General features: G+C 39.5%; 1 long non-coding RNA gene across 1 annotated transcript in view; it reads right to left on the bottom strand.

Moving 5' to 3' along the window:
* LOC107765488 (uncharacterized) overlaps window positions 1-6383 on the bottom strand; it is a 6624-nt gene extending 241 nt beyond the window's left edge. The window contains exon 1 of the long non-coding RNA XR_001643443.2: window positions 5991-6383. This is a non-coding gene — a long non-coding RNA (uncharacterized LOC107765488). The remainder of the gene's footprint in view (window positions 1-5990) is intronic.
* Between the last annotated feature and the right edge of the window lie 137796 nt (window positions 6384-144179).

Genomic DNA, 144179 nt, shown 5'->3' on the forward strand with positions numbered 1-144179 from the left:
ACACAAGGTACAGGGAAGTAATGTGAGTACGCCAACTCAGTAAATAATAAAAGTAAATGAAAGCTGAGTAGTAAGAAAACACGTAAGACACAGCATAACGCTACAGCAAATGCAGTACATTTCTAAAATAGTACAGAAATCATTTTCTTCGTAAATCAAGCTCAGTTTCAGTAAACCCTTTTAAAACAACTTTCAATAATTTCAAACGAGTGATAAAAACAGTGAGTAAAAAAACGCTAGAAACGTAAACAGCCCCTCGGGCAAAAACATGCACCATAAACTGCCCCTCGGGCATAATATCAACAGAACCAGCCCCTTAAGGTACCTCACAATCACTTGTAATCAGCCCTTCGGGCATAACATGAATCAAGAATAGCCCATCGGACATCAATATGAAACAACAACAGCCCTTCGGGTTACAACATATCACTCACACTAGGTATCCGCGCTCACTGGAGGTGTGCAGACTCCGGGATGGGCTCTTTACCGCCCAAGAACAATAACAAGCCATCTCGTGGCTTAATCAAACAGGCACTCAGCCTCATAACAACAAGCCACCTCGTGGCATAAATCAATCAGGCCCTCGGCCTCACAGCATCATGAATCCATAATAACCTGCTGCGGCATGCAGGCCAATCCCATAATATCCTAACAACACAGGCCATTAGTCTCACTCAGTCAGAATCCTCTCAAGCCACTCGGGCAATAGTAAAACAAGATGCTCAGCCCAAAATATCATTTAAAAGATCAAAACGGAGTAAATACTGCTGAGTTATGAAAATAGTAAAGCACAGCATAACTGAGTACAGATATTAAGTCAAAACAGTGAAGAATAGTAGTAAAAAGCCCCTAAGGGTCAAAAATAGTTGGCACGAGACCCAAATATGGCATTCAGCCCAAAACATGGTAATACTTTCCAAAATACAATGATATCAAACAGTATTCAATCAAATACGCAGCAGTCGCACGAGACGAACCGAGTCACAATCCCCAACAGTGCACGAACTCACGCTCATCATCTAGCGTGCGCATCACCTCAAAGTAGCACAACGATGTAAAATCCGGGATTTCATACCCTCAGGACAATATTTACAATCATTACTTACCTCAAACCGATCCAAACTCTAGCCCGCGATGCTTTTGCCTCTCGAATCAGCCTTCAAATGCTCCAAATCTAACCAAAATCAGTATATTATCATCAATATATGCTAAAGGAACAAAGTCCAAGCGAAAATCATCAAATTACATTAAAAATTCCGAAATTGGCCAAATCCGACTCGGGGCCCACATCTCGGAATCCGATAAAAATCACAAAATCCGATAACTCATTTAACCACGAGTCCAATCATACCAAAATTACTAAATTTCGACAATAATTCAGCTTCCAAATCTTATTTTCAAATCTCTAGGTCCAAATCCCCAATTTACACCTCAAAAACATGTAATCTAGTTGGATTATTCGATGACAATTCAATATTATGGAGTAGAAATGATCACAAGTGACTTATCTCAAGATTTCTCATGACTTCTCGCTCAAAAATCGCCCCAAGCTGCGTTCTTTTCGTCCAAAATGTGATAATGAGCTAAAAAACAAGACAGCTCAATAAAACACGATTCTGGTCACTAAAAGCCTCATTCCCGTCGCGACAAGTGCCAAATCTGGTCACTAAAGGTGCGCACCAGATCCTATTGCACCAGCAATATTTATTTTCACTAAAAAGGCTCTAACTCCACCATACGAACTCGGAATTCGATGATTCTTGTTCTTATGAGTCACAAATAATAATACAAACATAGTCCTTCAATCGAAACTCAATTCAGAGCTCATTTGCTCAGTGCGATACCCATTTCGTTCGTTAAATAATTAACTCATGTTTCGCGTCAAAAACTCAATCGCGACTAGATGAAATTAGACTAAACTTTCCAGATCACTCCTATAATTCATTATCAAAATTCTGGAAGTCTCGAAATCAAATTTCGATCTCTAGAACTAAAATAGAACTTTGGATCATTACATGCTTATGCTCAAAACGGTAAAATCTTCCAAAAACTATTCCAAAACTTATCCAAGCCTCATGGGACCTCGACCAAACATGCCAACACACCTCATAACATCATTCAAACTTGTTCCAACCTTCGAAACGCTCAAATCAATATCAAAACATTGAATCACCCTCAAATTTAAACCTAAGAATTTTAAAACTTCCGAATTCGATCAAAAAGTCTATCAAAACTCGTCCGAATGACCTGAAATTTTGCACACACGTCACAAAAGATACAACAGACCTACTCCAATTTCCGGAATTTCATTCCGACCCTGATATCAAAATTTCCACTGTCGACCAAAAAAGGCCAAATTTTCAATTTCGCCAATTCGATCCTAAATCTACCACGGACCTCCAAAATATATTTCGGACGCCTCCCAAGTCCAAAATCATCTAACGGAGCTAACCAAATCATAGAAATCCAAATCCAAGATCGAATATTAAAAAGTCAAAACTTGGTCAAACCTTTCAAATTTAAAGCTTCAAACTGAGTTGCTCTTCCAAATCTATTCTGATTATCCTGAAAACCAAAATCGACGATTTACATAGGTTATAATACATCATACGGGGCTAGTTATGCCCGAGAACTAGCGAGCGAAGTGCAAATGATCAAAACCGATCGGGTCGTTACATCCTCCCCCACTTAAACATACGTTCGTCCTCGAACGTGCCCAGAGTTGTTTTGAAAACTATCAAATCGCTGGTAACCTTACCATGCACATACCAGGGGGTGATCTCACGTCACCCTATCCCATATAGGTCTGGTAACACAACATAACTGAAATTTCACAATTCATCATAGCCCATAACCTTAGAATCAATTTTCCACTTCCGAAATTGTCTATAAGATCAGAATCTCACATCTACAAACTGAATAAGTCTGAACACGCTGTATCAAGCTATAACCGCAATCCAAGATGAAAATCACATGATATATCGCACAACTCAAACACTCATAGCGATAACTTCTAATAACATCAGCTGCTCAAACAACCCAATTTCGGTAATAAACCTCTTATCAAACCAAAGCCTCATTCCAACATTTTTGTATACTGCCAATGATGAATGAAACATGTAGAACGTCATAACCATTCTTCAGATCAACCATTCATGAAGCCACTTCTCCCTTGGCAAGGACCATAGCAGATTTCTGAACCGAACATCGATATTATCTTTCCAACACGCTGAAACCAAATCTATTTGTATTCATTCTAGATCCCAACGATATCATCCAATCCAACACAACTACTCGGGTGACATGACACATCAATACAATCTAAAGCCACAACTCGTGCAATCCGCACGTCGATAAGCAACAATCCGAACGTACTCAAATCATGAAAAATGACTTAAATGAAAGAGTTGTACCGCAAGCTCACCAGTACCACCACAACAAAATGCTGAGAACCCATCACACGACGTAGAACTAGAACACACGAATCTATCCAGTAGGATCATACCACCACCTAGCTTCGCTCCAATGCGCGACCCCATCCAAACACTAGTCCACATAAAACACCTCAAGTCATTATGCTCCAATCGACAACCACGTGCAATTTGATGTCTATAACTAAAGCAAATCATCATAATCACGGCAAAGTAATTGACATAACATTACACAAACCCGAAAGGACACAACCGATACGTCATCCGCCGAGCAATACCCAACATTCTTCCTGCTCGAATTCCACTGAGAGACTCCAATAAAACCGTACCACATGTGCCTATAACCAACAAATCTCAACGCCTCACAACACGTAAAGGTAACTCATAGATCTCCCCAAGTCACTAATAAGCTCAACAACAATCGAATCAACACATCCCTCAACAATACAACTCGGAGTCAACCAAGCCGACTCAAGTTAGAACACACATGCACATTGGCCTACCAATGAACCCCTTATCAAGGAGTCCCTGAAGCTACTCCTTCAACTCCTTTAACTCTGTCGGTGCCATACAATACGGTGTCCGGCACCCAATCAATACCGAAATCAACAACCCTGTCCGACATGTCTGGCAGCAAGAAACACATCTGGAAAATCCCTCACCACCAGAACTAAATCAATGGTAGGAGTCTCTGCACTGACATCCATCACGAAGGCCCAAATAAGAAAGGCAACTCTTTCCAACCATCCGCTGGGTCTTCAAAAATGAAATCACCTTACTGGAAACATAATCCGTCGAACTTCGTCATTCAATCCGTGGCATCCGTGGCATCCGCGGCATTGCCAACGTCGTTGTCATAGCGCAACAGTCCAGAATAACACGACACTAAGACAACCGGTCCATACCCAATATCACATCCAACATCTAACATACCCAGCTGTCACACCTCCTTTTTACACCCGAGAGTATACAAGGTAGTTTTTCCAATTAAAGTGACATAAATCGAAATGGAATTATTGTATTTATTTTTCAGAGTCGCCACTTGGGATAATTTATGGTTTCCCAAGTCACCGGTTTATTTTAAATCTCAAATCAAGGAAATTCGACTTTATTTAAAAGTCTGCGACGTCAGAAATTCTAGATAAGGAATTCTGTTAACCCGGGAGAAGGTGTTAGGCATTCCCGGATTTCGTGGTTCTAGCACAGTCGCTTAAACTATTAATAATTGGCCTATTATCTGATTTACTATACATTTTAAACCTATTGTGCATTTTTAGCTTTATAACCGCTTTTATTTAATTTAACCGCTTTTAGGATTTATGGACTTATTTCTTGAACAAGTTACTATTATCGTACACTTGTTTGTTTTGGAACACACCGCAAACCACGCTACATGAAATGCACATGTGATTCGCGACATGTTTACTTTTATTAATATTCAAAGTTGTTATGATCGGGTCACATGAAATGCACACCCGAATTGAGATTAGGTATCACGAGCATGCCACGGAAACCGTACCCATAGCCGTGATGATTTATTTAATTAACGCAGTTAAAGCAAGCTACGATGTTCATGATTTATTCTTTCTAAGTTTGAGATTATTGCGAGGCCAAGAGTTTATACACATAGGTTTATTGAAATAAAAGAGCTTATTGCTTTCAAAGGATTGCTTGCGTCTTTACCAATTCATTTGCTGCAAAATTTAATGTTTCTTTATTCAACTTCAACGTGGTCTAGGTCATACACCCTACTGTCCATATATACGTATGCATATACAATATATTCATGTCCCATTATTAACAAGGTGCAATTTTAAAGGAAACTTCTCTATTACAAAATAATTTTCAAACATGTATCCTTTCATGTCACCACTATTATCTTTACATTACAAGTCATAAATATTTAAAGTATTCCAAAAACAAAACTAAGCACGGTAACCTTCAAAATCCAAACACCCAAAATTTCAAATCAAAGGAAATGTACCAGCGCATGTAAGATAACTAATATGGCCACAATTTATTTAAGCATAATCTCCAAAGCTAGTACAAAATAAAGTGCAAAATGAGAATCTGACTTTAGGAGTTTAAGAAATGGACCGAGTAAATCATGACAGGAAACTAACTGAGTAAGATATTGGACCCTTTTGTTTAAGTGTCTTTACACTTAAATGTTTGTTAGAGATGTGAGTTGTAGAATTCATCTGATATATTCAATATGTGATCCATACATAATAACTACAAAGCGAAGGTTATTGATGTGGCAATTCCACTCTTTCGCTCATGCTCAACGATTACTAGTGGTTTAATCCTTTTAGGAACAAAAGTTATTAATGATGTGTGAGAAAGCAGACTATCCACAAGGTAATTACATGTTGCGTCTGGAGTCTATAACCAAAAAGAAAGTATTTCAGTACAAGTTCAAGGTCAAATAAAGGAATTATAAAGAGTCGAGACCATGCACCCAACAAGCAGACAACAATAGTTTTTAATGTTTTAGTAAAAAAATGGAAAGAGTAAGAATCACATTATTTTATAACAAAACAATGGCAAGAAACTGACCGAGTAAAGGTCCAATAACAGAGGATTTGAATCTCAAGCCCAGCAGAGAAGAACATCAGCAAAATAACTCAACCAAACCCAGAAAATCAACGCCAAGCCAAGAGAAATCGATGCCAGTCCCTCTAATTCCAGCTTTCTTCTTCTTTTTGTTTTTGATTTTTGTTTGGAACTCTTTTTATCGGATTTAGATCTGTTTGATTTTCTTTGAGATTTTGAAAAATTTGTTTTTCAAATCTTTGGTGTTTCTCTGTGTGTATCTTCCGTTTGAGAGTGAGAGTGAGACTCAATGGAGGAAGAAGAGGGAATGAAAGCTTGATTTTTTGGAGAAGATTTTCGCTCCTCTCTTTGCACCGCTTCTCTGTATTTTTGTAAGGGTGTGGTCCGATTCTTCTTAGGTCCAAGATGTGTCTTTAGGTGTTTAGGGTAGGGTTTTAAGTAGAGGGGGTTTGGGCCGGTTCGGGTCGGGTCAGGTAAGGGTTGATTTGGGCTTGAAAGGATTTGAGTCTTAAAAATTAATTAGGTCATTTTAGGAATTGATCCAATTTTAAAAAAAATAAAATCAAATATATTTTTCCTATTTTCTTTTTCTTTATTTTTTTTTCTTTTTCTTTTATTTAATTAATTAAAATCCTAAATTAATCTATTTTATAGATATTAAAATTATTTATCTATTTTAACATTAAAACAACTAATTAACTTATAACTAAAAAATGTTAATTTTAAAGGCTAAAATCTAAATATGTAAAAATGACTATTTTTTGTGATTTTTCTTAATAAAATTAATTCCTACATGCGAATTGAACCTAAGATGTCATGAAATTAAAACGTGGCAATTATTTATAATTTTTCTATGATTTTAAAAATATTAAAAATGCAACTAAATAAAGAAAAACTCTTAAAAATTAATTAAAATTATTTTTGGCCTATTTTAGGAGTTATTTTCATGTAGGGCAAAAATTAGGTGCTCACACCAGCAACAAAGGATCCCCTCAGTTCTCCAAACCCTCGATAGCCACCACACAAGGCCTATACACGTGATCCACAACCATGACCTAACCTGTTTATGAGAACTCCCAGTCTCCAAATCCATACAACACGTGAATCACTATATCCGATGTTAACTTCACCGTCCGAATATACAACACACCTCTAATACCCAATCATCCCATGATAGGTACTCCTATAATTCTTTTGTGCCACCAAGCAAACTCGAATATAAGCAGTCGATCCAACAAGAGAGTGCCGCAATACTAATGAAGTATCCTCAACTCAAACACGTTGCCCTTTCTAAAATGTATACCATCATCAAGCCACACCAATCAGTGATCTCATTTATCTAGTCGTCTGAAACTGTCCATGTTACCTAAGAATTTATGACCTTCCTTCCAGAACTGAACTGTGACCTCACACATGCAAATCTCAACCCTACACAATATACCGCATATACCATGCCATCCTATGATAAATATGAGAACTTCATAATCATGTTGTGCTTTACTTTTTCTTATAACTCAGTCGTATTTACTCCGTTTTGATATTTTAAATGATATTTTGGGCTGATCATCATGTTTTACTGTTGTCCGAGTGGCTTGAGAGGTTTCTGACTGAGTGAGGACGAAGGCCTGTGTTGTGAGGATATTATGGGATCGAGCTGCACGCCGCAACAGGTTGTTATCGATTCATGATATTGTGAGGCCGAGGGCATGATTGATTTATGCCACGAGGTGGCTTGTTGTTATGAGGCCAAGTGCCTGTTTGATTAAGCCACGAGATGGCTTGTTATTGCGCTTGGGCTGTAAGGAGCCCCTTCCAAAGTCTGTACACCCCCAGTAAGCGCGGGTACCCAGTGTGAGTGATATGGTGTAGCCCTAGGGGTTGTTGTTGTTTCATATTGATGCCCGAGGGACTGTTCTTGATTCATGTTATGCCCGAGGGGCTGATTACGAGTGATTGTGAGGTAGACAGAGGAGCTGGTTCTGTTGTTATTTTTCCCGAGAGGCAGTTTATGGTACATGTTTTGCCCGAGGGGTTGTTTACGTTTCTAACATTTTTTTACTCACTGTTTTTATCACTCGTTTGAAAGTATTGAAAGTTGTTTTAAAAGGGTTTTACTGAAACTAGCTTGATTTATGAAGAAAATAATTTCTGTACTGTTTTGGAAATGTACTGCATTTGCTATAGCGTTATGCTGTGTCTTACGTGTTTTCTTACAACTCAACTTTCATTTACTTTTATTATTTATTGATTATCATACTCACATTACTCCCTGCACCTTGTGTGCAGATTCAAGAAATTCTGAACCCGGTAGCGGATGTTTATTGCTTAGTGGTAGAGTCATCGGAGTTAGCAAAATAGCTGCCCAACATTTGCAGCACTGCTTTTCTCCCTCTTATCTTCCTTATATTGTATTTAGGATATTTATAGACTCTTTGTTGTATTCAGACCTTAGTAGATGCTCGTGACTTGTGACACCCCGATGTCGAGTGTATTTATTCCGCACTGTCCATTTAGACTTACATTATGAGATATTTGATTAATTAAAGGCTTAAAAATGACTTTTATTGAATAATGGTTAAATTCAGGATTTGTGTCGGCTGACCTAGTTTCATGATAGGCGCTATCACGACCGGGTTAGTTTTAGGGCCGTGATAAGTTGGTATCAGAGCCTAGGTTACATAGGTCTCACGAGTCATGAGTAGGTTTAGTAGAGTCTCGCGAATCGGTATAGAGACGTCTGTACTTATCCTCGGGAGGCTGTAGAACCTTTAGGAAAAACTTCACATTCTTGAATTCTTATCGTGCGTCCTTGATTCGGCTTGAAATATAACTCTTTGAATTCCTTCCACGCGTTCGTATGCGCGCATGAGCATTGGTTATCAGCTATGCATTGACAGCTTGTGATTCCCTGATCGAGAGGCGAGACGTGATTTCTGTGTGTTGATGTTGGCCAGTCTGGAGGACTTGAGGCCGGGTTTTGCCTATAGCTTGAGCACTGAGGTGCTGATTGTGTGAGCAATGGATGGATGACTATGTGATGAGTATGATGTGACTATGAGATGTATTCATATGATTTGGAAGCAACGAGAAGGGTCTGCTTGATGATAGAAGAACTATTTGGTGCTTGATTTCCGTCTTGACTTGATGTATAGCACCAAGTTATGGGTGTGTGATGAATCTTTTCATGTTGTTTACTTGGGGAGTGGAGTAGATTTCATGTTACGATATGAGTTCAAACTCAAGAAGATTAAGTGATTGTGTAATGTTTATGGCGGTGGAAAGGTATGAAGAGCTATTAGTTTGAGGCGAAGCAGGTGGGTTACCTCCTTCGGAGTGTTCTGAAGTTTGTGTGAGCCTTACGTTATTCGTTGGAAGATCTCTTTTACCAGTGAAATATATGTATGCAATTTGAATTTGGGGTCGCTTAAGAGAGTGGGCTTGACTATTGCGAGGGTGAATGCGAGATTTGCAGAAGATTTGAAGTACGAGATGGTCTGTGTTGCACGAGCTTATGAAGGATTGAGAATAATCTCACTGTGGTATTATGGAAGTAATAGGGTATATGCATTATGAGTTATTGTGTGTTTTGATCTATGGCTTTGAGCCAAGTGGGGGAGTCTGTTATTGATTAGTTGATTGCACGGTTATGTGCTATGTTGGTTCCAGCTTGAGGCGTACTGGTGAATCAGTTATGGCTTACGGAGGTTGAGACCGAGGATGGCTCGAGTAAAGGAAATTTTAATGAAGGTTATGTTATCCTTTATAGGCGTATGTGAATCACGGAATGACTTGAGTTGTTATTGGTAAAGGATGTATGGTTCATAGAACAGGAAGTTGCTTGGTTGCATTAAGGTGAGGTTATATTCTGCGGTGTCGGAGTGCTAATGGAGCACAGGTCGTCGGTCTATTTGATCGGTCTAATTGCGGTTTGAGTAGAGTGGATGACTCTCAAGAATTATTCTAATTGGTTCAAGATTTTACATGTAATAATTGGAGATTTTCAAGTTGTATATTTGGCTAGAAACTGAGGTTTGCATTGGAGAGTGTCAAGACTCGTGGTATTTCTATATCATTATGGATTCTACACATCAGTATCAGGAAGGTGAAGGTAATGACTTTAGATTCGCAGGAAGTCTCTTCAGGAAAAGTATCTCGAATATCATGCTTCTGGGGATATTTGAGAGAGTAGTCAGCGGCTTATGAACCGTAGGACGGTGTGGCTTTTTGCTTGGGTCTCGTGTGGCAAGTATGGGTCGAGGATTGTGGTGTTATAGAGAGAAGAAGTATCAAGTTGAAGGTAAATTAGAAGGAACTTGGATAGATGGGATAGCTTGGTAGTAGGCCGGATCGACATGATAAGAATATGATTAGTCGTTTGGGTGTTTACGAGGTAATGAGTTTCTACAGGTGTTTTGCGGCAATGCTCTTAGGTTTTAGTGGCCTGCGTAGCTTGGTTGAGTTAGAAGGATTCAGTCCTGACGTTTTAGTTTTGTGCAAATGGATTTTGGAGAGTTCTTGATGATTTCTACTACGGTTGGAGGTGTACATTTCTACTGGCGTGGGGAGCATGGGATGTATAGTGATTTTATCCCAGATGGGATCAAATGGAAAGGTTCTTGGCTGGTTGAGTACGTAGTTGCTTGTAGCTCTATAGATATTAAGTCAAAACAGTGAAGAATAGTAGTAAAAATCCCCTAAAGGTCCAAAATAGTTGGAACGATGCCCAAATATGGCATTCAGCCCAAAACATGGTAATACTTTCCAAAACACAATGATATCAAACAGTTTTCAATCAAATACGAGACTTAACAGTCGCACGGGACGGACCGAGTCACAATCCCCAACAGTGCACGACTCCACGCTTGTCATCTAGCGTGCGCGTCACCTCAAAGTAGCACAATGATGTGAAATCTGGGGTTTCATACCCTAAGGACAACATTTACAATCATTACTTACCTCAAACCGGTCCAAACTCTAGCCCTCGATGCCTTTGCCTCTCGAATCGACCTCCAAATGCTCTAAATCTAACCAAAATCAGTATATTATCATCAACGTACGCTAAAGGAACAAAGCCCAAGCGAAAATTATCAAATTACATCAAAAATTCCAAAATTGGCCAAACCCGACCCCCGGGACCACATCTCGGAATCCGATAAAAATCACAAAATCCGACACCCCATTTAACCACGAGTCCAACCATACCAAAATTACTAAATTCCGATAACAATTTTGCCTCCAAATCTTCAAATCTTATTTTCAAATCCCTAGGTCCAAATCCCCAATTTACACCTCAAAAACATGTAATCTAGTTGGATGATTCGATGATAATTCAATATTATGGAGTAGAAATGATCACAAGTAATTTACCTCAAGATTTCCCATGACTTCTCGCTCAAAAATCGCCCCAAGCCGCGTTCTTTTCGTCTAAAAATGTTGGAAATGAGCTAAAAAAATAAACAAGACAGCTCAATAAAACATGATTCGGGTCGCTAAAAGCCCAATTCCCGTCGCTAGAAGTGCCAAATCTAGTCGCTATAGGTGCGCACCAGATCCTGTTGCACAAATAATATTTATTTTTACTAAAAAGGCTCTAACTCCAGCATACGAACTCGGAATTCGATGAATCTTGTTCCTATGAGTCAAAAATAATAATACGAACATAGCTCTTCAATCAAAACTCAATTCGGAGCTTATTTGCTCAGTGCGATACCCATTTCGGTTGTTAAACAATTAACTCATGTTTCGCGTCAAAAACCTAATCGCGACTAGAAGAAATTAGACTAAACTTTTCCGATCACTCCTATAATTCATTATCAAAATATTGGAAGTCTCAAAATAAAATTTCGATCTCTAGAACTAAAAATGGACCTTTGGATCATTACATGCTTATGCACAAAACGGCAAAATCTTCCAAAAACTCTTCCAAAACTTATCCGAGCCTCATGAGACCCCGACCAAACATGCCAACACACCCCATAATATCATTCAAACTTGTTTCAATCTTCGAAACACTCAAAATAACATCAAAACATCGAATCACCCTCGGATTCAAGCCTAAGAATTCTAAAACCTCTGAGTTCCGAACGAGATTAAAAAGTCTATCAAAATTCGTCCGAATGACCTGAAATTTTTCACACACGTCACAAATGATACAACGAACATACTCCATTTTCTGGAATTCCATTCCGACCTCGATATCAAAATTTCCACTACTGACCGAAAAATGCCAAATTTCCAATTTCGCCAATTCGAGCCTAAATCTACCACGGACCTCCGAAATACATTCCGGACCCGCTCCCAAGTCCAAAATCACCTAACAGAGCTAACCGAATCATAGAAATCCAAATTCAAGATCGAATACTAAAAAGCCAAAACTCGGTCAAACCTTTCAAATTTAAAGCTTCAAGCTGAGAATTGTTCTTCCAAATCTATTCCGATTATCATGAAAACCAAAACCGACGATTTACATAGGTTATAATACAACATACGGGGCTAGTTATGCCTGAGAACTGGCAAGCGAAGTGCAAATGCTCAAAATAACCGGTCGGGTCGTTACATATTACAAGACGTACCCTTACCTTGTTCTTAATTTTAGATTATTGAACCTTTACCTCCTAAGGCACTTATTCGCTAAAAGAAGTAAGGTGAGAGATTGAGAAGTACCTTTCGAGTGGAACCATGGAAGCGCCTGTCACAACTCAAAATCTAACCATGGTCGTGATGGAGCCTATCGTGTTACAAGGCAAGCCTACTTCCCATAATATTACTACTAAATCAATTATAAGAACTTAATAAAACATTTTAACATTTAAATTTTTCATAAACTAAATCAACTCTAAATATAATATAGAAAAATACGGAAACGAGCACCAAGCATCGGGGTGTCACTAAGTCATGAGCGTCTAAAACTATAAACTAAGATATATAAACTGTCTAACTATCCAAAAGAAGAAATGACAAGAGGAGTAACAAGGTACTGCAGACACTAGTAGCTACCTTGTAATCTCCACAGATAGCCAGCCTGAACTCAACAATCACCACGCTCTAACTCACCTGGATCTGCACATAAAGTACAGGGTATAATATGAGTACAATTGACTCAGTAGTAACAGAAATAACTAAGGAACTAAGCTGTAATGACGAGCTAAGTAAAACAGTCCAAATATTTATTTTCACAATTTAAAAATAAATAGGTAAATTTCATAACTCAGTAAACGCCACAAAGAAATTTAACAGATAAATGCAGCAACAACACAAATAAATATAACCTCACTCCATCACTCACCACTCGCACTCAGCACTCAACACACTCAAAACACTCAACACTCTGCGCTTACTAGGGTGTGTGCAGACTCTGGAGGAGCTCCCAAAGCCCAAGCGCTAAGCACAGACAGGTCACGTGCCATAATATCAATACCTGGATCCGCACGGTCTTCTTAGGTGCTACACGGACAACTCACATGCTATGGTATCAATACCTAGACCCATACAGTCAATTCACGTGCTACGCAGCTGACGCACTATGGTATTTATATCCTCACAACCAGGCCCTCAGCCTCACTCAATCATGTGCCTCACTAGCCTCATCATCATTAACAAATAAGGGGACACAACCCACATCAAGTATCATAACATATTAGCAAATAATAGAGACTGAGGTAAACATGTACAAAAATTTCTATGACTGAGTACAAAAAATGTGAGCATGAATAAAGCCTAAGCATGATATCTAACATGAAGGCAAACAAGTTCAACAACAAGTACCTACGTAAACACAGATGATGGCCATGAGACCCCACAGGAATGACCAAGTCTTAATCCCTCGAGGTATACACCCACACGCCCGTCACCTAGCGTGGGTATCACCTCTAAAAAATCACATGATATCAAATTCTCTGGGTTTATATCCTCAAGGCTAGAGTTAAAACTGTTACTTACCTCAACAACATAAAATCCTACTCCGGGATGTCCTCGTCCCTCGACTCAGTCTCCAAAAGCTCCGAATCCCAATCCCTATGGTGAAAACCGCCTCCAAATTGCCCAAATTTAATCCGAGCTCCCTAGCTCAAAATATGACCGAATGAACAAACTCTTATTTTATAGATTTTTCTGCCAGTTATTCTGCCTCGTTTCTCATGCCAAACGATCCCGAAACTCACTTTTTATCCCGAAAGTCAAGTTAGGCTTTTGAATGACCTTATAAAGAATGAGATATATTGGTTTAAATATTTGCAAATAGTGCAGATTTTGAAATATGCCGCCAGTGGTAATTTCGTAATTAATCTGAAAATCTAGAAACCTAATTCTAAGTAAAATGACCATAAAATCCTCATACGATGTCCAAATTGGACGATTCTTTTTGCTACGGGTCTGTAATTACAATACGGATCTAATGCTTCAATCAAAAAAGAAATAGGAGCTTATTTTTTCAATATGATATCATTTATGCTTGAAGAAACGGTGTCAAAACATAAGAAAAACGAGCGCAACACAACCCAAACCTATCCGACACTCAACTGAGGCCCTCGGGACCTCAACCAATAATTCCAACATGTCATATATCACTACACGAACTTAGTCGAACCCCCGGAACACCCAAAACACCAAATCAACCTCGAATTCAAGCCTAAGAACTTCTAAACTTCCAACTTTCGCTAATTCAAGCCTAATTCTACCACGGACCTCCAAATTATATTCCGGACACACTCCTAAGTCTAAAATCACCCAATGAAGCTAATCAAATCATAAAAATCCAAATACGAATTCATTTACTCATAAGTCAACTTCCGATTGACGTTTCTAACTTAGCTTTCTAACTAAGAGACTAAGTGATCATTTCATTCCAAAATTACTCCAAACCTAAACCTACCAACTCGATACAACTCAACACAGCTGAATAACACATAAAGAAATAGAAATGGGGGAAACAGGGCTATAACTCTCAAAACGACTGACTGGGTCGTTATATCCTCCCCATTTCAAACAAATGTTCGTCCTCAAACGAGTCTAAAAACATACCTGGAGTCTCAAATAGGTGAAACCTTCAGCAATACCTTCTCATCACATTCAAATCATATGAACTCATCTCGCGGTCACATCATACTCATCACGTATCCATCCAGCCACCATTTCCACTAATAGGGACACTACCGGACATATAGGTCCACAAGCACGTGCTCACATAATCAATACCTCTATGTTCAATCTACAGTCAAAACCCGGCCTCAAGTCCTCCAGACTGGCGCAACATCAATACACAGAAATCACATCTCGTACCTCATCCAGGGAATCACAATTCGTCGATGCACAACTAATACCGAGCGCTCATATGCGTATACGAATGCGTGGAAGGAATTCAAAGAGTAACACTTCAAGCTGAATCAATACCGCACGATAAGAATTCAAGAAGGTTAAGTTTTCCTAAAGGTTCTGTAGCCTCTCGAAGATAAGTACAAACATCTCTGTACCGATCCGCAAGACTCTACTAAACCCGCTCATGACTTGTGATACCTATCTAACCTAGGCTCTAATACCAACTTGTAACGACCCAAAATCTAACCATGGTAGTGATGGCGCCTATCGTGTTACAAGGCAAGCCTACTTCCCAAAATATTATTACTAAACCGATTATAAGAAATTAATAAAATATTTTAATATTTAAAATTTTCATAAAGTAAATCAACTCTAAATATAATATAGAAAAATACGAAAACGAGCCCCAAACATCGGGGTGTCACTAAGTCATGAGCATCTAAAACTATAAACTAAGATATATAAACTGTCTAACTGTCTAAAAGAAGAAATGTCAAGAGGAGTAACAAGGTCCTGCGGACACTGGCAGCTACCTTGCAATCTCCACAGATAGCCGGCCTGAACTCAACGATCGCCGCGCTCTAACTCACCTGGATCTGCACATAAAGTGGGTGTAGTATGAGTACAACTGATTCAGTAGTAACAAAAATAACTAAGGAACTGAGCAGTAGTGACGAGATAAGTAAAACAGTCCAATAATTTATTTTCACAATTTGAAAATAAACACAAATAAATAGGTAAATTTCATAACTCAGTAAATGCCACAAAGAAAATCAACAGAAAAATGCAACAACAAAACAAATAAATATAACCTCACGACAGTGTCACTCCGTCACTCATCACTCGCACTCAACACTCAACACACTCAACACTCTATGCTCACCGAGGCTGTGTACATACTTTAGAGGGGCTCCCAAAGCCCAAACTCTAAGCATGGACAGCTCACGTGCCATAATATCAATACCTGGATCCGCACGGTCAGCTCACGTGCTACACGGACAACTCACGCGCTACGGTATCAATACCTGGACCCGCATGGTCAGCTTATGTGCTATGCGTACAGCTCACGCGCTATGGTATTAATATCCTCACAACCATGCCCTTAGCCTCACCCAACCATTTACCTCACTAGCCTCACTATCATTACAAATAAGGGGACACAACCCACATCAAGTATCACAACATATTAGCAAATAATAGAGACTGAGATAAACATGTACAAAAATTTCTATGACTGTGTACAAATAATGTGAGCATGAATAAAGCCTAAGCATGATTTCTAACATGAAGGTAGACAAATTCAACAACAAGTAACTACGTAAATATAGATAATGGCCATGAGGCCCCACGAGACGGACCAAGTCTCAATCCCTCGAGGTATACACCAACACGCCCATCACATAGCGTGGGTATCACCTCCAAACAATCACATGATATCAAATTTTCCGGGTTTATACCCTCAAGGCCAAAGTTAAAATTGTTACTTACCTCAATAGCGTAAAATCCTACTCCGGGATGTTCTCATCCCTCAACTCAGTCTCTAAAAGCTCTGAATCTCATTCACTATGATTAAAATTGCCTCCAAAATTGCCCAAATACAAGCTCCCCAACTCAAAATATGATCGAATGAACAAACCTTGTGTTATATATTTTTCTGCCAGTTATTCTGCCTCGTTTCTCATGCCAAACGATTTCAAAACTCGCTTTTTATGCCTCCAATGGATTCCTTGGGAACTTTTAGTCAAGTTAGGCTTTTGAATCACTCAATTTGACCTTATAATGAATGTGATATGTTGGTTTCAATATTTGCAAATAGTGCAGATTTTTAAATACGCCGTTAGTGTCAATTTTGTAATTAATCTAAAAAATCTAGCAACCTAATTCTTAGTAAACTGACCATAAAATCTTCATACGATATCCAAATTTGATGATTCTTTTTTGCTATGGGTCCTTAATTACGATACGGATCTACTGCTTCAATCAAAAAAGAAATTGGAGCTCATTAGTTCAATATGATATCATTTATGCTTGAAGAAACGGCATCGGAACATAAGAAAAACGAGCGCAACACAACTCAAACCTATCCGAAACTTACTCGAGGCCCTTGGGACCTCAACCAATAATTCCAACAAGTCATATATCTCTACCCAAACTTAGTCGAACCTCCGGAACACCCAAAACAACACTAAAACAACAAATCAACCTCGAATTCAAGCCTAAGAACTTCTAAACTTTTAACTTTCGCCAATTCAAGCCTAATTGTACCACGTACCTCCAAATTATATTCCGACACACTCCTAAGTTTATAATTACCCAACGAAGCTAATCAAATCATAAAAATTTAAATCCGAATTTGTTTACTCATAAGTCAACTTTTGATTGACTTTTCTAACTTAGCTTTCTAACTAAGAGACTAAGTGATCATTTCACTCCAAAACTACTCTGAACCCAAACTTACCAACTCGATACAACTCAACACAACTGAACAACACATAAAGAACCAGAAATGGGGAAAACGGGGCTATAACTCTCAGAATGACTGACCGGGTCGTTACAACGCCCTTAAGGTACACTAAAGTTGTGAAAAAAAGGTCTAGCCAATGAACCTTAATGTATGGAGGGTGTGTAGAAAAAGAAAAAAATTGCAAGAAAGAAAAAAAAAGAATAGTTCAAATAATGTAGAAAAATACACACTTCCTAATCTTACTAATTCGTGCTAGTAGGAGTGTAGAACTGCTTAATTGAAAAAGGTCTACATTGTATATGGTTTGTGGAGAGTGAATTGGTTGAGATAAAGATGTGCTCGATTTGTGAGTATAGTGTATAAAAGTACTTAGGAGGATTATTCACTATTCCTAAATGTATTCTACCTGTCCCTTAACCTATATTACAACCTTAAAGTCCTAATTGATCCTAAATTTGGCTAGCTTAGTTTAGTAGAGATGTACACTACGGGCAAACTTTTGGTACAACTACGTTATGCCTATGAATTCTTTGAGAGAGTGAACGATTTATTTTTTCAAATTATGTGATGTCCTTAAATTATGTTCAAAGGCATACTTGAATGTGTGGATTATTCTATATTCACTCTTTTGTATGTTTGTGAGGGCACATGATCTCATGAAGGATTGTTAATATTATAAACTTCTTTTGTTGGGTGCATGCGCGAGTGGAGGGTGCTTAGTGGTAACGAGTCGGCTCTTGAGGTAAGGTGGTTATAGATAGGTTTTTTGAATTGATTGAATTGAAATGTTTATACTTGGTCATGTTTAAAACGGGAAAAATATTAAATTTGTATGTTCATGCTTGATTGCTGGTATCGATCATATTCAAGGGCAGAGTGTATGGTTAAAAATTGAAGTGCTCCTCTCTAGTTGAGATATGTACGTTGTTGGGGTGTAGTTGATAGTCCCATTGCTCGAGGGCGAGAAAGAGTCTAAGTGTCGGGTGCTGATATTTAGCTTAAATTATATATATTTATATATATATTGCCTCACATTTTACTCGTATTTCGTAGATTTCGAATGTGAAATGTATTATTTTATGCTAATTCGTGGTATTTTTATGTGTAGGAATCATCCGGAGGCAATATGGGGTGAAAAGTGCTAGATTAGGGCTAAAAAAGAGCAAAATCAGAAAATAGCCATTTGTAGCGCCACAGGTAGCATAGGGCGCTACTAGTGGCCTAGTTTCCAGAACCTCAAAAATCCCTACGCCATGGTTAGCACCCCACGCTATCCTGGGCGTTGGGTGATGGGAAAGTATCCTGCTTCATCTGGAAGAAGGTTATTTCGACCCAAGATTCCCCCAACTCATATAAAAGTATGTCTAAACCTATTTTGGAGGGGGAGACGTCACTTTGAGAGGAAAATGAAAGCACGAAACACTCGGGGAGCAAGGATTCTCAGTTTTTCTCTCTTCCCTTACTTTAATCTCATAGTTTATTAGTTCTAGAGTTTTGGGTGTTACATGAACGTTGTAGTTTGAATCTTGAATTGTTCTTTTTATTTTATCATACTGGTTTATTTATTAAATTTTGTACTTAATTATTCAATTACTTGATCACCAATTAAATACTATTTACAAATCTAGGATTGAACTCGGGAGAGGAAATTCTAGATTGCATATAAGATTGAGTAGAGCAAGATCTTGAACTTGAGCATCGGGAATGGATTTGCAGTTAGGATGGGGATACATCTAACCGCCTTGCTTGGTTATTATACAGTAATTATTAATGCGTTTTTGTTAATCCTAATTCAATAGGAATATAGGCGTTAGGTTAGCTTGAATAGGAGAGTAGGAATTCGAGAGAATAATACGAGTAATATTAACCATGTAAATCAATAAACATGATAAATTAATTAGACAATTTAAGCGAAAGACCAAACAGGATTGTTACCCAACCCGTAGCTCTAGAATATTGTCTCTCGTTAAATTCGTGTTTACTTTTGCTGACTTATTTTCTGTAATTTCTTAGTTTGTTACTCTAGATTAGTTTGAGTTAATTATTCATACTTTCAGATTCGCTTGAATAAATTAATTAACAACAACAACAACAACCCAGTATAATCCCACTTAGTGGGGTCTAGAGAGGGTAGTGTGTACGCAGACTTTACCCCTACCATGGGGTAGAGAGGTTGTATCCAAATAGACCCCCGACATCCTTCCCTCCAAGAAATTCCTACCTTGCTCTTGGGGAGACTCGAACTCACAACCTCTTGGTTAGAAGTGGAGGTTTCTTACCATCAGAGCAACCCCTCTTCTCAAAATAGATTAATTATTTGAGTTTAATTTAGTTGATAGTTAATCACAAGTCCCTATGGGTACGATATCTGGACTTACAATCCTATATTACTTTTACGGCTACTATACTTGCATGAATTTGGGAGCAACAACTCTTCCCCAGATGGACAAACTCAGGGATGAGTTTAAGAGATTGGTGCCTCTAAAGGGAACCTTTAAGATTGGTGATAAAGATTGGAGGAACATCTTTATTGATTTCACTAATGAAGAGGATTCTAAGAGATTCTATGGAAGCGATCAATGCCAATTTATGGAATGTTTATGCGAGTCCGTAGATGGACTCGTCACTTTAAAGCGGATATGGAATCTACTTTGACACTGGTATGGGTAAGCTGTCAGATCTCCCATGGCATTACCATGATTAGACAACTTTGAAGAGAATCTTAGACCCAATCGACACGCTAATTGCCTTGGACAAAGCTACACTTGCTCACACTAGACCTACAGCTGCCAAGGCATAAATAGAAATGCATGGGCAGAAGTTGAGGGATGGAAAGTTGAAGGAGGTTGTTCAATATGATAGGGGAAAATAGAAGAATGGGCGGAAGTTACTAGTTCAAAGAAAATTTTTGTTGGTAAGAACAGAAAGAATCAAGGAAAAGAGGGTAGCGACATACAGATCCAAGAGACACAGGAGGCACTTCGTAATGATATAATTCCATTGGAGCTAACTAATGGCTTCAGTGTTATGGAGGTTATAGTATCTGACAAGCAAGACATAGATGGGGATACTACAATTCAAGAAGATGGGGTTGTGGTTCCTACATATGACCATATTCCAATGATAAAGAGTACAAGTATAGAAGAGATATCAATAAAAAACTAAGAATGTGAAGAAGAATAGAAGAAGAAGAAGAAGAAAGCAAAGGCAGGTTCTATTACTAAAGCAAAAAAGAGCAAAAAGAAGATAATCATAATGCCAGAACAGATGGAAGAACAACTGCAGACAACGGGGAAAGCACTTAGTTACTACAGATCAAACGAGAAAGTTATCTGTGAAGAAAAAACAAAAGTTCAAGTCTAGAATCAACCTGCAAAATGTACAGTTACCGAATTGTCAGAATCAAATGTTGGGAAAATTGATTTTCCAGCATTGAATCTAAACAATGAGGATTCACCCGAGGAAAATCAATAACTCTGAATACTGAGCTAGAGATAGTAGTGCACTCTAGGACTCCTGGAATGTATTCAAAACTAGGAGCAGTGATGTCGGAAAGTAACAAGGAGAAGAACACAAATATGATGCTAACAGAAATAAGGAAGAACTTTGGCAATCTGGATGACGATATGCTTCATTTACAGGATGTCGAAGCAGAGGTCGGTTCAGATGATGAATTTGCATGAAGATCTCATAGATCGCTCAATTTTGATACTGTGGACACTACACAGAGTGTTCAAGACATGATAACAAAGTTCAATAACTTATATCCAAGGGGGACTCAAAGTATTGATGGAGTTAATAGACCTTGGCCTTCTTTTAAGGCCCAGAAGACAAATAGAAAGAAAATAAAACATCCAACCCCTGATGTTTCCCATGATTAAGACAATTTCATGGAATATTTAGGGCATGAAGGCCCAAAAACATCTGAGAGACTTAAAAGTCTCAAGCTTAAACATAACCTTACTTTTATGGCTCTTCAAGAACCCATGACAAAATCTACTAAGATAGGAAGATTTCAAAGGCAACTCGGAGTACAACATAGATTTTTCAATTGTAATAATAAGATTTGACTATTTTGGACTGACGATCATGTGGTAAATATTTTAGAGGACACAGAACAACAAGTAACATGCCATATCAGTGATCATTTGAGCCAAACTCCAATGCATCTGACAGTTGTGTATGCAAAATGCAAGGCTCACTTGACGCAACAACTATGGGAAGAATTAAGGTCGATAAAAAATAGAATTCATGGAACTTGGGTGTAGTTGGAGATTTCATTGTGATCATTGATTCGTCTGAATAGAGGGGTGGAAGACCATATATAATAGAGATAAAAAGTGATTTCATGAATTTCATTGACGAATGTGGACTATAGGATGCAGGTTTTATGGCTCGGTATACACATGGAGTGGTAACAGATGATCACTAAATACTATATAAAAGAGGTTAGACAGGTTATTGATTAATATAGAGTGGTCTGATAAATTCTCGAAAATCTCAGTAAAGCACCGGGCTAGAGTGTGCTCAAACCATGCACCATTATTGATCAATATGAGAAAAGTCACTACAGCTTGTCCAAAGTACTTTAAATTTCTTGATTTTTGGATAAAACATGACGAGTTTCTAACAATGGTTAAAGAAGTCTGGCAGAAGCCTGTGGAGGGCAATGCCTTATGGATACTATATAAAATTAAAGTAAGTTTGCAAACGATTGAGCATCCAGTCAAGGCAAGCTTTTGGAGATATCTGTGAGGAACCAAAAAGACTAGAATTTTTTTTATTTGGAAGCACTACGTGTTGATGATAATACACCTACACATAGAGCAGAACTAAATGAAGCTAGCGCGAAGTATGTTCACTACCTAAAGCTTTAGAAGGAGGTATTGATGCAAAAAGCCAAAGCACAATGGTTAGAGGAAGGAGATAAAAATACTACCTACTTTTATAGCATTATAAATTGTAGAAGGAGAAGACTAACTATTCAGAAAATTCAAGTTGAAGAGGAACAATGGAGAGAAGGGGGAAATTAAATCTTAGAAGCGACCATAAACTACTTTCAACCATGGTAATGTGACAAATAACTTCTCGGCATTGGAGTGAATAAGTTCTAAAGTTTCAGAGAAGGATAATGAGATGTTAATTGCTCTACCTACTCTAGAGGAAACCAAAGAAAGTGTATTCTCCATCGATCCAACTAGTGCTCCGGGTCCAGATGGTTTAAATGCATTATTTTTTCAGACATGTTGGAACATTATTGCTAAAGGTGTCCACAATGTTGTGCTAGCTTTTTTCAGTGGTACCACTATTCCCAGATTCATCGCACACACATGTTTGGTGATGTTACTTAAAGTTGAGCCTCAAAAGCTCTAACCTCAAACCAATCAATTTGTGCAATATATCAAGCAAAATCATGTCCAAAATATTGAATTCCAGGCTAGTGCAGATTCTACCCAAGATCATCTCTACTAATCAATCTGGATTCATCAAAGGGCAACATATCTCTGAAAATATAATGCTAGGTCAGGAGATTATGAGCAACATTCAGAAGGCAAATAAATGGAATAATGTTGCTATGAAGCTTGGTATCGCCAAGGCATATGATAGAGTTACCTGACCATATTTGTACGAAGTGATGAGAAAACTAGGTTTTTCACAACTCTGGGTGGACCTAATACAAAGACATATCTCCAGCGATCATTACTCTATTATGGTAAATAGGCAGATGCATGATTTTTTCAAGTCTGAAAATGGCGTGAGGCAAGAGGATCCCATCTCACCCTCACTATTTTTCATCAGTTCTAAACTCTAATCTACAATGCTGAACAATTTATACAATCACAAGTCCTTTAGTGATTTTACTATGAATAAAATAGGACCTCAAATCAATCACTTGGCTTTTGTAGATAATCTGATTCACTTGGCAAATGGTAGAAAGAGATAAATCAGGAAGATGATGAAGACTTCAACAGTATATGAGGTTGTTTCAGGTCAGATGGTTAACAAGACCAAAATTTATTTCATTTTAGCAACTAGAGCTTTAGTGAGGGAAGGTTGCAGAATAGCTAGGGGGTGTGATGACCCGATAGGTCATTTATAGTTTTACCCTTTATTTATGTGTTCTAAAACTTCGAATAGCTTCATTTATCCTTTCTCAATTCATGTGCATAGTCTGTGTCCTTTTTCCAGGAAGGTTTTATGAGAAAATTGATGAAAATGTGAAATTGTACCTTAAAACTCATTTGAGGTGACTATGGTCAACGTTTTGTATAAACGGTCCCGAATCAGTATTTTTGCGGTCCCGATAGATCCGTATCATGATTTGGGACTTGAGCATATGCCCGGAACCGAACTCAGAAGTCCCTAGATTGATTTAACGTAATTTATTGAAAGCTAGCAATTTAAAGGTTTAAGGAATTGCTAAGTTTGATCATATGTTGACTTTATTGCTATCATTTTCTAATTTCGATTTCGAAACTTGGTATAGGTTCATTTCAATAGTGCAAAATTTTATGCAAAATGGAGTTGATTTGGCGTGATTTAGACGTTCGGTTGTAAAATTTCATGTTCTTAAGTTTCTTTAAAAATTTCAATTGTTTTGGTGTCCAATTCGTGATTCTAGGTGTTATTTTGATATTTTGATCATGTGAGCGAGTTCGTATGATATTATTACACTTGTTTTCATGTTTGGTTTGGAGTCCAAGGGGCTTAGGTTAGTTTCAGATAAGCTACGGACCATTTTGAACTTAGAGAGAATTGTTGGTTTGGCTATTGCTATTGTCTGGTGTGTTCTTCTTTGTGATCGCGAAGATACTCCTGTGATCCTGAAGGGTAATCTAGGCTGGGTAGGATTTTCTTCTATGCGAACGCGAGATAGTGTACGCGAACATGAAGCTATGGTGGGATCATCCTTCGCAAATGCAAAGAGCAAGGGGCCTGGGAGGGGGAAACTGAGGTTTGTTCTATGCGAATGCGAGCCCTGGCTCGCGAACGCGAAGGCCTGGGGGGAGAAGCCTTCGCAAACGTGTAGAGAACCTCACAAACGCGTAGGCCATTCTGGGTAATGTTCTTGATGAACGCATTAGGCACTTCGCGAACATGAAGAAGACCTGACACCCAGTCCATAAATATCCTAAAGACGGGATTTCACCCATTTTCACCATCTTTTCATTATAGCTCAGCCTAGAAGCGATTTTGAAGAGAAATTTCATCACCACTTCATAGGTTAGTATATTTTAACCCGTTTTCTTCCATTTTCATCAACACCCATTAATTTCTAACCTTAATCTATATTCTTTCATGGTATAAAATTAGTAATTTGGGAAGAATTGGGCATTTTTGTAAAATTAAGGTCGGATTTCGAAACTAATCACATAAACGGGTCCCGGGGTGAATGGGTAATTGGATTTTGGTTCGAATCTCGGGTTTTGACCAAGCAGGCACGGGGTTGACTTTTGTTGACTTTTTGGAAAAAGTGTAAAGATCTTAAGTTTATATATTATAATTGATTTCCTTAGCATTGTTTGATATTATTGAGTCGATTTTGGTTAGATTTGATTGGTTTGGAGAAGGATTTTAGAGGAAAGGCCCCGATTGAACTTTGATTTGCTTGCGGAGTGAGGTAAGTGTTGGGTCTAACTTTAATTTGAGGGAATATAAACCCTTGAGTTATGTGTTATGTGAATTACATGTGTAGAGGCATATATGCAAGGTGAAGAGTGTATATACGCCGTCTAAATAATTGTTTCCATGCTTTCCCGTATTCTATTAATTATTTTATTCCATGTTTTAATTGTTACATGCTTTAATTGCTTCCTATGCCTTAATTTGCTACTTGTCACTTATTATTCTCGTATTAAAATGTTAGTTTCTTCCATGCTTCTATGATTAATTACTACTTGCCTTAATGATCTTACTTGTAAACTTTAATTGTCATATATTTGACTTGTCTTGTTATTTTGTATTAATTGTAGTGTTCCTTGATTTGGTAAGAAGTCCCTTTATGGCTTGTTTTCACATTTTTTAATCATAAGGATTCTTGTAAATTGAGTTGTTGAATTGCTTACATTTATTAATTTTTTATGGATCAGGTTGCACGCCGCAACAAGTGAAATAAGGGAGGATTGATATTGATATGGTGGGACCGGGTTCCATGCCGCAATGGATTTTACATGTGATTTTGATATGGTAAAACAAGGGAGGATTATGATATTGATTCTGATTATATGGTAGGATCGGGTTGCGTGTCACGACGGATTTTACATGTTATTCTTGATATTGATATGGTGAAATAAAGGAGAATTGTGTTTCGAGTTGCATGCTGCAACAGATTGTGTGTTTGGTATTCATTGTGCATTGTGTTAACTTTCAGTGTCTTCGTACGAGATTTTGAGGATCGATATTTCTATGTAACGACCCGGCCGATCGTTTTATGATTTACCACTTCGTTTCCTTCATTTCAGCTTCTTATTGTTTTGTTCAGATATACTAAGTGATATCGAGTTGGTTGGTTCAGGTTCGGAGAAGTTTTGGAAAGGAATGAGACACTTAGTCTCTTTTGAGTAAGCTTAGGTTGGAAAAGTCAATCGGATGTTGACTTATGTGAAAAAGGGCTCAGATGTAAATTCAGATGGGTCGGATAGCTTAGGGAGGTGATTTGGGACTAAGGAGCATGATCGGAATGTGTTTTGAAGGTTCGGATTAGATTTAGGCCTAAATTGGTGAAATTGGAATTTTAGTGTTTTCTGGTTGATAGGGGAGATTTTGATATAGGGGTCAGAATGGAATTCCGTAAGTTGGAGTAGGTCTGTTGTGTCATTTGTGACGTGTGTGCAAAATTTCAGGTCATTCGGATGAGGTTTGGTAGACTTTTTGATCGAAAGAGGAATTTTGAAGTTTTGGAATTTCTTAGGCTTGAATCCGATGATGATTTGGTGTTTCAATATTGATTTAGGTGTTTCGAAGATTGGTATAAGTTCGGATGGTTGTATATGACTTGTTCGTACTTTTGGTTGAGGTCCCGGGGGCCTCGGGGTGATTTCAGGTGGCTGACGGGAGGTTTGGAGTTGGAATTAGCAGCTGAAGTGTTGAAGCTCCTGTCATAATCGCATATGCGGCTTGGGGACCGCAGGTGCTGGCCAACAGAAGCGAAAAAGGGAACGCAGATGCGGCCAAGGTAATTAATGACGGGAGCCGTAGATGCGGAATTATAAGTGCACCTGCGCCAGGATTTTGATCGCAAGTGCGGTCCTTGGGCATTTAAGTGAATTCCGCAGATGCACACCTGGGACCAAAGGTGCTGGTCCGCAAGTGCGAGATTTCGACCGTAGAAGTGGTTTAGCTGGGGCAGAACATATAAATTTAGCCCTTCGCGATTTTTGAGTGGTTTTTCACCATTTTCATGTGGGTTTAAGCTTGGGTGAGCAATCTGAAGAGAGAATTTGAGAGGGTTTCATGGAGGTAAGATTTCTGGACCCTAAACTTGTTTTTATGATGGTTTTTGACTGATTAAGCTTTAAATCTATGGAAATTAGGAGCAAAAAAATTGGGGGTTTAGGGCTTGGAAATTGGAGACCTTAACCTAGGGATTTGAGGGGTCATCTGTGGTCAGATTTTGACGTATTCGATATGTATGAACTCGTGAGAGTGTAAGGATTCCAGTTTTGTGAATTTTATCGGATATTCGAGATGTGGGCTCGGGTATCAGATTTGGCCAATTTCGGGATTTTTGATGTAAATGAGTTATTTTCGAGTGGGCTTCGTCCCCTTAGCATATTTTGATGGTATAAATCTGTTTTCGGTTAGATTTGGAGCATCCAGAGGCTGAGTCGAGAGGCAAAGGAATCGCGGGCCAGAGTTTGGACCGGTTAGAGGTAAGTAATGATTATAGATGCTGTCCTGAGGGTCTGAAACCCCGGATTTCACATCGTTGTGCTACTTTGAGGCGACACACACGCTAGATGACGAGCGTGAGGTCGTACACCATTGGGGATTGTTACTTAGTCCATCCCGTATGACTGTTAGGTCGCGTATTTGATTGAAAACTGTTTGTTATCATTGTGTTTTGTAAAGTATTATCATGTTTTGGGCTGAATGACATATTTGGGCCTTGTACCAACTGTTTTGGACCCTTAGGGAATTTTTACTATTATTCCTCACTGTTTTAACTTCATATTTGTACTTAGTCATGCTCTATTCTACTGTTTTTCATAACTCAGCCATATTTACTCCGTTTTTAAATTTTAAATGACATTTTGGGCTGAACATCATGTTTTACTGTTGCCCGAGTGGCTTGAGATATTTCTGACTGAGTAAGGTCGAGGGCTTGTGTTGTGAGGATATTATGGGATCGGGCTGTGCACCGCAGCAGTATTATACTAATTCATGATTATGAGGCCGAGGGCCTGATTTGTTATGCCACGAGGTGGCTTGTTATGAGGTCGAGGGCCTATTTGATTATGCCACGAGATGGCTTGTTATAGCGCTTGGGCTGTAGGAGCCCCTCCAGTAGTCTGCACGCCCCAAGTGAGCGCGGGTACCCAGTGTGAGATGTGATATTGCCCGATGGGCTGTTGTTGTTTTATGTTATTGCCCGAGGGGCTGATACGAGTGATTATAAGGTAGCCCGAGAGGCTGGTTCTGTTGATATTTTTGCCCGAGAGGCTATTTACATTTCTATTCTTTTCTCACTGATTTCATTACTCGCTTGAACTATTGAAAATTATTTTAAAAAAAGAGGTTTTTACTAAACTGAGATGTTTTAACGAGTGTTATTGCTTTACTGCATCGTTTTAGACTTATAGCATTATGTTGTGTTTTACGTGTTTTCTTATCGCTCAATTGCCTTTACTTTTATTACTTACTGAGTTGGTGTACTCACATTACTCCCTGCACCCTGTGTGCAGATCCAGGAGTCTCGGGTCACGCTAGCGAGTGCTGATTTGTCATCCAACAAGATTTCGGAGTTGACTAGGTAGCTGATTGGCATTCGCAGCCCGGTGCTTCTCCTTCCTATCTTTATTCCGCTTTATATTAGCTTGTTTTAGACTATGTCATCTTTTCATATTTCTAGACGAGTTATAGTTACTCATGACTGGTGACACCTCGATGTCGGGCTATGTTTTGTTTTCTGCACCGTTCTATTCTACCTTACGTGTTGGGATTTTTAGCTTATTAATGACTTGTTATAATTGTTTGGTTGGTTTGGGGTTTGTGTCGGCTGGCCTAGTTTCACGATAGGCGCCATCACGATCGGGTCCGTTTTAGGGTCGTGACATTCTGGCTTTATTGATTTCGAGGATTAAGTTTATTTTCATAAGTTAACTATCTTACTTCTCCTGCATTTTTTTCCTGTCATTATTATTATACTGCATACAGGTTATTGTAAGTGACCCGCCTTAGCCTCGTCACTACTTTATCGAGGTTAGGCTCGGCACTTACAGATTACATGGGGTCGGTTGTACTCATACTACACTCTACACTTCTTGTGCAGATTTTGGAGTTGGTCCTAGTGGCGCTCAGTAGATTGCTCAGATTGATACCTCACGGAGACTTGAGGTACAACTGCTCAGCGTTCGCAGCCCTAAAGTCCCCTTCTACCTTATCCTAGTTGTTTATTTCATTTCTGACAGTAATACTTTCATTCAGACCATTATCTATATTATTCTAGTCGCTCGTGCACTTGTGACACTAGTTCTGGGATTGTATCTAGATATTGCTGTTATTATGGTTGTTCTCACTCTATTTTAGTTTTATTTCAATTTATTCAGTTTACTCGGTATTAGTTAATTTGATTTGTTAAAAATGGCTAAAAACTATTCTAACGTTAGCTTGCCTAGCAAGCAAAATGTTAGGCATCATCACAGTTTCGAGGGTGGGAATTCCGGGTTGTGACAAGTGGACTGGAATGCAGCAACAACATTTTCCAATAAAATACTTGGGAGCTCCTTTGTTTGTGGGAAGACAAAAAAAAGCTTATTATTCAGAGATAAATAGTAAGTCTACTAATAGGATTAGGGGTTAGCATTCTAAATTATTATCTCTAGGTGAGAAAGCGGTTCTCATAAAACACATCCTTCTTTCCCTGCCAATACATCTTATATCAGCCATGTAACCTCCCAAGGGTGTTCTAGTGCAAATTGAGCAACTAATTACAAAAGTTTTTTGGAGTTTGGCTGACGACACTAATAGACACGACTGGGACTCTTGGTCAAATTTATGTTATCCGTATACTGAAGGAGGTGCAAACTTCTGGAGTCTACATGATATCTGCAAAGTTTTTTCAGCAAAAGGCATGGTGGAAATTAAGGCAGGGGATTCACTTTGGAGGGAGTTAATGCTAGCAAAGTATTGTGGGATGGTATACCCAGTAGTGAATGATATACCTCTTTCTAGTATGATAATTGGTCCTCACACGACACACTTTACAGTCATTTAGCATAGGGAACAGACCCAAAGACACCAAACTAAATGAAGTTCTTATAAACGATGAATGGCAAGAAGACAACACTGGAGTGCAATGTGGATATTGAATTAAGTGGTGATAAGCACTATTTCATGAAGATTATGTAACGTTTCAAATCATTCATGCTCATTAATTGAAGACCAACGAATCTGTGCCTTTTACTGTCTTGGTTCATTCCACCGGTGTCTCTTCAAATTACTAAGAGACTTGAGCAACCGTTTCTTCTTGTCTCTTAGACATTTTGCTTTTATCTATTAAGACTCACATCTTTTTAAGTACTCTTCTCCAGCTGTCACTTTTCTAATGATCCACGTGTGTTGCCATATCTGCCTCATAATTAATTCCACGTGTAATATTTATTTTTCCCAATACAGATAGTCCTCCCACTTGCCAATTATTCAGTAATTGAATATTTGGGAAGTGGATCTCATTTATGGCGGGAATTTTTGCTGTTGTTTCCCACGTACCATTATACCTTATTCTGAACTGATGCGTCATATGTCACTTTTATTTAATGTCTGTAACACGTGGCAGTCATCGATTGGCTCTGCAACTATGCAGTGGGTTTTAGGGCTTTTTTACGGCTCCTTCAATCACGAAGTGATAGTTTTCATAATGACGTTTCCATTATTACCTTTTTTGTGTGACAGTTGCTTCTGCATATAAATACATCCTTTGCCTTTACTTTCACAAAAAATTTCTTCAGTGTCCTTTATTCACATCTTGTTCTCGTTTTTCAATACATTCTACTTCTCCATACAACCAAACCCTGATCCTCGAAAAGTTCTCATTGTAGATGAACTCCCCCTTATTCCTACCAGAAGCAGGAAAGGTGGTAGGTTGCGTAGTTTAGGGTCAGTTTCTGTACGAGGTTCTTCTTTTCAACCTAGTTCTACTCCTCCATCATCTTCTAGAACTAGGGCTTCTTTTTCACATATATCTTCTACTAAAAATAGAGATTCTAGTAAACCAATTCATGAACCTTTGATTGATGAGATCATCCCTGCTGAACTTTCCTTCTATTCTGATAGAGAATCAATTAGGAATCAAGTCACTTCTATGACTTCTTATGATCGTGTTGATGTTTACCCCTCCCAGATTACTGAGGGTTTGATTTTTGTTGTACGTAGAGACTGTCATTAGAAATTTGATTTTCCAATTCTGGTCCCCAATGAAAACTAAATGATCACTTCTTTTAAAGATGGTTTTCTTTTGTGTATACATATCCCTTCACATTAGGTTTTAGGCCTCCTATTGACCCAGTCATTATTGAGTTTTGCCATTTCTTTGGTATGTGTTTAGGACGGATTGGTCTGGAGGGCTGTAGCATGCCATAGGTATTTGGCAAATCTGGCTCAGTTACCCTTCACCTTTTATCATCTAATTTATCTCTACTCTCCCAAGTAATTCCGTCATGGAATTTTTACTCTCGTGGCGAGAAGTAAGAAAGTTTTAGTTAGCCCTGAGGATGATAAAGATTGTTGCTGGTACATCCGATTCATTGTTGCCCATACAAGTGGGTTAGTAGGTGAAGAGAACATGCCCTTCCCTAAGAAGTGGAACTTTGCACGTAAGTTTTCTTTCAATATTTATTTCTCCTTTTTTTTGTGAAGAGTTTGTACTTCTCGTAATTGTTTTACTTTTCTCTTTCAGCAACCATGAGAACTATTGAGGAAATGTTTGGTTTCCCTGGCTGGGTAAAAAAATTGTTAACAATTTCTCCTATGGAAGTAAGGTCTTGGAAGTACCTTTCAAATAGATTTGGATGGAAAGTTAAAGACTCACGGTAACTTTCTCCTTCACTTCCTTCTTTATTTTCGTTATTATCTTAGAACTTGTTAACCTTTTTCTTTATTAGGGTTTCCCATTCGGGGCATGAGTGCTAAATCAATTGTTGCCTCAAAGATCTCTTTAGCAAAAGCTTAGGAAATAATTTTGAGTTCCTTATTAAAAAGAAAAGCTGATAGACCGCAGGATTCCGAAGATGAAGAGAGGGATGAAGGCTCATTGGTTCGTAAGCCACGAGCCAGAAGACGAGTCATTTCTGATGACGAATCTACTCCTCCTTCTCATGTTTCTATGTTTGAGACTGAAAGTGCTACTTTAGTGAGTTCTGATGAAGAGACGCCTGCAGCACCCTGTGACTCTACTGAACACCTCTTTTCTCGTGGATTTGATGATAAAAACTTTGGCTTAATTTATGAGGAAGTGCCTCTTGCCTCTTTTCCTACGTCTTCTCCAATGGAACCTCAGTTGCCTGTTCCTACTGTTGCCGCTACTGCTCTGCCCATGGCTATTTTGACTTCTTCGACCGTTCCTACTGCCAGAACTTCTCGTGCTAAAATTGGCTCTTCTAGTGGAAGTAGGGTAATGAAATAAGTTACCATTGAGATTCCCACAGATGGTAATCTTTTGAAGAAATCAGGCCAGGCTAACGTGTGGTTGAAACCACTAATAGGCCCAGTTGAGAAGTCTAAACTGGAAAGTCATAGCTCTCTAACTTGGATGAATGATAATGTGCATTCATCCTTGAAGGTATAAACCTCGCCTTTTTATCTCATGTGATTTTTCTTTTATTAGTATCATATTTCTTTTTCTTACTATGTAGATCAATCTCATCGGTACGGAGACAATGAAAAGGATCGTCCATATGGAGCAGCTAATGCATGACTATCATACAGAGGCAGATAATTGGAAAGAGCAGTACAAGAGTCTTCATCTTGTAATGGAGGTTTTAGAGGAAAACAAGTGTAACCTTGGAGCAACAAGTAAAGGTTTTGGCAGCAGAACTAGCGGTTGAGAGAACCTCTTCTAATTAGGCGGGCAAAGACAAGAACCTTCTTGAGTCTTCATTTGCTGAACAAATTTCTAAAGCTACTAAAGAGATCCGAGGTTATTGAATCAGAAAGAAGTTTATGCTGGTGAACTTGTTCAAACGCTCACCCAAGCTCAAGAAGATCTCCGAATGTCTTCTAATAAAGTTTGATTTTTGGAGAATTCACTTGCCCCCTGCAGGCTTCTTATGATGCTGCCTTAACTGAGAAGGAAGATCTTAGGAATGAGATTGAGCATTGGGAAAGAGACTATGAAGCCCCCGAGGACAAAATTGTCGTTGAAGTAAGTTGGGCTTTTTTGAACGCACACCATGATACTTTAATGGAAGCAAGCCAGGAAGGCTTTGACTCTTAGCTGCTGAGATTGCAAAGATCAAGGAGACCATTAAGAAAACCCAACAAAGTCAAATCTTTTCTTCACCCGTGACTGACATTTCCGAGGGTGATGAAATTACTCCTGGTGAGGCTGCTATTGAATCTCCTTCTGCTCAAGTTACTCTTTCTACTTCTGATGATGTCGTTCTTCACCCTCCTGGTTCAGATTCTGCCCCCTAGTGAAAGTTTAAGAAAATGTGAAGTGTTGTTTTGTTATTTTTTTATTGGTGGAACACTTGGAAGTTTACCCCTTGTTAATACCCAATTTTTTCCTATATATTTTTAATATGCATAAATACTTTTAAAATAACATATATATGCATATATAAGCATGCACAAGGTTTTTATAATTTTTCTATAATTTTTAAAAATTTAAATTGATTTATTTCCTCCCCTTCTTTCTCATAAAATACCCAATAATTATTCCTCAAATTATTGTTGTGGTAATTTAGTCATCTAAATTCTATATTTATGCCAAAATATTGTTAAAATATTTTTAGTGCATCTTTATAATTGCATTTTGCATTTTTAAGGCTAATTTGCATATAATTACAATATTAGCCTTATTAATGTACAATTACGTTTTATATGCATAAAATGATCTTCTATATTTTTAAAATGTTAAATATCTATTTTAAATCATTTTATTACATGAAATTATTTATTATAAATTATATAGGGTTAAATTGACTATTTAAAACTTAGCCAAATTGGATTTCAATTTTAGCCTAATTTAAACCCAATACCCCAGCCCAATTTCGGATTAAATACCTGACCCAGGCCCTAAACACACCTACCTGACCCAGAACCAATTAAATCATGGTCGTTGATCTGACCCGTATTGATTCTTGCCTTTTTTAATTCTAAACCACCCCAACCCTAATCATTATCCATATACCGCCGCCCTAAAATCCTCTCTACTCTCAGTACACTCTCAACCTAACCCTAGCCCTTCAACCGCCGACCTCTCTTCTCCGGTGACCTCTCATCGTCTCCTACGCCTACAATGGCATCTCTCATGCCATGCTTACTTTATCTAATGTCTTCAAGGGCCCAGGGCCATGCGGACTTGCACCTAGGGTTCGTCACCTACCTGTTCTTGGCTACTCCAATGTGATTTAAGAAAAATCATGTTGTATTTGCAACGATCTTTGGGTTTTCTAAGCAGGTTCTTCATCTCTATATGGGTTTCTTTCGAAACCCTGATTTCTTTTATATATCTCCTAGATCTGTAGGTATATAACTAGGGTTTGTTCCTTTAATGTTTTACACTGTCCCTGAGATTCTTAACGAGAATTGTTGATTTTAAGTGTTTTTCACTTGCTTCAAAAAAACTAGGGTTTCAGAACTTCTTTTTAAAACCTTGTTTAACTGATTCTTTGTGTTTAAACTTCTATTTCTTGCATTATTTTAACTGATTCTATGACTTTACTACATCTTCAGCTCATCTATGTTGAAAGCCCTAATTTTTTAGGTTTCTTTGTTTGGTTCTATGTATCAGCATGACTGACCGGTTCTTGTTTGAGTTTCTATGACTATCTTGCCTCGAATATGTTTCTACTGAGTTTCTTAACCTAACTTACAACAACTCTATGTGCTTGTGTTCATCTTGACTGTTCAAGACTTGCCTCTTTTCTTTTAGTATTGTTTAACCTTCATGTTTGCTAGAGTTTATTCTTATCTTTACTCTATTTATATGCTAAAACATTGACTCATGACTCTCTCTTTGATTGATTCTGAGTTCCCTGTTTCTTGGCTTGATTTGAAAACTTTCCTGTAGACCTTTGATTCTTCCTGTTTAAACTTGGCTTATTTGCTTATTCACGGGAACATATGATATTCTCCTTAAAACAGTATTATTTTGAGTCCTTGATTCACTAATTTGCTATATGTTGATTCTCGATTATTTCCATATTCTACAACCTTATTTAGTTTTCTTACTTTATTTGGGTTAACCGTGCTATTTGCTGATTCTTCACTAACTGTTTCCTTAATTGAACCCTCATGTATTTACCCCTAATTGTCTATTTTGTACCTAATGCCTTACTTGGTTTTTTTCCTCAAACATTTCTGCCCATTACCGTTGGTTAATTGCCCCTTAATTAAGGGAATACTTACATTGATTTGATTCTGATTAGTACTTGGTTCCATAATTATTGCTAAACTTTGATTCTTGCCTTATTTTCTTCCTATTTTCAAACTATAAGTACCCTGCTTTTATTAACACAACACACGAACACATTGGTTCAAAAGCTCTCTCACACTCAAAACTTTCTACTCTCTCCCTGTTTGGTTACTTGCTATTATTCCAAGTTAGCCGGTTGCAAGCCAAGGCTAACTATTGTTCTTTCCTATTCATCACATTATGTTTCCCATTCCCATGTATGAAGGACTGTTATTTGAGTATTGCTGAACTTGTTTGACTGACTTGCTGTTTGTTTAATTACACCACTGTTTTCAAAAGCTGTTTACCCAAAAGGTCTCTTGCTTACAAAGTTATTTCACCTAAGTCTCTTTTTACACTGTTTTCCTACTGAAACCCTTTCAAACTATGTCAAGCACTCTCACTCTACTCCTAAGTCCCTAGGTTCTACCCCCTCCAATGTGTGTACTGCCTTGGGATCCTCTTGAGATCTCTCTGAACTTTGGCACACTGAGGTTGGCCCTTACACACTACACTTACTCAATTTGGATACAAAGTCTAGATGTGAGCACTGCCCGAGATCCTTTATATCCTTAGGGAACTCTGACGCACCTAGACAATGATATTGCCTATGAAATTGGCATCTGAGGCTACTGAAGGTTTGGGAAATCATTTGGTCCTGCTTCAGGCTCCCTATAGTGTAACTTTTTTTTTTCATCTATGTAATTCATTCATCTGGTTTGTAATAATTTGTAAACGAATATTGGTGTGATTAGTAAAACAAAGGGTGGGTAGTTACATATTTGTAGGGTAATATGGGTAGAAACCATGCCTATAAGATCTCATATTTTCTATGTTTGCCATACCATGTTAGAAATCATGCCTATAGGATTTCATATATTTGCTATGTTTGCCTCAGCATGCTAGAAATCGTGCCTATAGGATTTACAATCAACTTCACAAATAGATATCATACTTAAGCATGTGATCAAGTTCAAGTTTCTTTTCCAATGGTTGTTTACATTTATTTCCACTAGAAATCATGCCTATAAGTTTATAAACAACTAGATATCATGCTCATAGGGAACAACATCAGAAATTCTGTCTATGAATTTAAAATCAGTTTAGTTTAAATAAGTCAGTTCAATTCATGATTAGTCTACTTCGAAGTTGGTCTAATCAATGGTTTGTTTTTCCTGAAATGAATTCTTTCAAATACTGCTCTAATTTACTATTAGAAAGCATGCCTATAGGAATTCAAGAGTCTGTTTTAAAAATCTGCCCACTGTTTTACTATATCAAATGTAGTTATCATGCTCTTAGGACATAACTATTCAGCGTGTAGGCAAGCCTATAGGGTGTTCTCACATTCTGCAACTCTGAAGCTGTATTTCTACTACTTGAAGTTGTTCAAATTTAACAGGTTAAAATCAGTAGGCAAAACTGATTAGGGCCTTATTGTCGAGTTTACAAAAACAAGGTTGCATGTTTCTGTGTATTGACATCCATTTAGACGTCCAGTTTAGGCCTTTTCTCTAAACAAAAAAAATTGATCTTGTTTATGTTTGAAACGTGATGCCTATGTGTATTACTTGTGGAGGTAAACCTGGGCCTTTTAACAGTCTCATTCTGTATTTTAGCTGTTATGTCCTATGTTTTCTTGCTTGTCGTCTAGAATTTTCTCCTTTTTAAGCACCTTAGGGGTTGTTTAGAACTGCCTAATTTAGAGGTCCTAAAATACCTCCAGGGCCACAAGGAAGGGATTGGTTGTGCACGCATAGGCATTGTCAAGGTTACTAGAATGCTTTAGGCTATGACCACGGGGTGGGAAGGGTAGATATGGGATATGAAGACTGCGCTAATGTCATGTATAGCCCCTCATTGATGAGTGTTTACCCGACATTGTGTGGGGTGATTATGTAGGCTAACCAACCTACGACCTCTCCTTTCCCAAATCCCTTTTGTTTAAAACTTTGCTTTATATGTATACAACTTGTTCAAATACTTTGTCTATTATCTGAGTCATACAATATCCAACTTGCTCTTATTTGCAATTATGTGTTAAAAAACTCTTTATTTGTTAATGGACTAATTCATAAGTTATGTTCGGCCGAGACCCACCGTAGTGGACTGCGAGGGGTGCCTAACACCTTCCCCTCAAGGTTATTTCGAGCTCTTACCCTAAATCTCTGGTAATGCAAACCAATCTAAGAGTTAATCGCTCTAGGTGCCCTAACACACCATAATCCGTTAGGTGGTGACTCTTCAAATACCCAAATCCCAAAAGGGAAACGAGTTATTACCCCCATGAACGTCGGAACCCAGACTTTCTCCGCGGAGTAAAAAATGGGGAGTGATAGCATGACGACTCTGTTGGGGATACCTTTTAGGATCTTACCATAACGAACTTATCTTTTTATGAATTAGTCCAAGTATGCTTCATCCCCTACCCTTCTCCCTTATTTGAATTTAACCGTCGTTTTCTTTTAAGCATTTATGGTTCTTTATCCCTGAAACTGACTTGTCTCTTTGTTTTCATTTTCCTGTAACTGTATTTCAATTATTTAAATGCTGTATTTATTTTTTGCCTACGTACAAATACTTGACTACATGATATTAACTACTGCATAAATCATGTTCCACATCATGTTCCACTCGTGCGTATCAAATCCTATAGCAACGCTTTAATGTGTGGTTGCGCTCTTCCTATTTACTACCCTTAAATTTGTAAAAACTTATTTGCGGTAAAACCAGTCGATCAGCGGTGCAGTCGACGGTTTTGTACCTTCTCTCTCGAGTTGTCCGCTTGAGGTTACCAGTCTAAAACCTCATAGAAACATTACTCTTGTTAAAATTGTGCATGCATCATGGTCAAACCTAGTCAGCTCAATATGATGCCAACGTAATTATCCTTTAAGATAAGCCTTATCCAATAGTCCATCGGGTTTTCCATAATCCCAACGGACACAACCACATTCTATGCATTAATTTGGAGAACTAAATGCCGATATGTTGATCATAAATGTATAAATAGTCGAGTATGGTAGGGGTAAGTCCTAACCCTTTTTGTTTTGCAGAAAATGAGGCACGAGGTCCCCAGCTTTGGTATGGTTAGTACGCCCTCACTCTTTCTAGACTGGTGGAGGAATCTTCCATCAAGTGACCAAATCAATGAATGGAAAGAGAGGGTCATCAAATCTAGCGAAAAGCTGGAATATCTGGAATACAGTCTCATGGAATTGGAAGAAAAAGTGAGGAAGAGAGTCACCGACTGCCAGAATGCTGAGGGGAACGAAGGAGGACATTTGGCAAAACATTCTTACTAATGAACCTACATGAGCTGGAGGATTTGATCGACAAGAGCATTCAGCCCAAGGAGGGTCCTTCCGAGACCAAATAGATTAGGTTTACTCGCTTTCCAAATATAATAAGGCCAAGTGCCAGTAGTGACTTATTTTATTATTATCTTAGTGTCATTTTGGGATTCGTCTATTTTTATATTATGAAATGAAACATTTATTGGCATTTAAAGTTCTCCAAATCAATTTGTCGCTAGGCTTACCTCGGGCACAACGAGCTTCCCAAACTAAGATGCCAATTTACATTTCCGCAATATGTGTTTAAATATTGCAAACACTTCAGGGTCCTCACTGACTTTTTGCCTTTTATTTTTTTTCTTCTTCTTATTTTTATTATTCCCATCCCCTTAGGTTGGTTCACTCATACTGGCCTCATCAACGTACCACGCCAGATCTAGAGGCCCTTCACCTCCTCCTCCTCCAAGCAACACAAAAGGCAAAGGAAAAGCAAAGATGGACGACTTAAGTGGAATCCGAAAGGAGAATATTGAGAACGCAGAAGCCTTAGATGGTCGTATTACTTCGGCCCCAAATGATCAAGTCTTGAGACTGGAATAAAAGATACTGGAATGCAAGGAGAACTTGAGCAGGTTCGCAACTTGACAAACTTATCACTCACCCTCAATGTCCCCGATATCCACCAACAAAACACAAAGAACCCATCACCTCCTCAGAACACACAAAACCAACAGCCACAAAATCCTACCACACCAAATCAATATGCAACTCCACCCCAAAATATCAATCTGCTGCCGATACCAACTCCGCCACAACATCATCATCAACCGATTCAGTACCCACCAACCACCACTTACCACACTCCCCAAAACACACCACAACAACCTCTTTCCGATCTCTAAAACTCCACCAATGACCATCACTACACCCAAGTCCCTGACACCCATCAAAGCAACCCTATATATGTGGAAACTATACCTCACTCTACCCAACTAATCTCATATACACCGGAATCCTCCGAGAAGGACCTGCTCATTAAAAACATGGCTGAAGAACTCAAGAAGTTAACAAACCGAGTTTAAGGTGTTGAAGGAGACAGAGGAATAAAAGGTTTGAACTATGAAGATACAGCCGGATGTCGAACTGCCAGAGGGGTACAAACCTCCCAAGTTCGAAATGTTCGATGGCACAGGTGATCCCATGATTCATCTAAGGACCTATTGTGACAAGCTTGTCGGGGTCAGGAAAGATGAAAAGATCCGGATGAAGCTCTTTATGAGGAGTCTTACTGGGGATGCTTTGTCTTGGTATATCAGCCAAAATCTCAAGAAATGGTCCAATTGGGTAAGCATGGCGTCAGATTTCATGGACCGATTCAGGTTCAACACAGAAAATACACCAGATGTTTTCTACATTCAGAATCTTAAGAGGAAATCTACTGAGACTTTCTGTGAACACGCTACTCGTTGGAGGTCGAAAGAGGCCAAGGTCAGGCGAGGCCAAGGTCAGGCCTCTTTGGATGAAGAACAGATGAATAGATTCTTCGTCAGGGCACAAGATCCACAATATTATGAGAGGTTGATGGTTATCAAAAATCACAAATTCTCTAACATCATCAAACTTGGAAAAATAATAGAAGAAGGAATCAAGAGCGGGATGGTAATAAACTTCGAGGCACTACAAGCCACGAATAAGGCACTACAATCAGGTGGCATATCGAAGAAGAGAGATGTTGGGACGGTAATGGTGGCCTAGGGCCCAAAATCCCACTTACCTATCAGACACCCCCACCCACATATCAAACACCTCCACCTATATATCAAACACCTCCACCCACATACCAAGCATCACCGCCTACATATCAACCTTCATCTCCCAGATATTCCCAACCAGCCACTATCCATCACACCTATAACTCCCAACCATCCCACTTCCAATCGCCACCAGCACGCCAAAATTATCCAAGACCAAGACCCAACTCCGGCCGCAAGATACCTAGATAATACATCGCCATTGCTGAGCCCATCGACCAACTGTATGAAAGGTTGAAAGCCGCCGGTTACGTCACTCCTGTTCTCGCTGTGGCATTAGAAAATTCATCCTAGTGGGTCAATCCGAACAAAATTTATGCGTACCATTATGTTAAGAAAGGGCACACCACTGCTAAGTGCCGAACATTAAAGGATAAAATCCAGACGCTAATTGGCAACAAGTTCATACAAGCAAAGGAAACCACACCTAATGTCTTAAAAAATACCCTCCCTGATCATAGAGGCGATGGTGTACATGTGATAGAGACAAATGAAGAATGGGACCCTGAGGGGTCGATTAGGCTTATTTGAGAAGGCGATGACTTTAAGGTTGCAGTCACACTTACTCCTATTGTGGTTCAGACTTAGGCACCAATCAAGGTTGAGGTAACCACATCAAGTCCATTCGAGGTGGAAGTGGCTTCGCTCGTAGCCACCCCCGCTCCATTTAAAGTAGAAGTGGTCACACCTTTCACTATGACAGTATCAACCACACCCCCATTCAACTCAAAAGCAATACCCTGGGATTATATTGCCGAGGCTCGGCAGAAAGGGAAGGCCAAGGTAGATGAATCTGATGTTGCACAAGGAATGACTAGAACCGGAAGAGTCTATACACCTGAACACCTAGGAGGTTCAAGTAAGGAGGCCACTACTAGGCAGCCTATCATTGAGATCGGGATGGATGACCTGTGGAGGACAATAGAGGCAAATGAGTAATCTGTTGTTGACCATCTAAACAAAGTCCCTGCTCAGATATCTATCCTGTCACTATTGCAGAATTCAGAGGAACACAAGAACACCTTAATGAAAGTGTTGAGCGAGGCTTATGTACCCTATAACAGCACCAGTGGAGAAATGATCAACATGGTTGGGCAAGTACTAGAAAGTCATAAGATCATCTTCCATGAAGATGAGCTACCACCAGAGGGACTGAATCACAATCGAGCATTGCATATTACGGTGCAATTTGAAGACAAGTTCATTGCCAGGGTCTTGGTTGATAGAGCTTCAAGCCTAAATATTTGTCCGTTGAACACTCTGAAAAGGTTGGACAAAGGTTTCCATGAGATACGGGTAGGAAGCATGAATGTGAAGGCTTTCGATGGGTCCTAGAGGGCCACGATCAGGGAAATCAACCTTTGCTTGCAGATGGGTCCAACTTGGTTCGACGTTGAATTTTAGGTGCTTGACATACCAACCTTATATAATCTTCTGTTGGGCCGACCATGGATCCATGCCGTTGGAGCCGTGCCTTCCACACTATATCAAGCCCTGAAGTTTGAATGGAACCGCCAGGAAGTAATCATTCACGAAGATGGAAGTAACCCCATCTACACTAATCAAACCATCCTGGCCATTGGACATAGAAGAAGGCTAGGAGGGGAAACCTATTATCACATCGAACGGGTCAATTCCATCGAGAAGGATAAGTGGTGGAGTAACAAAATAGAAAGCACACTTGCATGGTCTGGATATGAACCCGGGAAAGGGTTGAGAAAAAACCTCCAAGGTATCACCAAACCAATACAGCTGAAAAATCATGGTACCACATTTGGGCTCGGATACCAGTATACATGGCAAGAGTATAATGATTGGTCACCTCCATGGTGTGGACTGTATTACCCTCTTGAGCAGCTAGTGCCATGTTTTGAACAAGCTTTTCACCAGGCTGACACAATATGGGGGACTGCAGAAGAAGAAGCACTAGCTGGGTTGAAGAATTTGTTCTTGGGGGATGAGGACATGGACTGTGGTGCCATAATTGAGGAGGAGGAGGAAAAAGGCCTCACTATTAAGATTGTGGAGAAGGGAACTGTTCACAGAAACTGGACCGCCATACCATCCTGAGCCCGCCGAGTCCTTGGGTAGCTTGGCAGAATTTACTTCTATAAGCCATTCTAGGCATTTAAGATTTCCCGTAATTTTTTCTTAAGTTTTACTTGTTTCAAAATGAATGCTCGATTCATCAAGCCGTACTTTGTCTGGACAATCTTTCAAGTCTTAATCAAATACATCTACTCTTTATTATTCACTAATATCTTTACATTTTTCCTTTCTACAGCATTATTATTAGTTTTCCTGATAAACCAGTGACTGTGACATGTAATGAAGCAACGCAACATGAGAATAGTGATTCAGAGGAAGAAGATGAGATACCCGAGGAAATTGTCAGGGAGGTTGAAATTTTTGAGAATAAGCTTAAGTCCAATCTAGACGAGACCGAAGCGGTAAATTTGGGAGACGCCGAGACCGTCAAGGAGACCCGCATCACCATTCACTTGTCACCAATAGAGAAGGACGAGTACATTTGTTTCCTAAAAGAATATGAGGAAATTTTCGCATGGTCATATGATGACATAACCGGTTTGAACACTTCAATAGTGGCTCACAAGTTGCCTACTAATCCCATGTGTCCGCTAGTAAAACAGAAACTCAAAAAGTTCAAACCAAACATGAGCTTGAAAATCAAGGAGGAAGTTACCAAACAAATCAAAGCCAAAGTTCTCAGGATGGTTAAATATCCAACCTGGTTAGCTAACATTATGCCAGTTCCGAAGAAGGATGGGAAGGTCAGAGTATGTGTTGACTATCGGGATTTAAACAGAGCAAGTCCTAAGGATGACTTTTCGCTACCAAATATACATATCCTGATTGATAACTGTGCCAAGCATGAACTCCAATCCTTTGTGGATTGCTTCGCGGGTTATCACTAGATCTGGATGGATGAAGAAGATCTTTCCACATCAAGACGAAGCCAAAGGGAATTTCTCTCCTAACTGGCAAGGTCCGTACATGGTTCACAGGGTGCTGACAGGAGGAGCACTCATACTTGCAGAATTGGACGGAGAAATCTGGCTAAAACCATTCAATTCAGACGTAGTCAAGAGATACTATGCCTAGATTATTTCACATTTCTTTTCTGATGAAATTGAACTACGCTTGACCTGATTCCCGTTTAAGAGGGGGTACATATGCAGCCTTATGGGTTTGGTCATATCATAATAAAATTTTCATTTACCCCAAGATTAGAAACTGGGGTAGAATTTTGAGGAGGTTCCTCAAAATTCCGGAGCAAGTCCAGCCAACGCCAACATGTATCAGACGATCAACAATCAGTTAAGAAAACTGGGGCAGAATTTTGAGAAGGATTCTCAAAATTTTAGAAAAGACTCAGCAAGGCTTATTATCCCAAACATTCAAAAGATCATCCACCAAATTAGGGCAGAATTTTGAGGAGGACCCTCAAAATCCCAATATAAGAGAGCTGCAATGCCTTTAAGATGTGTTACAGTCACTAGTTCATTTAAAATTACTTGATATATCAATACGTTTCTAAAATAACTCTATTTTTATCAATGATTGCATATTTTTCAAAAAGTCTATTTCCATAATAGTCAGGTGTTTCCCAAGGGAACTCGAAAAGGCTTTCAGAAAGGGGCAAAACAAGGTTGGCATACGAAGCACGAACCAACCTACCCTCACAAAACTTTCAATTTATATTTGAATGCGGGAATATTTGACGTAACGATAGCATTCACAAACATGTATACACAAAGAGATCACTATCAATCAGGCCATCAGACACCGAATATATCTCCAGCTAAGACATATACTACTCTTATTTGCTACTTTCTCTCTGCATGAGGCTAATCCCTGCCTCCCTACTTGCATGAGGCTAATCCTTGCCTCCCCATTTGCATGAGGCTAATCCTTGCCTCCCCATTTGCATGAGGCTAATCCCTGCCTCTCTACTTGCATGAGTCTAATCTCTGACTCTTTACTTGCATGAGTCTAATCCTTGACTCCATACTTGCATGGGTCTAATCCTTGACTCCATACTTGCATGAGGCTAATCCCTGCCTCCCCATTTGCATGAGGCTAATCCTTGCCTCCACACTTGGATGAAGCTAATCTCTGCCTCCCTATTTGCATGAGTCTAATCCTTGACTCCATGAGGCTAATCCCTGCCTCGATACTTGCATGAGTCTAATCCTTGACTCCATACTTGCATAAGGCTAATCTATGCCTCCCTACTTGCATAAGGCTAATCCTTGCCTCTACATTTGAATGAGTCTAATCCTTGCCTCCACATTTGCATGAGGCTAATCCATGCCTCCCTACTTGGATGAGTCTAATCTCTGACTCCTTACGTGCATGAGGCTAATCCTCGCCTCCCTACTTGCATGAGTCTAATCTCTGACTCCTTACTTGCATGAGTCTAATCCCTACCTCCCTATTTGCATGAGTCTAATCCTTGACTCCATACTTGCATGAGGCTAATCCCTGCCTCCCTACTCGCATGAGTCTAATCTCTGACTCCTTAGTTGTATGAGGCTAATCTCTGCCTCCCTATTTGTATGAGTGTAATCCTTGACTCCATACCTGCATGAGGCTAAGCCCTGACCCGCATATTTGCATGAGGCTAATCCTTGCCTCCCTATTTGTATGAGGCTAATCCCTACCTCCACACTTGCATGAGGCTAATACTTGCCTCCTCATCTGCATGGGACTAAACAATGTCCCTCTTTACACGAATATTGCTCTATTTCTAGTACTCTTTATTTGCTTTTCAATCGGGCTAAGCTCTGCCCTCCATTTCACAAGACTAAGCCTTGTCTTGTTAACATCATATTATTGCATATCATGGGCTGAAATATCGCCAATCTATCCAAAGGCGTTATAGTCTAAAGGCATCATCCTCATAACCTGAAGACATTATGCCATGGCCTGAGGATCTCTCAAACTTGCATATCATTATTCAAAGGCGTCATGGATCGGAGGCACCATCTTCATGGCCTGATAACATCATTTCATGGCTTGCGAATCCCTCACTAAAAAATTCATGGCCTAGGAAGTGATGGTCTGAGGACGTCATCTTTAACCATCCGAAGACAACCTTCATGGTGCAAAGGAAATTTGCATCATGTTTAAATTTTCGCAAATACATGTTTGTAGTATCTTTTATCTGCAGGTAACCAGTAAGCAACCTCTATCCTAGCAGGAGTGATCTCGCTGCAGTTCCTTCAACTGTCCCAAGCTTTAACCGCTCACCATAGCCGATTCGGCATCACGTGTCTGTTCTTGCAATAATTTCATTGGCATATTCCGCAGATGAATCCAGAACTACACATGGCCTATTTCCTGTAAAACCAGGGATATGTAGGTAGCTCGAAGACCGAAGTCCAGCCCCTGTCTTTCAAAGCATCCCGTCCGGTCAAAATTGACCATTATTTCTTTACCCGAAAACTCTTTCATCCTTCCCGGGTAAAGATGGACAGTTGTTGATACCCAACTTTTTCCTATATATTTTTAATATGCATAAATACTTTTAAAATAGCATATATATGCATATATAAGCATGCACAAGATTTATATAATTTTTTTATAATTTTAAAGATTTTAAATTGATTTATTTCCTCCCCTTTTTACTCATAAAATCCCCAACAATTATTCCTCAAATTATTGTTGTGGTAATTTAGTCATCTAAATTCTATATTTTTGCCAAAATATTGTTAAAATAATTTTAGTGCATCTTTATAATTACATTTTGCATTTTTAAAGCTAATTTGCATATAATTACAATATTAGCCTTATTAATGTACAATTATGTTTTTATGCATAAAATAATCTTCTATATTTTTAAAGTATTAAATATCTATTTTAAATCATTTTAGTACATGAAAGCATTTTTTTAAAAAATCATCTATTACTTATTATAAATTATATAGGGTTAAATTGACTATTTAAAACTTAGCCAAATTGGATTTCAATTTTAGCCTAATTAAAACCCAATACCCCAGCCCAATTTCGGATTAAATACCCGACCCAGGACCTAACACACCTACCCGACCCAGAACTAATTAAATCATGGCCGTTGATCTGAAAGATCAATGGCCCGTATTGATTCTTGCCTTTTTTTAATTCTAAACCACCCCCAACCCTAATCATTATCCATATACCGCCACCCTAAAATCCTCTCTACTCTCAGTACAGTCTCTACCTAACCCTAGCCTTTCAACCGCCGACATCTCTTCTCCGGTCATCTCCGGTGACCTCTCATCGTCTCCTACGCCTACAATGGCATCTCTCATGCCATGCTTGCCTTATATAAGGTCTTCAAGGGCCCAGGGCAATGCGGACTTGCACCTAGGGTTCGTCACCTACCTGTTCTTGGCTACTCCAGTGTGATTTCAGGCAAAATCATGCTGTATTTGCAACGATCTTTGGGTTTTCTAAGCAGGTTCTTCATCTCTATATGGGTTTCTTTCGAAACCCTAATTTCTTTTCTATACCTCTTAGATCTGTACAGATCTAAGATGATTTCAGTTTATTCCTTTAATGTTTTACACTGTCCCTGAGATTCTTTACGAGAATCGTTTATTTTAAGTGTTTTCACCTGCTTCAAAAAAACTAGGGTTTCGGAACTTCTTTTTAAAACCTTGTTTAACTAATTCTTTGTGTTTAAACTTCTATTTCTTGCATTATTTTAACTGATTCTATGACTTTACTACATCTTCAACTCATCTATTTTGAAAGCCCTAATTTTCTAGGTTTCTTCGTTTGGTTCTGTGTATCAGCATGACTGACCGGTTCTCATTTGCGTTTCTGTGACTATCTTGCCTCGAATATGTTTTTACAGAGTTTCTTAACCTAACTTACATCAACTCTATGTGCTTGTGTTCATCTTGACTGTTGAAGACTTGCCTCTTTTCTATCAGTGTTGTTTAACCTTCATGTTTGCTCGAGTTTATTCTTATCTTACTCTATTTATATGCTAAAACATTGACTCATGACTCTCTCTTTGATTGATTCTGAGTTCCCTGTTTCTTGGCTTGATTTGAAAACTTTCCTTTAGACCTTCGATTCTTCCTTTTTAAACTTGGTTTATTTGCTTATTCATGGGAACCTATAATATTCTCCTTAAATCAGTATTATTTCGAGTCTTTGATTCACTGATTTGCTATATGTTGATTCTCGATTATTTTCATATTCTGCAACCTTATTTAGTTTTCTTACCTTATTTAGGTTCACTGTGTTATTTGTTGATTCTTCACTAACTGTTTCCTTAATTGAACCCTCATGTATTTACCCCTAATTGTCTATTTTGTACCTAATGCCTTACTTGATTTCTTTCCTTAAACATTTCTGCCCATTGTCGTTGGTTAATTACCCCTTAATTAAGGGAGTACTTGCATTGATTTGATTCAGATTAGTTCTTGGTTCCATAATTATTGCTAATATTTGATTCTTGTCTTATTTGCTGCCTATTTTCTAACTATAAGTACCCTGCTTTTATTAACACAATACATGAACACATTGGTTCAAAAGCTCTCTCACACTCAAAACTTTCCTCTCTCTCTCTTTGGTTACTTGCTATTATTCTGAGTTAGCCGGCTGCAAGCCAAGGCTAACTATTGTGCTTTCCTATTCCTCACTTTGTATTTACCATCTCTCTACTGGTATGTTCTGATTTCATTTCCAGTCTCAAAACCAATATGTTTCTTTTACTACTTCAGTTTATCATGTTTCTAATTTGTTTCTATCTATGGTTCTGTTATTCAACATGCAATTGATATGTTTACATTACTACTTCATCTAGCATGCTAGTCTAACCTTCTTAGGGCTTTTTAGAACATGTTCTACCCCCTCCCATAGTAGTCTATCTCAACATGACTCTACCATGCTTTGAATGTTTGTCTACTTGTTATCCAATTTTGATATGCAAGCTGATCTGTCACTTTAAATGGCTGATTCTATGATTGTTTCTGAAACTCCTACTGTATTGGTACCAATAGCTATCCCCTAATCCCTTAAGCCCCACAAGAACTGTTATGCTCCTGATATTATGTGCTTCATGTGTCCCCAATGCCCATTCCCCTGTATGAAGGACTGTCATTTAAGTATTGCTGAACTTGTTTGACTAACCTGCTGTTTGTTTAATTACACCACTATTTTCAAAAGTTGTTTACCCAACAACTCTCTTGCTTACAAAGTTATTTCAACTAAGTCTCTTTTTACACTGTTTTCCTACTGAAATCATTTCAAACTATGTCAAGCACTCTCACTCTACTCCTAAGTCCCTAGGTTCTGCCCCCTCCAGTGTGTGTACTGCCTTGGGATCCTCTTGAGATCTCTTTGAACTCTGGCACACTGAGGCTGGCCCTTCCACACTGCACTTACTCAATTTGGTTACAAAGTCTAGATGCGATCACTGCCTGGGATCCTTGAGATCCTTAGGGAACTCTGACGCACCTAGACAATGATATTGTCTATGAAATTGGCATATGAGGCTATTGGAGTTTTGGGAAATCACTTGGGCCTGCTTCAGGCTCCCTATAATGTAACTTCTTCTTTTTCTTCATCTATGTAATTCATTCATCAGGTTTGTAATAATTTGGAAATGAATATTGGGTGATTAGTAAAAAAAAAGGGGTGGGCAGTTACATATTTGTGGGGTAATATGGGTAGAAACCATGCCTATAGGATCTCATATTTGCTATGTCTGCCCTACCATGTTAGAAACCATGCCTACATGATTTTATCTATTTGATATGTTTGCCTCACCATGCTAGAAATCATGCCTATAGAATTTACAATCAACTTCACAAATAGATAGCATACTTAAGCATGTGATCAAGTTCAAGTTTCTGTTCCAATGGTTGTTTACATTTATTTCCACTAGAAATCATGCCTATAAGTTTATAAACAACTAAATATCATGCTCATAGGGAATAACATTAGAAATTCTGTCTATGAATTTAAAATCAGTTTAGTTTAAATAAGTTAGTTCAATTCATGATTAGTCTACTTCGAAGTTGGTCTAATCAATGGTTTGTTTTTCCTGAAATGAATTCTTTCAAATACTGCTCCAATTTACTATTAGAAAGCATGCCTATAGGAATTCAAGAGTCCATTTTAAAAATCTGCCCACTATTTTACTATATAAAATGTAGTTATCATGCTCTTAGGACATCACTATTCAGCGTGTAGGCAACCCTATAGGGCATTTTCAAATTCTGCAACTCTGAAACTGTATTTCTACTATTTGAAGTTGTTTAGATTTAACAAGTTAAAATTAGTAGGCAAAACTGATTAGGGCCTTACTGTCGAGTTTACAAAAACAAGGTTGCATGTTTCTGTGTATTGACATCCATTTAGACGTCTAGTTTAGGCCTTTTCTCTAAACAAAAAAACTGATCTTGTTTATGTTTGAGACGTGCTGCCTATGTGTATTACTTGTGGAGGTAAACCTGGGCCTTTTAACTGTCTCTTTCTGTATTTTAGCTGCTAAGTCCTATGTGTTCTTGCCTGTCGCCTAGAATTTTCTCCTTTTTAAGCATCTTAGGGGTTGTTTAGAACTGCCTAATTTAGCGGTCCTAAAATACCTCCAGGTCCACAAGAAAGGGACGGGTAGTGCACACATAGGCATTATCAAGGTTACTAGAACCCTTTAGGCTATGACCACGGGGTGGGAATTTCACGTGTAGCCCCTCATTCAGGAGTGTTTACCAGACATTGTGTGGGGTGATCCTATAGGCTAACAAACCTAGGACCTCTCCTTTCCCAAATCCCTTCTGTTTAAAACTTTGCTTTATATGTATACAACTTGTTCAAATCCTATTATCTAAGTCATACAATATCCAACCTGCTCTTATTTGCAATTATGTGTTTAAAAATTCTTTATTTTTTAATGGACTAATTCATAAGTTATGTTCGGCCAGGACCTACCGTTGTGGACCGCGAGGGGTGCCTAACACCTTCCCCTCAAGGTTATTTTGATCTCTTACCCTAAATCTCTGGTAATGCATACCAATCCAAGAGTTAATCGCTGTAGGTGCCCTAACGCACCATAATCCGTTAGGTGGCGACTCTTCAGATACCCAAATCCCAAAAGGAAAATGAGTTATTACCCCCTTGAACGTCGGAACCCGGACTATCTCCACGGAGGAAAAACGGGGGCGTGACACCCCTAGTCCTATTTGGGGTGATGTTTTGGAAGGTCTTGCCCCTAGTTTGTTTCGGGTTTTTTTTGTAAAGACAATTAGGTTGAAACTAAGTTCATACTTAGTTTTAACAAAATTATTATGATATTATAAAGTTTGTTGTCCAACCTTTATGACATTTTTATTTCGAGTTTTTGTTTTACTCTCTTAGTGGTTTTCCCTTGTCTTTTTTTAATAAGTTTAGGGTTTAGGGTGATGACCAGATTAAAAGGAGGTGGCAGACCTACTTTCATAAACTTCTAAGTGAAGAAGGGCATCAGGATATTGTACTAGAGGAATTGAGGAATACCGACAATCCCCATGAATTATGTATTTGTAGGGACATTGAGATCGATGAGGTCATGGAGGCAATGTATAAGATGAGAAGGGGCAGAGCTACCGGGCTAGACGAAATTCCGGTTGAACTCTGGAGGTGTGTGGGTAGAGCTGGCTTGGAATGGCTTACTGGATTGTTTAATGTTATATTCAAGACTAATAGGATGGCTGAAGAGTAGAGGTGGAGTACAATGGTTCCGTTGTATAAGAACAAAGGTGATATCCAGAGCTGTAACAACTATATGGGTATCAAATTATTGAGTCATACCATGAAGGTTTGGGAGAGAGTGGTAGAAATGAGAGTGCAAAGGACGGTGTCTATTTCAGATAACCAGTTCGGGTTCATGCCGGGGCGATCTACCACAGAAGCTATCCACCTTATTAGGAGGATGGTGGAATAATACAGGGATAGGAAGAAGGATCTCCACATGGTGTTTATTGATTGGAGAAAGCGTACGACAGGGTTCCTGGGGAGGTCTTATGGAGCTGCTTGGAGGCTAAAGGGGTTCCGGTTGCCTACATTAGGGTGATTAAAGACATGTATGATGGAGCTAAGACTCGGGTTAGGACAATAGGAGGCGACTCCGAGAATTTTCCAGTTGTTACGGGGTTGCACCAAGGGTCTGCGCTCAGCCCATTCCTATTTGCCCTAGTGATGGATGCACTAACTCATCATATTCAAGGGGAGGTGCCATGGTGCATTCTATTTGATGATGACATTATTCTAATTGATGAGACACGAGGCAGCGTCAACGAGAGGCTAAAAGTTTGGAGACATGCTCTTAAGTCTAAAGATTTCAAGTTGAGCAGGACGAAGACGGAATATCTCGAGTGCAAATTTGGGGTTGAGCCGACGGAAACGGGAGTGGAAGTGAGGCTTGACTCTTAAGTCATTACCAAATGGGGTAGTTTCAAGTACCTTGGATCGGTTATTCAGGGAGCGGGGAGATCGACGAGGATGTCACACACCGTATAAGGATGGGGTGGATGAAGTGGAGGTTAGCGTCGGGAGTCCTGTGTGACAAAAAGTGCCACTGTTACTAAAAGGTAAGTTTTATAGAGCAGTGGTTAGGCCTGCCATGTTGTATAGGACTGAGTGTTGGCCGGTTAAGAACTCACATATCCAGAAGATGAAAGTAGCAGAGATGAGGATGTTGAGGTGGATGTACGGGCATACAAGGATGGATAAGATTAGGAATGAAGATATTCGAGAGAAGGTGGGCATGGCCCCCATGGAGGACAAGATGCGGGAAGCAAGACTCAGATGGTTCGGGCACATTCAGAGGAGGAGCACTGATGCACCGGTGAGGAGGTGTGAGCGACTGGCTGTAGTGGGCACGCGGAGAGGTAGAGGACGACCTAAGAAGTATTGGGGAGAGGTGATCAGACAGGACATGGCGCGACTTAGGATTACTGAGGACATGGCCCTTGACAGGGAATTATGGAGGTCGAGCATTAAGGTTGTAGGTTAGGGGAAAGTTGTGAATATTTCTACAGCACAATAGAGTGAGACTAGCCAGTTAGGAGTTAGTTTGAGGATGCTACTGGTAGTCTACTGATGCAGGGCTTTATCTGCTGGTTTTTACTATACCATCCATCTATTTTGTATTTCGTATTCCGTATTTAGTATCTCTTATATTGCTGTTATTTTATTATAAGTCTATTAATGGTACTAATATATCGTCTCTTGTTGCTTTCTTGAGCCGAGGGTCTCCTGAAAATAGCCTCTATGCCACTCGGGGTAGGGGTAAGGTCTGCGTACATTTTACCCTCCACAGACCCCACTTGCGGGATTATACTGGGCCATTGTTGTTGTTGTTGTTGTAAGTTTGGGGCTTTATTTTCCACTTAACTTTAATGTTTGGGTTTTTGTTTTACCCTTTGCTATTTTAGCTTTTGCATTTAAAAATGCTTTGTTAATTTCATGACTTTTTGAACAAGCACGAATTATAAAAGATGACCTTTTTATATATGACACTTAATGAAGAAGACGTCTCAACTTCATAATGGTGTAAATATACAAAAGAGGAAATAGGAACACACATGTTTCTTTGAACAACTTTGAGGAAAGTTTTATCTCATTTGAACTTTCAATAATATTTTACATGTATTTAAGTACCATCTATGACTTTTTTGTAACTGTTTTCTTTACAACAGATTTGTAAACACTTCGAGGGTATTTTGGCAACCCATGACTAAATATTGCCTTTAAATTCGTAAAATTTTTGGAATTTGCATCCACAAGTGTATTCTTCATAGGTTTTGAATCAGGCTTGCATTTTTGGCTCGTGACTTTGCTCTAAACTTTCGATTTGATGGGTAGACTTTTAGGCTTGACTTGAGTTCTGATTGCTCTAGTCTTCTTTGCTTTCCTTATATATATAGTCCCCCAAGTGTTTGAGCTTTGAAGTATGAAATCATGTGCACTTGATTATTCCTTCCATGTAGTCCTTTTCCTGAAAAAGGAAAAACGTACGGGGCTCGGAGGCATATATAATTTAGATTATAACTGCTCAACCCTTTATATTTCCATTAGAAAGGTTGTAACCCTATATCGGAAATTATATTACTTCCGCGTGTCTTTCAGGTCTAATATCATCATTTGGTGCAGGCTAACTTTTTGCCTATGATCTAAAATTATTAGTATAATATAACTGCACAAAATAAAAATCGTAATTATGGGATACCTAACAGTGGGTATTTCCTTTCCTTAGAAATAATACTTCTTCAAATGAACAACATTCCAACTTGAGGGTAGAACCTTTCCATCCATGATTTCCAATTCATATGCACCTTTTCCAACGATACCTCGAACCTTGTAAGGCCCTTCCCAATTTGGACTCAACTTTCCTACATTGGCTGCTCTTGTATATTGAAAAACTTTCTTGAGTACGTAATCCCCAATCTTAAAGTACCTAAGATGAGCTTTCCGATTGTAATATCATTCAATAATTTGTTTCTGCGTAGCCATCCTTATTAAAGTTGTTTCTCTCCTTTCTTCAAGCAAGTCGAGATTTACTCGCATGTCCTCCTCATTCAACTCTTCGGTTGCTTGGGTGTATCTTGTACTTGGCTCTCCTATTTCAACTGAAATTAAGGCTTCAGCACTGTACACACGTGAAAATAGTGTCTCTCCCGTACTTGTTTGTGTTGTTGTTCTGTAAGCCCACAAGACTCCAGGTAACACTTCTGGCCACTTACCTTTTGACTCCTCTAGTCTTTTCTTCAAGTTATTAATAATAACTTTATTTGTTGATTCAGCTCGTCCATTGGGCATAGGTTGATAAGCTGTTGAAGTAATCCTTTTAATTTGCCAACTCTGAAAGAATTCTATGGTTTGCGCACCTACGAACTGCGGGCCATTATCACACACAATTTCTTTTGGAACCCCAAACTGATATATGATGTTTCGCCAAATGAAGTCTCTGACCTCTTTTTCCCGTACCTGTTTGAAGGCACTTGCTTCTACCCACTTAGTAAAATAATTAGTGAGTACTAATAAAAATCGTACCTTTCCTTTGGCTTGTGGTAGTGGACTCACAATATCCATCCCCCACTTCATAAAAGGCCACGGTGAAATAATCAGATGTAATAACCCTGCTGGTCGATGTATGTTGTTACCATATCTTTGGCACTTGTCACATTTTGCTACAAAATTTTCTACCTCTTCTTCCATTTTTGGCCAGTAATACCCTGCTCTAATTTGAGTTTTTACCAGGGATCATCCTCCGGCATGATTTTCACAATGTCTTTCATGTATTTCTCTCATTACGTACTCCATTTGAGAAGGTCTGAGACACCTTGCTAAAGGACCACCGAATATTTTTCGATATAAATTGCTTCGATCCAAACAATAACGGGCAGCCTTGCGATGAAGTTCCTGAGCCTTTTTCTTATCTTCAGGAAGTATTCCGTACTACAAAAATTGACGATCTCGTTTCTCCAATACCAAGTTAAATAATTGAAATTTACCTCGTTTTTATCTTAGTCGAGTGCCGAATGAAACAAATGTATTATAGAAGCATTCTCTTTATTTGTCACTTCTGCAGCGGATGCAAGATTATCCAAGGCGTCTGCTTCGACATTCTCATCTCTTGATATCTACACGCTTTCCAAGTTTGGAATTGCCTAATCAAATCTCATGCCTTTTTCCAAATACTGTTGCATCATCGCCTCTCTAGCTATATAAGTCCCCTGCATTTGATTAATTATGAGCTGTGAGTCGCTTTTGATTATGATCTGCTCTATTCCGAGCTCTCGTTCTAGTTCTAAACCAGCAATCACATCTTCATATTCTGCTTCATTATTAGTAATAGGATGACATTTTATGGCTTGCCGTATAGTCTCTCCCGCAGGTACGATTGAAATAATGCCTAAACCCCTTCTCCTTTTACATTTGAAGAGCCATCGGAAAATAGGGTCCAAGTACCTAGATTAGACCCGTTAAATATCTGTAGTTCTTTTTCTGCTTCTATTAACATCCCTAGGCTAAAGTCTGCCATGAAATCTACTAAAACTTGTGATTTTGTTGCAGTTCTCGGTTGATATGTGATGTCATATTCACTTAGTTCTATGGCCCATTTGGCTAGCCTACCTGAAAACTCTTGCTTATGCAATATATTACGTAAGGGGCAGGCAGTCACTACAGAGATAGGGTGACATTGAAAATGAGGCCTTAATTTTTTAGATGCTATAATTAATGCTAAAGCAAGTTTTTCTAAATGAGGATATCGAGTTTCAGCGTCCAATAAAGACTTGCTAACACAATAAATAGGAGATTGTTTACATTTGTCCTCCCGAACTAATACGACACTTAACGCTACTTCTGAAATAGTGAGGTAGAAGAGAAGCTTTTCTCCTCCTTTTGGTTTAGCCAACAACGGTGGGTTTGACAAGTATGCTTTTAAATTTTTGAGCGCTTGTTTACATTCTTCAGTCCATTCAAATTGACTTTGCTTTTTCGAAACTGAAAAGAACTTAAAGCTTATCTCCGAAGATTTAGAAATAAATTTTCCCAATGCAGCTATCCTACCTGTCAATCTCTGCACTTATTTTTTGCTTGTGAGTATATCTGGTATTTCTTCAATAGCTTTAATTTGCATGGGATTTACCTCAATTCCACGGTTAGAAACAAGGAATCCTAAGAACTTACCTGATGATATGCCAAATGTACATTTTTCGGGATTTAGCTTCATGTTGAACTTGCGGAGAATATGAATTGTTTCCGACAAATGTTGGATGTGATTCTCCGCCTGTGTTGTCTTGACTAACATGTCATCAATATAAACTTCCATGGTTTTTCCCAGGTACTCCTGGAACATTTTCGTTACTAACCTCTGGTATGTGGCTCCTGCATTCTTTAAACCGAAAGACATGACTTTATAACAGTAAGTCCCCCTTTCTGTAATAAAGGAAGTTTTTTCCTCGTCTAAAAGATCCATTTTTATCTGATTATATCCAGAATAAGCATCTAAAAAGCTTAACAATTCATGTCCCGCAGTAGCATCAATTAGTTGATCTATGTGCGGTAAAGGAAAAGAATCTTTAGGGCAAGCTTTATTTAAATCAGTATAATCTATACAAACCCGCCACTTACCATTCTTTTTAGGTACCGCTATAGTATTCGCTAACCAATTAGGATATTTTACCTCTTGGATAGACCCGATTTTTAAAAGCTTTTGTACCTCATCTTGAATCACTTGGTTTTTGAAGGGTCCTTGCTTCCTTTTCTTTTGTTTGACAGGTGGATGTGTTAGATCTTCATTTAGCTTATGGGTCATTACTTCCGAGGGTATACCTGTCATATTTGAATGCGACCAAGCAAAGCAATCTGCATTAGCTTTTAAAAATTCAATTAACTTACATTTCAACTCTAGGCTCAGATTAGTTCCGATGTAAACTTTTCTGTCCGGCCAATGTATAAACAGCACTACAGCTTCAAGCTCCTCGATTATTGTTTTGATGTTTTCATTCTCCTCTGGCTCTTGAATAGTATATGGCCTTGAGTCTACATCCGTTTGGCCATCTTCAATTGAGGTTTGAGTTGCCACAGCCTCAACTGAACTCTGTAGTTGCTATTTTTCATCTGCCATGGAATTGATACTTCTAGAAGCTTGTTGATCACCACGAATTTTACTAATTCCCCATTGAGAAGGGAACTTAATAACCTGATGTAAAGTAGATGGAACGACATCCATATCATGAATTTAAGGTTTGCCAAGAATCATATTGTATGCCATGTCCGTATAAAACTTGAAATTTAGTATCTTTGACTACTCCTTCTGCGAATGTGGTGAGTATTATCTCCCCTTTTGTGACAACGCTTGAATTGTCAAATCCAGATAAGGTACGTGCTTTGTGTACCAATTTGTCATCAGCTTGCATCTCGTTTAACACTCTTAAAAGAATGATATTGACAGAGCTACCTGGATCAATCAAAACTCATTTCACATTAGTATCATGAACAAGTAAAGATATTAGCAGTGCGTTATTATGTGGAGTCAACACCCCATCCACATCTGCATCATCAAATGTTATACTGTCTTCTTCCAAAATTTGGCGAACTCGCTTCCCGTGGGTGACTGTGATTTTTGATACCTTTTGCAGCCGTGTAAGTCACACCATTGACCTCTTCTCCTCCGCTTATGACATTTACTGTTCTCTTTAGTGACGGAGGTTTTGGGGGCTCCTGTCTATTCTTCATATATGCTTGCTTACCTTTTTCATAGAACAATTCAGTTAAGTAGCCTTGTTTTAATAAGTGCTTTACTTCACCTTGTAGCAATCTGCAATCTATTGTTTTATGACCATGATCATTATGGAACTCGCACCAGAAATCTGGGTTTCTTCTATTGGGGTTCGATCTCATTTCTTTTGGCCACCACACCTTGTTTCCCATGTTTCGTAAAACAGACACCAACTCATATGTGCTAACATTAAAACTGTAACTGCCAATCTTTGCTTTTGAACTTCTATCATTATCCCGCACATCTCGTGTGTCTCGTTCCTCCCCAAACTTAGATGATGAACCCGAATCTCTGTCCTTGGATCTGGAATCGTACCTCGGGTTCTCCTATTTTGAATATGAATCCCTTCCTGCTGTTCCCATGTATGGTTCGTACCTGTTCTTACCGGACGTTTTTTAGTCTCTGGTCGCCTCGAGCTTACTCTTTCATCTCCCCGTAACTAAGTGATAGTATCTTCTTCTATCCGAAGCTTCGTGCTATACCTATTATAAACATCATTCCAAATAGTTGCAGGGAATTCTCGTAAGCTTTCTTTGAGTCTTCTTGTGGCTTCTGAGCTCTTCTCATTTAAATTACTTGCAAATGCCATAGCCGTCCAATTGTCAGGTACGCATGGTAGCATCATCCTTTCACGTTGAAATCTATCTACGAATTTTCTGAGCCGTATCTCCTTGTTTTATCTTGAAAATGTCTTCCATCCTCTTCTCAACTTTCTGAGCTCCCGAGTGTGCTTTTATAAATGAATCTGCAAGTTTAGCAAAAGAATCAATAGAGTTTTCAGGTAAAAGAGAATACTATGTTAATGCTCCCTTTGTGAGTGTTTCACCGAATTTTTTGACCAATGCTGATTCAATTTCTTGCTTAGTCAAATCATTGCCTTTCACGCCTGTGGTAAATGCGGTTACATGATCTCGTGGATCGGTAGTTCCATCATACTTTGAGATATCGGGCATTTGGAACATTTTTGGAATAAGTAAAGAAGTGGCACTTGGTTTCCAAGGTTGTTGAGAATATTTCTCCATGTCCATCCCTTTGATTATTGGTGAAACACTAGGTATCTCCTCTACGCGATCATTGTGCTCCTTGCTTTGTTTTTGCAAAGTAGTACTAAACTTTGTAAATTAGAATCAACTGGGATACCTGGCCCTCTACCGCGAGATTCGCTGGGAGTTCCTCCGCTACCTGAATTAGCGAGTCCTAAGCGTGGATTCTCTATGGTTGCGGTGTTGTTTGGAAGCGGAGTTGGGAGTATAGTTGGAAACCCTCTGACAAAATCTTGAAGAGCATTGTTGACCTGTTCTGCGATTAATTGCTTCAATGCTGCATCGATAGCTTGATCGTTCTCATGTTGGTCATTCATATATGATTCAGATCTGTCAGGTGTCCCTTCTCGAGATTGTCGGGGAGAGTTTCGTGGTGAGGGGATTGGAGGTCCATCACCTTGTTGATTTTGCTGATTCAACTGTTGCTGATTTTGTTGGTTGTTGTCGTTGACGTTTGACATGATTTTTTGGCAGAAGAATGGTTTTGGAAAGTGAAAAAGATTATCAAATTCCCGGTAACGGAACCAATTTATTTAACCAGAAAATAGAAATATCGGTCAAAGACTATTTTTAGAAGTACTTTGGTCACTGATAATCAAGAAAAGGAATATACTTGCAACAAGAAAGGAAAATTATAGTATGAAATTGCAAAGTAATCAACATAAAGCAAAAGTAAATAATTGTATTTCATTAATCATCAGAACTATCCATACAAATGACATTTCCGTTCCTTATATAACCATCTCTAAGTACAACGTCTTTTCCCCTTTATGATCGAGTTATTATGAGCATTAATGACATTAACGAAACATTATAATTTGCAATTTAACTATTTCGTGAAGATTCTGTAACGTTTCTAATCATTCATGCTCATTAATTGAAGACCAACGGATATGTGCTTTTTACTGTCTTGGTTCATTCCATCGGTGTCTCTTCAAATTACTAAGAGACTTGAGCAACCGTTTCTTCTTGTCTCTTAGACGTTTTGTTCGTACCTATTAAGACTCACATCTTTTTAAGTACTTTTCTCTAGCTGTCACTTTTCTAATGATCCACGTGTCTTGCCATGTCAACCTCAAAATTAATTCCACGTGTAATATTTATTTTCCCCATACAGGAGGTGCTGAGAGTAAGAAGAAACCACCACACTACTGATTCAAAGATATGGCACAAGTCGGTACCACTTAAAATGATATTCCTCACTTGGAGAGCAGTCCATAATCGCATTTCCATAGATGAAAGAGTGTAAAAAGTGGGGTTTCAAATGGTGGCAAAATGGTACTATTGTAACTCTCCTACTATGGAAAATACTGAGATTTATTTTGCTCAATAGAGTTTGCAAAGGCTGTCTTGACTAACTTATGTGCTCCCTTTGGTATTACATGCAGGAATGTGTTCTTAGTACAATTTTTGTACTCATGGTGGGATTACAGAGCCATCAACATAGTGACTTCTTTTCAAAGTCTTACCTCCAATTGTGATGTGGGAATTGTGGCGATTAAGATGTGCAAGAAAATATGGTTTTGAGCTCCCTTCTATCCAAAGGTCAATCGCCTTGATATCTCTAAACCTTGCAGAAATAGTTAGACAAAAGTTTTGCAGCCTACGTATAGGAACAAACCGGGAAAGGATGCAACAACTAATTGATCAACCAATTAGACACAGAATTTTCAAGACGGTGAAATGGGAGAAGCCACCACCAATGTTCCATAAATTAAACAGTGATGGTTCTTGTATTTCTGGTTCGTGTGGAGCTGGAGGAGTAATCAGAGATTGCAATGGAAAGTTTATTATGGCATATTCTCTTTTCTTAGGTCAGGGCACGAGTAATTGGGCAGAAGGACAAGCTCTACTGTTTGGTTTGCAAAAATGTGTTGCCATGGAACTGAACAATCTGGTCACAAAAGTTGATTCAAATCTACTGGCATCTGTTGTAAATAATACAACTAGCACCCAGTGGTGGATGCTACAGGTAATGGGCAAGATTAAACAGATTGTGGGGAAAAAGAGAGTGAATGTCAAATACTGTTATAGGGAGGCGAATAAAGTAGCGGACAAGTTGGTAGCCATAATCCATGTACACTAGCAACGCGTCATCTTCTCTGATTTTGCTAGTCTTTCAAGACAACTTAAAGGGCTCATCCAGTTGGACAGGATGGAAGTAGCATCGCTTAGAATCAAGCAAATAAAAGCAGCAGAAATCCAATTCGAACCTCTATGACATGGTGAATTAGCTAATAGTTTCAAGTAGGAATCTTTCTTGTTTTTTGTTCATCTTCTGTTTCCGTAGGATGTTTATCAATCATGCAGAGACAAAGAAGGGGCAGGTGCTGAGCACTCCCTTCTCAAATGTAGAATGTTTACTCCTCACAAATGAATAAAGTTTGGTGTTTTGATTAAAAAAAACTTTTATCTAACTTTTGAAGAACTTTGATTTGATTGAGGGTGCTGCTATCTCAGTCCAGTAAAATTGAAGATTTAACCCGTAATACTTTTTACCGTGACTATCGGATGTAGTTTTACATCCAATAAAAACAAAACTTTAGCAGGTGAGAATATTCGATAAATAATCTATGTTTTAAAAAAAAATTGTGGCTAAGTCCTATAACTAAAGCTTCATTTTTTTTCTAAGACTATATTCACACGTGAATTGTCTGCATTTAACTTTTAATTTTGAGCTTAAAGAAAGGAAAAGGTAAACTAACTTTTTTTAAAATAATACTAATAATTCCTAAATAATCTTAATAATTACATAGCTATTTTATCTTATGATATACGAAATAAAGCAAACCAGTCAATTGTGAAAAGGTCTTGTAAGTTAGCTGAAATCTGGAATGAAATTTATTTGATGTGCACAATAATTTCTTCTACTTCAAACTTCCTATTTATAATCATTACATATTCCAAGGAGTATCTTAATATTTTATCAAGTTATTTGAATGTTTGGCTCTTACCATTGGACAAAATGAGTATTGGCTCCTGTGTTTTAATAAACCATCTATATATTCCCTAATATTTGTCATTTATTAGTAAACTTTTATTAATGTGTTCACCTTTAGCTCTCTTTTCCTTATAAATAAAGTTCTCTATTTATAAACATTACTTCACGAATGTGGAAGAGGGTTGCCTCTCTTTTGTTCTCGGCGCATGTTAAGCTAGGGATGCTAACATACACTGTCTACTGAAGAGATGACCCAACACCGCCACCAAGGGAACCGTTCGGCTACATTGACGGAGACAATGGTAACACCGTCAACTGGCATTCAACAGAGGAGAATTCCACTTACGTTTGGCAACTTTCTCCTTTCGAAATTCCAATCAATCGAGGAGGAGAGTGAAATTGAGGTTGAGTTTGAGATTACCAAACAGAATTCTCCTGTAAGGGTAGGTAATAACGAGCAAGTAAAAAAGGAAATTTATGCACCTCGCCGACTGCAGTTCTCTGAAATTGGTACTACTACACATCCAATAACTATGGAGGCGAGGGATCAAATTGAGACAAATGAGGGTCATGTCAATAATCGTGGATCACAAATGGGGAAACCTCTTACATATGTTCCTCCATAGATGAGGGATGGTAAGCTGGTGGTTAAGATTGCAACAGAAGACATCAAATCTCAGGAGAAATTCTGGAATTCTACCCTGATCGGATATGTACTTGGTGATACACCACATGGTGAAGGGTACTATATTTTCAAATTCCTAGAGGATAGAGATTTGGTTATGCATGCTGGCCCATACACATACCACAATAAACCTTTCTTATTGAGGAATTGGGAAATAGATTTCCATTTTGATCTGGAGTGCCTTAGCACCATTCCACTGTAAGTGAAGTTTCCAGGTCTACTAGTGGGCTATTAGTCCCCTAAAGCTTTAAGCAAACTGCTAGTGGAGTAGGAAAACCATTGTATACAGACAAATTCACTGCAAAACTGAAGAAAATCTCATATGCTAGAGTATTGGTTGAAGCAGATGTGTCTCAGCTCTTACCAGAGTGTATTGAAATTGATACACCCTTTGGTGTCTTTCAACAACAGGTGACATATGATTGGAGACCAAAGTTTTGTGTAGAATACATAAATTTGGCCATGATTCAGACAATTGCATAAGGAATACTTCAGAAACTAAGGAAGAGCCTTACTGGGAAGTGGCTAAGAGGAAAAGGAGAAGAAATAGAAAGAAGGGATCAATCTAGCAAGTAAAGGTGCCAGGCAAATAGCAGGAAAAATAGTTTGGAGGATCTGATTCTAGGACTAGCCAGGTTGAGGCACATTCACATGTCTCCGTGCCTGCAGAAGAAGCTTCTCCTGGACAACAGAATGGGTTAAGGCAGAATAGCAAAAGGACAAAAGGCAAAACCATAGCTACACAATATAACACATAGAGATCCTAATAGAAGAATGTATGATCCTATGATACTGCAGAATGCCAACATATTTGCTTCTCTAAGAATTGAGGAGCATAGCATTACAAGGGGAAGGCCTGTATGTGCACAGAGGATGGCAGATTCCCCATGATTATGTGCACTTGGAATATTAAAGGGTTGAACAAGCCCTCAAAATAGAAAGAGTTGAAGCTCTTTCTGTCAAGACATAAAGTTGACATCATTGGTTTTGTGAAAACTACAGTTAAAGAAAGTAAAGCAAAATAAATTCTTCAGAAAGTGCCTAAAGGATGGAACTATTGTTGTAATTACAACACAATAGCAAATGGCAGAATTTGGCTCTTGTGGAAGGATCATATCAATGTACAAATATTAGCAGCAAAGGAATAGTACATGCATTGCTCAGTAGGATACCACTAGCCAATTTAGTATAGTTCTCATTGTGGTCTATGCAAAGAACACACTGTAGAACAAAGAGGAATTGTGGGCTGAACTACAGCAGGTTGGTGCACCTATAAGTGTACCATGGATTTTCTATGGAGACTTCAACAATATTATCTCTACTAAGAATAGAATTGGGCATCCAGTCACATATACAGAGATTCAAGGTTTCCATGGACTGCTTAATAGTTTATCTCTAACTCCAATAAGATTAATTGGATGGCATTTTACATGGCACATGCAACATGTTACCAACAGAGTCGATAGTAAGATAGATTGGGTTTCATGCAATCTTCCCTATATTAATATGGACATGTGTAGGTAGACTTTCTTAATCCAAGAGTGTCTGATCACTCTCATATACTACTGAGGTGTGGAAAGCAGAGGAGGTTACACCCAAAATCATTTAAACAAAATCATTTACACTACTTACTAATGTAATGGATCAACCTGAGTTTCATATAGTGTTACAAAGGGTATAAAATCAGAACTAGGGTGTAGATGCTATGGTTATCATATGTAGGAAGTTACAAGATTTGAAGCATGAGCTAAAGGATCTAAATTGGTATATGGCTTCATATGCACAAAGACTAAATCAAAACAGGCAAAAACTAGAGGGTGTACAAGCTACCATATTCACTCAATCCTTTTGCCAAAGTTTATTTGATAAAGAAAAGGAGTTGCTTGCTGAGATTGATAAATGGAGTAACATTGAAGAACAAGCTCTCAGACAGAAATCCAGGGCAAGATGGATTATGTGTGGAGACACCAATTCCAAGTACTTTCATGCACAATGGAAGATTAGACAAAGAAAAAACATAATCACATCCATATATATATAGACACATATATCAAGCTCACAAACCCTACACAAGAGGAAGCAGAGTTTATTACATTCTTCACAGGGTTAATAGGAAACTATAGTGGAGATATTATATGTCCAAACTCAAAAGTAATAAAAAAAGGACCATGTTTGAATATGGATCAGAAAACTGCATTGGTACAGCCAATGACAACAGAAGAGATAGACATTGCTATCAAAGACATTCCAGCAGACAAAGCTCCAGGGATTGATGGATATCCTATAGATTTTTTCACCAAAAACTAGGACTTAATGAAGAAAGAGGTGTATGTTGCAGTAAAAGGCTTCTTTAAAATAGGAAAACTTTTGAGAAAGGTGAATTACACAACGATTATACTGATACTTAAAGTTAGTTCACCATCTTAGGTCAGAGATTATAGACCTGTTGCTTGTTGTACCACCTTGTACAAGATCATAGCCAAGGTGTTATAACTGAGAATCAAGAAGGTGATTGGCAATATCATAGGTTACTCAAAGTCTACTTTTATAGAAGGAAGAAGTATCATTGATAACATTGTCACGACCCAAATACCTAACCCATCATGATGGCGCCTATCGTCGAACTAGGCAAGCCGACATTTCTAAAATACTTTCAATATATATATATATATATATATATATATATATATATATATATATATATATATATATAACAAAAATGAGTTAAGACAATTAAATTAACTAGAGAGTTTACATAACAATGGGGTAAAACCCAAATCACAAGTGCGGAATAATAGCCCGACATCAGGGTGTCACTAAGTCATGAGCATCTACAACCAGTCTAAAACAAAAGTTTACAATAGTTTATGCCAAATGCCAAAACAGAAAAGAAAAAGAGAACAAGAAAGGAGAGACAAGGACTACAAACGCTGGCAGCTACCTTGTAAGTCTCCGATAGTCAACTACGCACGAGATCAACACCCTCCGCGATTGGTTTCACCTGGATCTTCACACAAGGTGTAGAGAGTAACATGAGTACTTCCAACTCAGTAAGTAACATAAACAAATAAGGAACTAAGAAGTAGTGACGAGCTATACAAGTACAATTAACTTCAGTAAAGAATAGACATGCTTCCAAATCCGGCAGTTTAAGTCAAATCAAGTTTATACAAATTCAAGTTCAAGTAAACCGGATATAAATCATCCATAAATTTCACAACAATGACAGGCATCAACTAAATGCAATCACAAGTGAAAGAAAGTACAGCCTCTCAGGGAAACAATCACTCAACTCATCCCAACACCTCAATCACTCGGTTGTCATCCCTCAGTACTCACACTCAATAGGTACCCACGCTCACTAAGGTGTACAGACTCCGGAGGGGCTCCTTCAGCCCAAGCATTATATCGTTGCAGTGTGCAACCCGATCCAATATATAAATAGACATAAGGCTTGTTGCGGCATGTCGTTCGATCCAATATATATAAATAACCCTAAGGCTTGTTGCGATATGCAACACGATCCAATGTACATATATATAGCCCCGAGGCTCGTTGAGGCGTGCAACCTGATCCATATACACTCACATAGCTCACAACGCGGTACTCAGGCCCTATCTCAGTCACCAACCTCTCCAGACCCTAGGGATCTCAGAGATCACATAAATCATCCCAAATAGAGATAAAACCATGTATCAACAATAAACAAGAAGAGATGGAGGCATGATACGCAAGTACTATCATGACTGAGAAAAATATAGCAAATAGCAGTTAATTCAATAAGTGCACGACCTCAACGGGCCCCAATAGTGATGTCATAAGACCTAAACATGATTTCTAACATGAATTGCAGTCAAATTTCCATAAAACAGAGAGAACATGTAGTTAACACTAAGCTATTTGACTTTACAGTATCGGGGGACGGACCAAGTCAAAATCCCTTCGGTGCATGACCATACGCCCATCACCTAGCATGTGCGTCACCTCTAAAATATTCCTACAATACAAAATCTTGGGTTTCATACCCTCAGGACCAGATTTATAACTGTTACTTGTCGCGCCCCTTTTTCCCTCTTATGCAATCAGAAGATCGGGTTTATGACATTTTCGGGTGTAGGACAACTCGTTCCTTTTGGGAACTGGGTTTTGCATTTGAAGAGTCGTCACCTAATGATTTAAGGTGCATTAGGACACCTATAAGGGTTCACTTCTATGTTTGTTTGACAACCAAAGATAGGGTAGGGGCTTGAAATTATCCCAAGGGGAAGGTGTTAGGCATCCCTCAGGATCCACTAGTGTGGTTCCCGGCCAGACAGTTTTGTGAATTTGTGCAATTTAGCAAATAGACAAGTATATGCTCAAATAGTAGGGGATTTAAATTCAAACATAAAAGAGTTCGAAAGAACAATTAAAGAAGAGTTTTGAAAAGAAATTTGCAAATAAAAGGGGAAGAAGGGTCCTAGGTTTTTATTTAATATGGATCACATCAATGTGATACCCGGTATGACACTCCCCAAAAGAGGGGATACACGTGGTATTAGCACACCGGTCATCATATCCATATTTACCCTTCCCACCCCGTCAAGGTATTAAAGCGCAAATTGGTTTCGATCTCTATTGCATGCTATTATCCGTCCAATTCTTATCAGTCATGGAGGAACTTAGGACTACTATTCCTAAAGGGGAGGGATATTAGACTGACTTGGATTTCAAAAGGTAAAAATCTATGGCGACATACAAAACATATAATACTGCACGTTATGGGAAGCATGTAAACAAATAAAAGGCTCATGTATACCTCCTCAAGCAAACACATAAATAGCATGGCTTGAACATACAGTTAGGGTCTGAAATTTCAAATACTAAGGCAAAAGGGGAGTTCCAATTGTTGAGGCAGACCAATTTATTACATAACTCAGATAAAAAGTCCGAATCAGGTCTGTCTGCTGGTTGTACCAAATACTACTTAACAGAGGCGGATTTCATTTTTTTTATTATCACCTAAAGCTTGCCTAAGCGTTTGGGGTAAGATCCTATGAACATGGTATCTGCTATTGATTCAGCATGTGGCAAAGTAATAACAGTTTTAAAAGAACGATTTGGAAATCTTATAGGCATCCTCTCTAAACTGCGTTAAATAAAGGAGTAAGGTCGTTAAAAACTGGATCAGAGTCGAACTGATTTTAAATAGTTTCAGATCCTATAGGCAGGATATCTAGTATTGCTCCTTTTATTCCTATAGACATGATTTCTAAAAAAAAGGTACTGGTTCTTAACCTTATGGACATGATATCTGATTTTAACCATTTAGATCCTAAGAACATGGTGTCTAAATGCGACAATAACATGCAAAATTTAAGCAATAGGCAGGTTCCCTAGATGTAGAACATGTAGAATTTGAGTGAAAACAGGTCTTATAGACATGGTATCTAAATGTAGAATTACACATGCATAATTTAAACAAACGGATCTTATAGGCATGATACCTAAGTGCAGGGTTAAACATGCAGAATTTAAAACAACAAATCTTATAGGCATGATTTCTACCCTTAAGCCTGCATAATTACCAAGCCCTTTTCACTAGCTAACCCCATTGTTTATTACAATTTATTACAAACTGATTAATGAATTACATCTAGGAAGTATAAAAGAAAAGTTACAACCAGAGGAAGCCTGATTCTTGACTTCTTCTCTGAGTTATGGAATAAAATACCTCAAATGCCATTGTCTCGAAGCCTTTCTCAGACTTGAGTGTGTCAAAGTTCCCTAAGGGTCTCAAGGGAACTCCGGGCAGTGCTCACACCCAAGTTGCATAACCAGATAGAGATGAGTGCAGTATGGAAGGGCCAGCCCTTATGTGTCCAAGTTCAGAGAGAGCTCATGGGTCCCAAGGCAAGGCTCATATAAGAGGGGCAGAACTTAAGTCTAAGAATATGGTGGAAGTGCAGGAGTAGAGATTTAAAACTGAGTGGAGAATGTAGAGGGGAGAGGGGTAGTTTGGAAAGCAGTAGTAGTAAAAGCTAAAATTATACAACATCAGTAATAGCACAAAGGGCGCAGGGGTCTAGGAATACATTGCAGGTGGCTTATGACCCTAAGAGGGGTCAAACATCTGGACATGCCTAGCAATAAGTGATGCTGGTATGCCCATAAACCAGCCAGAGGATACACACATAAAGAGGATATGAAGTATGAGATTAGGGATGGTCAGGTTTGGGTTATGCACAGCAATGTCTAATGCCTGCATGCCCTCAAACCAACCAAGGAATACAAACACATAGGGGATATGGGGGGTTTAGGGTTCATAAGTGACTGATAGAGTTCATACATAGGGGAAACATGAATTCAGAAAAGGAAGGGGCAGATTACAACATGCTTAACAATGCAACTTGATTAAAACACAAACAGAAATAGGCAAGAGTGAGGGAAATAGCAAAGAAAACATGTTGTTATTGATGCTGGAAAGTTAATTAGAACATACCAGTAAAGAAGCAAATGCAGAAAGAAAAGGGAGCAAGTTCCCACAGCCTAGCCTTGGCTTTCAGCCGGCTAGACAAGGCAGCAACACAAGCAGTAATAGAGAAAAAGAGAGAGAGAGTTTGAGTGTGAAGTGTATGTCCTGAACTCAAGTAGTTCGTGTCTCTTTGAAGAAGAGGGGTGCAGGGTATTTATAGCCTTTTAAAAACATGTGAGAAATAAGGTAATAAGTAAAATTCAATACAAATATGGAAATAATCAACAGTTAGAATCAATCAACCAAGTGGTTTCCCTTTAATTAAGGAATCACTTGTTTAATGGGGCTAACAGATTCAAAATAAGGATAGAAAATCAGTTTGTAGGCAGACTGATTATTGTCATAAAAGAAGTAGTAAAACATTCAGTAAAGCAAAATAAGGAAAGAATCAATTAACTTTAACAGGCGAGTGAAATTAGAGTTTCACAAAAGAAAAGTTTGAAATCAGCCCCAAGATTGAAGATCAATCAAAGAAGGAACCTCAGCATATAAATAGAGTGCACAAACATTAGTCATGTGAAGCCAAACCTATTAGCAAAAGAAACAACATGCAATAGTAGCACAAAGTTCAGTAGATAGCAAACATTCGAAGCATGATAGTCCAGTAGGTCGAGTCACATTGAATCAACAGTGAAAAGAAAATAGAGTATCGGAAGCATGCAAAGGGTCTCACAGTAACAGATAAGAAACCCTTTGAAAAGTTAGGGTTTCAGGTATAGTCGAGTTTTAAAGATAGTAAAAACCCAGAATTAGAGGAATCACATAAAGAAAAGATATTCACAAACACGGAACATTAAGTAAAGTCAGGTATTCAAACGAATAGTTTCAAACCCAAATACATAGGTTCCTTCAACAATAATCAAGCTTAAAAGATGATAATCAAATAAATCGAACAAGAACTTAACCAGACAAACACTTATCCAACAAACAGTTTTAGAACTCGAATGAACCCAAAGTAACTAGGGTTTTAAATATGCAAACTCAGATGGGAGAATAACATGAACAAAACATAGTAAAACCACATACACATTAAAACCAGAGAAAAAGATTTTGAAAAGAAAACTTGAAGGAAAAACCCTAATCGGAAAAGATGAAGAGTCTTTTTTTTTAAAGCAAAGTTAAAGAAGCTTTGAGAAGATGTTTAAAAACTCATGGTAAGCATGGATCTAAGATAGATCTGAAAGAAGTCGAAAAGGTCTTTGAGATTAGGAATTCAGAAGACCCCAAAAGCAACGAGAAAAGCCTTGAAAGTTATCGATCTAACCAGGAGAGTCAAAGGTCTGACTTGAATGGCCATGGATGGCCAGAGAAAGGTCAGGGATGATCGGAGAAGGGTCATCGAGCAAAGACTGGGCCAAATCCCTTCAGAGTCTAGTCATGAGACCACAAAACCAAACACATAGAAGCCCTGGAAGGTTGGTATAGGTCTCTGATGACCTCGGAAGGCCATGGATTAGGGTGGATTAGGGTGGCGGCGGCTAGGGTTTGAGGGTGTTGTAGAGAGGATTTGGGAGAGGAGGGATTCAGAGATGGCATATGGTAACAAATGAAAGGGTTTGGGGGTAGTTCGGAATTAACTAAACCAAGGGTGATTATTGGCCGTTGATCTGAATGATCAACAACCCGGATTAAAACGGGTAAGTGGGTGGTTTAATGAAACTAGTTTTGGGTCGAGGTTCAATTAAGGTAGAATTAGGCTACAATTGAAGTGAAATCTGGCTAGATTTTAAATAGCGATTTTTTCCCATTTATTTTATAAAAAAATAGTAAATTAAATTCTGGAAGTAAATTGAAAGTACTAAAATGATTTGTAACACATAATTATCAATTTAAAAATACTGGACTTAATTTTTATAAATATAAATGCAATTAAATCTTAAGGAAAAATAATAAAACATTGGGGCATACTTATATATGCATACATATGCTATTTTGAAGGTATTTGCATATTGAAAAAATATATAGGGAAAAATTGGTTATCAACAGTTGCCCCTCTTTACCCGAGAAGGATGAAAGAGTTGTCGGGTAAAGATATGATGGTCAATTTTGACCGAGCGGAACGCTCGAAGAGGTTTAGGCCGTGCCCTGGCTTCTGAGCTGCCTACATATCCCCGGCCTTACAGAAATCAAGCCACATGTTGTTCAGGATCCGTCCGTGGAGATGCCGATGGAGACTTTCCAAAAAAGGACGCAATATCCAGGACAGGGTAAATGGTTAAGGTCTGATATGGCTGCGGGAACTAGAGCGGGATCGCTCCTGCCGAGATGGCCATTGCTCGCCGGTTTACCTGCAAATAAGCAATACAAGCATATATTGTGCGTAAATTTAAACATGATGCAAATTCCTGTCGGACCATGAAGGTTGTCTTTGGACGGTTAGGATGACGTCCTTAGACCATGATTCCATGGGCCATGAAGCGTGCAATAAAGGATTCACAGGCCATGAAATGATGCTCTCAGACTATGAGGATGGTACCTCCGAACCATGATGCCTTTGAATAATGATATGCAAAATTAAAAGGGATCTTCAGACCATGGCATGGTGTCTCGGGCTATGAAAATGGTGCCTCCGAACGATGATGCCTTTGGATAATTTGGCGATCTTTCAGCCCATGAGATGTAGCATGTGGTGATCTTTCAGCCATGCAGATGCAGTATGTGGTCTTTCAGCCATGTAGATGTAGTATGAGGCGATCTTTCAGCCATGCAGATGTAATATGAGGCGATCTTTCAGCCGTGCAGTATGAGGCAATCTTTCAGCTGTGTAGATGTAGTATGAGGCGATCTTTCAGCCATGCAAATGTAGATGTGGAGATATTTCAACCATGTAGATGTAAATGTGGCGATCTTTCAGCCATGCAGTGCAGTAAGTGGCGATCTTTCAGCCATGCAAATGCAGATGGAGGTAGAGCTTAACCTCGGAAGGCATAATGGTAGCCTTATGCAATGCAAAAATGGAGATGGAGACAGCGTTTAGTCTCGAAAAGCAGAATAGTAGCCTTATGCAATGCAGAAATGCAGATGGAGATAGGGTTTAGTCTCGGAAGGTAGAATAGTAACCTTATGCGATGCAGAAATGCAGATGGAGACAGCTTTTAGTCTCGGAAGGCAGAATGGTAGCCTTATGCAATGCAAAAAAGCAAATGGAGACATCGTTTAGTCTCGGAAGGTAGAATAGTAGCCTTATGCAATGCAGAAAATGCAGATGGAGAGAGTGTTTAGTCTCGGAAGGCAGAATAGTAACCTTATGCAAGAAATAAAATGGCAGATGGTAAAAGAGCTTTCTTAGCTGATAGCAGATTGCAATATTGTGACTTCTGGGGACATTGTGATAGATGGAATGTCACTGGTGTGTATGGATAGCAAATTTTGGTAAATGCAACAGTTCTAAGAGTTGTATTCCTGAACAATGTTTGTCTCGTGAGTGTATAGTATGTTTGGTGATTTCGCAATCCAAGTTCCTACATCCAAGGAAAAATAGTGAGTTTTGCAAAGGGGGGAGGTTAGTTCGTATCCCCACTGGCTCTGCTTGACCTGCTCGGCTTTGATCTGGTGTTACCGCATGTATCATTGGGGTAGTATTGCTAAACAAGGCAGTTTCAGTAATAAACATGCATGATTTCATAAAAATATGACATAAGTAAATAATTAAGAATAACTTTTAGATGAACCGATGACTATGACGTGGTTCGGGACATTGCAACCTCTCTTGCTACGGAATTTTGAGGGTCCTCCTCAAAATTCTGCCTCAGTTTAATGGGTCGATGCTTCTGACTATTGTTTGCGACGATCGGCTGAAATTACTTCAGAATTTTGAGGGTCTGCCCCAGTTTCCAATTGCGGGGGAAATGAAAATTTTATTGAATTATGACCAAACCCATAGGGATGCCTACGTATCCCCTCTAAAACGAGAATCAGGTCAGGTTTAGTTCAATTTACATTATACAGGGAAAGCATAAGATTACACATAGTAACGCTTGACTGCATCTGAATTGATTGGTTCAGGCCAGACTTCTCCGTCCATTTCTGCAAGTATGAGGGCTCCTCCTGTTAGAACCCGGTGAACCATGTATGGACCTTGCCAGTTGGGAGAGAACTTCCCTTTGGCTTCATCTTGATGTGGGAAAATTTTCTTTAATACCAGTTGCCCCAGTGTGAACAGTCTTAACTTGACCCTTTTTTTGAAGGCTCTGGACATTATGTTCTGATAGAGTTGTCCATGGCAAACTGCATTCATTCTCTTTCCGTCTATAAGGGCTAGTTGCTCATAACGACTTTTTACCCACTCTGCGTCGTCGAGCTTAGCTTCTTGTATGATCCTTAGGGAAGGAATTTCTACCTCAACGGGAATGACTGCTTCTGTACCATAAACCAGCATATAGGGGTCGCCCCGGTTGATATACGGACTGTGATGCGATATCCCAATAAAGCAAATAATAACTTCTCATGCCATTGTTTATGCTTCTCTATCATTTTCCTTAATATCTTCTTGATATTCTTATTGGAGGCTTCTACGACTCCATTCATCTGAGGTCTGTAGGCTGTGGAATTCTTGTGTTTGATCTTGAAGGTTTCACACATAGCTTTCATCAAGTCACTTTTGAGGTTGGAGACATTATCAGTGATGATTGACTCTGGAATTCCGAATTGACAAACAATATGGTCGCGGACAAAGTCTTCCATAACTTTCTTAGTCACTGCTTTGTAAGATGCTGCTTCGACCCATTTGGTGAAATAATCAATTGCTACTAAGATAAAGCTGTGTCAGTTGGATGTAGCAAGCTCAATTGGTCCAATGACATCCATTCCCCAGGCGGCGAACGGCCACGGTGAGCTTGTTGCATTAAGATCATTTGGAGGCACCTTTATCATGTCTGCATGTACCTGACAGCGGTGGCATTTCCGGACATACTGGATGCAGTCCGATTCAATAGTCATCCAAAAGTAACCAGCCCGGAGTATCTTCTTGGCTAAGACAAAACCGTTCATATGTGGACTGCAGGTCCCAGCGTGAACTTCCTCTAGTAGCCTGGATGCTTCCTTTGAGTTGACACACCTTAATAATCCCAGATCAGGAGTCCTCCTATACAGGATTCCTCCGTTGTGAAAGAAATTATTGGACAACCACCGAAGTGTGCGTTTCTAAGTAGGGTTTGCAAGTTCTAGGTACTCATTTTTTGCCAAATATTCCTTAATATCATGAAACCAAGGCTTTCCGTCTGCTTTTTCTTCAACATGGGCACAATAAGCTGGCCGATCATGGATCTTTACTAGAATGGGATCAATGAAATTCTTGTCCGGATGATATATCATAGATGTTAGGGTAGCCAATGCATCGGCGAACTCATTCTAGATTCTGGGAACATGCTGGAATTCTGTCTTTGTGAACCTCTTTCTCAATTCCTCTAAGTGATGCAGATACAGGAGTATTTTGGAGTTCTTGGTTGTCCATTCTTCTCGGACCTGATGTATAAGTAGGTCCGAATCACCAATCACTAGAAAATCTTGAATGTTCATGTCAATGGCCATTTTGAGCCCTAGGATGCAAGCTTCATACTCGGCCATGTTGTTGGTGCACGGGAACCTGAGTTTGGCAAACACCGGATAATCCTGACCAGTTCCTGATACTAGGACTGCTCCTATGCCAAATCCTTTAAAATTTTCCGCCCCATCGAAGAACATTCTCCAACCGTCATAAGATTCTGCAATGTCTTCTCCTATGAATGATACCCCTTTATCAGGAAAATACATTTTCAGAGGTTCGTATTCTCCATTCACGGGATTTTCAGCAAGGTGATCCGCTAGTGCCTATCCCTTAATTGCTTTCTGAGTCATGTAGACAATGTCAAACTCACTCAACAGGATTTGCCACTTGGCTAGCTTTCTAGTGGGCATGGGCTTCTGAAAGATGTACTTCAAAGGATCCATCCTTGATATGAGATATGTGGTATAGACACAGAAATAGTGCCTCAGCTTCTGAGCTACCCAAGTCAAAGCACAACAGGTGCACTCTAATAGAGAATATCGGGCCTCGTACGAGGTGAAGTTCTTACTGAGATAATAGATGGCCTGCTCCTTCCTCCCCGTTTCATCATGCTGCCCCAAAACGCAACCGAAAGCTCCATCCAAGACTGCAAGGTAGAGTAATAAGGGTCTACCTGGCTCAGGTGGGACCAAGACTGGTGGTGTTGACAGGTACTCCTTGATTCTGTCGAAGGCTTTTTGGCAGTCATCGGTCCATTTTAGAGCGGCGTCCTTCTTCAACATCTTAAAGATTAACTCACAGATAACTGTAGATTGTGCTATGAACCGACTGATGTAGTTGAGTCTCCCCAGGAAACTCATCTCATCTTTCTTGTTCTTTGGCGGTGGTAGTTCCTGAATGGCTTTGACTTTTGATGGATCCAGTTCTATTCCTCGGCGACTCACAATAAACCCAAGCAATTTTCCAGTAGGAACCCCAAAAGCGCACTTCACGGGGTTTAGTTTTTTGTACCTCCGTAGTCTATTGAAGAACTTCCTCAAATCTTGCATGTGATTAGTGGCCTTCTTGGACTTGATGATAACATCATCTACATATACCTCTATCTTCGTGTGTATCATGTCATGAAAATGGTAGTCATGGCCCTCATGTAGGTGGCCCCTATATTCTTCAGGCCGAACGACATCATCTTGTAACAGTACATTCCCCACGGTGTAATGAAAGCTTTTTTCTCAGCATATTCTTCATCCATCTAGATCAAATGATAACCAGCGAAGCAATCTACAAATGACTGCAGCTCATGCTTGGCACAATTGTCAATCAGGATGTGTATGTTCGACAAAGGGAAGTCGTCTTTGGCCCAGTTGAGATCCTGGTAGTCGACACAGACTTTGACCTTCCCATCCTTCTTTGGCACTGACACAATGTTGGCAAACCATGTCGGGTATTCTACTACCCTGAGAACCTTAGCTTTGACCTGCTTAGTGACTTCGTCCTCGATTTTCAAACTCATATCAGGCTTGACCTTTCTGAGATTCTGCCTTACCGGCAAACATGTTGGATCGGTTGGCAGTTTGTGAGCTACAATAGACATACTCAGACCAGTCATGTCATCGTACGACTAGGCAAATATGTCCTCATATTCCCTTAGAAATTCTGTATATTCCTTCTTTTCTGATGGCGATAAGTGAACGTTGATTTGTGTTTCCTTGACGTTTTATGCATCTCCCAGGTTAACAATCTCAGTCTTGTCCAGGTTGGACTTAGGTATGTTTTCAAAACTCTCAACTTCTTTAACAATCTCTTATGGTATGTCATCTTCCTCTGAATTAATGTCCGTTTGTTGCGTTGTCTCATTGCATGTCACAGTCATTGGTTCATCAAGATAAGTAATAGTAATGTTGTATAAGTAAAGTAATGAGAGAGAAAAATAATAATAAGTGTTGATTCATAAGAAAAGTCGAAATTGTTTGATAAATTTCATAACTGTTTTGAACATTGAAGATCTTATTGAGGGAATTAAAATACGGAATGAAAATCATTTAGCAAATAAAAATAGTGTTTGTTTTAGCCTTGCTACCCCGAGGCTCGTTGGGCTCTGGTTGTCCTGATGGTCCAGTTATTGAGGCATGCTCCTCTGCTTACAGCCTATATGGAAGGGCCTTCCTCCCCCTCCTCCTCGAGAACAACATAACAGTCTATGTCATTGTCTTCCAGGAACAAATTCTTTACCGCTGCAAGTGCTTCTTCTTCTTCTTCTGACCCATAAACAATGTCAGCCTACTGGAAAGTCTGCTCCAAATGCGGTATTGGCTGCTCCAGCGGATAGTAAGGACCGCGCCATAGTGGCGACCAGTTGTTGAATTCTTCCCAGGTGTACTCATATCCCAGACCGAAAGTGGTTTGAGTTTTATGGGCTTAACGATTCCTTGGAGGTTCTTTTCGAGTCCCTTGCCAGGTTCGTACCCACTCCAATTCAGTATGCTCTCGATTTTGTTATCCCACCATTTGTCTTTGTCAACAACATTCACCCGTTTAATGTGGTGGTAAGTCTCTCCACCTAGCTTCCTTCTTCCTTCGATTGACGAAATGGACTGGCGACTGTATATAGGCTTGCTACCGTCGCCGTGAATGATCACCTCCTGGTGGTTCCGTTCGAACTTTATGGCCTGATGCAGTGTTGATGCTACGACCCCAGCAACATGAATCCATGGCCGTCCCAACAACAGATTGTAAGATGCTGGCACATCTATTACCTGAAAATCAACGTTGAACCAGGTTGGTCCCATTTGCAAGCATAGGCTGATCTCCTCAATGATGGACCTTTGGGTGCCGTCAAAGGCTTTCACATTGATTGTTCCATCCTTTATCTCATGCAGTACTTTACCCAGCTTCTTGAGTGTTACCAGTGGACAAATGTTGAGACTGGAACCCCGTCGATCAGGATCCTGGTGATGAAGTAGTCCTCGCATTTCACAGTGATGTGCAGTGCTTTGTTGTGTCCCAACCTTCAGGTGGTAGCTCATCCTCATGAAATGTGATCTTATGACTCTCCAACACTTGTCCTACCATGTTAGCCATTTCTCCACCAGTGATGTTTCTTGGTACGTATGCCTCACTCAGTACCCTTAACAAAGCATTCTTGTGTGCCTCGGAATTTTGTAACAAAGCAAGAATGGAGATTTGCGCCGGTGTTTTGTTCAAAAGGTCGATGACTGAGTATTACTTGGCCTGTATCTTTCTCCAAAGATCGTCTAGACCTGTCTCAATGATGGGTGACCGATTGGAAGCCTCCTTACTTGACTCAGCCAGATATTCCAGGGTATAAACTCTACCAGTTCATGTCATACCCTGTGCCGCAATAACCCTGCCTTTCCTTCTTGCCTTGGCTATATAGTCCCATGATATAGCCTTTGTATGGAATGGTATCATGGCTGACATTGCCATTGGAATTAGCGTGGTCGTCCTTCCTCCGAATGGAGCATGTGCCTTGGGTGGTAAAACTACGACTTCAAACGGTGTGGGTGCATTTGCTGGAGACACGAATTCGACCTCAATTGGCGCTAGTGTCTTTGCAGATGATGTTGATTCATACTCAAGTAGCACAAACATACCTCGGCATCCCCAGATGGCTGAATCTGGACTATAATTGGATTAAGAGTAACTATTGGCTTCTTTGGGTCATCGTCTTCTGCGATCAACCCGATTGATCCCTCGGGATCCCAATCATCCTCTATTTCAATCATGTGAATGCCTCCGCCCTTATGATCAGGTAGAGGAATGTTGCGGACATTTGGAGCGGATTACTTTGCCACAATAATCTTGTTATCAATTAAAGTCTAGATCTTCTATTTCAAGGAACGACATTCGTCGATGGTGTGCCCTTTCATGCCAGAGTGGTATGCACAGGACTTGTTTGGGTTAACCCACTGAGAAGGGTTCTCTAGAGTTGCAGCAGGGATGGGGGTGACATAACCAACAACTTTATGTCTCTCATACAACTAGTCAATAGGCTCAGCGATGGCTGTATATTATTTCGGAGGTTGCGATCAAATTTGGCCGGGGGTCTAGGGAAGTTTTGGCGTGCAAGAGGTGACTGATAGTGGGATGGTTGAGCATTGCAAGTTTGGTAGACATGTGCGGGTTGGGAATATCTGGGCGAAGTAGGATGATATGTAAGAGGTGGAGGTGGTGGTGATTGATAAGGTGGTGGTGGAGCTTGGTAAGAGGGTGTTTGGTAGTTTGGAGTAGGCTGATATATGAGTGGAGATGTTAGGTAAGTTTGGTATTTGATAGGATATTTGGTCCTTTGTGCAACCATCACAGCTCATACGTCCCTTTTCTTGGACACACCACCAGACTGCAAGGCCTTATTTGTAGCTTGCAAGGCCTCGAAGCTTGTAACCATACCACTTTTGATACCTTTTTCAATTCTTTCACCCAGTTTGATGATGCCGAAAAATTTGTGGTTTTCAATCATCATCAATCGCTCATAATATTGCGGGTCTTGGGCCCGGACAAAGAATTTATTCATCTGTTCCTCCTCTAAGGTAGATCTAACCTTAGCAGCTTCGGACCTCCAGCGAGTAGCATACTCGCGAAATGTTTCTGTAGGCTTCTTCTTTAGATTCTGAATATAGAACACATCTGGCGCATTCTCTGTGTTAAACCTAAACTTGTCCATAAAGTTAGACGCCATGCTTACCCATCTTGACCACTTCTTTGGATCTTGGTTGATGTACTAAGACAAAGCATCTCCTTTCAAACTCCTCATGAAAAGTTTCATGCGGATTCTCTCGTTTTTCCCTACTCCAATCATCTTGTCGCAATACATCCTCAAATGGACCCTTAGATCCCCTGTACCATCAAACATATCGAACTTAGGAGGTTTGTACCCCTCAGGCAGTTCGACATCGGGCTGTATGTAAAGATATTCATAGTTCAGCCCCTCAATTCTATTGATTCCTTCAACGCCTTGAATCCGGCTAGTCAATTTCTTAAGTTCCTCAGCTAGGTTCCTGATGAGCAAGTCTTTATTGTCAGACTCCTGTGTGCTTGAGATGGGTTGGGTGGAGTGTGGCATGGTCTCCACGTAGATGGGAGTGTTATGGTGGGTGTGAAAGTGGTCATTTGTGGAGTTTTGGGATGAGTAGTGGAGTGTTATTTGGGGTATGACAAGTATTGCATTGGGTCTTTGGTGGAACAGGATGATTCTGTTGCTTTGGGATGTTTTGAGGTGGTGTAGGGTCTTGAGTATTGTGAAAGGTGATATCCGGGGTGCTGAGGGAAAATGATAAGCTTGCCAGATTCTGAACCTGATCGAGTTCTTCCTGGAATTTCAGCAATTTCTGTTCAAGTTGGGATACATTTTCCTTAGGAACCTGAGTATCATGACCATTGGTGGCCTCTACCCGTTCAGTTGCATTCTCCTTTCTGACGTTGTTCAAATCTTCCATCTTCCTTTTGTTCTTGTTTGTGACAGGACTAAGAGGAGGAGTGGGTGGAGGGCCCTTGGATCTCGTGGAATAGGATGATATTGCTAGAGTGCACGAACTAACCTTTGGGGAGGGGAATAATAAAACAAAGAGTAAAAATAAAAAGGTAAAGAGTTATTGAGTATCATAATAAGGGTTGCAATATTTAAACACATAGTGCGGAATGTAAGACATGTCCTAATTTGGGAACCTCTTTGTGCCCGAGGTAGGCCTAGCGGCAAATTGATTTGGAGAACTTAGGATGCTAAATGCCTCATTTCATTGGTAAAAAGTAGACGAATCCCAAATTAACACTAAATAAACAGGAAATGAAAATCACTAATGGCCATTGGCCTTATTACATTTGATAAAGCGGAAAGAGAAAACTCCTATCTACTTGGTCCCAGAAGGACCTTCCCCAGATTTGGCATTTTTGGCTCTGTCGAACAGCTTCCCCAACTCGCGAAGTCCCAGCAATAGGTAGGCCCTAGCTAGATGTCCGCCTTCATTTCCTTTAGCATTTTGGCAGTCTTCGATCCTCTTGAGAAACTTCCTTTCCAAATCCACTATGCCTCGCTCCAAGTATCCCAGTCGTTTGTTGGCACTGACAGCCATGTCCTTCCATTCCTCAATTAGCTTCTGGTTGGACTCCTGTATCTCGCGGTGTTCGCTTTCGTACTCTCGAATCCTTTTATGTAGTTGGTTGTATTTGACCCATGCCTCGATCCTTTCATCTATGATCCTGTGGCCCCTAGCAAACCCTGGCTGGCCCAGACCATCGTGATTATCTTCCAACCAGCCTGAATAGTAGGGAGTACAACCAACGTGGTATCTGTCTGGCTCGATGGTATCTCTCCCCATGATGATCTTGCAGTGCCACATATGCTGAGCTTGGCACTTGTAAGGACTATCATCATTCTGGAAGTCAGCCCAAAAATGACTCATCTTGTTGACCCTGGGTATAACCTGCTTCCTACCAGCTTGCCTCATGACTCGGAGAGGGACGTAAGGGTATGTTCCCCTCAGACCGATCAATATCAGGAAAGGTGCATCTCTAGATCAGGCGATGAATTCCTCGGTCGAAAACCACTCGAACATCCATTGTACCTGGTCCTCAGTCAGACTTTCAAAGAGCTCGACCCATTCTTTAGCATTCTCCGGCTGGGCGAACATACTAGGCATGTAATTAATTCGCTTCAGATGATGGAAAGAGATGTGATCATCCCAGTCCCTTCGCTGAATCTCTTGTCGGTATTCACCCTTTTGGAGATGGTCCATGAGCTAGAGTTGGAGTAATAAATTGCAACATTTGAAGTGTTTTGCTCCTCGGTGACACTTCTCCAAGGCTTGATATATGTCGGCAATGATCATGGGCATAATGTTGAATGGTTGCCCACAAATTCCTTCCATTAAGGTCTTAGTCACCATAGCCAGCCTGGTATGGATTCTTGCTTTCTTCATCGGAAACACAATCAAACCCAGGAAACAAATCATGAATACAAAGATCCTTCGATGAATGTGCCCTAATGATGTGATGGCAAACTCGTTAGGATAGGTACGGTAGGATTTGCTGTGACCGTACCTTTCATACAAATAGTCAAAAGGGATGTAGGATTCTTTCAGACATGTCAATTCTGGATTCTTTTTTAAACCTACCATTTTGAGGAAACTCTTGCCTTTACGGTTCTCGGGTATCAGCAGGCCCAGAGTTCCCCATACTAACCCGACCAATCCTCCTATCTCCTCTAGCAAGGGTGTCATTTCAATATCCCCAAAGCGGAATACAACCCTTTCACAATCCCAGAACAAAGCAGCAGCTTCTATGATCTTGTTGTTAGGTTGGATTTCCAGGAGGGAAGGTAGATTCCCCAAATATTTTCGGACAAGGGTTTGATCACTAGAGTGAAGATCTTTCCACCATATTAGCAGTCTTGGGTGGATGTTGGTGACCATGCCGAATCTAGGGACTTCATGCCTCATATTTCTAAAAGACAAATAAGGTTAGGCCATTACCCCTACCAGACTCGACTGTTTAATACCAACAATTAGCATGAAACATTTAGTCCTCCAAATAAATGCACAGAACGTGGTAATGTCCATTTGTGTTTAGGGAAACCCAGTGGACTTTGGACAAGGCTATCTTAAAGGATCATTATGTGGACAATATAACTGACCCGGTTAGGTTTGACCATGATACATGCACAATCTGAATAGAGTAAGGTTTCTATGGGGTTCTAGACTGGTACCCTTGAGCGGACAACTCAAGGGAGAAAGGAACAGAACCGTCGACTACATCGCTGATCGACTGGTTTTACCGCAAATATGCCTTTCCGGATTTAGGGTGATAATATAGGAAGAGCGCAACCACTCATTATAAATGTTGCTATGGTATTTGTTTGGGACGAGTGGAGTATGATGTTGAGCATGGTTATGCAATAATTAAAAGCATGTTGACATGTATTTGCACATTAAAAAAGCAATAAATACAGCAGTTTCATAATTTAAAGCAATAGTAAAGGAAAGAAACAAAGAAGACGAGTCAGTTTTGCAGTAGAAAAGGAAATTGAATGCTTAAATGAACTAAACAAGTAATTGCACATAAAGGAGGGTACAAATTCACAAGAACAATCTGAAATGGTAAAAGCCTAAAAATCCCCAGCAGAGTCGTCATGCTGTCACGCCCCCTTTTTCCCTCTTATGCAATCGGGAGATCGGGTTTATGACATTTTCGGGTGTAGAACAACTCAATCCTTTTGGGAACTAGGTTTTGCATTTGAAGAGTCGCCACCTAATGATTTAAGGTGCATTAGGACACCTATAAGGGTTCACTTCTAAGTTTGTTTGATAACCAGAGATAGGGTAAGGGCTTGAAATTATCCCAAGGTGATGGTGTTAGGCACCCCTCAGGATCCACTAGTGTGATTCTCGGCCAGACAGTTTTGTGAATTTGTGCAATTTAGCAAATAGACAAGTATAGGCTCAAATAGTAGGGGATTTAAATTTAAACACAAAAGAGTTCAAAAGAACAATTAAAGAAGAGTTTTAAAATGAAATTTGCAAATAAAAGTGTAAGGGGGTCCTAGGTTTATATTTAATATGGATCACATCAATGCGATACCCGGTATGACACTCCTCTAAAGAGGGGATACACTAGGTATTAGCGCACCGGTTATCATATCCATATCTATCCTTCCCACCCCGTCAAGGTATTAAAGCGCGGATTGGTCTCGATCTCTATTGCATGCTATTACCCATCCCATTCTTATCAGTCTCGGAGGAACTTAGGACTACTATTCCTAAAGGGGAGGGATATTAGGCTGACTTGGATTTCAAAAGGTAAAAATCTAAGGCGACATACAAAACACATAATACTGCACGTTAGGGGAAGCATGTAAACAAATAAAAGGCTCATGTATACCTCCTCAAACAAACACATAAATAGCATGGCTTGAACATACATTTCGGGTCTGAATTTTAAAATACTAAGACAAAAGGGGAGTTCCAATTGTTGAGGCAGACCAATTTATTACATAACTCAGATAAGAAGTCCGAATCAGGCATGACTGCTGGTTGTAGCAAATACTACTTAACAAAGGCGGATTTCATTTTTTTTATTATCACCTAAAGCTTGCCTAAGCGTTTGGGGTGAGATCCTATGAACATGGTATCTACTGTGGTAAAGTAATAACAATTTTAAAAGAATGATTTGGAAATCTAATAGGCATGCTCTTTAAACTGCGTTAAATAAAGGAGTAAGGTTGTTAAAAACTGGTTCAAAGTCGAACTAATTTTAAATAGTTTCAGATCTTATAGGCAGGATATCTAGTATTGCTCCTTTTATTCCTATAGACATGATTTCTAAAAAAAAGGTACTGGTTCTTAACCTTATGGCCATGATATCCGATTTTAACCGTTTAGATCCTAAGAACATGGTGTCTAAATGCGATAATAACATGCAAAATTTAAGCAAGTCCTATAGGCAGGTTCCCTAGATGTAGAACATGCAGAATTTTAGTGAAAACATGCCTTATAGACATGGTATCTAAATGCAAAATTAAACATGCATAATTTAAACAAACGGATCATATAGGCATGATACCTAAGTGCAGGGTTAAACATGCAAAGTTTTAAACAACAGATCTTATAGCCATGATTTCTACCCTTAAGCATGCATAATTACCTAGCCCTTTTCACTAGCCAACCCCAATGTCAAGGAAGTATAAAAGAAAAGTTACAATCAGAGGAAACCTGATTCTTGACTTCCTCTCGGAGTTATGGAATAAAACACCTCAAACGCCATTGTCTCAAAGCCTTTCTCAGATTTGAGTGTGTCAAAGTTCCCTAAGGGTCTCAAGGGGACCCCGGACAGTGCTCACATCCAAGTTGCATAACCAGATAGAGATGTGTGCAGTGTGGAAGGGCCAGCCCTTATGTGTCCAAGTTCAGAGGGAGCTCATGGGTCCCAAGGCAAGCCTCACATAAGAGGGGCAAAACTTAAGTCTAACAATATGGTGAAAGTGCAGGAGTAAAGATTTAAGACTGAGTGGAGAATGTAGAGGGGAGAGGGGTAGTTTGGAAAGCAGTAGTAGTAAAAGCTAAAATTATACAGTATCAGTAATAGCACAAAGTGGGTAGGGGTCTGGGAATACATTGCAGGTGGCTTATGACCCTAAGAGGGGTCAAAAATCTGGACATGCCCAGCAATAAGTGATGCTGGTATGCCCATAAACAAGCCAGAGGATACACACATAAAGAGGATATGAAGTATCTGATCAGGGAAGGTCAGATTTGGGTCATGCACATCAATGTCTAATGCTGGCATGCCCTCAAACCAACAAAGGAATACAAACACAGAGGGGATATGGGGGGTTTGGGGTTCGTAAGTGACTGATAGAGTTCATACATATGGAAACATGAATTCAGAAAAAGAAGGGGCAGATTACAACATACTTAACAATGTAATTTGATTAAAACACAAACAGAAATAGGCAAGAGTGAGGGAAATAGCAAAGAAAACATGTTGTTGTTGATGCTAGAAAGTTAATTAGAACATACCAGTAAAGAAGCAAATGTAGAAAGAAAAGTGAGCAAGTTCCCACAACCTAGCCTTGACTTTCAGTCGGCTAAACAAAGCAGCAACATAAGCAGTAATAGAGAAAAAGAGAGAGAGAGTTTGAGTGAAGTGTGTGTCCTGAACTCAAGTAGTTCGTGTCTCTTTGAAAGAAGAGGGGTGCAGGGTATTTATAGCCTTTTGAAAACATGTGAGAAATAAGGTAATAAGTAAAGTTCAATACAAATATGGGAATAATCAATAGTTAGAATCAATCAATCAAGTGGTTTCCCTTTAATTGAGAAATCACTTGTTTAACGGGGCTAACAGATTCAAGATAAGGAAAGAAAATCAGTTTGTAGGCAGACTGATTATTGTCATAAAAGAAGTAGTAAAACATTAAGTAATCAATCGAGTCTAAGTACAAAAATACACTTATTTCGGGAAAAAGATTTAGTAAAGCAAAATAAGGAAAGAATCAATTAACTTTAACAGGCGAGTGAAATTAGAGTTCACAAAAGAAAAGTTTGAAATCAGCCCCAAGATGGAAGATCAATCAAAGAAGGAACCTTAACATATAAATAGAGTGCACAAACACTAGACATGTGAATCCAAACCTATTGGCAAAAGAAACAACATGCAATAGTAGCACAAAGTTCAGTAGATAGCAAACATTCGAAGTATGATAGTCCAGTAGGTCGAGTCACATTGAATCAACAGTGAAGAGAAAATAGAGTATTGGAAGCATGCAAAGGGTCTCATAGTAACAGATGAGAAACCCTTTGAAAAGTTAGGCTTTCAGGCATAGTCGAGTTTTAAAGATAGTAAAAATCCAAAATTAGAGGAATCACATAAAGAAAAGTGATTCAGAAACAAGGAACCTCAAGTCGCGTCAGGTATTCAAACGAACAGTTTCAAACCCAAAGACATAGGTTCCTTCAACAATAATCAAGCTTAAAAGATGATAATCAAATAAATCGAACAAGAACTTAACCAGACAAACACTTATCCAACAAACAGTTTCAGAACTCGAATGAACCCAAAGTAACTAGGGTTTTTCAGTATGCTAACTCAGATAGGAGAATAACATGAACAAAACATAGTAAAACCACAAACACATTAAAATCAGAGAAAAAGATTTTGAAAAGAAAACTTGAAGGAAAAACCCTAATTGAAAAAGATGAAGAGTCTCTTTCTTTGAAAGCAAAGTTAAAAAAGCTTCGAGAAGATGTTTAAAAACTCATGGCAAGCATGGATCAAAGGTAGATCTGAAAGAAGTCGAAAAGGTCTTAGAGATTAGGACTTCAGAAGAACCAAAAAGCAACGAGAAAGGCCTTGAAAGTTACCGATCTAACCAGGAGAGTCAAAGATGGCCATGGCTGGCCGGAGAAAGGTCAGGGATAACCGGAGAAGGGTCATTGAGCAAAGACTGGGCCAAATCTCTTCAGAGTCTGGTCATGAGACCACAGAACCAAACACACAGAAGCCTAGAAGGCTGGTATAGGTCTCCGATGACCTCAGAAGGCCATGGATTAGGGTGGATTAAGTGGCGGCAGCTAGGGTTTGAGGGTATTGTAAAGAGGATTTGGGAGGGGAGAGATTCAGAGGCGACATATGGTAACAAATGAAAGGGTTTGGGGGGTATTTTAGAATTAATTAAGTTAAGGGTGATTATTGGCCGTTGATCTGAATGATCAACGCCCCGGATTAAAATGGGTAAGTGGGTGGTTTAATGAAACTGGGTTTGGGTTGGTTTAAATTAAAATTGGGTCGGGGTTCAATTGAGGTAGAATTAGGCTACAATTGAAATGAAATCTGGCTAGATTTTAAATAGCCATTTTTTCTCATTTATTTTATAAAAAATAGTAAATTAAATTCTAGAAATAAATTTGAAGTACTAAAATGATTTGTAACACATAATTATCAATTTAAAAATACTGTACTTAATTTTACAAATATAAACGCTATTAAATCTTAAAAGGAGCTAATATTACAATTATATGCGATTTAGCTTTAAAAATATTAAATAAATTTGTAAAAATATGCAAAAAATATCTTAGCTATATTTTAGTATAAATATAGAATTCAATAAATGAATCACCAAAATGATAATTTGGGAAGTATTATTAGGTTTTTATGAATAAAATAGGGGAATAAATTGATTTAAAAATCTTTAAAAATTAAGAAAAAATAATAAAATATTTGGGCATGCTTATATATGCATACATATACTATTTTGAAGGTATGCATATTGAAAAATTATATAGGAAAAAATTGGGTATCAACAGCTGCTGTCACGCCCCGTTTTCTCGCGAAAACGGATTTCGACGTGTGACAACTCTTTTAAACGGAGTCGACACCTAACGGGTTTGAGGTGCGTTAGGGCACCTATTTTGCAGATAACTCTGTTTGACTAGTCAACGTCACCAAAGATCGGGTAATGGCTCAAATTACCTCATAGAGAAGGTGTTATGCACTCTTCGAGGTACACAATTGTGGGTCCCGACCAAATTTACACTATGTGGGATTATTGAATTAAACCAGGATGTAGATTGCTGAGTTGTGAACTAAGTGGTCAAGTCTATACATCAATTAAAAGTAATTAACTAAAACTAGTAATGGAAAAATATAAGAATTATAAATCATAAAAAGTCTACTTAATTACATAAAAGGTGGACCTAAATTTTTAAGCCTGTTGGATCAACTCCCGTGCAAAGTCTGCTAAGACTTTTATAGCCAAAAGTGCAATAGCTATTCGGGCAATTTGTGTATCATGTCCGCTACCCTCATTACTATCTTTAAGTTGTTAACTTAAGAGCGCACTATTTAATTCTAAATCGCGTCTTAATTCAAAACTACCCGTCCCTTCCTATAGTCCAGGAGGCTTTGGACACTATTCTAAAGGGATGGTTCTAGACGTAAAGAAAATCCCAAGTTTCTATTTCTATTCTTATTAGCGTCACATAAAAGAAAGCACATTAGGACTTAAACAGATAATACATAAGGCAAGTAAAGGCTCATGTTGGCCTCCGAATTAATTAAGCAATTCGTTAAGGCGGTGAAAATAAATAAATCTTAAGATAAACGAAGTTATGTGATGTAATACTCAATGATTAGATACGTTGAAGCAAATATAATTGAGAATAAGTATGGTAAAAAGACATATTTAAATAATAAGCATGACAGAATATTTATAAAGGTAATTTAAAACTTTTAATGACTAATATATAACTAAGAACACATTACTCATCAAAAGTCTGTAAAGCCAAGTGGGATAAACGTGCTGATAGGAAAAAATTAAGTAAATGATATGATTGAATGGCCAAAAATACTTGCAAAATTTATCTCGATTTTTCGTTAGTGTATTTGAACCAAGGCGCTTGTAAAGAAATTTCAGATTTAAAATATAGCAAAATAGTGCTAAAGTGCTTATAGGAAAGAAATGATTTCAAAGCTAGAAATATGTTCCATTTCTTGCGAATAGTTTAGAATAGACTCAAGTATTTGCAAAATAGTTTCATCACTAGAATAGAGCCCCAAATGGACTAAAATAATACTTGTAAATCTAGGCAGTAAACTTCAGAAAATTAAAAAGATGCTTTAAACGGTCTACGTTGCTACTTAGGATTTAAAACTTGACCAGTTTTCTTAACATATAGATAGCACATAGGAAATCTGATTTTTTTTATTAATTAGTCCATATAGATATGTATCTAACGATTTTAAAAGATAACAAGTAAATTATTTAAGTATGTCAAAACATGAGGACAACTAATGAACCAAACAAATAGCAATTAGCACACAACCACTCTTACTACAAAGTGTTCGTACGTATGTAACAGTCATATTATCCTCTCTTTTTTTATGAAAGACAAATTAATTAATATACTAAAGCATTCTTCTATGTGTTAATACATTCACAGTAGAAATCATGAAAACATACGGATATTGTTCATGATTCTTTCGAAAAAAGTTAAGTATGGAGTATTAACAAATCGGGGGGTATCACTTTCATTGATGCAATCTTTTAATCCCAAATATGATAACTAGATGATCCGAAATTAAACAAATTTAGGCATACAATTTGTAGTGCGTGAAAAGCCACATGTAATTCAAAGAATCACAACACACAAAGAGTTTGAGGGATGTACCTGGGCGCTTCCAAGATGACTGTTTATAGTACTCGAGCAGAGTAAACATTTAAACAAACTACTCTATGTACAAGTACCACGCATGAAACTAAGAAAGGATATTGAAAGCTACTATTCTATACTTAACTAATACCACAACAGGAAAACTAAAAATAGAATGACAAGAAACTAACCTGTTGTAAAGTGCCAAATTAATAAGAAAACCTGAAATCAAAATAAATAGCCCGCGAAAAGAGCTTCGACAGAAAAAATAAACCAACGATCCCAGCGATGAACTTTGAATAGCAGGAACATGAAAGAATCCAAATATCGAGAGGGATGAAAAGAAATAAACGTTGCCTCGCCTTACAGCCGGCAAAGCGAGAATTAAAGAGCAACTGGTGTTATGAATCTTGTCACATCTCCTTTTTGCGCGCCCCACCCCGAGGGGTAAGATGCGCGGGTGGAGTTTTTCCAATTTAAGTGACAATATTCGAAATGGGATTATTTATTTAATTCAGAGTCGCCACTTGGGAAAAGTTTGGCTTTTGGTGTCCCAAGTCACCGGTTTATCTTGAATCCCAAATCGAGGAAATTTTCGACTTTTCCAAATGAAGTCTGCGAACCAGAAATTCTAAGTAAGGAATTCTGTTGACCCGAGGGAAGGTGTTAGGCACCCTCGAATCCCGTGGTTCTAGCACGGTCGCTTAAATTGTTATAATGGCTAAATATCTGATTTAAATACATGTTGTGACTTATGTGCTTTTATTAAGTTTTAACCGCTTTTATTATTATCATTTACTTTTATAGAATTGCAACGTCGTGAAAATGTATCTCGAACCACGTCACAATCAATGCACCCGTAGTTGTTAACACATTTCGACTCCGTTGAGATTTGAAATTGGGTCACATAAATGCGCACCCGAATTTAAGAATGTGATTTGATTAAGTCGCGCCTAAAGAATCTAACGCGTTATTGTCTTCGGGGAGGGCAGTGGAATTCACTAAACAGCCCGTCCCAAATTCTAAGTATTTATTATGACCAATTATTGAGGGCCCCGTAATTTGCCTTTTGATTTGGCAAGGCTCGTCTCATTATTTTAGAAGGGTACCCTACAAGAACTACATTTTACTACATTTATCTTTTAAGGGAAGGATGATGCCGAATTTTGCTGGTTTAGACAAATACGGACTGAATCCTTATTATGTTTGCCGAACCTAAACTTGTTTGATTACTTGATTGATTGTTCATGAGGTGAGAGCTACGGCATGCTTTGTCTTCAACAAGTGAATATGCTTATTAATTCGCTAAGTGAGATTGCAAACAAACTAACAACATATATTGAGTTATGTTTTAACGACCTCCAAGTTCTATTCTTAACACTCTAACCTATTCGAAATTGATAAAGAAATCGGCTGTTTTATTAGGAAAAATTACTACTAATTGAACTCAAAAATGATTATCAGTTTTTCTCAACAATCATTACATCATTTCGAAATAAAAATCTGTAACGAAACCCAGTATCGAACCTGTATTGGAACGAATGAACTGACAAGAGAACTGGCATTCATAGCCATACTCTTAGTGTGACTGTATGGGAGTTTGTTTGGGGATACATTTATCCCGGACCCCAGTATCGCAGTTTTGTCAATTCAGTGGTCTAGGCAAAATACATACAATGCTTACCATGACTCTATGTTATACAGTCATACTAAATCAAACAAGTGTTATACTTGAACTGAATGTATACTAAATCAAAACATGCTGTCCATGTCATACTGTCATTACTATTGAGCCATGCTATCTAACAGTTCATCTTAAACAAAATGTATGCTAGTTCCTACAGAATATTTGCAGTTCACAGTAAGAATACAGGCCCAAACAACATTCGAACTATCTTTTTACACCAATGCTATAACATAAACTGGCGTTCATTCCTTTATTTCTGCTTCAACTTCAAACTTTCAACAATACAAGGTTCAAAGGTTGTGTACCTGGGAATATTTGCAATTGAAGAAAAAGGGCAATCAGTAGAGTAACAATGAACAAATGCAGCAGCGGTAACAGCACCAACAGCAACAGGGCAGAATAGCAGCAGGCAAAACAAATAGCAAAGAAACAGGCTCGAGTGCAGAGATGCAAATATGGCCAATAGAAGGTAATAGCCAAATAGCAGCAACACCCAGTGGAATAGAAACAGAAATCCAAACAGACCAGACCAGTAGTAAACCAATGAAAACACTCGACTAATAGACACAACTGGAATTTCAAAGAATCAGAATTGATTTGAAACAGGTTTAACAACTGAAACCCAGTAATAATAGGAGGAAAAAGCTTCTGATTGTTGGTTGTATAGCTTCTATCCCTTAACCTCTCTCTATCTGTGTTTTTGTTTTTCCTTTTCAGCTATTCAAGTTCCCAAACCCCTCACTGTGTGTGTATATTTTCTTTTCAGGTCTGATCCTCTCTCTGTATCTCTTTTTTTTATTCTCACAGTGTATGTATGTCCTTTTTTCTTTTCCTCTAATTCTGTCTCCTTTTATAAGCCTCGACACCATCTCTTTTAACAGCCTCTTTTCCAAATGTCACAGTACCCCTCCCATGTGTCTTTTACCTTTTCAGATCCCAATTAGTTATTTAAGTATATAACCCCATCAATATTCCCTGGCAGGCTTTCCTTTCCTATTTTATTAACTAAAAGCAAGCATGGGCAGTAGAATATATCTGACAGCATATGCTGTCAAACAATTTTTAAAAATCAAAAGCCTTCCTATGCAGGAAAACAGGCTGTGCACAATGCACATGCTGTGCACAAGTGAACATGCCATCAACTCAGATTTCAATTAACAGACCAAGCCTTAGGTTTCTGAAATCACATTAACAGCTATAAGTACCTGGACTTGGTTCTTAATTGATTCAGGCAAATGTTCAACAGAAGCAAGTCAATTTGTTATTGTTCGGACAGTTGAAACTAATTGACGACATATGTCGACTCGACTATATTAATCATAACACATACAACCGTAACCAAAAATCAGACATTCAAAGTATAGGGCACATGACTTGAATTTTACTGGCTAAACAAAATTATACTTCGAGGGATCAGTTAATCAAAACAAATTTGGAACACAACCAATACACATGCCTTATCAGAATAGGAGGGGAGGGATTCAGGCAAATCCAGAGGTTCAAACAAAGTGGACAAACAAAAGTTGATAAAATTAAAACAAATATGAACAGTCTTTTAAAACAAATCACACGGGCTAAAAACAAATAAAGGAAAGAAAACAAGACTCACCTCAAATCTTTTTAAGGAACAAATCAGAAAAATCCACCGGTGTTTGAACAGACCTTCTTTAAGGTTGAATGGACTTTTAAACGAATTGTTTCTCGGGTGAGAAACACCTCGATTAAGGTCCATTAGACCTTAATCTCTTCGTTTTGAACAAAACACGGAACATGCATAGGGAAAACTAGAGTTCAAAAACTTAGATCTGGGATTCGTGTTTCCCTGGTTAGATTCGGACCAAACCAAGTATGGTTTGGTCACGAGGAGGGTCCGGGGAGTGTCTGGTATGAAACTGGGGTTGGTTGGGTTAGATCGAGTTTGACTCGAATCTTCAAATGAAGATTCGAGGACCTGGGGGGTGATTCGAACCAAACGGTTAACAGGTCTATGTTCAGGGTGGTGAGGGGGTTCTATAGTGTTCAAGTGGAGGTCACCAGCGTTCAGGCCGCCGGGTTTTTGGTGAAGGTGTGCAGGGGCGGCTAGGGTTTGAAGGGGATGGGTTTGGTGAAGACGAAGGCGGGGGTGTTGGCTAGGGGGGCAGGGTATGGTGAATGGTTTATATAGTTAGTGGGTGGGTGAACCTCGACCGTTAGATCAATCTAGATCTACGGTCTGGATCTGAAGGCTTAAATGGAACGGTGTCGTTTTGAGGGTTGAGGGTTGGGGTCGGTCCGGGTAAGATGGGTCGGGTTTATTGATGGGTTATGGGGAATTGATCTTGGCCGTTGATCACTCTGAGATCAACGGCCCAGATCAGGCACGACTCAAACGACGTCGTTTGGACGTCCTGGGCATCAGGTGGCCTGGACCGGGCAGGCCTGGGTCTTGGGCTGTTTGTTTGGGCCAATTTTGTTAAAATTGGCCCAAGTCCGGAAGGGAAGGGGTCTTTTCTTTATTTTTATTTTTTTTATTATTTTTTTTATTTCCTTTTTCTTATTTATTTTAAAACAAAACTAAGCCAAAAAATCAAATTAAAATTAAATACACACTCAAATACAATTATTTGCACACATACTAAAATATTTCAAAACAGGTAAAGTCAAACCAAATAAAATCATGGACGAAAATGCCTATTCATGATTTTCTATTTAACGACCGGATTACGGTTTGAATTATGCAGGACACATATATTTTTGAATTTTATTTTAATGAAGTAAATAAATAAAAATGGGTCAAAGTCACAAATAAATCAACAAGGTGCCGCACAGAAATCCGAAAATTGTACAGCAGGGCCAATTATATTTTTTTTATTTCTTTTTGGAGCGATTGTCGCGCGAAAACAAAAATCACGTGCTCACAGCTACCCCTCTTTGTTCGGAAACACGAAGAGTTTTCGTGCAAAGATAAAGTGAGCGTGTATGAGCGATTTTTGCCTATGGACTACTCCGTATGAAGCATGTTTCTGAAAGATTTGACCGAATCTTGCTTCAAAGATTTCCTACATATCCTGGGCTAAACAGGAATCAGGTCAATGTAGTTCGGGAAGTTTTGGTAGCTGGGACTACCATGGGATTGCAATGCTTGCTGCTACTGCTGCTGCTGTTGTCACTGCTACGTCACTGACCGCCTTATTACAAACAAACGAAAATTAGAAACTGAACTAACTACTTATATGTATGTCAACTGCTAGTTACAAGATTCCTATCTATGATTCTTTTACGACTTGATCTTGGGTCTTAGCTGATTCTGCTTGTAGACTCCGATCTAAATCTTGATGCTTGCGAGTTGCGGCGATTTGTGTAACCTCTGGGATACTGAGTGAGACGCGATTGGCAAGGTTCAAGACCTTAATTAAACGTCGGAGTCAATCCGCTCTCCATTCACTCTGATATCTCGGAATGTCTTTTTTTTGTCTTTTTCTTCTTTGATTCTGAGTTGAGACTCGTCTCGTAGGTCATTTCGATCCGTGTGGCTCGAGGTTAGACCTGCGGGAAAAAACAAACAAACGAACGAAATTTTCTGCCCCAGTTTCACTAGGAAAATTTCGTTAATTATTCACCAGGAAGTTCATAAAATTGATGAAAGAGGATATGCATGCTCAGTTCAGGGTTGGAGCCCTAACACCGGCTAGCTGGGGAGAGGTTCGGTTTGGGGTTTAAAACCCTAATGCCGAACAAAGGAAGAATTCAGTTTAGGGTTTAAAACCCTAATGTCGATTGCATGGAAAAACTCAGTTTAGGGTTTAAAACCCTAATGCTGGCTGGAAGAAAAAGTTCAGTTTAGGGTTTAAAACCCTAATGCTGACTAAAAGAAAAAGTTCAGTTTAGGGTTTAAAACCCTAATGCTGACTAAAAGGAAAATTCAGTTTAGGGTTTAAAACCCTAATGCTGATTGCATGAAAAAGCTCAGTTTAGAGTTTAAAACTCTAATGCTGGCTGAAAGGAAAAAGTTCAGTTTAGGGTTTAAAACCCTAATGCTGACTAAAAGGAAAATTCAGTTTAGGGTTTAAAACCCTAATACTGATTGCATGGAAAAACTCAGTTTAGAGTTTAAAACTCTAATGCTGGCTGAAAGGGAAAAGTTCAGTTTAGGGTTTAAAACCCTAATGCTGACTAGAAGGAAAATTCAGTTTAGGGTTTAAAACCCTAATACTGATTGCATGGAAAAACTCAGTTTAGAGTTTAAAACTCTAATGCTGGCTGAAAGGGAAAAGTTCAGTTTAGGGTTTAAAACCCTAATGCTGACTAGAAGGAAAATTCAGTTTAGGGTTTAAAACCCTAATGCTGATTTCATGGAAAAGCTCAGTTTAGAGTTTAAAACTCTAATGCTGGCTGAAAGGGAAAAGTTCAGTTTAGGGTTTAAAACCCTAATGCTGACTAAAAGGAAAATTCAGTTTAGGGTTTAAAACCCTAATGCTGATTGCATGGAAAAGCTCAGTTTAGAGTTTAAAACTCTAATGCTGGCTGAAAGGAAAATTCAGTTTAGGGTTTAAAACCCTAATGCTGATTGCATGGAAAAGATCAGTTTAGAGTTTAAAACTCTAATGCTGGCTGAAAGGAAAATTCAGTTTAGGGTTTAAAACCCTAATGCTGATTGCATGGAAAAGCTCAGTTTAGAGTTTAAAACTCTAATGCTGGCTGAAAGGAAAATTCAGTTTAGGGTTTAAAACCCTAATGCTGATTGCATGAAAAAGCTCAGTTTAGAGTTTAAAACTCTAATGCTGGCTGAAAGGAAAATTCACTTTAGGGTTTAAAACCCTAATGCTGATTGCATGGAAAAGCTCAGTTTAGAGTTTAAAACTCTAATGCTGGCTGAAAGGAAAATTCAGTTTAGGGTTTAAAACCCTAATGCTGATTGCATGGAAAAGCTCAGTTTAGAGTTTAAAACTCTAATGCTGGCTGAAAGGAAAATTCAGTTTAGGGTTTAAAACCCTAATGCTGATTGCATGGAAAAGCTCAGTTTAGAGTTTAAAACTCTAATGATGGCTGAAAGGAAAATTCAGTTTAGGGTTTAAAACCCTAATGCTGATTGCATGGAAAAGCTCAGTTTAGAGTTTAAAACTCTAATGCTGGCTGAAAGGAAAATTCAGTTTAGGGTTTAAAACCCTAATGCTGATTGCATGGAAAAGCTCAGTTTAGAGTTTAAAACTCTAATGCTGACTGAAAGGAAAATTCAGTTTAGGGTTTAAAACCCTAATGCTGATTGAAAGGAAAATTCAGTTTAGGGTTTAAAACCCTAATGCTGATTGCATGGAAAAGCTCAGTTTAGAGTTTAAAACTCTAATGCAAAGGAAAATTCAGTTTAGGGTTTAAAACCCTAATGCTGACTAAAAGGAAAATTCAGTTTAGGGTTTAAAACCCTAATGCTGATTGCATGGAAAAGCTCAGTTTAGAGTTTAAAACTCTAATGCTGGCTGAAAGGAAAAAGTTCAGTTTAGGGTTTAAAACCCTAATGCTGACTAAAAGGAAAATTCAGTTTAGGGTTTAAAACCCTAATGCTGATTGCATGGAAAAGCTCAGTTTAGAGTTTAAAACTCTAATGCTGGCTGAAAGGAAAAAGTTCAGTTTAGGGTTTAAAACCCTAATGCTGACTAAAAGGAAAATTCAGTTTAGGGTTTAAAACCCTAATGCTGATTGCATGGAAAAGCTCAGTTTAGAGTTTAAAACTCTAATGCTGGCTGAAAGGAAAAAGTTCAGTTTAGGGTTTAAAACCCTAATGCTGACTAAAAGGAAAATTCAGTTTAGGGTTTAAAACCCTAATGCTGATTGCATGGAAAAGCTCAGTTTAGAGTTTAAAACTCTAATGCTGGCTGAAAGGAAAAAGTTCAGTTTAGGGTTTAAAACCCTAATGCTGACTAAAAGGAAAATTCAGTTTAGGGTTTAAAACCCTAATGCTGATTGCATGGAAAAGCTCAGTTTAGAGTTTAAAACTCTAATGCTGGCTGAAAGGAAAATTCAGTTTAGGGTTTAAAACCCTAATGCTGATTGCATGGAAAAGCTCAGTTTAGAGTTTAAAACTCTAATGCTGGCTGAAAGGAAAATTCAGTTTAGGGTTTAAATCCTAATGCTGACTAAAAGGAAAATTCAGTTTAGGGTTTAAAACCCTAATGCTGATTGCATGGAAAAGCTCAGTTTAGAGTTTAAAACTCTAATGCTGGCTGAAAGGAAAAAGTTCAGTTTAGGGTTTAAAACCCTAATGCTGATTGCATGAAAAAGCTCAGTTTAGAGTTTAAAACTCTAATGCTGGCTGAAAGGAAAAAGTTCAGTTTAGGGTTTAAAACCCTAATGCTGACTAAAAGGAAAATTCAGTTTAGGGTTTAAAACCCTAATGCTGATTGGCTGGGGATAAAGTTAAGCGACCTCTTTTTTTGAATTTTCTTGTTTTAGTAGAAGATAAAAGGGAGTTTCGTGGAAACCTACCTTTCGAGTGAATTCCTTATTGCCAAAATGTTTCTTGTACCCGTGTACCTTCTTCTTTGGGCGACACCTGCTTCTTGCACGGTTGTCTTGGATTAACACCTGTTTCAATTTCTCAGACAAAGAATAATTGTTAGTTCGAAAATGACGGTCGGTTTGGTGACCTTGATCGTTCCCAATTGCTTCGTTGCGTCTTTACTTCTGTTGCGAAAATCCCGCCATTGATTCGAATTGAACGGCGAAACCTTTAGACTGCTCAGGCTTGTATTTCCGGATTCTGTGATGATTTGCCTCGTAAGGCCCTTTTTTCTTTTTGTCCCGTTTTGATTGAAGGTTCTCAACGGGGATTTTATTGGAGGTGTTCTGTGGGAACTTGTACAAGAGGAAGCTATGTGGGGGAAATATTTACAAAGTGGATTCTTTGTGCGGATTCTGTACAATGGGGTATGCTGGGTTTTGGTTTCAAAACGGGTTTCCCAGGGTTTGTTGGGGTAAGCTTGTTGGGGAATATTTACAAAAGAACTCGCTGGGGATGTGCTGATGAAATTCCAACAGGGATACTTTGTGGGAGATTGTACAAAAAGGGAGACTCTGTGGGGTTTTGTACAGGGGGAGACTCTGTGGGGATTTGTCCGAAGGTGGACTTGTTGGGGAAGATTTCAAGATTTCTCTCTTTTTCCTCTACTCCGGGACGTCATGACTCATCATGCTTGGGTAATCATATCAACGAGATGAGGTGCTTTCCTTCATGAGACGGGATTCCGTGCAAACAAACCTGCCACCTGCTCTTTCCGGTGTGTCCTGAACTCGGGGTTAAAATGCAAAAGGGATTCGAAAAGAAACAAAGAAGGGGGAAACAAATCAGAAAAGGAATACCCTTTTCGGGACGAGAAAGACTTATCTGAGGAAGATAACGCTGGCTTTAAATGACATGACATGCTCTTTGGACTGGACGTCCGACCTTCCATGAACTTGCGTTTTCCTGAACCAGAACAGATCTGTGATTCCAAAACCGGTGGAACTTTGTCGAGACCTTCTTGGGGTGGCGTCATTCCCTTTCGGCCAACAACGCCCTTTGCGGGTTTTCGCTGGCTGACCTCTCTCATTTCTCTTCCTGTCATCGCTTGATAGCACTCTTTGCGAGTTTTTACTAAACAAGCTCTCTCATTTTGGTTTCTCTACTCTCGTCGCCTCGTGGTGCCCGAAGGTTTTCACCGCCGAGACTCTCTAATTTTATCTCTCTCCATTCAGAGTGTGACGGTCTTCGTTTGTGACGCTTATTGATTCCCCACCATATTTGGTAATTGATTTGAAGGCTCGTGCTTGGTAAAAAGAGGTAGTGATACTAACTTCTCAACTACTCGATGTACCCCGGTTTTCAATTTCAGGGTGAATGGGATTTTATTGTTGGTGTGACTGAACCTCAGGGAGAGGCTGCCTACGTATCCTTTCGGAATCAAGTCAAACGTAGTTCAGGCCTCAATCAATGTTTTGTTTTGTTTTTCTTTTTTTTCTTTTTTTTTTGTTTTGTTTTGTTTTCTCCCTTTTTTTTTTGTTTTGTAAGCGGCTCAAAAAGTTGGTAAAGAGAATTGGGTAGTTTTTCTTTTTGGGGAGTAGTGGGGAATAAACACCTTCGCCATTTTCAATGTGTCAGGACTATTGGAGTATGATTTAGACGTAGTACCTCTTGACCGTATCTGCATTTACTGCTGTGTCGGGGTCATTTCCTTCGAGATCACCTAAATACAATGCTCCTCTTGACAATATTTTCCTTACGATGTATGGGCCTTTCCAATTTGGGGAAAACTTTCCTTTTGCTTCTTCATGATGCGGCAGAATACGCCTCAGTACCAGCTGACCTACTTCGAAATTCCGGGGTCGGACTTTCTTGTTGTAAGCACGGGCCATCCTTTGTTGGTATAACTGTCCGTGACAAACTGCAGCCATCCGCTTTTCATCAATCAACGTCAATTGCTCTAACCGAGTCTTAACCCACTCGCTGTCCTCGATTTCTGCTTCGACAATGATTCGAAGCGAAGGAATTTCTACTTCTGCCGGTATTACAGCCTCGGTCCCATAAACCAAAAGATAAGGAGTCGCTCCCACCGATGTGCGTACCGTAGTGCGGTACCCCAATAATGCAAAAGGTAACTGCTCATGCCACTGTCGGGAACTTTGTATTGTCTTCCTCAAAATCTTCTTGATGTTTTTATTTGCAGCTTCCACAGCACCATTGGCTTTTGGCCGATAAGGGGTCGAATTCCTGTGTGTTATCTTGAATTGCTCGCACACATCTCCCATCAAGTGACTGTTCAAGTTTGCCGCATTATCTGTAATGATAGTCGCAGGAATACCGAAGCGACAAATAAGATTTGAGTGTACAAAATCCACTACAGCTTTCTTGGTGACCGACTTGAGAGTGACAGCCTCTACCCATTTCGTAAAGTAGTCTATGGCCACTAGTATAAACCTGTGTCCGTTTGAGGCCTTTGGTTCGATTGGTCCAATAACGTCCATGCCCCAGGCGACAAATGGCCATGGTGCGAACATGGGATGCAGTTCCGTGGGAGGTGCATGAATCAAATTACCGTGCACCTGACACTGATGACACTTCCGGACAAAGCTAAAGCAATCCTTTTCCATGGTCATCCAGTAGTAACCTGCTCTAAGGATCTTCTTCGCTAAGACATACCCGTTCATGTGAGGTCCGCACACACCTGCGTGTACTTCGTGCATGATCTTTCTTGCTTCCTCGATATCGACACATCTTAAGAGATTGAGGTCCGGAGTCCTCTTATATAACCATTCACCGCTCAAAAAGAAACCACTTGCATGTCGCCTAATGGTCCTCTTTTGATCTCCAGTAGCGTGCTCGGGGTATTCTTGCGTCTTCAGGAACCTCTTGATGTCATGGTACCAAGGCTGCGTATTTGATCTCGCCTCGATTACACTGCAGTAACCGTGTCTTTCCTTGATTTGGATTTCCAAAGGATCGACGTGGGCGTTGCCCGGGTAGGGTAGCATAGAAGCCAGAGTAGCAAGTGCATCTGCCAGTTCATTGTGACACCTCGGAATATACCTGAACTCTATTGAGGTAAAGCGCTTGCTGAGGTCCTCTACATGTTGTCGGTATGGGATAAGCTTGACATCCCGAGTTTCCCACTCGCCTTGAACTTGCCGGATGATCAGGTCAGAATCTCCCATGATCAGTAAGTCTTTGACATCCTGATCGATTGCCATATGTATGCCCATAATGCAGGCTTCATATTCAGCTGTATTATTTGTGCAGAAGAAACGAAGTCTAGCTGTGGCGGGATAATGCTGACCGGCAGGTGAGATCAAAATTGCCCCAATCCCTATACCCTTGGCGTTCACGACTCCGTCAAAGAACATCTTCCAAACATGAGCTTCCTCCGAGATCACTTCTACGGTATTTACCTCTTCATCTGGAAAGTAGGTATCTAATGGCTGGTATTCCTCATCGACCGGGTTTTCGGCCAAATGATCTGCTAACGCCTGGGCTTTCATTGCCGTGCGAGTGACATAAACTATGTCGAATTCCGTAAGCAAGATTTGCCATTTAGCTAGTCTCCCAGTAGGCATTGGTTTCTGAAATATATACTTCAAAGGATCCAACCTGCTTATGAGGAATGTAGTGTGGGCTTGGAGATAATGCCTCAGCTTTTGTGCAACCCATGTGAGAGCGCAACATGTCTTTTCCAACAGAGTGTATTTGGCCTCGTAGCTGGTGAATTTCTTGCTCAGGTAGTAGATCGCCTGCTCCCTTTTCCCGGTTACATCGTGTTGCCCGAGGACGCAACCAAAGGAGTTCTCCAAGACTGTCAGATACAAGAAAAGTGGCCTCCCTGGTTCTGGAGGGACCAAGGCTGGGGGATTCGAAAGGTACTCTTTGACTTTATCAAAGGCTTCTTGACACTCTGTTGTCCACTTAATCGCCGCATCTTTTCTTAACAACTTGAATATGGGCTCACACGTGCTTGTCAGCTGGGCAATAAATCGACTGATGTAGTTCAGCCTGCCCAAAAGACTCATCACATCTTTTTTCGTTCTCGGGGGAGGTAGATCTTTGATAGATTTTATCTTAGTCGGGTCTAGCTCGATACCTCTCCTGCTTACGATGAAACCCAAAAGTTTGCCCGACGGAACTCCGAAAGCGCATTTGGCTGGATTTAGCTTCAAGTCATACTTCCTTAGCCTCTCGAAGAATTTCCTCAAGTCTTGGATGTGATTATCCTGCGTCCTGGATTTGACTATCACATCGTCCACGTACACCTCTATTTCCTGGTGCATCATGTCATGGAAAATGGCAGTCATGGCCCTCATGTAAGTAGCCCCAGCATTCTTCAGACCAAATGGCATGACCCGGTAACAGTAGGTGCCCCAAGGCGTGGTGAAAGCAGTTTTCTCGGCGTCTTCTTCATCCATCAGTACCTGATGATACCCAGCATAACAATCTACGAAAGACTGTATCTCGTGTTTGGCACAATTGTCAACGAGGATGTGGATGTTGGGCAGCGGGAAGTTATCTTTGGGACTTGCTCTGTTCAGATCTCGGTAATCTACACATACCCGAGTTTTCCCGTCCTTTTTTGGTACTGGAACCACATTTGCCAACCATGTTGTATATTGGACTACCCGGATCACTCCTGTTTTCAGTTGCTTGGTGATCTCCTCTTTAATCTTGTCACTGACCTCAGTTTTGAACTTTCATTGCTTTTGTTGAACTGGAGGACAATCAGGATGAATCGGCAATTTGTGAACCACTAGATCAACACCTAGTCCCGGCATGTCATCATATGACCAAGCGAACACGTCTTTGAATTCAAGAAGAAGTTGAATTATCGCCTCTCGCGTTTTCTTGTCCGTGTGAATGCTTATCTTGGTCTCCCGGACTTCTTCCGGGGTTCCTAAGTTTACCGGTTCAGTGTCATTCAGATTTGGCTTAGGTTTATTCTCGAAATATTCCAACTCTCGGTTTATCTCCCTAAAAGCCTCTTCCGCATCATATTCTGGTTCTAGGTTCATTAATTCGCAGTTAAATAGCTCATTGTGATCTGGGCGTGAAGTCCGCAAGCATGTCATATTTAAAGCCGCGTTATTAGGACTGAAAAGGAAGATGAAAGGAAAACTCACAAAAATCAGAACAGAGAAAGAATAGGAAAGCAATGATGATTTTTTTTTGTATATTTTCTTTGGAAAATTGGAAGACAACAACGTTTACAACTAGGAACAACAATTGAAAAGAAGAAAACGTTCAAGTCATGTCCCGGAGATAACTTGTGATACAGGAAAGGTGGCAGGACAGGTCTACCCGGACTTCCGTCTAGTTGGGAATGGCGTGATCTCCCAGTTTTGGAGTTTGGCGTTTGGCCCCATGTACATCATCTCAGCAGTGCTCGTGCCTTCGCCTGGTTGAACCATGTGGACCTCGTAGAGCATTTCCCTCATTGCCCCACATATTTCCTCGATTTCCTCAGCTGTGAAGACCTTATCATCTTCTTCTTCAGCGTACCTTGGCCTGACGAAAGTCGCATGTAAATCCGGCAGTGGTTGAGGCAACTTCCAGCCCTCATTTCTCCTTTTCTTTGCCCATTTTTCGTCTGTTGGGGTAGGTTTGAAACCTAGTCCAAAAGGTTTCTTGATGACTGGTAAAGTAATGGGTTCCGTCATTCCCTGAAGGGTTCGTCCAAGCCCCTTCCCCGGCCTAAATCCGTGTCGGATCATCTCTTTGGCCACCATAACCGAAGCGTTAGACAAGAAAGGCTGGGGGCAAGGTACTCCCTCTTCGTGCTGCTCTGCCAGTACCACTTCGAAAGCTTGATAGACCGTATGTTCGCTCCCTTCTCTCGGTTCAAGATACGGGATGGATGGGTCCCGATAAATGGCATGTTCGTCTTCCCCATGGACCACGATCTCCTGGTCTTCGTACTCGAACTTCACCATCTGGTGAAGAGTGTAAGGCACGGCTCCTGCCACATGGATCCAAGGCCTGCCAAGGAGGAAATTGTAGGATGTGTCCATGTCGATCACTTGGAAAGTGACTCGAAATTCGACTGGTCCTATGACCAGCAGCAGGTCTATTTCTCCCATGGTGTCTCTCTTGATGCCGTCGAAAGCTCTTACGCAGACGTTGTTGGGTCGAATTCTTCCGGTCTCAATTTCCATTCTTTGCAGCGTGGAGAGCGGGCAAATGTCAACACCTGACCCCCCATCCAGCATTACCCGCTTGACATAGTAGTCCTCACATTTGACTGTTAAATGCAATGCCTTGTTGTGTGCTGCTCCTTCCGGGGGTAGATCGTTCTTGCTGAAGGAGATTTGGTTGACGGCGAAGAATCTTTCTATCATCCGCTCTAATTGCTCTACCGAGGTTTCAACCGGCACATATGCCTCATTCAGGGTCTTCAGTAAGATCTTTTGATGCTCGGCCGACCTTGTCAATAGTGATAGCATGGACACCTGCTCAGGGTGCTTGTGCAGTTGATCTATCACTTCGTAATCCGGCATCTTCATTTGTTGGAAGAACACTTCCGCCTCTTCAACACTCACAGGCTTCTTCGGAGGAAAGCGCCTTTGTGTGGCGTTGTTCAGTTCTTGGTTATTTGAGTACCCTCTAATGAAAGTATTTTCCGGAAGTTTTCCCACGACTTCTTTTCCTTTGTACATCACCAAGGTCTTTTGATAATTCCACGGCACTGTGGTCGGGTTGGTCATTGGCTTTTGTGGCACGCGTCCGATAACCACTGGCTCATTCAGCCGAGGTGGTTGAATCGTCCCCCGGACCACATAGGCCCCTTTTGGCACGTACATAGGTTTTGTATTTTTGATCCCGGATCTCTGCGTCTTCTCAGCTTGACCTCGCGGTACGTAAAGAACTCCGCCCTTTGCTGGTACCACTTTCTTTTCCACCTTCTTTTCAGACTTGCTCTCTGCAACCTTGGCCTCCTCCCCTTTTTCTGATTTTTGGTCTATTTCAGGCCTCTTCCCCGTGTCGACAATGGCAATTATGGCTTTCAAAGCAAGGTCGAACTCTTTGTCTTCACAAATCATGCCGATCAACGGCCCATTATTGTGAGCGGGCAATGGATTGTTTGTTACATTCGGGATCTCCTCGTCCCTTAGCACTATTTTCCCCTGCTCTATCAAATTTTCGACCACTCTTTTCAATGACCAGCAGTCGTTTGTATCATGCCCCTCGGCCCCTGAATGATAGGCGCATCTGACTCCGGCTTTGTAAGAAGGAGATGTCGGGTTTTGCCTTGTTTGAGGGATGGGTTGCAAGAAACCCAACTGGACCAACTTTGGGAACAAAGTTGAGTATGGCTCACCGATGGGCGTGAAAGTCCGCCGTCGAGGTGGCTCTTGGGGGCGGTAGTTATTTTGCGGGGGTTGTGGGTTATAGTGGTTGCGGTAGTGAGGCTGATTTCTGGGAGGTGGAGCTGGGCCTCGGTTGGCTTGTTGTGGTGGATGGTTATAAGGTTGGGCATTCATGACCATATAAGGTTGATGAGCATATGCCGAATTTGAATGGGGGTAATAGTGTTGTGGGGCTCTTTCCGGAAAATGGGGCCTAGGATGACGATACTCTCTTGCTTCAGAGGCTGCCATAGTCGTTTCTTCTTTCTTCTTCCCCCTTGTTGTTCCTCCAGACCCGCTTTGGACGGCCTGGGAGGTTGCCCTTATGGCTGCTTGACTCAAAATCCTTTCCGTTTTCAAACCGTTCTCCACCATCTCTCCAATCTTGATCGCTTCCGCGAATGGCTTACCCATGGCCGACATCATGTTCTGGAAATAGTCAGACTCTTGAGCCTGGAGAAAGGTAGTGACCATTTCCACTTCATCCATGGGAGGCTTCACTCTCGATGCCTGTTCACGCCACTTAATAGCATACTCTCTAAAGCTTTCTGAAGGCTTCTTCTTCAAATTTGAAAGAGAGTTTCGGTCTGGCGCAATGTCGATGTTATACTGGAATTGTTTTACAAAATCTCTGGCGAGATCATCCCATATATGCCATCGGGACATTTCCTGATCCATATACCATTCCGAGGCTATCCCTACTAAACTTTCCCCAAAGTATGCCATTAGCAGTTCTTCTTTTCCGCCGGCTCCCCGCAATTGGTTGCAGTATTTCTTAAGATGTGCAATGGGGTCACCGTGCCCATCGTACTTCTCAAACTTGGGGGTCTTGAAACCCGTTGGTAGGTGCACATGAGGGAACATGCACAGGTCGGCATAAGAGACGCTCTTTTGTCCACTCAATCCTTGCATATTCTTCAAACTTTGTTCGAGGCTCTTCATCCTTTTGGCAATCTCATTTTGCTCTTCAAATCTGGGGTTCTGATCCTGCCCGGGTGCAAGCTCGCACTGAGGCGGTAAAGGATTAATATTGGTAGCGAACCTAGTTGGTTCCATTGAGAACGATGGGGCTTGGAATGTAAAAGATGATGAGTCAAAGCTTGGTTTGTATGTGGTAGGTTGTGCCGTAACCGGGCAAGGCGATGCAGTAAAGATGTTCATGCTTGCATCAGTGGCCGACATTCGGGGATGAGGCTCAGAAGGTGATCCAGCAGAGAAGGCGGAGGTGGTCGGGTACCCAAATGGAGTAGCAGGATAATTTATGGGGACATTGCACGTTCCACTTGACCTGGAGAATAATTCAGGGAATCCGGGGACGACACTTGGCGGCTCTTTCCCATTGTTCCAGTCATCCAGCATTTCCAACATGCGGAGCTGTAGGATTCTATTTTCCTCCGCAGTTGCGGATTCAGGTGTGAGGACGGCTGAGATTGAGCTCTCCTCAGAGACGGGGACTGTTTGCAATGGAATTTCCGAAGACATTTCCACACTTCCTTTTGACCTGGTGAAGTAAGTGTGAGTACTGCTTCTGGTCCTAACAACAGGTAGTTGAACACCTCTCCTTGACCTCGTGAAGTATGAGTGCGAGGCCAGACTTTCACCAAACCAACCGTCTTTTCAAAAACCCTGGGAAAAAATGCTCAATGACAAGCGCACGGTTAATTTGCAGCAAATAACAGATAGTTAATCTCACGTTGGGCATGATGCACCTATACAGTTAAGTGGATTACTATATGTCTGCTACGAGAGCATGCGTCATTCCGGTATTTTTCCTCTTATTTCCCCCTTTTTTTTTCTTTTTTTTCTTTTGTTTTCCTTTTATTTTTTATTTTTTATTTTTTGTAGTAAAAGAAAATGTGACCGGATCCGATGAGGATTGCCTACGTATCACGATGCTTACGTGAATCAGATCATTACGTAGTTCGAAAAACACGAATGAGCGTAAAAGAAACAACCTCTTTATTGTTGAAACGTTCTATTACAAGCTACATTTGCAAAAGAAAGAGCAAACTTTGAAAATAAACCTAGACTCAAAATAGACTGAAAATCACCCTGATGGAAAAACAGGCGGAAGATGCTAAGATGCAGATTTGACCTATGAATGCATTATGGTTTTAAAAATTGGTTTCCGCGGGGCATCGTTCGGCCTCGCCGCGGTCCTAGGCGTGAGATCCCTCTCAAGTTGCTCTAGCTCGTGCATAGTCTGCTTGACATAAATCATTACTGCCGAGAGGAAGGTCACACTGGACATGTTCTCACATCGTAGACATCGTCTGGTGATGGCGTGGGCAATGGCTTTGATCCTATCTCTGGTTTGCTTCTTCTCTACAAGTAGGTGCTTTATCTGATCGCTGCATATCTTGAAGACTTGAACATCTTGTACGTGTTGATGCTTCAATCGCCGTACTTCCAACTTCATCTGGGCTATTGAGTCGTACCAGTATCTGCTCTCAATTTGGAAATCCTTTGCCTGACTAGCTGCTTTGATCTCAAGTGCTGCCATCTCTCTCTTTATTTTAGCAACAGTCTTCTTGTGGTCGCCTTCCAATTGATTCAGGTATCTGCGATGCTTATCTGCTCTTGTATCCCATTGTGCCTTGAACTCTGCTATGATGTTTTCAGATTTCTCCAAGCCATCTCGCCATTCCCTGATTTCACCTTTTAGCCCTTTTATCAGTTGCTCGTCCGATCGACGCCTTGGTTGTCTATCTGCATCCAACCTTATTTGTTTGATTTGAGCTCTGAGCATCTCATTTTCTTGAGTTAACCTGTTCCGCTCTCCCAGATCGGTAGCAATTTGCACGCTGTGCTCGTATTTCATGCCTTCTACTTGTTGCTTTAATCGGCTGATTTCGGCACAATAACCTCTTTCCTTTGCTAACCAATCCCAATGCCTTTGCGATGACTCGGTGAAATCCCGGATGTGGGGTCTCTTAGCTGGCCTTTCATGCTCGAGTTCCCTTCTATACCATGCAAGGTAACCTGGCGTCGTTTCTCCCTTGGCTCGATCCCGCACGCAAGTATCTGATTTCAAATATTGACCCTCATTCCAGATTTGGCGAATCTTCGCTTCTGGGAACTGTCCGTTAGGACTTATCTCAATTGTTTGAGTGCTAAGATCTTCCTCATGAGGTACTGTCTGGCACCTTCCGAACTGTCTCAAAACTTGGCCGGGTGCGTAAGGTTGAATGCTCTTAAGCCCCATCAGTAAGAAATGAGTCTTAGCCGCCGACATATATAAGATCTCATCAACAGGCAACCATCCCAGCGTCCATTGTATTTGGCTGGCAGTAAGAGCTTGCAAGAACGAGGTCCATGCCAGGACTCCTTTGGGCCAAATGATCTCTCTGGTTCTCGTGTAAGATTCTTCTATGCGGGTTTTTTCCGGGGAACCATGGCTCAATACCCCGGAATTATGGCAGAGGTGCTCGGTCATCCATATCTGTAGGAGCAAGTTACAACCTTCGAAGAAATTTCCCCCAGCTTTACAAGCTGTGAGAGCTCGAAAGATGTCAGATACCACCATTGGCGCGAGAGTGCTGCCACTTTGCATGAGTAAAGTGCTGACGACCCCAGATATCTTCAAATCAATGTTTCCATCTTTTCTCGGAAATACCAGAAGACCCAGAAACATTATCATGAACGCCACCCGTCTGTGCTCGTCCCACTTCTGACGAACTCCTTTGCTGCATAGTTTGTTGATTGGATTATTGAATCCCCCCTCGTGACCGTATCTATCATATATGAAGCATGGAGTACAGAATCCGGCTGCTAGATCTGGGTTGTGGATTGTTCTAGGTATTTTTAATGAATCCAGGAACCGATGTACCGTGACGACTCTTGGGGCGACCAAGTATTTTTCCTTTAATGGAAGTTCAGTATTCCCGATGTATCCGGCCATTTCTTCCAAAGTTGGGGTGAGCTCAAAATCAGAGAAATGGAAAACATTGTGCGCCGGGTCCCAATAGGTAACCAAAGCTCTTACGATATCTCCCCGAGGCTGGATTTCCAATAGACCCACAAGACCTTTCAGATATTTCTTAACCTCATTTTGTCCTTCAACACCTAGATCATTCCACCATAGCCGTAACTTGACAGGGATTTTGGTCATTATTGAAAAATGTTCATTTTGCATCGTGCTCATCCTGCACATTTATTAAGGTGATTTTAACAAAGTTGACTGACTCAAAAAATATATATTTTTTTAGAGAGGATCAAGCTTTGACCACGGCCTTTAAACACTTCGGAAACAAAGATTTTAAGGCTGTGCGGGTCTAAAAAAAACGCTAAACAAGACCCAAAGGTGGCTGTTTATGCAAAGTCAGCCTTCCGGCGTCCCTTTCGGGAACATTCGGCTATTTATGATAAAACAATGTCACCTGACTTATTTACGACTCTATTAAAAATTTGACACATCTTTTATTTATTTATTTACTGATTTTTGGCTATTTAGAAAAATGGGGTTGAACCCGACGAGGGTTGCCTACGTATCTCACATCCGGTGAGAATCAAACCGGCGTAGTTCGGGCATATAGGAAAAAATCGAATAAACCTAGAAATCAGGAATGCGTATTTTTACATTTTTTTTTTGAAAAGAGATAAAGATTAAAAGAAACTATTTATTTTTTTTATATTATTTTTTTTGGAAAAATTTGGACTATTAGTCTGAATTCATAAAAGGGGTACTACGAAAGAAACAGCACATTTTTTTTTTAAATTTTTTTTTTTTTTTTTTACTTTTAAAAAAAATAAATAACCCCTTTTTTGAAAGTGATAAAAGAAAAATTTTATATATTTTTTTTTAATAACTCTCAATAAACAAGACAGTTTTGTTTTTTTTTTAGAAAAATTCCGGCGAGGTTTTGACACTACTTGGACATTGGTTTTATTTTCCAAAAATAAGTAATTATCTCCCCTACGCTGCTATTTTCCTCTTTTTTTTAGGAACCGGTCGACATGCGGAACCGAAGCAAATAAATGCACAACACATATAGGAATGCAGCATGATGGTCTTTTCCATTTCTGGTTGCCTGTCCTAGACGGACCCAACCCCTGTGTTGAGTCCCCTAAGTCAAATGCAATATGATGCAAATAAGCGTTCCTACTAGGGATCCGGCATGAAGTTTCGTTATACTAGGTTTAAACCTTGGTATATGTTCTAGACTGTGTACCCGAGCGGACAACTCGAGTCGAGGAGGGGGCTACGTACCGGGGACCCGCGAGATCGTCCGGCTTTGTAACTTGTCCGACCTCTTTCTTATTTCAGGTATTGACACTAACAGAATAGGGAGTCTCGACCAGCGAGCTTCTCCCCGGAGGTAAGAAAAGAAGGGTTTCGGCACAGTTTATATACAGTTCAGATAATATCAAAGCGGTAAAAGACAACATTTAGCACGTTATGCAAAAACATGTAATAAATATCAAATAATAAAGCCAAATATAACAATTATTCTAAGCTCGAATTCCTGAACCCTGAACCAGTGGTTCTGGGTTCGTTCCCCAGCGGAGTCGCCAGAGCTGTCACACCTCCTTTTTGCGCGCCCCGCCCCGAGGGGTAAGATGCGCGGGTGGAGTTTTTCCAATTTAAGTGACAATATTCGAAATGGGATTATTTATTTAATTCAGAGTCGCCACTTGGGAAAGGTTTGGCTTTTGGTGTCCCAAGTCACCGGTTTATCTTGAATCCCAAATCGAGGAAATTTTCGACTTTTCCAAATGAAGTCTGCGAACCAGAAATTCTAAGTAAGGAATTCTGTTGACCCGAGGGAAGGTGTTAGGCACCCTCGAATCCCGTGGTTCTAGCACGGTCGCTTAAATTGTTATAATGGCTAAATATCTGATTTAAATACATGTTGTGACTTATGTGCTTTTATTAAGTTTTAACCGCTTTTATTATTATCATTTACTTTTATAGAATTGCAACATCGTGAAAATGTATCTCGAACCACGTCACAATCAATGCACCCGTAGTTGTTAACACATTTCGACTCCGTTGAGATTTGAAATTGGGTCACATAAATGCGCACCCAAATTTAAGAATGTGATTTGATTAAGTCGCGCCTAAAGAATCTAACGCGTTATTGTCTTCGGGGAGGGCAGTGGAATTCACTAAACAGCCCGTCCCAAATTCTAAGTATTTATTATGACCAATTATTGAGGGCCCCGTAATTTGCCTTTTGATTTGGCAAGGCTCGTCTCATTATTTTAGAAGGGTACCCTACAAGAACTACATTTTACTACATTTATCTTTTAAGGGAAGGATGATGCCGAATTTTGCTGGTTTAGACAAATACGGACTGAATCCTTATTATGTTTGCCGAACCTAAACTTGTTTGATTACTTGATTGATTGTTCATGAGGTGAGAGCTACGGCATGCTTTGTCTTCAACAAGTGAATATGCTTATTAATTCGCTAAGTGAGATTGCAAACAAACTAACAACATATATTGAGTTATGTTTTAACGACCTCCAAGTTCTATTCTTAACACTCTAACCTATTCGAAATTGATAAAGAAATCGGCTGTTTTATTAGGAAAAATTACTACTAATTGAACTCAAAAATGATTATCAGTTTTTCTCAACAATCATTACATCATTTCGAAATAAAAATCTGTAACGAAACCCAGTATCGAACCTGTATTGGAACGAATGAACTGACAAGAGAACTGGCATTCATAGCCATACTCTTAGTGTGACTGTATGGGAGTTTGTTTGGGGATACATTTATCCCGGACCCCAGTATCGCAGTTTTGTCAATTCAGTGGTCTAGGCAAAATACATACAATGCTTACCATGACTCTATGTTATACAGTCATACTAAATCAAACAAGTGTTATACTTGAACTGAATGTATACTAAATCAAAACATGCTGTCCATGTCATACTGTCATTACTATTGAGCCATGCTATGTAACAGTTCATCTTAAACAAAATGTATGCTAGTTCCTACAGAATATTTGCAGTTCACAGTAAGAATACAGGCCCAAACAACATTCGAACTATCTTTTTACACCAATGCTATAACATAAACTGGCTTTCATTCCTTTATTTCTGCTTCAACTTCAAACTTTCAACAATACAAAGTTCAAAGGTTGTGTACCTGGGAATATTTGCAATTGAAGAAAAAGGGCAATCAGTAGAGTAACAATGAACAAATGCAGCAGCGGTAACAGCACCAACAGCAACAGGGCAGAATAGCAGCAGGCAAAACAAATAGCAAAGAAACAGGCTCGAGTGCAGAGATGCAAATATGGCCAATAGAAGGTAATAGCCAAATAGCAGCAACACCCAGTGGAATAGAAACAGAAATCCAAACAGACCAGACCAGTAGTAAACCAATGAAAACACTGACTAATAGACACAACTGGAATTTCAAAGAATCAGAATTGATTTGAAACAGGTTTAACAACTGAAACCCAGTAATAATAGGAGGAAAAAGCTTCTGATTGTTGGTTGTATAGCTTCTATCCCTTAACCTCTCTCTATCTGTGTTTTTGTTTTTCCTTTTCAGCTCTTCAAGTTCCCAAACCCCTCACTGTGTGTGTATATTTTCTTTTCAGGTCTGATCCTCTCTCTGTATCTCTTTTTTTTTTTATTCTCACAGTGTATGTATGTCCTTTTTTCTTTTCCTCTAATTCTGTCTCCTTTTATAAGCCTCGACACCATCTCTTTTAACAGCCTCTTTTCCAAATGTCACAGTACCCCTCCCATGTGTCTTTTACCTTTTCAGATCCCAATTAGTTATTTAAGTATATAACCCCATCAATATTCCCTGGCAGGCTTTCCTTTCCTATTTTATTAACTAAAAGCAAGCATGGGCAGTAGAATATATCTGACAGCATATGCTGTCAAACAATTTTTAAAAATCAAAAGCCTTCCTATGCAGGAAAACAGGCTGTGCACAATGCACATGCTGTGCACAAGTGCACATGCCATCAACTCAGATTTCAATTAACAGACCAAGCCTTAGGTTTCTGAAATCACATTAACAGCTATAAGTACCTGGACTTGGTTCTTAATTGATTCAGGCAAATGTTCAACAGAAGCAAGTCAATTTGTTATTGTTCGGACAGTTGAAACTAATTGACGACATATGTCGACTCGACTATATTAATCATAACACATACAACCGTAACCAAAAATCAGACATTCAAAGTATAGGGCACATGACTTGAATTGTACTGGCTAAACAAAATTATACTTCGAGTGATCAGTTAATCAAAACAAATTTGGAACACAACCAATACACATGCCTTATCAGAATAGGAGGGGAGGGATTCAGGCAAATCCAGAGGTTCAAACAAAGTGGACAACAAAAGTTGATAAAATTAAAACAAATATGAACAGTCTTTTAAAACAAATCACACGGCTAAAAACAAATAAAGGAAAGAAAACAAGACTCACCTCAAATCTTTTTAAGGAACAAATCAGAAAAATCCACCGGTGTTTGAACAGACCTTCTTTAAGGTTGAATGGACTTTTAAACGAAGTGTTTCTCGGGTGAGAAACACCTCGATTAAGGTCCATTAGACCTTAATCTCTTCGTTTTGAACAAAACACGGAACATGCACAGGGAAAACTAGAGTTCAAAAACTTAGATCTGGGATTCGTGTTTCCCTGGTTAGATTCGGACCAAACCAAGTATGGTTTGGTCACGAGGAGGGTCCGGGGAGTGTCTGGTATGAAACTGGGGTTGGTTGGGTTAGATCGAGTTTGACTCGAATCTTCAAATGAAGATTCGAGGACCTGGGGGGTGATTCGAACCAAACGGTTAACAGGTCTATGTTCAGGGTGGTGAGGGGGTTCTATGGTGTTCAAGTGGAGGTCACCGGCGTTCAAGCCGCCGGGTTTTTGGTGAAGGTGTGCAGGGGCGGCTAGGGTTTGAAGGGGATGGGTTTGGTGAAGACGAAGGCGGGGGTGTTGGCTAGGGGGGCAGGGTATGGTGAATGGTTTATATAGTTAGTGGGTGGGTGAACCTCGACCGTTAGATCAATCTAGATCTACGGTCTGGATCTGAAGGCTTAAATGGAACGGTGTCGTTTTGAGGGTTGAGGGTTGGGGTCGGTCCGGGTAAGATGGGTCGGGTTTATTGATGGGTTATGGGGAATTGATCTTGGCCGTTGATCACTCTGAGATCAACGGCCCAGATCAGGCACGACTCAAACGACGTCGTTTGGACGTCCTGGGCATCAGGTGGCCTGGACCGGGCAGGCCTGGGTCTTGGGCTGTTTGTTTGGGCCAATTTTGTTAAAATTGGCCCAAGTCCGGAAGGAAAGGGGTCTTTTCTTTATTTTTATTTTTTTTATTATTTTTTTTATTTCCTTTTTCTTATTTATTTTAAAACAAAACTAAGCCAAAAAATCAAATTAAAATTAAATACACACTCAAATACAATTATTTGCACACATACTAAAATATTTCAAAACAGGTAAAGTCAAACCAAATAAAATCACGGACGAAAATGCCTATTCATGATTTTCTATTTAACGACCGGATTACGGTTTGAATTATGCAGGACACATATATTTTTGAATTTTATTTTAATGAAGTAAATAAATAAAAATGGGTCAAAGTCACAAATAAATCAACAAAGTGCCGCACAGAAATCCGAAAATTGTACAGCAGGGCCAATTATATTTTTTTTATTTCTTTTTGGAGCGATTGTCGCGCGAAAACAAAAATCACGTGCTCACAAATCTTAGTAAATAATATGTATGATAATCGTAGGGAATAGCTGTGGTCAAATGTCGTCCTCCCCGTAAGTATCCTACTGATGTATTTATAAGACTAACTCAACACTAGAGTTCAAATTATAAAAGGGAAGTAGAGAAATTAGGATTCTGCAAAATATGGTCTTGAATTAAAAGGCAAAGAGCCGTTAGAGTGAGTGCCAGTCAAATAAAGATTGTGTGCAGCTTTAAACTTAAAAAAATCACATGAAAAGATTCGGACTTTTTATAACCAAGATAGGTACAAGAAAGAAGAAGCAATGATCTGTAAAGGAAAGAAAAAATGGAAAAGTACCAAAGCTTTTATCTTACTTTGTGAGAGATCTTGAATTTGGACAGATTCTCCCAAAAGATTCATACCCCCAAATTTTCTGCTAAAAATCGTTCTTTAAAGGAAGAAATACTTTCTGATTTGAGTGATTAGGGAAGAGATTGCCAATGACAATTAGTAAAAAATGAAAGGGATAATTAAGGCAAGAAAAAATAAAAAAAAATAAAATAAAATAAAGAGAGAAAAGCTAAATAAGGTAAATGGATCAAACAATTGAAGGAGGGGAATAGGGGTGTTCGGTGATGGGGTTGACGGGAAATTGGGGAAGGACATTTGCAATAATTTTTGAGATTAGGCTTAGGGAATTTTGGGTAAAGTGTAGAATGACATAGTAATAAAATAACTGGGAATGGTAATTAGTAAATAAAATACAAGAAGTTGAAAAACAAATCCTATTTTATAAAACATTTGATCAAGCTAAAAATAAATTGTAAATGCTTTATATTTTTTAACAGTTGCTAATATGTAGAAAAATTCTCTTAAAAAAATGTAAAAATAATAACAATAACAACAACGCCAATAATGACATTATAAATAATGACAATATTAAGTTAAAGAAGATAATTAATAAAAGGTAATTCAAATACTTGCATAAAATATGTGAGGCAGAAATAAATATTTAAATAAATACACCTTTACATAAATATACTTAAAAATAAATTATAATGCCTTATGTTAAGGGAAACTATAAATTTAACGAATAAAATATGTAGCAAAAAATATAATAAAGGTAAAGGATGAACTTATAATACTCGGATTAAGAAAAAAATATTAAAACTATCATTATGACTTTTTAAAGTTAAAATAGCATCTGAGTATGACAAATTTGGGTATAGAAGGACAAAATTGGGTGTCAACAGTTGCCCCTCTTTGCCCGAGAATGATGAAGGAGTTGTCGGGCAAAGAAATCGACGTAGTAGCCAATTTTGTCCGACTGATGAGATAGTGTAAGAACAAAAGGGAATAAGAGTTTTTTAAAATATTGTGGTCGAACCCTGGTTTCTGAGTTGCCTACATATCCCGGGCTTTACGAGAATCAGGTCGTGTGTAGTTCTAGATTAGGGAAGGACATGAATCCCTAAAAATTTGGCCCAGTATATTATGATCAAACTGGATATTATGATCGTAAAAAAAATAGAAGGGTGTATGATGAAAATAGGTTTGGGAAGTAATGTGATTCTAAGTAAGGTAGAGATGATTGCAAAAATTGAGAAAATAGAAGTAAGCGGTGAAAATGAATATTATAAAGAGGATATATACGCACTTAATACTTGAAGGGAATGTTAATTCTAGATAGTTACTCCGGTGTCAGTTTGCGGCGATATTGGAATGGAGAAGAAATCAAAAATAGAGAGATACTGGATGCGAAAATTGCCCGGTTTGATAACAAGACTTGTTGTGACATTTTGTGTCTTGTACCTGCAAACTTTGAGTATTGCTATAAACGATAATTAGTATGTAAGAACATGTAAGCATTAATAGGATGAATGTAATTTGCTGAAAATATTTAAACATGATGCAAATTCCCTTTAGACCATGAAAGTTGTCTTCGGACGATGAGGATGATGTCCTTAGACCATGATGTCCTGGGCCATGAAGCGTATGATAAGGGATTTGCAGGCAATGAAATGGTGTTCTTAGGCCATGAAGATGATGCCTTTGAACTATGACGCCTTTGAATAATGATGTGCAAATTCGGATCCTTAAGCCAGGAAATGGTGCCTTTAGACTATGACGCCTTTGGATAATTTGGCGATTTTTCAGCCCATGAAATGCAGTATGAGGAGATCTTTCAGCCATACAATGTAGTATGAGGCGATCTTTCATCCATACAATGTAGTATGAGGCGATCTTTCAGCCATGCAATGCAGTATGAGGCGATCTTTCAGCCAAGCAATGCAGTATGACGCGATCTTTCCTCCATGCAATACAGTATGGGGAGATCTTTCGGCCATGCAATGCAGTATGTATGAGGCGATTTTTCAGCCATGCAGATGCAGTGTAGTATGAGGTGATTTTTTAGCCATGCAGATGCAGTATGGGGCGATCTTTTAACCATGCAATGCAATATGATGCAATCTTTCAACCATGCAGATGCAGTATGAGGCGATCTTTCAGCCATGCAGATGCAATATATGGTGATCTTTCAGCCATGCAATGCAGTATAGGGCAATCTTTCAGCCATGTAGATGCAGTATGAGGCGATCTTTCAGCCATGTAGATGCAGTATGAGGCGATCTTTTAGCCATGCAGATGCAGTATGAGGCAATCTTTCAGCCATGTAGATGCAGTATGTGGCGATCTTTTAGCCATGCAAATGCAGTATGGGGCGATCTTTCAGCCATGCATATGCAGTATGAGGCGATCTTTCAGCCATGCAGATGCAGTATGAGGCAATCTTTCAGCCATGTAAACGCAGTATGTGGCGATCTTTCATCTATGCAATGCAGTATGGGGCGATCTTTCAGCCATGCAGATGCAGTACGAGGCGATCTTTTAGCCATGCAGATGCAGTATGAGGCGATCTTTCAGCCATGTAGATGCAGTATGTGGCGATCTTTCAGCCATGCAATGCAGTATGGAGCGATCTTTCAGCCATGCAGATGCAGTATGAGGCGATGTTTCAGCCATACAGATGATATAAGGTAGTGTTTAGCCTTATGCAAGGATGAAGGCAATGTTTAGCCTTTTGTAAGAGATTAAGGCAATGTTTGTAAGAGATGAAGGCAATGTTTAGCCTTATGTAAGAGATGAAGACAATGCTTAGCCTTATACAAGTAATAGAGGCAGAGTTTAGCCTTATGCATGTAATAGAGACAAAGTCTAGCCTCATGCGAAGAATGGAGGCAGAGCTTAGCCTCATACAAGGAGAGGAAGGCAGCGGTTAGCCTTGTGTAAATAAGAGAAAGCAATTCTTAGCCTTTTGAAGATGAAGACTTTGTGCTTTGCGGTGTATGGACCTATATAGGCAGTGATCTTCGTGCTTTGCAGCATATGCCTGGTGAGAATATTCTTGACACTATTGTACTATCATTCCTTTTTGAAGACTTTGATGATACAATCCCAAATTTTGAAGAAACTAAAAAATTTTCCCCAGTTTCATCTTTGGAGGGAAATGGAGTTTTTATAATAATGAGACCGAACCAAATAATGGGTTACATACGTATCTCTTTTAAACAGAAATCAGATAAAAACATAAATCATATTTGAAGCTTATAGAATCACTAGAGAGTGCAAGATTTATGTAATCAAGTAGTCCCCTGTTGAAAGTTCAGGTGGATGCTCCAAAAGAATAGAGTGTGACTAGAAGATCGAGCTTAGAAATAAAACTTTTAGAAGAGTATTACGGGTGGGTGGGTGGAGATTGGTAGAGTAACACGTATCGCTTCAGTCGTATTGACCATTGAGACGGTAGTTCTCGAGAAGGTCTCTATGATTCAACAGGTACGTGGAGATTATTACTAACACTTGTGAGAGTATTTTAGAATTGAGCAAATAAAGTACCAGAAGCAAACACAAGGGTCTAACATACTTGGATTTCAATTCTTATGGCTTGGATGTAAAAGGCGCAAGATGAGCAAGACACAAAACCATAATGTCTGAACAAGATTAGGTCACATTTGGCTGCTAAGACAGAATAGAATTAATCAGATAGAGGGAAGATTGATTGCATGAACGTGGAAAATGTCCTATCTTTTAAAAATAGAATATTATGTCAGTTTGGCAAAAGAAGACTCTAGTATTGCATAAGTTGGGATACAAAACAAAAACCCAAAATAATATTAGTCGGACAATAGCCCTAAGTATGATCTGGACTGAGTTGAATAGAAGATAGAATCAATTGAAGGGTAAAACATCTCATTTTGAAAAAGTTATACCCATATGAGCAAAATTGAGATGCAACAACATTTGAAAAAGAAATTGCGGCATTAACTACAACTGATAATAATGATGGTCAGACATGTTATGTAATCAATGGATGAAATACTCCCGTTAGGCAAAATAGGAGATTATGCCCCTAGGACAGGAAGATAGTTTGTTCAGACCCAAGATTCGTATGAGTTGAAACTAAGGATAGAAGTCTAAGAAATGCCCTAAAATTGGCTGTATTAGGCGTGGAGTGATTTTGAAAGAAATGTCATAAGTAAAACGAATAAATAGAGATATGTAAGAGAGAATATAGATACACATAATAATATGTAAATAAGCCTTTATGGGGATGGCAAAAGAGATAAGGTTGATTTAGCCCTACCACTCCTAAATTTGAAAATTTAAGACAACAGTCAGCATATTAACACATCTTTCTCCAAATAATGCACATAAGGTGATTGTGTCCATTAGGATTATGGAAATCCCGGCGGACTTTGAACAAGGCTTGTCTTAAAGGATTATTATGTGGACAACATATTAACTCGGCTAGGTTTGACCATGATGCATGCATAATTTTAATCAGAGTAAGGTTACTATGAGGGTCTAGACTGGTACCCTCAAGCGGACAACTTGAGGGGGAAAGGCATGGAACCGTCGACTGCACCGCTGATCGGCTAGTTTTACCGCAATGAGCCTTTTCGAATTTAAAGGGTGATATATAGGAAGAGCGCGAACACTCATCAAGTGTCACTATGTTGATATTTGGCACGAGTGGAACATGAGTTGAAAACATGCTTATGCAAAAGTGATAACATATGGTCAACTAATTTACATGGTAAAAGCATATGAAGGCAGTATTAAATAATGCGATAAAATAAGCAAAAGGGAAAAAATAAAATACAAAGGAAATAGGGTAGCACAGTTCACAAAAAATTCAAAACATAATTAAATGAAGCGAATACAGGAGACAATGAAGGGAGGTTCATGATACAGTAATTTGAGCAAATAAAGGAACGGGAAAGGGAGGTACATGAAAGAAATTAAAAAAGAAATCCAATAATCCACACAAGCAAAATTCGAAATGGTAAGAGCCTAAGTATATCCTCAGCAGAGTCGCCATGCTGTCGCGCCCCCTTTTTCCCTCTTATGCAATCGGGAGATCGGGTTTATGACATTTTGGGGTGTAGGACAACTCGTTCCTTTTGGGAACTGGGTTTTGCATTTGAAGAGTCGCTACCTAATGATTTAAGGTACATTAGTACACCTATAAGGGTTCACTTCTAAGTTTGTTTGATAACCAGAGATAGGGTAAGGGCTTAAAATTATCCCAGGGGGAAGGTGTTAGGTACCCCTCAGGATCCACTAGTGTGGTTACCGGCCAGATAGTTTTGTGAATTTGTGCAATTTAGCAAATAGATAAGTATAGGCTCAAATAGTGGAGGATTTAAATTTAAACACAAAAGAGTTCGAAAGAACAATTAAAGAAGAGTTTTGAAAAGAAATTTGCAAATAAAAGGGGAAGGGGGTCCTAGGTTTATATTTAATATGGATCACATCAATGCGATACCCGGTATGACACTCCTCAAAGGAGGGAATACACGTGGTATTAGCGTACCGGTCATCATATCAATATCTACCCTTCCCACCCTGTCAAGGTATTAAAGCGCGGATTGGTCTCGATCTCTATTGCATGTTATTACCCGTCCCATTCTTATCAGTCCCGGAGGAACTTAGTACTACTATTCCTAAATGGGAAGGATATTAGGCTGACTTGGATTTTAAAAGGTAAAATCTAAGGCGACATAAAAAATACGTAATATTGCACGTTAGGGGAAGCATGTAAACAAATAAAAGGCTCATGTATACCTCCTCAAACAAACACATAAATAGCATGGCTTGAACATATATTTAGGGTCTGAAATTTAAAATACTAAGGCAAAAGGGGAGTTCCAATTGTTAAGGCAGACCAATTTATTACATAACTCAGATAAGAAGTCCGAATCAGGTCTGTCTGCTGGTTGTAGCAAATACTACTTAACAAAGGCGGATTTTATTTTTTTTATTATCACCTAAAGCTTGCCTAAGCGTTTGGGGTGAGCTCCTATGAACATGGTATCTACTATTGATTCAGCATGTGGCAAAGTAATAACATTTTTAAAAGAATGATTTGGAAATCTTATAGGCATGCTCTCTAAACTGCGTTAAATAAAGGAGTAAGGTTGTTAAAAACTGGTTCAAAGTCGAACTGATTTAAAATAGTTTTAGATCCTATAGGCAGGATATATAGTATTGCTCCTTTTATTCCTATAGACATGATTTCTAAAAAAAAGGTATTGGTTCTTAACCTTATGGACATGATATCTGATTTTAACCATTTAGATCCTAAGAACATGGTGTCTAAATGCGAAAATAACATGCAGAATTTAAGCAAGTCCTATAAGCAGGTTCCCTAGATGTAGAACATGCAGAATTTTAGTGAAAACAGGTCTTATAGACATGGTATCTAAATGCAGAATTAAACATGGATAATTTAAACAAACGGGTCTTATAGGCATGACACCTAAGTGCAGGGTTAAGCATGCAGAATTTAAAATAACAGATCTTATAGGCATGATTTCTACCCTTAAGCATGCAAAATTACCCAGCCCTTTTCACTAGCCAACCCCAATGTTTATTACAAATTATTACAAACTCAATAATGAATTACATCAAGGAAGTATAAAAGAAAAATTACAACCAGGGGAAGCCTGATTCTTGACTTCCTCTCTGAGTTATGGAATAAAACACCTCAAATGCCATTGTCTCAAAGCCTTTCTCAGACTTGAGTGTGTCAAAGTTCCCTAAGGGTCTCAAGGGGACCCCGGGCAGTGCTCACACCCAAGTTGCATAACCAAATAGAGATGAGTGCAGTGTGGAAGGGCCAGCCCTTATGTGTCCAAGTTCAGAGGGAGCTCATGGGTCCCAAGGCAAGGCTCACATAAGAGGGGCAGAACTTAAGTCTAAGAATATGGTGGAAGTGCAGGAGTAGAGATTTAAAACTGAATAGAGAATGTAGAGGGGAGAGGGGTAGTTTAGAAAGCAGCAGTAGTAAAAGCTAAAATTATACAACATCAGTAATAGCACAAAGGGGGCAGGGGTCTGGGAATACATTGCAGGTGGCTTGTGACCCTAAGAGGGGTCAAAAATCTGGACATGCCCAGCAATAAGTGATGCTAGTATGCCCATAAACCAGCCAAAAGATACACACATAAAGAGGATATGAAGTATGTGATTAGGGAGGGTCAGGTTTGGGTCATGCACAACAATGTCTAATGCTAGCATGCCCTCAAACCAGTCAAGGAATACAAACACATAAGGGATATGGGGGGTTTGGGGTTCATAAGTGACTGATAGAGTTCATACATATGGGAAACATGAATTCAGAAAAGGAAGGGGCATATTACAACATGCTTAACAATGCAACTTGATTAAAACATAAACAGAAATAGGCAAGAGAAAGGGAAATAGCAAAGAAAATATGTTGTTGTTGATGCTGGAAAGTTAATTAGAACAAACCAGTAAAGAAGCAAATGCAGAAAGAAAAGTGAGCATGTTCCCATAGCCTATCCTTGGCTTTCAGCCGGCTAGACAAGGCAACAACACAAGCAGTAACAGAAAAAAAAAAAAAGAGTTTGAGTGAAGTGTGTGTCCTGAACTCAAGTAGTTCCTGTCTCTTTGAAAGAAGAGGGGTGAAGGGTATTTATAGCCTTTTGAAAACATGTAAGAAATAAGGTAATAAGTAAAGTTCAATACAAATATGAAAATAATCAACAGTCAGAATCAATCAACCAAGTGGTTTCCCTTTAATTAAGGAATCACTTGTTTAACAGGGCTAACAGATTAAAAATAAGGAAAGAAAATTAGTTTGTAGGCAGACTAATTATTTCCATAAAAGAAGTAGTAAAACATTAAGTAAGCAATCGAGTCTAAGTACAAAAATACACTTATTTCAGGAAAAAGATTCAGTGAAGCAAAATAAGGAAAGAATCAATTAACTTTAACAGGTGAGTGAAATTAGAGTTTCACAAAAGAAAAGTTTGAAATCAACCCCAAGATTGAAGATCAATAAAAGAAGGAACCTCAGCATATAAATAGAGTGCACAAACACTAGATATGTGAAGCCAAACCTATTGGCAAAAGAAACAACATGCAATAGTAGCACAAAGTTTAGTAGATAGCAAACATTCGAAGCATGATAGTCCAGTAAGTCGAGTCACATTGAATCAACAGTGAAGAGAAAATAGAGTATCTGAAGCATGCAAAGGGTCTCACAGTAGCAGATGAGAAACCCTTTGAAAAGTTAGGGTTTCAGGCATAGTCGAGTTTTAAAGATAGTAAAAACCCAGAATTAGAGGAATCACATAAAGAAAAGAGATTCAGAAACAAGGAACCTCAAGTCGAATCAGGTATTCAAACGAATAGTTTCAAACCCAAAGACATAGGTTCCTTCAACAATAATCAATCTTAAAAGATGATAATCAAATAAATCAAACAAGAACTTAACCAGACACACACTTATCCAACATATAGTTTTAGAACTCGAATGAACCCAAAGTAACTAGGGTTTTCAATATGCTAACTCAGATAGGATAATAACATGAAAAAAACATAGTAAAACCACAGACACATTAAAACCAAAGAAAACGATTTTGAAAAGAAAACTAGAAGGAAAAACCCTAATCGGAAAATATGAAGAGTCTTTTTTTAAAGCAAAGTTAAAGAAGCTTCGAGAAGATATTTAAAAACTCATGGCAAGCATGGATCTAAGGTAGATCTAAAAGAAGTCGAAAACGACTTAGAGATTAGGACTTCAGAAGAAACCAAAAGCAACTAGAAAGGCCTTGAAAGTTACCGATCTAACTAGGAGAGTCAAAGGTCTGACTTGAATGGCCATGGCTGGCTGGAGAAAGGTTAGGGATGACCGGAGAAGGGTCATCGAGCAAAGACTGGGCCAAATCCCTTCAGAGTTTGGTCATGAGACCACAGAACCAAACACATAGAAGCCTTGGAAGGCTGGTATAGGTCTCCGATAACCTTAGAAGGCCATGGATTAGGCTGGCGGCGGCTAGGGTTTGAGGTTGTTGTAGAGAGGATTTAGTAGAGGAGGGATTCAGAGGCGGCGTATGGTAACAAATGAAAGGGTTTGGGGGGTAGTTCGGAATTTTTTAAGGAAAGGGTGATTATTGGCCGTTGATCTGAATGATCATCGCCCCGGATTAAAATGGGTAAATGGGTGGTTTAATGAAACTGGGTTTGGGTCGGTTTAAATTGAAATTGGGTCGGGGGTTCAATTGAGGTAGAATTAGGCTACAATTGAAATGAAATCTGGCTAGATTTTAAATAGCCATTTTTACCATTTATTTTATAAAAAATAGTAAATTAAATTCTGGAAATAAATTGAAAGTACTAAATGATTTTAACACATAATTATCAATTTAAAAATACTGGACTTAATTTTTATAAATATAAACACAATTAAATCTTAAAAGGGGCTAATATTGGAATTATATACAATTTAGCTTTACAAATACTAAATAAATTTATAAAAATATACAAAAAATATCTTAGCTATATTTTAGTATAAATATGAGAATCCAATAAATGAATCACCCAAATGATAATATGAGAATTATTATTGTGTTTGTATGAATAAAATAGGGGAATAAATTGATTTAAAAACCTTTAAAAATTAAGGAAAAATAATAAAACATTTGGGCATACTTATATATGCATACATATGTTATTTTGAAGGTATTTGCATATTAAAAAAATATATAGGGAAAAATTGGGTATCAACATTACTTACCTCAATCCGAGCGAAACTCTACTCCAAAATGCCCTTGTCTCGCGAGTCGGCCTCCAAATGTTCCGAATCTAGCCACAAGCTGTACAATTTAGGGGTGGGCATTCGGTATTTCGGTTCGGTATTTAAGAATTTTGGTTCGGTATTCGGTTTATTAATTGTATATACCAAATACCATACCAAAATATTTCGGTACGGTTCGGTATTTCTTAATTTGGTTCGGTATGGTTTCGGTACGGTTTCGGTTTAATAATCGCTGAATAATTAATGCTAACAGTGCACATGCACAACTGAAACTTTCACTGTGAATTGTGAAAGAATCTGCTCCGAACTATAAAGAATAGAGAATTGAGTTATTAATCAAAGTATAGGCTAAAACACCAAATAACTCCAGTGCACTGCAAAGTGCAAACTGAAAATTTTTGGGCGTTGGGGCTGGGGCTGGGAATTAGAATTATAGGCCAAAGGGTCGATGGGCTGAGTCTGGGTTATTAAGAAATTAGAAATTAGAGTGGGCTGGGTAGATGGGCCGGGGTTGGGAATTAAATAAAGAAAGGTTTGGGCTTGGGCGTTGGGGCTGGGGCGATGGGCAGTGGGCTGGGTTATTAAAAAAATGTCCCGAAATACCGAAATTTCAGAATTTTAATACCGAGGACCGTACCGAAATACTGAAATACCAAAATTACAATACCGAATTAGACCGAAATACCAAAAAAACCCGAAACCTAAATACCGAATTATTTCGGTTCGGTTCGGTTCGGAATTCGGTTTTTCGGATTTTATGCCCACCCCTAGTACAATTCATTTAATATAGGCTAAAGGGATCAATTCCACAAGAAAACTACTAATTTAGACCTGAAAATCCAAAATCGACTCAACTCGGCCACCTGACCCAAGTCTAAAAATCCGACAGAAGTCACAAAACCCGAAATTCCGTTCACTCACGAGTCTAACCATACCAAATTTACTCCAATCCAATAACAAAATCCCATTCAAAACTCCAAAAATCTAACTTAAGAACACTTCATCTTCTTCGCCAATTTTTCACCCCAAATCACAAATTAGATGGTAAAATTAAAGATATAATCATGGGGTTTAACCAAAACCAAGTAAGAATCACTTACCCCAATAAACTCCGCAAAATACCCTTCAAGAATCGCCAAAATTTGTGATCCCTAGCTCAAAATATGAAAAATGGCTCAAACCCTAGATTTTAAAACTAATACTGTCTGCCTAGATTTTCTTCTTCAAAAATGCGATCGTCCTCTCGTGTTCGCATAGACCAACTCAGACTGCCTCTCAACTTAACTCATCGCGAACGCAACCTATGCTTCGCGAACACGAAGCTTTGCAAACTCAGACCTTCGTGAACGCGTCCCTCGCCTCTCGAACGCGTAGAACAAAAGACTGGGGGGTCCCCAGTTGCCTCACTCCTCTTCGCGAACGCGATACCACTCATGCATTCACGATGCACACACTGCCCTACCCTTCGCATTCGTGTCCTCTCCTTCGTGAACGCTCAAAATAAAATCTCACCGGCTCAGAAACACTCTTCGCGAACGCGAGGCTCCTCTCGCGAACGCGTAAGAGGAAACCAGAAAAATGCAGCAGTAGACATCAGCTAACTCACCAAGGCCAAAAATGATCTATTAACCACCTGAAACTCACCTGAGGCCCTCGGGACCTCAACTAAACATACCAATATGTCCCATAACATCATAGGAATTTAGTCAAATCCTCAAATCACCTCAAACAACATCAAAAACATGAATTACACCTGGATTCAAGCCTAATGAACTTTGAAATTTCCAAAATCTACAAACGACAATGAAACCTATCAAATCATGTCCGGTTGATCTCAAATTTTTCACGCACGTCATAAATGACACCACGAACCTACTCCAACTTCCGAAAATCAAATCCGATCGCGATATCAAAATTTCCATTGCCAGTCAAATTCGGCAAAATTCCAATTTTTGCCAATTCAAGCCTAATTCTACTACGGACCTCCAAATCACATTTCGGTTGCGCTCCTAAGTTAAAAAATCACCTAACGGAGCTAGCAGGACCATAAAAATTCAAATCTGAGGTCGTTTATACATAAGTCAACATTCGGTCAACTTTTCCAACTTAAACTTCCAATTAAGAGACTAAGTGTCTCAATTCACTCCAAAATCACTCTGGACCTAAACCAACTAACCTGGTAAGTCATAATATCGCTGTAGAACACAAAAGAAATAGGAAATGGAGGGAATAGGACTATAACTCTTAAAACGATCAGTCGGGTCGTTACATCCTCCCCCTCTTAAATAAACATTCGTCCTCGAACGGATCTAGAAACATACCTAGAACCTCAAATAGGTGTAGGTATCTACTCTGCATCTCCCCCTCGGTCTCCAGAGTAGTCTCCTCCTCTCTACTGCACTTTCACTGAAGCTATATCTTTTAACCTCAACTTTCAAACCTACCGCCCCAAAATGGCCACCGACTTCATATCATAAGTCAAATCACCCTCCAACTGGACCGTGCTGACATCTAAAATATGAGACTGGTCGCCAATATACTTCTGAAGCATAGAAACATGGAACATTGGATGCATACTCGATAATCTGTGTGCCAAAGAAAGCTCATAGGCCACCTCCCCAATCCTTCGAAATACCTCAAACGGCCCAATAAACGAGGGCTCAACTTGCCCCTCTTCCCAAATCTCATAACACCCTTCATGGGTAAAAAATTCAGTAGAACCTTCTCCCCAACCATGTAAGACACATCATGGACCTTCCTGTCAGCATAACTCTTCTGTCTCGACTGCGCTGTGTGAAGCCGCTCGTAAATTAATTTCACCTTGTCCAATGCATCCTCAACCAAGTCTGTACCCAAAAGCCTAGCCTCTCCCGACTCAAACCAACCCACTGGAGATCTACATCGCCTCTCATATAAAGCCTCATATGGAGTCATCTAAATACTCGACTGATAACTATTGTTGCAAGCAAACTCCACAAGCGGCAGAAACTAGTCCGACTAAAATCAATGACACAAATGCGTATTATGTCCTCCAATATCTGAATAGTGCGCTTAGACTATCCATCCGTCTGAGGGTGGAACGTTGTGCTCAACTCAACCTGAGTGCCCAACTCTCACTGCACGGCTCTCCAAAACTGCAATTTAAACTGCATGCCTCTATCTGAAATGATGAAACCTGGCACCCCATGAAGGCGAACAATCTCTTGGATGTAAATCTCAGCCAACCGCTCTGAGGACTAAGTAGTACCAACTAGAATGAAGTGTGCGGATTTGGTCAGCCGATCCACAATCACCTAAATAGCATCGAACTTCTTTGAAGTCCTTGGGAGCCTACTACGAAATCCATGGTGATCCGCTCCCACTTCCACTCCAGGATCTCTAACCTCTGAAGCAAGACACCCGGTCAATAATGCTCATACTTGACCTACTGACAGTTGAAACACCGAGCTACAAACCCAACTATATATTTTTTCATCCTTCTCCTCCAGTAGTGTTGTCTCAAATCCTAATACATCTTCGCGGCACCCGGATGGATGAAAGAATTAACTCCCGTAACCCATCTACATTGGCACACATATCCGGCCCTGCAACCTCAATACCCCATCCTCAACAATAGTCGTATCTTTGGCATCACCGTGATGGCCCCTGTCCTTGAGGACAAGCAAATGAGGATCATCATACTGGAGCTTTCTGATGCGATCAAACAAAGAAGACCAAGAAACTACACAAGCTAGGACCCGACTGGGCTCTGAAATATCCAATCTTACGAACCGGTTGGCCAAGGCCTGAACATCAACTACAAGAGGTCTCTCACCAATAGGAAGGAATTCAAGACTACCCATACTCACTGGCTTCCTACTCAAGGCATCGGCCACCACATTGGCCTTTCCCGGATGATACAGAATAGTAATATCATAGTCCTTTAGTAGCTCCAACTATCTCCGCTGCCTCAAATTGAGATCCTTCTATTTGAACAAGTGCTGGAGGCTACAATGATCAGTAAATACCTCAAAAGAAACACCATAGAGATAGTGCCTCCAGATCTTCAATGCGTGAACAATAGCAGCCAACTCCAAATCATGAACTGGGTAGTTCTTCTCATGGGGCTTCAACTGATGTGAAGCATAAGCAATCACTCTACCCTCCTGCATCAAAACACACCCAATACTGATCCGAGAAGCATCACAATATAAGATATAAGAACCAGAAGTTTATGGTAGAACTAGAACTAGAGTTGTGGACAAGGCAATCTTGAGCTTCTGAAATCTCGCCTCACACTCATTCAACCACCTGAAAAGATCACCCTTTTGGGTCAATTTGATCAAGGTGATGCAATAGACGAGAAACCCTAAACAAACCGATGGTAATAACCAGCCAAACAAAGGAAGCTTTGAATCTCTGTAGCTGAGGACGGTCTGAGCTAATTCTGAACCGCCTCTATCTTCTTCAGATCTACTTGAATGCCCTCACTGAACACCACGTTCCCCAAGAACGCCACTGAACTGAGCCAAAACCCATACTTGGAGAACTTGTCATAAAGCTTCTCCTCCCTCAATCGCTGCAATACAACCCTCAAATGTTGGGCGTGCTCCTCCTCGCTACGAGAGTACACCAGGATATCATCAATGAACACAATGATGAACGAGTCGAGATAATGTCGGAACACGTTGTTCATCAAATGCATGAACGCTGCTGGGCCATTGGTCAGCCTAAAAGACATCACAAAGAACTCATAATGGCTATATTGGTCTTGAAAGCTGTCTTAAGAATGTCCAAGTCCCTAATCATCTACTGGTGATACCCTGATCTCAAATCAATGTGTGGAACACCCTCGCTCCCTGAAGCTGGTCAAATTAATCATTAATACGAGGCAAAAGATACTTGTTCTTGATCGTGACTTTGTTCAACTGGCCTGTAATCAATGCACATTCTCATAGTGTCATCCTTCTTCTTCACAAATAGAACTGGTGCACCCCAAGGTGACACACTAGGCCAAATAAATCCCTTATTAAGGAGTTCCTGAAGTTGCTCCTTCAATTCCTTCAACTCCACCGGTGCTATACAATACGATGGAATAGAAATGGGCTGAGTGTCTGATACCAAATCAATACCGAAGTCAATATCCCTATCTGGCAGCATTCCTAGCAAGTCTGCATGAAACACATCCGCAAAATCTCGCACCACCAGAACTGAATCAATAGCAGGGGTCTCTACACTGTCATTCCTCACAAAGGCTAAATAAGAAAGACAACCCTTCCTAACCATCTATTGGTCCTTCAAGTATGAAATCACTTTGCTGGGAACATAGTCTAAAGAACATCGCCACTCAATCTGTGGTAGCCTCGGCATCGCCAATGTCACGGTCTTAGTATGACAGTCCAAAATAGCATGACATGGAGACAGCTGATCCATATCTTATATCACATCAAAATCAACCATACTAAGCAGCAACAGACCAATCCTAGTCTCTAATCCCCCAACAGTCACTACACACAACCGGTATACGTGATCGACAATAATAGTATTGCCCACTGCATAGATACATGAACAGATAAAACTAGAGACTCACGTGGCATGTCCAAATAATGAGAAAAATAAGATGACACATATGAATAGGTGGATCGGGGTCAAATAATACAAAATTATCTCGATGACATACTGAGATAATACTTGTGATCATTGTATCTGAAGCAGTGACATCTGGTCTAGCAGGAAGTGCATAGAAACGGGCATGACCGCCATCTGATCGGCCTCCCTCTCTAGGGTGAACCCTAGCCGACTGAGCTCCAACCTGAGCTAGCTGAGTGGGTGTGAAGTAACTGGTGCTGAAGCCGAAGGTTGACCCCTCTGTTGCTGAGCTGGACCTCCCACTAGGCGGGGACACTCCCTCCTGATATGAGTAAACTCTCCACACTCATAGCAACTCCCCGGTGCTGGTGGTGGGGACTGAAGGGAGCCCCGAGCACTGGGACAACTGGTAGAAGGACTTGGCATAAATGAGCCTTGGCCCGATGCAGCACGAGATGAACTCTGAGTTGGAAGGGCACTGAGAGATGAGTGGCCCAGATGTGAACTGTGAGAACCATGGCTAGAAGATGCACAATGGTGGACTGGGTAAGCCATCTGAGCATGTTTGTAAGGACGACCTCTGATGTGGTGGAACTGACCTCCAGAAGGAACACCACCAAAACTACCTGATACACGAGGCCTCTTGGCCTCCCTCTCTTCCTGCTCCTGGCAGCGGACAGACTCTATCTCACGGGCAATGTCAACAACCTCCACGAAAATAGCACTTGTCACCCTCTCTCTAGTCATAAGAACTTGTAGCTGAAATATGAGGCCATCAACGAACCTCCTGATCCTCTCCCTATCAGTGGAAATTAGCCAAACTGCATGATGGGCCAACTTAGAAAACCTCATCTCGTACTGCGTCACAGTCATATCATCCTGACGCAACTACTCGAACTGTTTGCTCAGCTCCTCTCTATGAGACTACATCACATACTTCTCCAAGAAGAGAACAGAGAACTGCTGCCATATAAGTGGCGCTGCACCAACCAGCCTACACCCCTCATAATCCTCCCACCAAGTGAAGGTAGCTCCAATGAACTGAAAAGTAGTGAATGAGACCCCATTGGTCTCTAGAATACCTGCTGTACAGAGGATCCTTTAACATTTGTCCAAGAAATCCTGGGCATCCTCGCCCTCTGCACCGCTGAAAGATAGAGAGTGGAGCCTCCCAAACCTCTCCAATATATGCTGCTCATCATCAGGCATGATAGGAGCCACATAGTCCTGAGCAACTGCAACCGGCTGGGCTGGTGGTACCCCCGGTGTCTAAAGTCCCTACATCACTTGCTCAGGTGTGCAGGTGACAGGATTTTGAGCATCTCTCCTAGCCTTAGAAGTGGTTGCTACAGCCGGAATAGAAACTACCTGAGCAAGACTGGTGCACACGTTCAAGATATGAGCTAAGGCCTCCTAGAGGCCTGGAATAACAATGGGCACAGCTGGTGCCTGAGCCAGTCCCGCTGGCGCATCCATAACTGGGACTTAATCCTAAACTGGGGCAGTTGATGGATCTGCAGGTGCTGCCCTAGCTGTTGTGCGAGCTGCACCTCTGCCCCCACCACGGCCTCTACCGCGACCTCGGCCTCTCGCGGCCCTGACTGGTGGCACTGGTGGTTGTCTGTCCTGCCCAGTAGCATGTATCTTCATCATCTATGAGAGAATAGAATAATAGAAGTTTAGTTACTAGAACAAACAGATTCACATGATAAGAATTCAAGAATGTGAAGTATCCTAAGGGTTCTGCAGCCTCTCGAAGATAAGTACAGACGTCTCCGCACCGATCTGCAAGACTCTACCAAAAATTCTCATGACTCGTGAGACCTATGTAACCTAGGATTTAATATCAACTTGTCACGATACAAATACCTAACCAGTTGCGATGGTGCCTATTGTGGAACTAGGCAAGCCGACATTTCCAAAATACTTTCAATATATATATAACAGAAATGAACTACGACAATTAAATTAACCAGAGGTTTACATAATCACGAGTAAAACCCAAATCACAAGTGCTGAATAATAGCCCGACATCAAGGTGTCACGAAGTTATGAGCATCTACAACCAGTCTAGAACCATAGTTTACAATAGCATGTGCCAAATGCCAAAACGGAAAAGAAAAAGATAACAAGAAAGGAGAGACAAGGACTGCGGACACCGGCAGCTACCTTGTAAGGCTCCGACAGTCAACCACGCACGAGATCAACACCCTCTGTGACTGATCTCACCTGGATCTGCACACAAGGTGTAGGGAGTAATATGAGTACTTCTAACTCAGTAAGTAACAGAAACAAATAAGGAACTAAGAAGCAATGATGAGTTATACAAGTATAGTACAATTCAGTAAACTTCAGTAAAGAATAGACATGTTTTCAAATTCGGCAGTTTAAGTCAAATCAAGTTTATACAAATTCAAGTTCAAGTAAACCGGATATAAATCTTCTAGAAATTTCACAATACTAACGGGCATCAACTAAGTGCAACAACAAGTGAAAGCAAGTACAGCCTCTCAATAGGTACCTGCGCTCACTAGGGGTGTACAAACTCCGGAGGGGCTTCTTCAGCCCAAGCGCTATATCGTTGTGCGTGCAGCTCGATGCACTATATAAATAGCCATAAGGCTCGTTGCAACGTGCAACCCGATCCAATATATATAAATAGCCCTAAGGATCATTGCAGCGTGCAACCCAATCCAATATACATATATATAGCCCTGAGGCTCGTTGCGGCGTGCAACCTGATCCATATATACTCACATAGCTCACAGTTCGGCACTCAGGATCTATCTCAGTCACCAACCTCTCCAGTCTCTCGGGATCTCAGAGATCACATAAATCAGTGCAAATGGAGATAATAGCAAGTATCAACAATAAACAATAAGAGGCAAAAGTACGATACACGAGTACTATCATGACTGAGAACAAAACAGCAAATAGCAGTTAATTCAACAAGTACACGACCTCAACGGGTCCCAACGGTGATGTCATAAGGCCTAAACATGATTTCTAACATGAATTGTAGTCAAATTTCCATAAAACAGAAAAAACATGTAGTTAACACTAAGCTATTTGAATTTACAGTCTCACAAGACGGACCAAGTCACAATCCCTTCGGTGCATGCCCATACGCCCGTCACCTAGCATGTGTGTCACCTCCAAAATATTCTCGCAACACAAAATCCAGAGCTTCATACCCTCGGGACCAGATTTATAACTGCTACTTACCTCAATCCACATGAAACTCTATTCCAAAATGCTCATGTCTCGCGAATCGGCCTCCAAATGTCCCGAATCTAGCCACAAGCAGTACAATTCAATTAATATAGGCTAAATGGATCAATTCCACAAGAAAACTACTAATTTAGACCCAAAAATCTGAAATTGGCTCAACTCGGCCACCGAGCCCAAGTCTGAAAATCCAACAAAAGTCACAAAACCCAAAATCTTGTCACTCACGAGACTACCATACCAAATTTCTCCAATTCGATAACAAAATCCCATTCAAAAACCCAAAAATATAACTCAAGAACACTTCATCTTCTTCCCCAATTTTTCACCTCAAATCACAAATTAGATTGTAAAATTAAAGATATAATCATGGTTTTAACCAAAACCAAGTAAGAATCACTTACCCCAATAAACTCCGCGAAAATCCCTTCAAGAATCGCCCAAATCTGTGATCCCTAGCTCAAAATATGAAAATGGGCTCAAACCCTTGATTTTAAAATTAATACCGTCTGCCCAGATTTTCTTCTTCGCGAACGCGACCGACTTCTCGTGTTCAGGTAGACCAACTCGGACTGCCTCTTAACTTAACTCATCGTGAACGCAACCTACGCTTCACAAACACGAAGCTTTCCAAACTCAAACCTTCGCGAACGCGTCCTTCACCTCGCGAACGCATAGAACAAAAAACTGGGGGGGCCCAGTTGCCTCACTCCTCTTCGCGAATGCGACACCACTCACGCATTTGCGATGCACACACTGCCCTACCCTTCGCGTTCACATCCTCTCCTTTGCGAACTGGTAGAAAAAAATCTCACCAACTCAGAAACACTCTTTGCGAATGCGAGTCTCCTCTCGCGAACGCGTAAGAGGAAACCAGAAAAATGCAGCAGCAGACATCAGCTAACTCACCAAGGCAAAAAATCATCTGTTAACCACCCGAAACTCAACTAAGGCCCTCGGGACCTCAACCAAACATACTGACACATCACATAATATCATGCAAACTTAGTCTAATCCTCAAATCACCTCAAACAACATCAAAAATACGAATTGCACCCAGATTCAAGTCTAATGAACTTTAAAATTTCAAAAATCTACAAACGATGCCGAAACCTATCAAATTACGTCCGATTGATCTCAAATTTTGCACACACGTCATAAATAACACCATGAACCTACTCCAACTGCCAAAAATCAAATCCAATCCCCGATATCAAAATTTTCGATGCTGGTTAAATTTACCAAAATTACAACTTTCGCCAATTCAAGAATAATTCTTCTACGGACCTCCAAAATTATATTCCGAACGTGCTCCTAAGTCCAAAATCACCTGTCGGAGTTAACATAACCATAAAATTCAAATCCAAGGTTGCTTACACATAAGTCAACATCCGATCAACTTTTCTAACATAAACTTCTAATTAAGAGATTAAGTGTCTCAATTCACTCCAAAATCACTCCGGACCCGAACCAACTAACTCGGTAAGTCATAATACAGTTGTAGAAAACAAAAGAAACAAGAAACAGGGGAACGGAGCTATAACTCTCGAAACAACTGATTGGGTCGTTACAAACATATTTTTCAGCCATGAGTTGTTCAAAGGATACAACAGAAAAGGTGTATCTCCTAGATGAGTTATGAAAGTGGATTTAAGAAAGGCATATGATACTATAAACTGGAGGTTCTTGAGAAGAATGCTTAGTGATTTTGGGTTCCCTTTCAAATTTATTGAATGTATTATGGAATGTGTTACAACTTTCTCATAGTCCTTAGTGCTAAATGGAGGTCTTACAAACCATTCCAAGGAAAAAGTGGGATTAGACAAGGGGATCCCATGGCCCCTTACCACTTTGTCATTACTATGGAGTACCTGCAAAGAGAAGTGATGCAACTGGCAAAGAATGGTGATTTCAACTTCCATCCTAGATGCAGGAAGCTGGGCATAATCCATAGCTGCTTTGCTGATGATTTACTCATACTCTGTAGAGCAAACATATAATCTATCAAACTCCTTCAAGGGGCTTTTTAGAGATTTTCTGTAGCTTCTGGGCTAACAGCTATCACTGATAAAAGCTCTATTTACCTGGCTGGGTGGATGCATATGAAAAACAGGCTATCTTGAACCTTCTGGGGTTTGAAGAAGGTACTCTTCCTTTCAGATATCTAAGAGTAGCATTGTCCTCTAAAAAATTAATTGCTCGTCAATGCCTACCCCTAATTGAGAAGATCAAAGCAAGAATCAGTTGTTGGTCTGTAAGGCTGCTTTCTTACTCTGGCAGATTACAACTAATCAAATCAATACTGTTTGGTATTCAAACCTACTAGGCACAAATAATTCTCCTACCCAAGAAGGTTATGAAGATGAATGAAATAGTGTGCAGATTTTTCTTATGTACTAGTGAGGCATCCATCACAAAGAAAGCACTGGTATCTTGGGAAAAAGTTTGTATGCCCCAAACTGTAGACGGCCTAAATGTCCTAAACTTGTGCACTTGGAACAAAGCTGATGTAATCAAACCATTATGGGTTGTTGCAATGAAAAAAGACTGCTTATGGATAAAATGAGTACATGACTACTACATTATAAAATAGAATTTGGAGCACATGCCTACACCTAAGGCTACAACTTGGGTGATCTGGAAAATCTTAGAGATAAGAGTGACCTTGTAGAGTCAATCCATGCAGGGTAACTTGATTGATAGAATGAAGATATTGCATGTGCACGAGCAATTTTTGATCAAGAAAGCCTACCTCATGCTGATGCTTCAGTATCAGAAAGTTCCTTGGAAGAGCATAGTCTTAATTCAAGCATCCACCCCAGATTCAAATTCATCTTGTAGCTGGATGCACATGTAAGACTAGCTACAGTGGATAGACTAAATAAAATAGGAGTGCAAGTGCCTCATGATTGTTCTTTCTACAAAGCAACTACTGAAATGCTTGAGCATCTATTCTTTGAATGCTCAGTAAAAAGAAGAGTGTGGAGAAGACTACTGGTATGGCTAAGTATGAAAAGGAACATAACTGGCTGAAAAGAGGAGCTTAGCTGGGCATGTCGAATGGCTAGAAAAAAGACAGGGCAAGGTGCCATTGCTAGCTATGTATTTTCTATGCTAGTATACAGTATATGAAGGGAAAGGAACATGATTATATTCCAGTAGGGAACTTTTGAGGAGCACATAATCTGCAACGAGATTGCCCTTCACGTGCATACTAGAGGAAGAAGATATTCATCATGGCAACATACATTACATAGCTTAGATAAATTTTCTTAGTTCCTTTGTATGTAATGATCTGTATATCTTCTATTTCCAGTTTTATAAGCAATTCCTAGATTTGTAGCATGCATGGATGAAATGTGTAATCTAGGACTAGACTTCTATTCAGGATAGTAGTTGGTCAGCAACTACTAGGCACAATACAGATATAATTTTGATTAATATAATTTTGTCACGATCCAATTTCCACTATAGGTCATGATGACGCCCAACGTTGTCGTAAGGCAAGCCAATGGTGAACTATCAATTTGATTATTCATTTTTATTTTTATTTTGAAATCATAAGCCTTATTAAGTAAATACAATGCCTTTAAAAAATCATGAATACTTAAAATATTAGTAAGATATAAACTAAAGGATGACAATATCAAGCCGAACCATGAACAACCACTAAAGTAACCCAAAGCCCGTTGTCACAAGTGCATGAGCATCTGCTAAGAGTGAATTAATAATACAACTCGCGCGCCCTCTTTTTCTCACGAAATCGGGTTAATGACATTTGGAAGGACAACTCGTTCCTTTTGGGAACTGGGTTTTTGCATTTGAAGAGTCGCTACATAATGATTAAGGTGAATTAGGACACCAATAGATATTCAATTCTAAGTTTGTTTGGGTAACCAGAGATTGGGTAAGAGCTTGAAATTATCCCAAGGGGAAGGTGTTTGACACCCCTCAGGATCCACTAGTGTGGTTCCCGGCCAGACAGTTATTGTGAATTTGGGTGCAATTAACATATAAGCAGATAAGGCTCAAATAAGAGGGGATTTCAATGCACAATAGTTTGAAAGTAAACAAAGTTTGAAAGAGCAATTAAAAGAGCTAATTTTAAATAAGGGGTTACATTGCTTAAAAAAAAGAAGGGGGAAATAAAGAAAGGAGGTCCTAGGTTTACAAAAAATATGGATCACATTAATGCAATACCCGGTAATCACTCCTCAAAAGAGGGGTTACACGTGGCATTAGCGCACCAATCATCATATCCATATCTACTCTTTCCAGCCCGTTAAGGTATTACATCACAGATTGGTCTCGATTACTATTACATGTTATTACCCGTCCCATTCTTATCAGTCCCGGAGGCACTTAGGACTACTATTCCTAAAGGGAGGGGATATTAGGCTGATTGGTTTCAAAGGATAAAAATATAAGGCGACATACAAAAATAGATAATATGACATATAAAGGGGAAGCATGTAAATAGACAAAAGGCTCACGTATACCTCTTCAAAACAAAAGCACATAACTAGAATGACTTGCACATACTTTTTAGGTCTGATTTAAAGCACATAAAGACGAGGGAAGTTAATTGTTGAGGCAGATTAGTTTATTACATAACTCAGATAAGAAGTCTGAATCAGGCATGCCTACTGGTTGTAACAATTAACAAAGGCGGATTCAATTTTACAGTTATTACTCTAAATCTTTCCTAAGTGTTTAGACAGTGTCCTATAGGCATGATATCTACTTAATTCAGAAGGTGGTGAAAACAGTGATAACTCAAAACGTACTGCTTGCAATCCTATAGGCATGCTTGCTAAACCTTGTTGAACATAAGAGAATTATTAAACAGAGGTTCAGAATAGACGAATTTAAATTAGACTAGTTCCAAATTCTGCAGATGATGGTATCTACTATTACTGACTCTAATTCACATGGGCATGATATCTAATATTGAATGTGAATGGAACGACTTAAATTTATTTAAGAACCCCTATAGGCATGATTTCTATGTGTTACTGATTTTAGCATGCTACTGGGTTATAACCAATTGGGCCCTAAAAAATATGATATCTAAACGGTGACAAATGTGCAGAATTTTAGATAATCCCTATAGGCAGGTTATCTAGATGTGATGTTGAACAAGTAAGTCCTATAGACGTGGTTTCTAAATGTAATGTGAATATGCAGAATTGGAGCAGTCCTATAGGCATGTTTTCTAAATGCGATTTGAACAAGTAGAGAATGCAGTCCTATAGGTATGTTTTCTACCCTTGAGCATGCATAATTTCCCAACCCTTTTTTTTCACTAGCTAGCCCCAAATGTTCATTACAAATTATTACAAACCAGGAATAATAAATTACATCGGAAAAAGTACAAAGAAAAAAAACCAGAGGAAACCTTATTCTTGACTTCCTCTCTGAGTTATGAGATAAACCAACTCAAAATACCATTGATCCAAAGCCTTTCTCAGCCTTGAGTGTCTCATTGTTCCCTAAGGGCCTCAATTAGACCCCGGGCAGTGCTCACATCCAAGTTTCATAACCAGAATAAGGACAAGTGCAGTGTGGAAATACTAGCCCTCATGTGTCCAAGTTCAGAGGGAGCTCATGGGTCCCAAGGCAAGGCTCACATGAGGGGGGCAGAACTTAAGTATAAGAAGAGAGTAAAAGGTGCAGAAACTGAGTTCTAAGAACTGAGGGAATAAAGGAGAAGGAAAGGGTGAGGGGAGTCAGCCATTAACACTTCAAAAAATTGATAACTTCACACAAAGGGGCAGGTGATTGGGAATCCATTGCAATGGGGCCTATATACTTAGGCATGGGTTAATTTTGGGCATGCACAGCAATGGGGGATGCTGTCATGCTTGTAAATCAGCCAGAACACACAACATATAAGGGTAACATGGAGGTTATGATCCTAGGAGGATCAAGTTTGGGTCATGCTCAGCAATATTCAATGCTATCATGCCCCAAACTAACCACAAGTATTAATCACATTGGGATAGGGGTTTGGGATTCATAATACATTGATTCAGAACAGGAGAAAGGAAATTACAGCATGTTAAATATTGGTACTGAATTAAATACAAGCAGTAGGCGAACAAGAATGCAAAATCAGTAAGTAAGCATGTTGTTGTGGGTGCTGAAAAACTTAATTAGAACATACCAGTCAAAGAAGCAAAGTGCAGTAAAGAAAAGTAGCAGGACTTCAAAATATAGCCTTGGCTTTCAGCTGGCTAAACAGGCAGTAGCACAAGTAATAGTAAAGCAAGAGAGAGTGTTTGAGTGTAAGTGTGCGTTCAGAACTAACAGTGTTCGTGTTTTGAAAGAGAAGAAGTAACAGGTATATATAGTTTTTTGAAAACGAGTAAGAAAGAGGTAATAAGATACAAACATGGAAACAATCATGATTCAAAATCAATTATATAAGTGATTGACCTTAATTAAGGGGTCACTTGCTTAACGGGCAGTGACAGGTTCGAAATAAGGAAAGCAATCAATTAAAAAGTAGGCTGAAAGTTTTCATAAAAGAATTAGTAAAATAACAAGTAAGCAATTCGAGTCTAGGTACAGAGATACTCTAATTTTGGAAAGGATTCAGTAAGGCAAAACATGAAAGAAATCAATTAACCTTAATAGGAGAGTGAAATCAAAATCTCACAAAGGAAAAGTTTAAACTTAGTCACGAGTTTGAAAATTAGTCAGAGAAGGAGACTCAGCATATAAATAGGGTGCATAAACATTATACATGCAGGGCTAGGCCTGTTGGCAAGAAGAAATAGCACACAACAGTAGCACAAAGATTCAGTAGATAGCAACGTTCGAAGCATGACAATCCAGTAGGTCAAGTAGTGAAGAAAACATAGAATATCAAAAGCATGCGAAGGTCTCACAGTAGCAGGTGAGGAAAACCCCTTTAGAAAAATTAGGGTTTCGAGCATATTTGAGTTTTAGAAAAGATAGAAACCCAGCAATCAGAAGAATCACACAAAGGGAGCAAAAGATTTCGAAATAAAGAACTTCAAATCGAGTCATGCACTTAAACAAACAGTCTTAGACCCAAAACCCTGGGATTTTCAACAATAGGAGAGTTTTAGAAGAGAATAAGCAAACAAATCGGACAAAACTCAGGCAAACAAACATTCGTTTACTAAACAGTTAAAAGAAATTAGGGGTTTTGACATGCAAACTCAGGTAGAAGAACGATATAAGCAAACATAGCCAAACATGTCAAAGAATCAGAGAAACATTTTGAAATAACTTAACAGAAACTCTAAGCGTAAAGATAAGGGGTTTTGAAAGCAGAGTTTTAAAAGAAAATTTGAGAAAAACACTTAGAAGTTCAGAGCAAACATAGATCTAAAAAGAAATCGAAGAAACCTTAAAGGCTAAGGTTTCAGAAGAACCCCAAGTGGTGAGAAAGGCTTTGAAAACCAACGATCTAAGCAGGAGAGTCAAGAGTCTGACTCGAATAGCCATGGCTAGCCGGAGAAAAAGTCGGAGACGACCGGAGAACAGTCATGAACTGCAATCGAACAAGCCTGGACCAAGCTCTTTCGAGATCTAGCCTCGAGACCATAATAATCGAGTACGTAGAAGCCATGGGAGGTGGATATAGGTCTCTGATGACTTTGGGAACCATAGATTGGGGAGGTATTAGGGTTGTAGTTGATGGCAGCGGCCATGTTTGAGAGGATTTGAGAGAGAAGGGGATTCAGAGGCGGCGGAATTTGAAAATGAGGTTAGTGTTAGGGGTCGTTTGAATTAAAAAAAGGCAAGGATGGTTGTTGGTCGTTGATCTGAATGATCAACGGTCTGGATTAAAACAGGCGAGTGGGCAAGTTATGAAGACGGGTTTGGGTCGGATTAAATCGGAATTGGGTCGGGGGTTCAAATGGTTTCAATTGAGTTCAATTGGGGTCAGAATTGGGCTATAATCGAAATGAAATTGGGCTAACATTTAAATAGCCAATTTTCCTTATCTAATTTATAAAAAAATAAATTAATTTATGGAAATAAATTAAAGGTAACAAAATGATTTATAGCACATAATTAACTATTTAAAAATACCATACCTAATTTTTATGAATATAAACGTAATTAATCTTAAAAGAGGCTAATGTTGTAATTATATACAATTTAACTTTAAAAATACTAAATGACTTTGTAAAAATATGCAAAAATTATATTACCTATATTTTAGAATAAATATGAGAATCCAATAAATGAATCACCAAAATGATAATTTTGGGAATAATTATTGGGTTTTTATGGATAAAATAGGACAATAAATCGATTTAAAAATCTTTAAAAATTAAGAAAAAATAATAAAACATTTGGACATACTTATATATGCATACATATGCTATTTTGAAAGTATTTTGCATATTAAAATATACAGGAAAAAATTGGGTATCAACAACAACATTTGTCTGGAATATGAAATAGATATGATAAAGTAAATAATTAAGATGGAGACTCTGAGGGCTGTGTTATGTAGCATAGAATACAGCTCATCATAAAGTCCTCTTAGTAGCTATGCCTACATGCCAAGATGACCATCAAAGGAACCCATCAGATCTTGCACATTTAGTGCATAAATGTAGCATGAGTACGTAAATCAACGTATACCCAGTAAGTATCTAGCCTAACCCCGAAGAAGTAGTGACGAGGTACCGACATCGACACTTGCTAGTGGTCCAATAAATAAAATGCAGAGATCATAAATAGGCATAAAATACAATAGGACCGATAGAATAAGGAACAGTAGATAACGAAATCCTTTAACAAATATTATCAGTTAAAATGCCCTCAAAGGCCACATGTTATCTCAACAAATAGGAGCCATCAATTAACTATCCGATCTCAGGTCATAAATAGAATATTACGTAATTCCAAAGTTTAATTAAAAGGGCAATTTCGTGGGTATTCGGACTCTTAGTGATTTTACGCATGATTTATGCCGAGGTCGTTCGGCCCGATCCACATAGTTGGTTACATACACTGCTGAGGTTGTACGATCCGATCCATGAATGCATCCCATAATATATTTATAAATATCACCGAGGCATTCGGTCTGATCCATAGGAATACGAAAAGTCTTCGAATTTGTGAATTATGTATTTACAACTTCAAGGTAAGCCCAAAAAAGAATATAGATTCTCATCAATGATTAACAGTCCGTCGAACCTCTAGATAATGAAGCTCGATTTAACATAGTCTTTAACCAAATTCTTACTTACTAATTCAGGCAATTTAAACTAGCAAATTGAGTTCAAATAGTGCAAGTAATAGCATAATAAAGGCCTGCATCTACTCGGACATAACATGAATCTAGCTGCGTAAGGATTCTCGTCACCTTGTGCGTACATATCCCCCCACAACAAGTAGCACATATCAAATACATCACCTAGGGGGTAGTTTCCCCCTCACAAGGTTAGACAGGAGACTTATCTCGCTCCGAAATTTCAATAACCAGTCCAATGCCTCTTTAAATCCTCAATTCAAAGCCAAATGGTCCGAAACTAGTCAAACAACATGCAAACCAATAAAAATATACTCCAACACTCATAATTAATAAGTTTATAATAATTCCCAACTCTACTCGAAAAGTCAACAAAGTCAACCCTCAAGCCCACATGCTCGGATTCCAAAAAATTTCAAAGATAAACTTTACCCATAACACCACGAACTCAACTGTATAATTTTCAAAATTCCATGTCCAATTTTGTGGTCAAAATCCAAAAATATAATTTCTAGGTTTTTTTTTTCAAAATCTCACAATTTTTCACAAATTTCCTTATAGAATCCATGTAATTAACTTACAATATGTGAGAATTACTTACCTTGCAATAGATGACGAAAATCATCCCTCCAAGAGCCCCAAGAATCTCCCAACCAAATGAAAAAGTGAGAGAATTGGGCTAAGTCCCGAAATAAAAACTCACTGCCTAGGTCCTCCCTCTTAGCGATTGCGGAACAATCCTCGCGATCGCGAAGACCAAACAGCCCTACCCCCAAACTCTCTTCTTCGTGGACGCGATGTTTAGACCGCGATCGCGGTGCCCAGCCACTTCCTCTTACACGATCGCGAGCTCCACTACCTGATCGTGTATAACAACTCTCTACAATAGGCTAGCCCCATTAATCCAGTGCATTCACGATCGACCCACGCAAACGGGAAAACCCCCCAACTTGACCTTCACGAACGTGACACCAATTACGCAATCGTGTAGAAAAATCCACCAGTCCACTTAACCCTTCATGATCGCGTTCCTACCTTCGCGATCGCCATGCATACCAAACACACCAAAAACCAGCAGCTGCACAACATAGAGAAATGGTCTGAACTCATCTCGAAGCACACCTGAGGCCCCGGGGACCCTATCCAATCATGCCAACTAGTCCCAATAACTTACCCAAACTTATTCAAAGGCTCGAAATGCCTCTAATAACATCAAAATCATGAATCGACGACCAAAATCCTTCTTTTAATTTTCAAACATTCAAACTTCGATGAACGTGTCTGAATCATACTTAAATATTCTAGAATGACGCCAACTTTACGTAGAAGTCATAAATCACGATGAGAACCTATTCCAAATCTCGGAACCCCAAACGGACATCGATAAAACCAAAGTCCACTTCAAACCAAACTTAGAAAAATCTAAAACCATCAAAATGCCAACTTTCCACAATAAGCGTTGAAATGCTCCCGAACCACCCTATGCTCAACCTACTCGCCCAAGTCCAA

Source organism: Nicotiana tabacum, chromosome 1 (assembly GCF_000715075.1).
Source record: "Nicotiana tabacum cultivar K326 chromosome 1, ASM71507v2, whole genome shotgun sequence".
Classification (NCBI taxonomy): domain Eukaryota; kingdom Viridiplantae; phylum Streptophyta; class Magnoliopsida; order Solanales; family Solanaceae; genus Nicotiana; species Nicotiana tabacum.